Source organism: Rhamphochromis longiceps, linkage group LG18, assembly GCF_057381845.1.
Source record: "Rhamphochromis longiceps isolate RC_006_pf linkage group LG18, R_longiceps_female_GT1.1, whole genome shotgun sequence".
Taxonomy (NCBI): Eukaryota; Metazoa; Chordata; class Actinopteri; order Cichliformes; family Cichlidae; genus Rhamphochromis; species Rhamphochromis longiceps.
The window spans coordinates 38015877-38129007 of NC_140574.1; the positions used below are offsets into that span (position 1 = coordinate 38015877).

The window sequence follows — 113131 nt, forward strand, 5'->3', positions numbered from 1 at the left end:
ATATCATAAATTACTTTGTTATTGATATAGAGATTTCTGTCATTTTTAATTGCATAATGCGAGATGCTTCATATTATAGGGATATTATTATGGACGTGACAAATTGTAAGATAATGTCCAGCATATAAAGGGTATCCTGTTTGTGGATCATACACAGGGATTCAAGGAGCTTTTTTTGTCATTCGCATCACATGTTAACATGAGGTGGAACAAAATTATGTACACACGGTCCCGGAGTGAAAAGAAACAAAAATAATGAAGAAGAGGAAGGGTTTTGTTTTGTTTGTTTTTTTTAGTAATAAATAAATAGTTGGGTTTTTTGTTTTGGTTTTTTAACAAACAGAAATGACAAGTAATAAGAAAATACAATAAATAATACAATAAGTAAAGTGCAACAACCTGAGTACCAGGGAACCTCCCCATTTATCTGGGCTTAGGACTAGCACTGGGACTCCACTGGCCTGTGGCTCCCCCATGGCTGGGTTATCAGATGGGTTTCCCATTATTTTCAGTAGCTTTTTGAAACAGTTTTTTGATCTAAGTAGACATGTCAGGCATACATTTTAACAACTATGTAGGTCTTTGTAGTGAGGTAGAATGATTAAACAAAGCTTAGATTTATTTGATCTTTCTCCAAATAGGAGTAAAGACTTTCTGGAGGTGTTACAGAAATGACCAAAACCCCAAAATGAATTGAAATGTTTAAAATTTTTAAAAACTGTCTTCTTTTGTTTGGTTCTCTATGTCTGTCACAACAAAAAAAATCACATTTAGAAACTTTAAAATGTCAGATGACACGTGATTACATTCATCTTTTATTTACAGTCTATTGACCTAACCTGTGACGTGTATTGAAAAGCTCTCAATGCTATCTCCCATTCACTCGACCTGCTCTTTAGTGAGTTTGTGTTCAACAGACTGTAAGTGACTCTTTAGAGATTGTTCACTGAAACAGAATGAGCTCGCCGGTCCACTCAGATGATTCAGTAAAGTCACAGGAGTGGAAGGATGAGGTTTCCCACTCACAGAGTCACTGTGGCTTTCCTCTAACAGCCTGGTCATCAGTAGAATCATCATCACTGTCTGCATTTAGATTTTTGTGCCTAACCTCTGTATTGCTCGACATTTATTGTTCCAAAACTGGGTGATAAACCGTGAGGGCTGGATTTCCAATTATAGTGACAAAAAACAGAAATCTTGAAACTGGATTTGGAAAAAAATGGTGACTGAAATTTGAATGGCTACTTTGTCTTCATTACATCAGCAGCAAAGACCTCAAAAAGCTGGATTTTCCTGTTCAACTGGACTAATGTGGTAACCGATGCTGACTCCATCATGCTGTACTTCCAGGTGGTGATACTCGCTGCTACAGTCATGCTGGTTTACTACTGTGAGTTCACTGACACTTTCAGTCCAGCAGAGCAGGGCTTCATTTGCAGAGATCCCACTTTGACCAAACCTGATCCTGGACCTGAGCAGAACAGCCGCATGCCACCTATAATACTGTACTCTGTGGTGAGCGGACTACCTGTTGTACTGGTAAGTCAATAGAGCTACAGAAAGCCATGCATGTTAAAGGACTGTTAGTATCTGTCAGTTAGTCGATATCTGCAGTGGATGGAACCATGCATTATTGTGCATTTCACAGCAGGTAAAATAAGTATTGAACATAAGTATTGCAGCAGGTCTCTGCAGGTGATTTCAGCAGTGCTGGAACAAAGTTCCACAACACCTTCTCAAAGTCATCAATATCTCTGAGCCCCCCACCGTCACGGCAGGGTGAGGCAGGCATGCTGTTCGAGTGGATATGTGCAAACTTTCTCCATGTGTTGGTGTTGTTCCACCTGTATCCTTTATCTGGAAGCTCTGTCCTCCTTCCACACCATACTGATATTCATGGGGAAACTGAGTCTGATGTTCAGCTGGGAAATTGTCTTTCCCATACCTGCACAGGCTCAGTCTCTAATATTCACCCTCTGTAAACACTTTGCTGATGAGCTTATGGTCAGTTTTGTAAATTGTGGTTATTTTAAGTGTCAGAGAGGATGATTATCCAGTGTATGTTTCCTGATTGTGTGATTGACGGGTTGTTAGTCGACGTTAACGGAGTTGCAGTCAGAACCACGCCCATCACATATAATTTTAAAATACTAAAAAGGTGAAGATGAAACGTGCAATAAGGCTTCATAATGGGATTTCACAAACTGGAGGGTAACATCATGGTGGCTGTGTTTGTCTTTTCTGCTGTTTGTGGTTGCTGTACGTGGCTGTTTGGTAGGCCCCGCCCACCTCTGCATTAGCTCTGCTGATGTTTTCTCTTCAATGGGTCAAAATTAGTGTGTGGCTAAAATAGCAGAGGATGAACCTTCAATATTTTTTTTCTCAACAAAATGTCAAATGCTAATGCTGATACATGATATGGGTTTTACTGCATGTCAATAACATATCACATAAAAACATGTGAACAAATAAAAATTTGATTTAATAGTAACTTTTAAAATCAAAGCTACATCATTGCAGCAAATTACTGGAATATGACAACGCCATCATTACTGCAAACTTTTCAGTACTGTATACTACAGCTAACATTTTCTCCAATTTTTTCTTATTCAATTTATTTTGTTTTTCATTCTGTTTTTTTTCTTCTTTTTCAGATTTCAGGGGTGGAAGTAGTCATCTTCCTCTTTTACTACAACTCAAACAACTTTTATGAGCAGGAGAAGGTTGTTGTCGTGGGAGACTGCTGCTATGTTAACCCCATGGTGCGCAGGACTGTCCGTTTCCTTGGTAATGTAAGACCAGCCCAAAATATTCCCACCATTGATTAACCCAGTTGTCGTGTCTGACATTTTTAAAATGTCCTTATAATAATGTTCTGGGCTACTGTAGAGCTAAACACAATTATGGTGTCTCTTCTAACGTTTTAGGATCAGCTATGTTTAAAATGGCCATTTTCACAGAATTTAAATGAACCGTCTATAATGTAGCCTATGTGAGTTATGCAATAGTTATGTTGGTTTAAGTTGTATACAAATATCACCTGTGTGTCTTTCTGTAGGTGTCTTTGTCTTTGGTTTGTTTACAACAGACATTTTTGTTAGTACTGGTCAGATGGTCACAGGAAGTCTGGCTCCCTACTTCCTGTCTGTGTGCCAGCCCAATTACACTGCTCTCGGCTGCCAGGATACAGCGTTCTTTGTGAGCCAGTCAGATGGCTGTACTGGTGACCCTGATGACATCATCAGAGCCAGGAAGACATTTCCCTGCAAAGAGGCTGCACTCAGTGTCTACTTAGCTGTTTACTTGGCAGTGAGTAGATCTGTCTTTAAATAATCCAACAGTCTTCACCAATGTCAATAAAGTAATATTTGGTTAAAGTGTCAGAGAAATAATCTTCCTTTTCAGATGTACATCATGTCCTGCGTTGGATCTGCAGTGGGGCGTCTGGCTGGGCCCTTTGTCAGCCTCTCATTGGTCAGTCTGGCTTTGCTAACAGGCATCAACAGAGTGGCTGAATATCGTAACCACTGGAGTGATGTTATAGCAGGACAAGGCATTGGTGCTGCTGTTGCTGTCTTTCTGGTCAGTTCCTGTTATTATTAGACTTATTCATATCAGTGTAGACTTCATTAGTGGGTCATTATGAAAAACAGATATGCCAATAAACACAGCATTTTATGCTAGCTCAAACCTGAAGTTAAATGACTGCTTATTTGTAAACCCATATCCATATATATATATATATATATATATATATATATATATATATATATATATATATATATATATATATATATATATATATATATATATACACACACACACACACACACACAGCTGGATAGCGTAGTGGTTAGACTACACGCCTTTGGAACAGAGGATCGCAAGTTCGATTCCTGCCTGGGGCGTCTGTATCCAGTAAGGGTCCTAAGGCTAGACCCCCTATGCTAAGCAAGCCTACCGCAGACATGAGCGAGACAGATAAATATGAAGGCATGCCGGCTCGGACGTCGCCCGGATCAACAAGGTCCGCGTCAGGTGTTGAGGAACCAGGGCACCCTGACGAAAAGTGGGCTACTGGAACAAGAAGGCATCGGTGGGCAAGAGACGAAAACAGGGCGTTGTTGGAATGCTACTACGCAAGTAACCCTGGCGGAAGGGGCTACATGAATAGGATGAGGGACCTATGGATTCTTCGATACCCAACATCCACAATGACAGCAAAACAACTAGTAGCTCAGTGTTCCAACATTCGAAAGAAGGGACTGCTCTCACAGCTAGAGATTGATGAGGTACAACACAAATGCTACGGCAAGGAGGAGTCAGGACGCCAGGTCAGGGGGGAGATATCATCACCCCCACCCGAGATTGGGTACATAGCCCCAAGTGCGATAGGAGAAGGATCGTTGAGTGCGAGAGGAACTGACCTGAAAAATAGGATCATGGCCAAGCTTGAAACCTGGATCCCCCGTAGCCGGTTACCAAGATTACGTGAAGTACCCTCAGAAGGTCTGCTAGATGATGTTAATGCAGCACTACGGGCAATACCTACAACCACGATTACCGACACTAACAAGCTGATCTACAATACGGCAGCAGTGATCAGTGAGATGCTTGGCTACAAGTTGAACAGCCACAAGGGGCAGTACCCTCCATGGAGAAGGAGGCTAGAGGGCAAGATCAAAGTAGCACGGAGGGAGGTTAGCCAACTAACAGAGTTGCAGAAAGGTGCGACAAATAAGGTGCCTAAGAAATACAGCAAGCTGTCCATACCTGAGGCCTTGGAAACTGCCAAGCAAAGACTCACAGCCTTGGCCAGCCGCTTGAGGAGGTACACCAGAGAGATAGAAGGCAGGAGAATAAACCAGCTGTTCTCCACAGAACCAGCAAAGGTGTACTCTCAGTGGCAAGGGAACAATAAGAGAACAGCACCACCAAGGCTGGAGACGGAGCAATACTGGAAGAGCATATGGGAGAAGGATGCAACCCATAACGGCAATGCTCAGTGGCTAGAGGATCTGAGGGCAGACCACAGCGACCTCCCTGAACAGGGTCCAGTAACCATCACAGTGGCAGATATCCAAGAAAGGGTCTCCAGTATGAAGAGTTGGACAGCACCAGGGCCCGACATGGTTCACGCCTACTGGCTGAAGAAGCTGACTGCACTCCACGAGCGTCTGGCAGCACAAATGAACCAGCTGCTAGAGACACCCGGAATGGCTAACCGAAGGTCGGACGGTCCTGATCCCCAAGGACCCCAAGAAGGGAGCGGTCCCCTCCAACTACCGACCAATAACCTGCCTCAGTACTACATGGAAGCTCCTGTCAGGCATCATATCGGCTAAGATGAACAGGCACATGGGTCAATACATGAGCGGGACACAGAAAGGAATTGGCAAGAATACCAGAGGTGCAAAACACCAGCTACTGGTAGACAGAACAATCAGCCGAGACTGCAAGACCAGACTGACCAACCTGTGCACTGCCTGGATTGATTACAAGAAGGCCTATGACTCAATGCCCCACAGCTGGATACTGGAATGCCTAGAATTGTACAAGATCAATGGGACCCTAAGAGCCTTCATCAGGAACTCAATGGGGATGTGGCGTACAACACTAGAGGCCAACTCCAAGCCCATAGCACAAGTTACCATCAAGTGCGGGATCTACCAAGGAGATGCTCTGTCCCCACTGCTGTTCTGCATAGGCCTGAACCCCCTCAGTGAGATCATTAACAAGACTGGCTACGGATACCGACTACGGAACGGAGCAGTTGTCAGCCACCTCCTGTACATGGATGACATCAAGCTGTATGCCAAGAGTGAACGAGACATCGATTCACTGATCCACACTACCAGGCTATACAGCAATGACATTGGAATGTCGTTCGGACTGGAGAAGTGTAGTCGGATGGTAACAAAGAGAGGGAAGGTAGTCAGAACTGAGGGGATTGAACTACCAGAAGGCAACATTGCAGACATAGAGGACAGTTACAAGTACCTGGGGATCCCGCAGGCAAATGGGAACCATGAAGAGGCCGCTAGAAAGGCTGCAACCACCAAGTACCTGCAGAGGGTCAGGCAAGTCCTGAGGAGTCAGCTGAATGGTAAGAACAAGATCCGGGCCATCAACACATACGCCCTGCCCGTGATCAGGTACCCTGCTGGGGTAATAGGCTGGCCAAAGGAGGAGATAGAAGCCACTGACATAAAGACAAGAAAGCTCCTGACCATGCATGGAGGGTTTCACCCCAAGTCCAGCACCCTGAGGCTGTACGCTAAGCGGAAGGAAGGGGGCCGGGGACTGGTGAGTGTCAGCACCACAGTCCAGGATGAGACAAGGAACATCCAAGAATACATTGGGAAGATGGCCCCAACTGACCGAGTGCTCAGTGAATACCTCAGGCAGCAGAAACCCAAGAAAGAGGAGGGAGACGAGGAACCATCATGGAAGGACAGGCCCCTGCACGGTATGTACCACCGGCAGATAGAGGAGGTGGCTGATATCCAGAAATCCTACCAGTGGCTGGACAAAGCTGGACTGAAAGACAGCACAGAGGCACTAATCATGGCAGCACAAGAACAAGCTCTGAGTACAAGATCCATAGAGGCTGGGGTCTATCACACCAGGCAAGACCCCAGGTGCAGGCTGTGTAAAGATGCCCCAGAGACAATCCAGCACATAACAGCAGGGTGCAAGATGCTAGCAGGCAAGGCATACATGGAACGCCATAACCAAGTGGCCGGCATAGTGTACAGGAACATCTGTGCCGAGTATAACCTAGAAGTCCCGAGGTCAAAATGGGAGATGCCCCCAAGGGTGGTGGAGAATGACCGAGCTAAGATCCTGTGGGACTTCCAGATACAGACGGACAAAATGGTGGTGGCTAACCAACCGGACATAGTGGTGGTAGACAAACAGAAGAAGACGGCCGTAGTGATCGATGTAGCGGTTCCGAATGACAGCAATATCAGGAAGAAGGAACACGAGAAGCTGGAGAAATACCAAGGGCTCAGAGAAGAGCTCGAGAGGATGTGGAGGGTGAAGGTAACGGTGGTCCCCGTGGTAATCGGAGCACTAGGTGCGGTGACTCCCAAGCTAGGCGAGTGGCTCCAGCAGATCCCGGGAATAACATCGGAGATCTCTGTCCAGAAGAGCGCAGTCCTGGGAACAGCTAAGATACTGCGCAGGACCCTCAAGCTCCCAGGCCTCTGGTAGAGGACCCGAGCTTGAAGGAGGATAAACCGCCCGCAGGGGCGTGCTGGGTGTTTTTTTTTTTTTTATATATATATATATATATATATATATATATATATATATATATATATATATATGTGTATATATGTATATATATGTGTGTGTGTGTGTATATATATGTGTGTGTGTGTATATATATGTGTGTGTGTGTGTGTGTATATATGTGTGTGTATATATATGTGTGTGTATATTAGGGGTGCAACGATACACAAAATTCACGGTTCGGTTCGATACTTTGGTGTCACGGTTCGATATTTTTTCGATACAAAAAAAATGTTCATGCCTTTTTAATTTGTCATTTATTAAAATTATAAATATATATTTTAACTCAAAAGTACAGTTTTTTAATTTAACCCTAACCCTTGTGCGTGTTTTTTATTTTGACAGCGAATGCGCACCTGCGGACCACTTATGTGCAGCCCTGGTTATTTAGCTCGTCATATTGCAGCCACAGAAATTCTTTTGTCCATGAAACCATAAAGCTGCACTTTCTTTTTGCCTTATAGTCTGATTTGTCATAACTTCTCCGTTTTGTGGTAAGCTTTTCTTTGGCTGTCACTTCTTCACCCTGACCGGTCTTATTTGGCTCAGCAGAACTGAAATGCTTTTACACACTGCCCGACGGGCAGGGCAGAGATAGATTTTGGTAGCCCGACTGAAAAAAATTGCTAGCTCCAGGACGTCGGGCTAGCGATATTGCGAGCCCTGTATCTGATTGAGGAATCACTCATCTTTGGAAAAGAGAGTTTATTACAGAGAAATGTCTCTTTCCAAAATAAAAGCTATACTATCCGCTTCTTCTGGGCTATATTCTCAGCAGCATAAGGAGAATCATGTGCTAACAGCTGTCTAAATGACTCGGCTAAAGTTAGTAGCATGCTTGTTGTTTTGGTCTTTGCACTAGGATGATGTCTGCGTAAATGTGCAGTCATATTCGTTGTGTTCCCACTAGTGCTTTCAGGTTAATCTCGTTGAAATGACCTTAACGCCACAACACGGCAAATCTCCGTTAACGAGCTACCGCCGATCGCCCTGTGTGTGGGGCTAGACGGCCAACACGTTAACGAGCTAACTGCGCTAACACACTAGCTCCCACCCATGTAATTGAGCATTGCATGGCACATCCAACATACTGTTTTACTTTAGTCCATGACTCGCTTACCTTCAGGGTCATACGTCACATGAAAACCAAAATAATTCCAAACGCCAGATCTGGAGAGCTTAACTTCTGTCTTGCTAGCTTGCCCTGCGCTCTTCCTTCTGACGATGCTGTCTGTGTTGAGCACTCAGTGGATCTGCGCTCGACAGTGCAGCCTAGGCGGAGTAGTCGAACGCAGATTCACTGAGCGCTCAACACAGACAGCATCGTCAGAAGGAAAGTTGATAAAATAAATTACAAATGTTGTATTGTTCGATACATATGCGTACCGAACCGAAAGCACTGTATCGAACGGTTCAATATCGATACGAATATCGTTGCACCCCTAATATATATATATATATATGTATGTATGTATATGTGTGTGTGTGTGTGTGTATATACATGTGTGTATATACATGTGTGTATATACATGTGTGTATATACATGTGTGTGTATATACATGTGTGTGTATGTACATGTATGTATGTACACGTATGTATGTACACGTATGTATGTACAACAAGGTCCGCGTCAGGTGTTGAGGAACCAGGGCACCCTGACGAAAAGTGGGCTACTGGAACAAGAAGGCATCGGTGGGCAAGAGACGAAAACAGGGCGTTGTTGGAATGCTACTATGCAAGTAACCCCGGCGGAAGGGGCTACATGAATAGGATGACGGACCTATGGATTCTTCGATACCCAACATCCACAATGACGGCGAAACAACTAGTAGCTCAGTGTTCCAACATTCGAAAGAAGGGACTGCTCTCACAGCTAGAGATTGACGAGGTACAACACAAATGCTACGGCAAGGAGGAGTCAGGACGCCAGGTCAGGGGGGAGATATCATCACCCCCACCCGAGATTGGGTACATAGCCCCAAGTGCGATAGGAGAAGGATCGTTGAGTGCGAGAGGAACTGACCTGAAAAATAGGATCATGGCCAAGCTTGAAACCTGGATCCCCCGTAGCCGGTTACCAAGATTACGTGAAGTTCCCTCAGAAGGTCTGCTAGATGATGTTAATGCAGCACTACGGGCAATACCTACAACCACGATTACCGACACTAACAAGCTGATCTACAATACGGCAACAGTGATCAGTGAGATGCTTGGCTACAAGTTGAACAGCGACAAGGGGCAGTACCCTCCATGGAGAAGGAGGCTAGAGGGCAAGATCAAAGTAGCACGGAGGGAGGTTAGCCAACTAACGGAGTTGCAGAAAGGTGCGACAAATAAGGTGCCTAAGAAATAGATATATCTATATATCTATATAGATATATCTATATATAGATATATCTATATATAGATATATCAATATATCAATCACAGAATGTACATAAGGTGCAGTTGCAGTCTAGGAGTGGGAGCAGTGTGACAGTTCAACTGTTTAGGAGGGAGATGGCGAGGGGAAAGAAACTGTTCCTGTGTTGGTTGGTCCCAGTCTGCAGGCTTCTATACCATCTGCCAGAGGGTAGCAGGTCAAAGAGTCTGTGTCCAGGGTGTGAGGGGTCTGTGATGATTATCCCTGCCTGTTTCCTGGTTCTTCAGAGGTACAGGTGCTGGATGGAGGGCAAGTTTTACTGAAATTTTAGTCATTTATTCAAAGTCAGAAAAAACGGTACAATTTAAAGCACACTTTCAAGCAGCTTTTCAAAATAATTCATCTTTCCAAGAGTAAGTTCAGCACCTTACTTCTGCACATCATTGTGTAACTTGGTCAAACATATTTAGACTCTTTCCTTAATAGAAAACCGATCTAATGGACTAAACTGCTGCAAGATACTCTCACACACACAAGCTGTGCTTGCATGGATGAACATGAATTAATTTTTTCCACTTCGTGAACAACAGTCTTAGTGGGGACAAAGATCTGGGTCACAGAAACAATGTAAACAAAAATAATAGAGCTCTATTTCCCTGCAGTAACAGGGAAGTACTTGCAATCCAAATGGTTGATCCGTGTGAAAGGAATAATTTTGAATGATCAAATGTATTCAACTTTTCTTCTATCTCTTCCTAGGTTGTTTTTGTGGTTCAGTATTTCAAAAAGAGACCTGTGATTCCCCAGAGTCCCTCAGACTCAGGCACGGCTAATACCGATGAGGTTTCCCCTGAAGTCAATCACAATATGGAGACCAGTGATAAGGTAAGGTATAAAGGACTGCACTTTATACCATGCTGTTAGGGCTAGTGGTTGAAAACATGGATAGATAGCAACAGTGGCGTTACCTGTTACCTTCGATACTCCTATATTTGAATCTTAACATTGTATTTATTTATTTATTTATTTATTTTTGGGCATCATGTTGCTTTTTAGAGCCAGAAGCGGCCATATTTGGAAGGTGGAGTACAAAGCCATCAGCTAATGCTAGCAAGCTTGGTTATCAAACTGCATTCATAAATTGACACTTAGTGTTATATGTGTTTTAAGTAATCCAAAGTGAAAACCTAAAAAAAACTGTAGAATTTGATTAACCAGAACAGAAGCACAAACGTCCATCCATCCATTCATCGATCCATCTTCTTCTGCTTATCCGGGGCTGGGTCACGGGGGCATAAGCAGAGAAGCCCACCCCTCCCTTTCCCCAGCCATCTCCTCCAGCTTTTCCGGTGGAACACCAAGGCGTTCCCAGGCCAGCCGAGAGATATAATCTCGCCAGCGTGTCCTTGACCTGCCCTTGGGCCCCCTCCCGCTGGAACATGCCAGGAACACCACACCTAGGCATCCCAGGGGGCATCCTTGTCAGATGCCCGATCCACCTCAACTGGCTCCTTTCAATGTGGAGGAGCAGCAGCTCTACTCTGAGCCCCTCCCGGATGGCTGAACTTCCCACACTATCTCTAAGGGACAGGGCAAGCCACCCATCAGAGGAAGCTCATTTCTGCCGCTTGTATCCGCGATCTCGTTCTTTCAGTCACTACTCACAGCTCGTGACCATAGGTGAGGGTAGGGACGTAGATCGACCGGTAAATTGAGATTGAAATTTTACACTCAGCTCTCTCTTCACCACAACGGACCGGTAAAGCGTCCGCATCACTGCAGCCGCAGCACCAATCCATCTGTTGATCTCCCGCTCCCTTCTCCTGTCACTCATGAACAAGACCCCGAGATACTTAAACTCCTCCACTTGGACCAGGAACTCGTCCCTGATCCAGCGTGGGCTTTTTTTGGGGTGGCTGTAGCTGAGGAAGTAGAGCAGGTCACCTACTGATCAGAAGGTTGGTGGTTCGATCCCTGGCTCCTCCAGTCTGCATGTCATGTATCCTTGGGCAAGATACTAACCCCAAGTTGCTCTCCGATGCATCCATTGGAGTATGAATGTGTGTGAATGTAGTTAGACAGCACTAAGTAGAGCGAAAGTGCTTGTGAGAATGGGTGTGACTGGGTGAATGTGACATGTTGTATAGAGCGCTTTGAGTACTCCGGGAGAGTAGAAAAGCGCTATGTAAGAATCAGTCCATTTACCATTCTGGCTGAGGACCATGGCCTCAGATTTGGAGGTGCTGATTCTCATTCCCACCGCTTCACACTCGGCTGCAAACCGTTCCAGTGCAAGCTGGAGGCCATCACGCAATGAACCCAACAGAACCACATCATCTGTGAAAAGCAGCGATGAGATTCTGAGACTACCCAGGTAAAAGCCTTCCGCCACTTGGCTGCGCCTAGATATTCTGTCCATAAAAATTACGAACAGAATCTGTGACAAAAGGCAGCCCTGGCGGAGTCCATCACCCTTCAGGAACAAGTCCGACTTATTGCCGGCTACGAATACCAAGCTCTTGCAATGGTTGTATAAGGACTGAATGGCCCGTAGCAATGGGCCAAACACTCCATACTCCCGGAGCACCTCCCATAGGACACTCTGAGGGACACGGTCAAATGCCTTCTCCAAGTCCACAAAACACATGTAGACTGGTTGGGCAAACTCCCATGCACCCTCAAGTATCCTTGAGAGGATAAAGAGCTGGTCCAGTGTTCCGCGACCAGGACAAAAACTGCATTGTTCTTCCTGTATCTGAGGTTCGACTAACGGATGGACTCTCCTTTCCAGCACCCTGGCACAAACTTTCCCAGGGAGGCTGAGGTGTGTGCCCCCCTATAGTTGGAACACACCCTCCGGTCACCTTTCTTAAAGATGGGAACCACCACCCCGGTCTGCCAATCCAGAGGTACCACCCCTGATCTCCACGCAATACTGTAGAGGCGTGCCAACCACAACATCCCTACAACATCCAGAGCTTTCAGGAACTCAGGGCGGACCTCATCGACCCCAGGGGCTCTGCCACCAAGGAGTTGTTTAACTGCCTCAGTGACCTTGTGCCCAGGGATTGGAGGGTCATCCCCCTCATCCCCAGACTCTGCTTCCTCCACGGAAGATGTGCCAGTGGGATTAAGGACATCCTCAACTTATACCTTCCACCACCCGACAATTTTCTCCCTTCCGCAAATTGCTACCTTATCGTGGTGGAGGGGTTTGTGTTTGTGTGTCCCAAGGATCCCAGGGGTATGTTGTCTGGGGGCTTCTGCCCCCTGGTAGGGCCTCCTGGTAGGGTCTCCCATGGCAAAATGGTCTTGGCTGAGGGACCAGACAAAGAGTGATTCAGAAGATGCCTATGAGTAGAACACCAAGGGAACAGTTCACCCTGCCCGGGGAGGGTGCCCGAGGGAGAGCATCTGGTGGCCGGGCCTTAGTCCATGGGTGCCCGGCTGGGCACAGCCCAAATAAGGGACATGGGCCCATCCTCTTGCAGGCCCACCTCCCATAGAAGGCACCGTAGGGGTCAGGTGCATTGTGTGCTGGGCAGCAGCCCTTGCGAACCAATCCCCGGCTACCAAGACTAGCAGTCTGGACATGGGATGTCACCTCTCTGGTGGGGAAGGAGCCTGATTTAGTGCGTGAGGTTGAGAGGTACCGGTTAGATATAGTCGGGCTCACCTCAACGCACGGCTTGGGCTCTGGAACCAGTCACCTGGAGAGGCGCTGGACTCTGTCTCAGTCTGGAGTAGAGATGGACCGATCCGATATTACGTATTGGTATGGGTCCGATACTGACGTAAATTACTGGATCGGATATCGGAGAGAAATAAAAAAATGTAATCCAATCCATTAAATATCAAAAAAGCACCTCACAAAACTTGTGACACGGCATAACTCGGCTCATAACCGTAGAGCAGTATGCGTCACGTGATAGAGCGCCTGTGTGTATTTGTAGCCTCGCTACCAAACCAGCATTTCATCTCCGACAAAGTTATCCCAGAGAGAAGTAAAACACGTGTGTAAGTTCATCTCTGAATGTTTGTAAAGCATTCCAGCGTTAAGCTGATCTTTTTCTACGTAGCTGACGGCTGGTAACTGTGCAGGGGCGGATCTAGCAAAGTTTAGCCAGGGGGGCCGATAGGGCATGAACAAGGCAAGGCAAGTTTATTTGTATAGCGCAATTCAACAACAAGGTGATTCAAAGTGCTTTACAGAGACATTAGAAATAAAAACAAATAAAAAGCATGATTTAAAATTGATTAAAACAAGCAAACAAACAAACAAACAAATTAACAAACAAACAAACAAACAAACAAACAAAACAGTATATAAAATCAAAACAGATAAAAGCAGAACAATAGATAAAATCAGTAGTTAAAATGTTAGTTTTGAAATTTAAGCTTAAAAGTGTGGATTTGGTGCTTTATTCAAATGCAGCTGAGAACAGGTGAGTCTTCAACCTGGATTTAAATAAACTGAGTGTTTCAGCTGATCTGAGGCTTTCTGGGAGTTTGTTCCAGATATAAGGAGCATAAAAGCTGAATGCAGCTTCTCCGTGTCTGGTTCTGACTCTGGGAACTGATAAAAGACCGGATCCAGATGACCTGAGGGATCTGGAAGGTTCATACTGGGTCAGGAGGTCACTGATGTATTTTGGTCCTAAACCATTCAGAGCTTTATAGACCAGCATCAGGACTTTAAAGTCTATCCTCTGACGGACAGGCAGCCAGTGTAAAGACCTCAGAGCTGGACTGATGTGGTCCACTTTTTTGGTCTTAGTGAGGACTCGAGCAGCAGAGTTCTGAATGAGCTGTAGTTGTCTGACTGATTTTTTTAGGTAGACCTGTAAAGATGCTGTTACAGTAATCAAGCCTACTAAAGATGAATGCATGGACTAGTTTTTCCAGGTCCTGTTGAGACATCAGATCTTTTATCCTTGAAATATTCTTGAGGTGATAGTAAGCTGATTTTGTTATTGTCTTAATGTGTTTTTCTAAGTTTAGGTCTGCATCCATCACTACACCCAAATTTCTCGCCTGGTTTGTGGTTTTTAGATGTATAGATTGAAGTTCTCTGGTGACCTGTAATCGTTTTTCTTTGGCGCCAAAGACTATTACCTCAGTTTTGTTTTTGTTTAGCTGGAGAAAATTGTGGCACAACCAGTCATTAATTTCCTCAATGCATTTACCAAGAGCCTGTACAGGGCCTTGGTCTCCTGGTGACACTGTGATATATATTTGTGTGTCATCTGCATAGCTGTGGTAGTTTATTTTGTTGTTCTTTATAATCTGTGCCAGTGGGAGCATGTAGATGTTAAACAGAGGGGGTCCTAAGATGGAACCTTGGGGAACTCCACATGTGATACTTGTCTGCTCAGATGTGAAGTTACCTATTGATACAAAGTATTTCCTGTTTTCTAAGTATGTTTTGAACCAGTTTAGTACAGTTCCTGAAAGACCTGCCCAGTTCTCCAGTCGTTTGAGTAATATGTTGTGGTCAACTGTATCAAATGCTGCACTGAGATCCAGTAAAACTAAGACTGACATTTTTCCATGGTCTGTATTCAGACATATGTCATTGAACACTTTGGTCAGAGCGGTTTCAGTGCTGTGGTTCTGTCTAAAACCTGACTGGAAGGCATCATAGCAGTTATTCTGTTTTAAGAAGTAACTGAGCTGTTGAGAAACTGCTTTTTCAATGATCTTACTTAAAAATGGGAGATTTGAGATCGGCCTGTAGTTGTTCATTTGTGTCTTGTCAAGATTGTCCTTTTTCAGTATAGGTTTTATTACAGCAGTTTTTAGTGGTTCCGGAAACACACCTGACATTAAAGAAAAGTTGACGATCTGTAACAGGTCTGACTCCAAAGTCTTTGAGACCTTTTTGAACAAACTTGTTGGCAGGACATCTAAACAGCAAGAGGAGGAGTTCAGTTGACCTAAGATGTCCTCCAGGTCTTTGCTGTTAATAGGGTGAAACTGTTTCATGGTGTTTAAACAGTTTTTTGGTGGACACAGTACATAGTCTGGATCTGCTGTTGATGTACCAATTGCTTGTCTAATCTTTTGGATTTTTTCTGTGAAGAATTTAACAATAGCAACCCCTCCTCCTCTCCTGCTCACACTCTCGTATACAGGGGTAGAAGAGCTTCTCTGTCTCGTAGGAAGTGAAGGCCAGTCGGTTTCAGAGATTTCAGCTCGCTGTGCCCTGCCTGTGATACGTCCTCCCCCTTCCAGGAGACATGATTTATGTCTTGGTTTTGCACCAAGACAGTCCAAGGGGGGATTATCGCTTGAGGATTTATAATAGTGCACAAAGTCTACTTTCTTGGTCATGTTATCTGTGCTCCTTAGCTGTGTACTAGCTTGCTCATCGCCATTGTTTTGAATCAAAGGCAAGGTTGTTTCATTTCCACACAGTCCATTTACCTCCACGTTTACTTCTAAGCGATGAATTTTTGTCTCCAGTACTGCAATCTTCTGCAGGAGGCTGTGGTAGTCATCTGTGGAGAGGGAAGGCATCTTGTTGCTAGTTAGCCTAGCGGTTAGCACCATTCCAGGCTATTGAGGCTGCTCGGTGCCCAGACGCTGTAATCAGCTGTGTTTAGGCCACAGACACACGGAGCGCTGAGGATAAGGTAACTATAAAGATAAGATAAGATAACCTTTATTAGTCCCACACGTGGGAAATTTGTTTTGTCACAGCAGGAAGTGGACAGTGCAAAAGTTATGACGCAAAAATTAGAATACAATAAGAATAAATACAGTACACAGCTGTACAGAATAGAATAAAATAATATACTATATACAGTAGAATAAAATAGAATAAAAATATACAATAAGATAAAAATAGAATACGAATGCTATATACAACTGAGTAAAAATACAACGATGCCAGAAAAGATTATTGCACTTAGTGTTATTGCACATGTGTGGATGTGTGTGTTTGTTCAGTTAAAGTCTTTGTTGTGGAGTCTGACAGCAGTGGGGAGGAAAGACCTGCGAAATCTCTCCGTCCCACACCGTGGGTGCCGCAGTCTCCCACTGAAGGAGCTGCTCAGTGCTGTCACAGTCTGCTGCATGGGGTGGGAGACGTTGTCCAACAGGGATGACAGCTTAGCCGCCATTCTCCTGTCACTCACCACCTCTACTGGGTCCAGAGGGCATCCTAGAACAGAGCTGGCCCTTCGGATCACCCTGTTCAGTCTCTTCCTGTCCCCAGCAGAGATGCTGCCGCCCCAGCAGACCACACCATAAAAGATAGCAGAAGCCACCACAGAGTCATAGAAGGTCTTCAGGAGTGGGCCCTCCACCCCAAACGACCTGAGTCTCCGCAGCAGGTACAACCTGCTCTGCCCTTTCCTGTAGAGGGCGTCTGAGTTATGAGTCCAGTCCAGTCTGTTGTTCAGATGAACACCAAGGTACCTGTAGCTGTCCACAGCCTCAATGTCCATACCCTGGATGTTCAGTGGTTGCAGTGGAGAATGCTTGTGCCTGCGGAAGTCTACCACCAGCTCCTTGGTTTTACTGGCGTTGATCTGGAGGTAGTTCAGCTGGCACCAGTCCACAAAGTCTTGAGTCAGTCCTCTGTACTCCTTGTCGTCCCCATCAGTGATGAGGCCGACTATTGCAGAGTCATCAGAGAACTTCTGCAGGAAGCACTGGGTGGAATTGTGGGAGAAGTCTGCAGTGTAGATGGTGAAGAGGAACGGAGCCAGAACCGTTCCCTGTGGGGCCCCCGTACTGCAGACGACCCTGTCCGACACACAGCCCTGAGTCCTCACATACTGTGGTCGGTCGGTGAGGTAGTCCAAAATCCAGGTAGTGAGGTGATGGTCCACTCCAGAGTTCTCCAGCTTGTCCTTCAGAACCGAGGGAAGAATAGTGTTGAAGGCACTGGAGAAATCAAAGAACATGATTCTCACAGTGCTTCCAGCGGTCTCCAGGTGAGCGAGGGAACGATGTAGGAGGTGAATGACGGCATCATCCGCTCCAATGCCAGGCTGGTAGGCAAACTGAAGTGGGTCCAGTGATGAGCTTATTAGGCGCCGAAGCTGAGCCAGGACCAACCGCTCCAGGGTCTTCATCAGGTGGGATGTCAGAGCCACCGGCCTGTAGCTGTTGAGGTCCTTGGGGCGTGAAGTCTTTGGCACTGGTACAACACAGGAGGTTTTCCAGAGCTGTGGGACTCTTCCCAACCTCAGGGAAGAGTCCCACAGCTCTGGAAAAATGTTGCTGTTTCTGTTAAGAACACTTTGGTCCTAATGATCTATAAGTGTCCAGAAGCTATCGCAGGTAAGCTCATACGGAAAAAAGGGAAAAAAGTCAGCATAAAAATCAATAAAAATCAATACAAGAAGCAAAGCATTTAAAGAGCAAAGAGACGAAGCGTCCACACTCACAAAGGGGGAAACACAAACAGGGAAAAGGGGGCACAAAGACATACTTTTCTTTCTTATTCTCATTTAAAATGTCTAGCTTTTAATAAATAATTGTCTGAATCTTACACCCAAAGTTTTAATCTGATGTAAAGTATATAGAAGTCCATTACTGTATATAGTAACTGTTAAGTCTAATATACCCCAGTAAGCTATACTACTTTTTCCTTTGGGAAGGTACCATCTGTGCAGTCTGCAGTTCTGTAGAAGAAAGATGTTGAATCTATTTAATTATTCTTGAAAAATAATTAATTTTGGTGCATTTTTTTTCACACTGCATCAAATTAAAGTTGATTACGTCGATTAAGCATCATGAGGTGGAGGGTGGGTGGTGGTTCCCTATTTTATTTATTTTATTTTTTTGCTGGGAGTTTGCAACCCTATTAGTTAGCAGAAATATTAAGCAACCTAAGTACTCTTTAAAATACCAGAATAGGAAGAATGGAGCAGGTTTAAGTTCATTAGATTGATCAGTATTGCTGAACTGTGAAATATTTTGGGTGCAGTGTATTTTTTTTTACATACAGGTCTAACAGAATAGCTTTAATGTTGTTGTTTATTTAAACTTGAGTATGAACTTATACAAAATGCAGCAAGATATTAAAAAAACAGTTTTATTGATTAGAAAACACACTATATCGGATTCATATTCGTATCGGTATCGGACATAAAAAAGTGGTATCGTGCCATCTCTAGTCTGGAGTTGCCCCTGGTGAGAGGCGGCGGGCTAGGGTGGGTATCCTAGTATCCCCTCGGCTTGCTCCCTGTGTGTCTGGGTTTCTCCCAGTGAACGAGAGGGTTTGGTCCCTGTGCCTTTGGGTCGGGGAACGGGTCCTGACTGTCATCCGAGTGACGGTTCAGAGTACCCAGCCTTCTTGGAGTCCCTGGGCGGGGTGCTGGAGAGTGCCCCGCCTGGGGACTCCAATGCTCATGTGGGCCACGACAGTGAGACCTGGAGGGGTATGATTCGGGGGAACGGCCTCCTGGATCTGAACCCGAGTGGTGATATGTTGTTGGGCTTCTGTGCAAACCACAGTTTGGCCATAACTAACTCTATGTTCGAACATAAGAGTGTCCATAAGTGCATGTAGCATCAGGACACCCTAGGCCACAGGTTGATGATCGATTTTATAATCATATCACCAAACCTGTGGCCATATGTTCTGGACAACCGGGTAAAGAGAGGGGCTGAGCTGTCAACTGATCACCATCTGGTGGTGAGTTGAATCAGGTGACGGGGGAGGACACTGGAAAGACCTGGTACACCTAAATGTATAGTGAGGGTGCACTTGGATTGCCTGGCAGAGGCCCCAGTCCGTGAGATCTTCAACTCACACCTCCGGCAGAGAGTCAACAGCATGCTGAGGGAGACTGGGGGAGACCACCCAGGAGGATATATTACTTATGACATAATACTATTAAAAAGACTAAAAAAGGCACTAACGTCACAAACAAGATGGAGAGGTCCAGTTCAGTGACTTGAATACGTGGAAGTAGAGTCAGTAAGGACCAAACTTTTTGCACCAGACTACAGATGCTGAAGTTAACATCAGTGTCTGTCAAGTTACTTGAAAAAAGTAATCAGTAACTAATTACTGATTACTTCCCAAAAAAGTAATCCCGTTACTTTACTGATTACTTATTTTCAAAAGTCTTTAGTTACTTAGTTACTTTTTAAAACATGATTTATCCCCTGAATAGGTACTAAAGCAATAGATCTTTTAGCCCAATTCTACTTTTTCTACATAATCCATCATACAAAATGTAATCAAATGAAAAAGTCTCTTTTTAAAACTTGTTTTATTAATTTTAATCTTTTAACTTTATGCATCAAGCAAACATTAAATTATATGCAACATTCTCTGACTGGAAGAAATTTGTTTAGCATTTAAACCTATTTTCTGCACATTCCAGCACATAAAATAAAATTGTTTTTTTGTGTTTACACTCAGTCTTTCAAATAGATGCACGTAAAACACAGCAGAAAATAAATAAAATCAAAGACTAGCGGTCCTGTTGCTCTATTTTCACCTGTAAAGCAGGAGTGGGGCAGGCGGATATTTGCCCTGGTGCAGGTGAGCCGCAGCGGTCAGTGGAAGGATACGGCAGTTTCTCTGTGAATTTCACATTCCCGTGGCAGCGCACTGTCGGTGCTTGCTCGGACGTTTAGGGGTTTGTTTCGCTGTAAAAAGAAATTTTCTTCCCACACAGTGAACAGCGGACGCTAATGATTTTGTCACTTTTTACAGAATCAAACTCAAAGTAAGGTCAGTACTTCCATGCTTTAAACGCTGCACGCTCACACTCTCTGCCACACTTGTTATATTATCCATTGTTGATCTGCACACAGCTGTTGCCACGAACATCACACTCGCTTACGTCACTGTCACGAGACACTCTTGCAAAAAAATCACGGTTTTAGTAACGCAGTAACGCAGCATACTAACTGGAAAGTAACAGTAATCTAATTACCTTTTTTGCAATAGTAATCCCTTACTTTACTGGTTACTCGAAACGCGTTACTGCCCATCTCTGTTTTTTTTTTTGTTTTGTTTTTTTGCCTGTCCCATTTGGTTCTTTAGCCGTCAGAATTGTTGTCTGAAGACCAACAAGGATACCCAATGGATTTATTTTGCCAAATGGATCATCATGGCCTTGCCGTATTGGTCCATTTGATCGACCTTTGTTTTTATTATTTATTATATTTTATTTTCAGATGTTACAGACGGGACAGACATGAGTGAGGGATAGGAAAGGGAGAGAGAAAGAGGAAGGAAAAGAAAAACAGAAGGGGAGAGGGACAGTGAGAAAGGGGGGGAGAAAAAAAATCTCCTGGATCACCTGTTGAGAGAAGAAGAATAGAAAACAAGCAAAAAAAAAAAAAAAAAAACCAAAGCAACATACTAAACACAACACCATCGCATTAATCTAGCTAAGTGTAAACAGCAGTAAATACTAAATATTCAATGTTGTTGTGCAGCACGCAGGACAGACAGCGCACAATGTGCTTTGAAGTAGAAGCAAGAAAGGTGTAATTTAAGTCTACGAACAGTGAACACCCGTGTGCATACCTGTGTGGATCAGCGTGCTTGTATTCAAATGGTTTCCACATGTAATGGTCTGCAAGAGGATGTAGAGAGCCATAGCCCCGCCCCCCAGGGCATGAAGCAGGCATGGAGGAGATCCAGGCCCCAGACATCCAGAGGCCTCAGAGTGCGAGAGCCCAAGGAGGACCACCGGAGGGGCATCCGTGCCACCCTCATGGGAAGGGCTGAGGATCCCCAGACGAGGCGTCACCCAGTAGCCACCGAGCAGAAGCTAGAGGGGGCTGCACCGGCGTGCCCGCCGGCTCTGCCGGCAGCCAGCTGTGCCAGAGTGAACCGAGCCGCAGGCCCAGAGGCCGGAGGCCCGAGGGCCCCCCGCACCCCGGAGGAGGCCTGACCGAGCAACAGGCGCCAGGCCCCGCCAGGTAGCCACTGGGAGTGACGCCGTTAACGTGCCCACCCTCAAGGCCCTATATATATGTGTGTGTTATGAGAGTGTGAGTAATGTGGATGTCTAAGTTGTGAGATAAAATTGAGGCACAGGTGGCCAGAAGGGGACAGGGGGGGGGGAAATGTCTCCCCTGCACCCTTGTGACACACCCGCACCCCAAGGCCCTACCTGTGTGGGTGAGTGTGGTGGAGCGGGAAGAGGGAGGTAGTCGGGGATGGGGAGGAAAAGGAGGGAGGGGAGGATGCCCCTCCCTAGGGCCAGCTCCCCCGCTGACCCCAGTAGGCACCCCCGTCCTCTGGTACCCACCAAGGCAAGGGAGCCCAGGTCCATCCAGACCGGGGCCTACGGTAGCACTGCCAAGCCCCACAGGACCCGGGGCAGCCCACCCTACCCCACCGCAGAGGAAACTGTACCCACCCCAACATTCAATCGTCTCCCAGACTACACAAGACAACAGACACCCAGGTTAAGTTTATTCTCCACCTCTCCTATGTCTCTCCCCCACCTGCAGAGTGGACTCCTGCAAGGATGGAACAACCTCCCCGCCAGTTGAAGAGCCCCCCAGTTAGGCCGATGCACAAGAGGCCCCCTGCGCCAGGGCTGAGCCCTTGTGCACCCACCCGCCCACAACCTCGGTGACACACCGACGAGGACCGAAGCCCCCAAGGCCCAGCCAGAGCCCTAGCACGGAGGCGAGGCACCCCCGAACCCCAAACCCCCACGCCTGCCCCGGATCCACTCAGGGGCAGCGAGGCCACCAGGCCAGTAACCTACATCCACCAGTACAGACCATCCTCCAGCCCCGCTGCACGCAGCCACGAGGAGAACAACCTCTGAGAGCGACCAGAGCCACTAACCAGGTTATGAACGCAACCCCCGGGGTAAGCCCTCCAGGGATAACATCTCTAGGGGTCCTCCAGCCGCCCTAAGCCCGTCCCAACTCCATATCAACCACAGTAGCTAAGGCGGGACCAAACCACGACCCCCTACCCCCACTAGGTGATGGAGCCGATCAAAGGAGCCCAGAGGGATTGATCTAATGTGGTGGCAGAGGCTATATCGAGACTAATGTGATCTATTAGAAGGTTTCTATATTGGCTAGAATTAAGATTATTTTTATTTTTCCAGTTCATGAGGACTGTTTTCTTGGCGATGCATAGGGCAGTAAAAACCATGTGGACTGTATTAGTTTCTGTAGTGACCTCATCCAATTTTCCCAACAAGCATACTAAAGGGGAGGTTGGAATTTTACATTTCAGACACTTTGATAAGTCTTCACATATCTCGCGCCAAAACTTCTGCACTGGTGGACAGAACCAAAGAGCGTGGATGTAATTGTCTGGTGTATTGTCTTGACAGTGTGAGCAGTTGTTGGAAGATGTAAAGCCCATCTTGAACATCCGATGACCTGTATAGTGCACTCTATGTAGTATTTTGTACTGTATTAATTGCAGACTGGGATTTTTAAATCAATTTAAAGGTTTTTAAGCATACCTGAGACCAGAAGTTTAGGTTTAAGCTGACTGATAAATCTGCTGCCCATCTCTGGTTAACATACAACTCTATGGTGGCTTCATTGCTTTTAGAGCGAGCGATAAAAACACCATGGAAAGAAATTGAGACTTACCCGGAATCATTAGGGCAAGATTTACTGTCAGACTTGTTAAGGGTACAGATAAAGGCAGGTAGGAAGGTACTTAACATAAACAAATGTGAATATTCAAACAAATGTTGGCTTGTGTCATGCACTACAAAACCTGCGCTAGGAGCACAGAGATAAAAGAATAAAGTTACGTTGAAACCAAGCACACCATTGTTTTTCTTGTGACATTACCAATAAGTTTGATGTGTCACATGGCCCTCTTCCTATTGAAAAAACAAAAGTTGTATCCAAGATGGCCGACTTCTAAATGGCCACCATGGTCACCACCCATCTTGAGGAGTTTGCCCCCTCACATATACTAATGTGCCACAAACAGGACTTTAATAATATCACCAACCATTCCCATGTTATTACGGTGTATTCATATAAATGGCCTACCCTGTAGTGAAGCCACCAGAACATCCTGTGGAGAAAGGAGATTCTGTCCTGGGTGAAGTTAAATTTGCTGTGTGTGCACAGTGGATTACCTGGAATCTTGCTGCTGTAGGAACATAAAGTCTTTTGAGTGGTCCTCCCCCATTATCACAGTCAGTCTGCTGGTCTGTCCAGTCCCAAAATGCCTCAGGTCACTATGCCAACAATACAGCTGGGGGGCCGGATGGACTCCAGGAGGGAGCATCCAGCGTCATGTTTCATATTTTCTATATTTTAGTCAATATTTAATCAATGCAGGCAAACCCTTTGTACATATTTATACTAAATCACTTTTTCCTGCGTCTGTCGACATGGTGTCTGGCCAAACCAGTCAAGGCTCAGGCTAGCTGTCCCACTCCCATCTCCCCATACCCACACTTCAGACAATGAACAAAGTCCACTGATATCAAAAGAATGGGGTGAGTTCTTTTATGTCAAAAAGGCCCCATGGTTAAATTAATTTTTATTCTGCACTATTTATTTGGTAATAATACATTATCATTATGTTGGATTATTATATTGGAGAAGTGTGCTTTGCTCTGCAAATATTTTGGAGTGTGCGAGAGCTTTAAGTGAAACTGATTTGAGATCCACAATATCTCATGACAGAGATATATATCAGTCGGCTACACTTTGCCTGAAAATTGACAGCCAAAGGATTATTTAATTTATCTTTGCTAATGCTTACTTAAAATACTAAAATATTATTATGTTGTCAATGCAAACAGAGTATTATAAATAAAAATCTGTAACCTTAAAAAAAATTTTTTACATTCCACAATTCCATTCAAAACGTTAATGGATATATTGTGTTTGATGTGAAGATACCAATCAATATTAAAAACTAAATAACATTGATCCATGTCTGCACAGTGTTATATTTTTAGGATTGGCATGCGTTGGGGCCCAAAGTCATTGGGGTTTTTTTTATTTTGCTTTTGCTTTTGCCACGGGTCCCATATCCCTGGTGGCACCCTGCTCCTACCCCAGAGTCCATGGCATTAACTTCCACAATGAATTGTTTGGATTTGTCAGACTGGATGAGAACTGGCACAGATGCAAACAGTCACTTCACACAGTCAAACACTTGCTGTGCTTTGGAGTGGAATGGGACCTTGAGGGAAGTGAGACTCTCACTAATGTTCTTGACCAACGATACAAGTTTGCAAACCCCAAGAAGATTTTCAGCTGTTTGCATGTGGTTGGCTCCGGCCAATCCACCACCTCCTGAGCCTTTAGAGTCTGCCTTTACGTGCCTCCTCTCAATGATAGAGCCTGTGTCTGACTTGATGAACTGAAGTAAATTGTAAGATTCAGTTGACTCCAGATAGTATTAGTGTAGCATTAGCTTACCTGCTTGTCGCTCCGCCCCCCAAGCCTAATTCTGTTTTCCTCAGTGGTTTTGCTAACTTACTTACCCACCTTTCATCTGTCTCCCCACATGTTAGTTTGATGGGAGATTTCAACATTCATATGGTAAATGGCCTGTATTTATATAGCGCTTTACTAGTCCCTAAGGACCCCAAAGCGCTTTACATATCCAGTCATCCACCCATTCACACACTGGTGATGGCAGCTACATTGTAGCCACAGCCACCCTGGGGCCAGAGGCGAGGCTGCCGGACACTGGCGCCACCGGGCCCTCTGACTACCACCAGTAGGCAACGGGTGAAGTGTCTCGCCCAAGGACACAACGACCGAGACTGTCCAAGCCGGGGCTCGAACCGGCAACCTTCCGATTACAAGGTGAACTCCCAACTCTTGAGCCACGATCGCCCCATATAAATAATAATAACCTTCTGCTCACCAGAGACTTTTCCTCCTGTCTTGAGGACTTCGAATTCAGTTTATTGACTTTCCCACTCACTCCAAAGGAGACACCTTGGACTTGATCTGCTGTTCTGGTCTTACTCCCTCTAATCTTTCTGCTTCCCATAACTGACCACTTCCTCCTTTCATTTAACCTCCCTCTCTGCTGCTCTTTAACCAAGCCAACCTATCTCATCTCACTCCACAACATCAAGAACATTGATATGCACATTCTCACTGCCAGTTTGGATAATATTCAGATTCCAGACTTCTATTCTACTCCTGATGATTTGGTGTTATATTTTAATAATTGTTTAGTCATTGTCCTTGATTCTCTGGCTCCTGTAAAAACTCACTCTGTTTCCTTCGCTTCCTCTGCTCCCTGGTTTACCTTTGACCTCCGAGCTCTGAAGGCCAAAGCTGTGCAGCTAGAGCATAGATATAAGAAATCTGGTTTAACTGTTGATGAAGAAATCTATACATGCCATGTACTCCAGTATAAAGACTCCATCAACCAGGCCAAACAAAGCTTCTACTCTGGTATTATCAGTTCTTATGAGGGTAACAACAGGATTCTGTTTTCACTTCTTGACAAACTTCTTAAACCCTCTGATGCTTTACCCCCACACTTCTATTCTTCTGAAACCTGTAACTCCTCGATTCTGTTTTTCCCCTCTCCAGAACCTTTTCTCTATTTTGAGCCGTTTTCCACTTTTCATCTTCATCATATATCTGAGTTTATATGTAAATCAAAGCCATCATGTTATCTTGACCCTATACCTACAGGGCTTGTGATATCCTGCCTCTCTTCCTTACTCCCACTCATCTCTGCTATCATTCACTCATTACTCACCACCGGTATCGTTCCCTCCTTATTCAAGATAGCTTCAGTCACTCCTATACTGAAAAAACCTTCCTTGGATCCTAACAACTTTAACAACCTCCGTCCAATTTCTAATCTACCCTTCATCTCTAAAATACTTGAAAGAATAGTCGGAGCTCAACTTCATTCACACCTGGTTAATAATAACATCTACGAGAGGTTTCAAACTGGCTTTCGCTCATGTCACAGTACAGAAACTGCTTTTCTTAAAGTTACTCATTCCACTCTATTCCCAGTCACCTCTGGTGTACCCCATAGTTCAGTCTTAGGCCATCTTCTCTTCATAACATACATCCTCCCTCTTGGTACCATTTTCCATAAATTTGATCTTCACTCTCACTGTTTTGCTGATGACACTCAGTTATATCTCTCCTGCAGGCCTGATTCCTCCCTCCCACCTTCTTCTCTTACAGAATGCTTATCCCAATTAAAATCCTGGTTCAGCTTAAGCTCAATGAGGATAAAACTGAAATCCTCCTTACTGGCACTAAATCCAACCTACTGAAGGCGAACCATTTCACTCTCACTATCAATAACTCCACAGTTTTCCCTTCACCTCAGGTTAAGAGCCTTGGTGTCATCCCAGACAGTTCACTATCCTTTAAATCTCACATCAGTGATATCCTATTTCCATCTATGCAGCATTAACCTATTTCGTCCTTCTCTTTCCACCCAGTCTGCATCCATTCTTGTTCATAGTCTCATTATCTCCCGCCTTGACTACTGTAACATCTCTTACGTAGTTTCCCCCCAAAATTCATCCAAGCTTCAACTGGTTCAAAACTCCGTTGCCCGCATTATTACCAGAACCCCTCCTACCAGCACATCACCCCTGTTCTCCAGGAACTTCACTGGCTCCCTGTGAAGTTCCAAATAGTGTACAAGCTTCTTCTGCTCACCTTCAAGGCCCCTCATAACCTTGCTCCTCGTTACCTCTCTGACCTGTTAAGTACTACCTCTTCTGCCCGCTCACTTCGATCTTCTTCTTCTATCCCCAAGTTTAAATCTGTTCAAGTCTGCATATATTCACTGTGAACTTATTGTCCATTTGATCTTGTTTTGTACTGTTCTTTGTTTTGTCATTGTCCTACTATGTGTTTTATTTTATTGTTAAGTGTCTTTGGGTGTCTTGAAAGGTGCTTTTAAATAAAATGTATTATTACTATTATTAGTAATATTAGTATAGGCAGGCCACAAAGTCAAGATCAGCTGCTATCCAATTGCTCACAATTGTTGACTTTACAACCCACCTGTGTATCAAAACACAATCTTCTTGTGGCTATAGTAGCCCTGACTGAATTGTTGCTTTTCTTTACTGTTTCTGTAGAGCCCAGGGTCCATCACAGAAGTCACATGACTATGAAGGACCACCCCCTCACCCAACCACATCAAGGGGGAGATTGACGTCACCAATTCTGTGTAGTTCATGGACCTTTGTTTTTTACATCAGTCTCATTTGCGTCTCATTACATCAGCAACATTTTCTGTCATTTAAGAATTAATCTATCATTGCCACTTTTATTTTGCACTGTAGTGTTGTTCTCCCAGGGTCAAATGTGGCACGCACAGTTTAAAAAAATGTTTACTGTAAATGTACTGTCAACTTAAGAAATGTCACTGTGGATATTGTAGCAGCCATTTTAATTAATATATGATTTGTTTTCTTTATGGGTAAAAGTATTTGATATGTGTATTCAATGTAAATTTGATGTGAATACATGTAACACGTGTTAATGTCATATATAAGTCAGTAAGATTGCATGATATCTGATATATGAGGTTATAAAGAGGGATAAAGGGATAAATAATAACTAGTTTAAGACAGGATCATTGGTTGTCATGGTTTCCACGATATTGTCTGTGTTATGTAGGAGTCTTTGGAAATCTGAATTCAGTTCATTTCAGTTTTCCATTTTATTTATATAGCACCAAATCACAACAGTTGCCACAATAATAGAGAGAAATCCCAACAATCAAATGACCCCCTTGACCAAGCACTTGGCGACAGTGGGAATGAAAAACTCCCTTTTAACAGGAAGAAACTTCCAGCAGAACCAGGCTCAGGGAGGGGCGGGGCCATCTGCTGCGACCGGTTGGGGTGAGAGAAGGAAGACAGGATAAAGACATGCTGTGGAAGAGAGATAGAGGTTAATAATAACTAGGGATGGGTACCGGTATCTGGTGCCATTATGGTACCAGTTCTGACATAAACGGTAGTAACTGGACCGAAAAGCAGCGCACATTTTGGTGCTTTATTTCGGTGCTTTTTTTTCCTGAGATGTCATACACTTTGGATTCTAGCCAATCATTTTACATTTCCGAGGATAGTAGGCGGGCCCAGGTACGTACGTTCTTTTAGAGCAGAGCTACAGATTAAAAATGCCCAAGGTGAACCAATCAAAGTCTGGCTGTACTTCACAGCAAAAGATGCAAACTCAGCAGCAACAAGTGCTTTAAGCTGATACTGTGATACTGTCAAAGGAGGTAACACCTCGAATCTGATGAAACACCTGGCGATGTATAGGGTTCTTTTAAAAGCCGAGAAATGCACCGTATTTGATAGCTTGCTGCGAGACCTCACACCAAGCACATCTACTGTGGGTGTACAAAACAAAATATATAAGAAATGTATATGTTTGATTTAATTATATATCCATGTTGTAATACTGCAAATGTAATATTACTTGTAAATGTTATTTGTGCCAAAACTATATAATAAAGAGAATAAATATGCATGTTGCTTTCACATGTTTCAGTTACCGGTGATGATAATGTACACAGATGGTAAATGGACTGATTCTTATGTAGCGCTTTTCTAACCCAAAGCGTTCTATACAACACGCCGCATTCACCCAATCAAACCCATTCTCACAAGCACTTTCTCTGTACTAACTACATTCACACTCCGATGGATGCGTTGGAGAGCAACTTGGGGTTAGTATCTTACCCAAGGATACTTGACATGCAGACTGGAGGAGCCAGGGATCGAACCACCAACCTTCTGATCAGTAGGTGACCTGCTGTACCTCCTGAGCTACAGCTGTCAGTAATCCGACTACTTTTCCTTTATCTAAGTTTGAGCCGATCTACTCAGTGAAACAAAGATAACAGGCAAGCAGATTTATGTGTATCCACCCAATTTATCATCTTCTAAAGGTATTTTCTGATATCTGTTGATTGCTTAGATGATACATGACTCCCATCTGCTGCACACTGAAGTAACTACAGAGGACCTGTAGAGCCTTTAGTAACTCGAAAACAAGCCTTTGACGTGTGATTTTCTTCTCACAGTAACGCCTCAGCAGCTTCTGTGTCTGTATGTATCCCCTTTAGTTCATATTACCAGAGGGTGGTGATCAGACGTCCTTCTGAGTTGGTTCAGGATTTTTGCCTGATCCTGAGACCTTCTGATCAGTTCGAGTTTAGAAAAATGTCCGTCCTGGAGTGACTTTTGTAAAGTCCTGTTTTTACCCAGTGGCTGTAAGCAGCAAAAGCTATTATGGTGAAATGTTCTTAGATTCTGCATGAGGGAAAATGATACCTTGTATGTGAGTCTGACACCTGCCTCAAAAAGTTTACAAATGTCAGATGCAGATATCGATGCTGAAACCCAGAGATGATCACCAGACAGAACAGCAGCTTAGATAACAGCAGTAGTTTTACAAATAACTGGGATGGGCCATTAAAAAAAACAAAACTTTAGCATCCTTCCATGTTTGTTGCACTTAGACAACAGGGAGGGTGTATGTGGCAGGGTGTGGCCCGCGGTGCCGCTGCAGGGTAGGCAAACGCACCTGCAGGGCATCTGCAATCACACCTCGCCGGGTTAAAACACTGAACGGGGTCCTATCATATCGTTGATATGTTGAGCTGGCAGTGGGAGAGCTGCAGCTGTGTCTTTGTAACAGCAACCGTGTGTAAATAAAAGTATGCTGAAAAGCAGTAAACTGTCATCAGGTCTGCTGTAGTTGTTTACAGTATTTACAAAAATATTTGTACACGATTGCAAAATGTCAAACCTGTAACCTGCACTGCTGTCATGTGTGTTTGAAAACTGAAAAATTATTCGAGCTTAAGTATCGGAATTTCAGGAGCAGGACCACGCCTCCAAACACACTCCTCCCGGTTCTCATCTATATATGTTCCCCCAGTTCTGCAAGCTGTTCCTTCTTGTTCCTCCCTCCCCTTTTCAATTCTTTAACTGCTTCACTTCTATTTAGTACATGGGGATCTGCCAGGCCCGGGAGCCGTCGCCAGTCCTCAAAGCCTTCCCCAAACCGCAGCTCAATTCATGTCCAAGCTTCACCTTTACCTACTAAAACGCTGTCAAACCTAAAATGAGGACGTGGGCCCAGCGAGTGAATGGCAATTATATTTCATTTATTTATTTATTTCACACATGGTTCAACAATGTTTCATATTCCTACGCACAGATCCTCCTTCCCATTAATATGACACCGCACCCATGGGTGAAAAAGAGCAGGAAGAAGAATAAATTCTTGTTAGCACCTGGCCCCTATCTGCAATCTAATTATTCTTACAAGAGGGCGCCAACAACCCAAAAAACCCTCTAACATGTATCTTTATGGCACAATGCAAACCTAACACATCAGTATAATCACAATATACAGCACTACTACATGGCAATGAAAAATTTCCTTCCACATTTAGCCCTAATTACTTTCATGTTCTTCATATTGATTTATCCTTTTAAGTATGTAACACTTTTAAAACGGTGCATGTTTGTACAACTCTTGAGATTATCTTGAATTCCAGATTCTTAGACCTGTGACTGTTGGACACATTGGCCTTTGTGTGGTCCTTGCAAACTGATGCTTAAAGTCAAACTTCCTTCTACTGTCCCCACTTCCTGAACACAATACAAACAAACTTTGTAACTTAAGACGTAATGTGTTATTTCTTGCCTTGCACATGAATAATAATGTCTGTAATTTCACTAAGTCTTCAAATTTCAACAATTTTGATTTTATAAACAGATTATTTGTTTGTTCTCTATATTTAACATTATGAACCATTCGTACCACTTTCTTCTGTAACAAGTATAGAGGATTTATTTTAGTCGCATATGTATTCCCCCACACCTCAGCACAATAACTGAGATAGGGGAAAATTAGTGAGAAATATAAAATACGCATTGCCTTATAATCTAGTATATCTCTGACATTACCCAGAATATAAATATTTTTAACCATCTATTTTCTAACATGTTCAATATGAGATTTCCATTTTAATTATCATCCAATACTACCCCCAAAAAACGGAGTTCAGTAACTCTCTCAGTCAAAACTCCATCAATGGACAGAGTTCATCCTCTTTTACCCGATTTCCAGAAATCGGGTAGAATTTCTGGCAAAAACTATAAATTTCGTTTTTGTCAGGTTCAAAGATAATTTGTTTACATTGTGGAGGGGTTGGTGGTGCAGGGTGGAGCAGCAGGGTCAGGGTGTGGTGTCAGGGGAAGCCAGCAAGCGTCATCTAATCGTGCCTTTCAGTAGAGGCCGGGGAGGAAAGAGGAGTTCTGACCAAAGCTGGCAGCAGAGAGCAGAGCGCTGCAAAATGCAAAAGTGAGAAAGTGAAATGACACAGAAGGAAAGTCCTGATAAGCATCTGGGTCATGCTGCATCCTTCGTATCTACAGACGTATATATTATGATTTCAAACTGCCTCTCAGGATGACTATGCCCCCATTTTCCCTTCTATGGTCACACTATCATAATATGTTGGATAGCATTTGTAGAGTGTATTATCATTATTGTAGGATCTTTAAGATATAAATCACCTGTTATCGTGCTATATAAATACATTTAAACTGACCTGAGTGGGCTTAAGCTCAACATCAGCAAAATAAAGGAATTGAGCAGATCGAGGACAAATAGTATTCAAATGAATCATCATGCATGTCTCCCATCGTATACAGAGGTGATCCAGTAATGCTGCACTAATGAATTAGACTAACTATTCACTTTAGCTAAAGTTATTAAGTTAGCTAAAGAGTTGGGATGCTGTGTAAGACATAAATAAAGCTAAAACACAAAGGTTTGGACACCGTTTTGCATGTTTCCCTACTGTAGGGGTCTCTGCAAGCATACAGAGGGGTACTCTGAGAGGGTCCAAGATGACAACTTTGGAATTCTACTAGAAACAGTCGATCATATTTGTTGTCAAAGCTGAATTCAGGGCAAACTACGCTAAATTAGCGTTTTTAGCTAGCAGCTACAATAAGCATAAAAGTTACTGTACGGCTATCATTTGTTAACATGACGCTTGTTCTTATACATGTAATACATTTATTACCAACCTGAGAGTTTATCCGCTGGTCATTCGACATGACGAATGACTTCTGAAGTCTTAATTCAGCTCAAGACGCTGTAGATTCCCGTCAGTAACACTTTCGGTCCGCTAGTAAAACGTAGTTCTATTAATCTGCTCTTGAACCGGAACCGGATGTAAGTTCCAAAAAACTGAATTTTGGAACTGAAATTGAATTGTAGAACTGAAACTGAATGGTGAGAAGTGAAACTGAAATTATTCGAGAGTTGAATTTTTAAAGGATAAAATGCAGTTTCAAAGCAAATCAATTCATTTTCAAAATATAAATTCAATTTCAAATTAGACTAATTCAAATTCAGTTTTCAAAAGCATTTATTCCAGTTACAATTCAGATTCAATCTGAGCAATTCAAATTCAAATTGAACTTATTCAAATTCAGTTTCTGATGGCACAGATTTCTGCCCATACACTTCTCATTGCTATTGGCCGCTAGGTTGACAGCTGTCAATCAGCATCCCAAAGACCCGCCCACCTGTACCTGTGGGCTGTCTGAGGAGTCCTGCGTGCAGCCACGAGAAAAGACCATCCTCTGGGTAGGTGAACAAATATATGCTTGTCTTTCAATAATTAATAACGTGAAGTTGAAGTATTCTGTGAGGTTTGTTGTTGTTCTTTAAGAAAACGTCCTGTCCTGTCAGAAAGACTCAAATGTTCCCATATGAAGTAGGCCTACGTCTTTTATCCTCCCAAATAATGCAAGCTGTCAGTCTGCAGCTTAGAAACTGTTTGATAGCATCTTGACAAAGGCTGTTATCCTCTGCTGGTAGCAACGTTTGTTTTGGAGTCATGTAGAGAAGCAGATATAAAAATGTTTTATAAATAGTTAATGTGCTAAATTGAGCTGACCTTTATTCTACAACAGAAACAGGACCAAACGGGAGAGGTAGAGATAGCTCCTTAATTCTCTAAGCTTCTGCTCATCCTGACTGATCGTCCCTGCAGGGCTTACAGCATATTGTAGCCTTCAGTTTGCACTCACTGAAAATCCTTCACACACTTTATGTAGCTTCATTTCCTTTTTGACTTGACTCTCAGTAAGCAGGGTGATTATTTTAAGGTCACCCATTGTTTCTGGACTTTTTGAAGCCGCACCATTGGTGGGTTTTTGTTTTCTTTCCTGACATCAGTCATGTTAGCTCTAAAGTGAACATATTTTAGACCACAGGGTGAAGTGTTAAGACATGCTAGCAAGCTTTGTAATTGCAGTCACAATCAACACACACAGACACACACAGGAAAGGTCCAATTTATTCATTCAAATTAGCAAAGTTGAGTCTCGCAGGCTCTAATCGGCTACAGTTGGCTGTGTAGCAACTGTAACACACACACACACACACACACACACACACACACACACACACACACACACACACACACACACACACACACACAAAGAGTACAGAACATGTTTTTCACAAAGATTTATTTCACACAAAACAAATCCCAAAACTATCCACAGCTGAGATGTGACTGATTGCTTACTTGGTATATGAAGGTGACATCCAGGAAGGGTGAGAGTCTGCACGGTGGGAAGTTGGGGGGCGGGGTCAAGGCACCGGAGGGTGGGCAGGCAGGTGAAGCGGTGAGCAGTAATGTTAAAGCCCTGAGGCCTGTGTTTATTGAGGGGCGTGTCCAGATGAAGCCCATGTCGAGGCTGCTTATTGGTCTTATCTTTATCACGTGATAAAAGATAAACAAGGCCCCGTTTCCTTGAAATGACATCACTGTCTCGTTATGGGATTCAAGCTGTCACAAACACATGGGAATGAGTTTTTGGCATGAACTGGATCTGAGGTGATTCTGAGGATCATCACGAGCTTGCACGGAGATTTTAAGCACATGAAGCTTGCATGGAGAATCTCAAAAAACATCAGCAGTTAGGGAGCATTTTGATATGCTGGTGCCCAATAATAACATAAGTCTTGAATCAATCTCAGGTTGAGATTGAAGCAATCCAGCACATAACAGCAGGGTGCAAGATGCTAGCAGGCAGGGCATACATGGAACGCCATAACCAAGTGGCCGGCATAGTGTACAGGAACATCTGTGCCGAGTAGGGCAGCTCCAGGAGGTCGATAGATTAAAGTACAATAAAAGGATTTCAGGGAACAGCCCGTAATCATCTGTAACTCAGATCATACATTTGATCAGCCTTCATTTGAATCTGTCCTGGTACGCAGCAAGTCATCCACCACGACCTGAAATCACAGTTCTTGTAGTGGTACTTGTCTGGCTGCATTGTGCCAAGTGGAAGTGGGCTTGTGGTGCGGGGCTGATTTTCAGGTCTTGTAACCTTAAATCCGGTGAGAGGAACTCCTGATGCTTCAGCATACCGAGACATTTTGGGCAATGTCACATTTCCAACTTTGTGGGAACAATTTGGGAATGACATGGACGAGCAAGTTTGGTCTGAACAGGTTCCTGACATGAACCCAACAGAACACACGCAGATGAATTCGAGCTGAGACTGTGAGCCAGCATCAGTGTCTGACCTCACAGATGTGCTTCTGAATAATGGTCAGACATCCCAATTAAAACCTTTGTGGAAGCCTCCCTAGAAGAGTTTAAGCTGTTATACCTGCAAAGAGTTGGACGATGTTATATTAAACCCCGTGGATTCAGAATGGGACGACACTCAAGTTCATATGCTTGTGAAGGCAGAAGAATAGTTTTGGCAACACTGTATGTGGAATTACCCAGTTCATGATGTATTTACATGTGCATTGATAAATCAGTAACACAGAGCTCTGCACCCATGAACAGTGTGATTCTTGTTTAAAGGCATAAACATTTCAGCACTTATATCTATTTCTTATCTAGATAACACACAAAAAAACGAATCTGAATTTTATGAAGCGAGAAAAGAACCCACAACAGAAGCAGTCTGGTGTGGATCCAGTGCATTACTCAAGGAGAACGATGTGTTCTGTGTGATTTCTAACATTTCCTATAAATAAAAAGTTCAGACTTTTCAGTTAATAGAGTCTAAACCACACAGCAGCCCTGCCTGTGGTTGGCAAGCAGATGGTTTACGCAGATTATCAGGCTCATGAGCAGATTAGCTTAGCGCTTCAGTGACAGGTTACTTGATGGACTTGTAGATAAAGCCTCTCTCCGCCTTTCTTTAATTAGAGTGAGACAAAAGTTACAAATGGCTCGTTTAGGATAAGCAGATGACTGTGTCGTAAAGAGTGAACAAGCTGGCAGGTGGCAGTGTGCTGTCAGAGGAATGAATACTGAAATAAAATAGTGATGTCACAGTGTACCGTTGTGTCAGGGTGCTGGAAACAGCTGTTTCATGCTGCTCATTTCAGTCTTCATATTTTTATTCTTCTACTCAGGCAGCTGTGCATGACTCACACTGCAGATGCTTATTCTCTTATATTGAACCGTCAGTTTGAGTTTGTAAATGTGGTTAATGTTGCTGGTGGTCATGTTTATAAGTGATACTGTGAAATAAAGGCATCTGACAGGTTCTCTTTCTTCTCGTCTCCAGTCTCTGTGTTGATCCTGAAGCAGTATGGAGGAGAGTGACCTGCTCCAGGAGAGGCTCCAGGCCATCACTGTAATGCTCCCGTCTACTCTGAGCAGTCACAGACACTTGTGCTACACTTCTAAAGATATCTGCTTATCTATGTGACAATTATTCACACTTTCATTTAGAAGTTTTAGAGCATGATGCAGATGTTACTGAGACATGTACAGTCTGTACCTTTTTTCTTTTTTTACTGTACTCTAAAATAAAACATGTAACTTACAAATAATTATTATTATTTAAATAAGTAACAAATTAAATCTTTGTGGCTTTTGACTCTAAAAAATGTAAATTAGTACTTTTGTCATTTGTTTATGACCTTTTTCTGTCCTTTAACATTCACTTAACTTTGGAACATTTAAAACTTAAATGAAACAGTTTAAACTACTCTGAGGATTAGTTTGCTTTTGTAGCCAAGTACAGGACAGGGTAGGGGAAGTTAAAGTAAGATGGAGAGAATGGGCCAATAGCTCGACTCGCAGGAGGGTCATGGTGAGTGGCGTGCAGAAGAATGAGTGGAGCCACAGGTAAAGTTGCTTTGAATTGTACTGAATTATATAGCAACAATTAAACAGCACTTCATAAACAGGAATGAAACATTAAATAAGATACAACAACAGCAATAATAATAGTAACCAGAATCCTATCTGAGCTCAGATATGTCAGTCTTGCCGGCTTAATAGTCAGTGTTCAGTGATTTTGTCCAACCGCTCTGCTGCAATTCTTCGTGAGAAAAGAGCAACCTGCCCTTCTGGGCCAACTCGGAATGGCTGTGGTTCGGTTCAAAGGGAACGGCTCGCCATCTTCCTCGTCAGGAAGAGATCCAGGTTGCACGATCCCCCAAAAAAGCCTAGCCTGTAAACAACAGGGCTATTACTAATTCAACTCACACTCTAATGATATATATGGGCATATGTAAATAATTTAAGTGCTATAACAAATCAAGCACAAAACATTAATTCTAATTTCTAATTACAGTCTATACAGTGCGTCTTAATCATGAATGCAATCTTTAAATCACAATCAGCTTATTTTTCCATCAAGGTGCACATTTCTATCAGAAACCAGAAATAAACCATGAACTATGGTAGATTATCTTTCCCAGTACTGCCCCTTTTACTGAATTACAGGAGCCTTGCTTTGCACTGCATAGCAACGAAGCAATATGTTAATTACACTCAATGTACAAAATAAAATGACCAAAAATATACAAAAGCCCACAGGCTGTAGTTCTACAGTATGTGGTAACGTATCAGCACAGTAAGAATATGCAGAGGCATCTTTACAGTGCCGCTCGAGCATCAAATAAAATAGATTCATAACCTTTAAGATCAAAATTAACTTCATCCCATCATCTTATTTTAGTGCATTTAATATTCAACATGTAATACTAGAACATCATCAGCACACAAGCTGAGTGCTCAGAGTAGCTGAACTCCAAACCCCGTGTGTTCTCCCACAGTGAAAACGTGGTCGGCTCCAGCTACAGCTACGAGCGTTAAGCTAATTAGCTTGTTAATTAGCCTGATTCGCCCAGTCCCAGTTTAACTCACCAGCACGCTTCTAATGTTCAACTCTCAGAAAGGATCTTGTCCACTTCATCCGCACCCGTGCAGATCTACAACATTGAAATTGGGCCATTATATTCCCGGTTAACTTCTTGTTAGCTTGTTAGCTTGAAGGTTAGCTTCTGACTCACGGCAATGGTTCCAAAGTCCAAAATGTTCAAAACAAATCAGGTCCGTTTCTCCAAGGTCCATGCAGATCTCCGGTATGGATATTTGCTCAATTTATCAAGTTTATAGTTATTTTCCAGCAACAAGCTTGGCGGTGAAAATCAGCGACGGTGCACCTCCTCTCTCTCTGTGTCTGAGCACATACAGAGCAGGGGAAGGCAGGGCTTGTTCCTTCCTAACCAGTAGGGGTGTCAAATTTACTCTCTGGGGTTTTATTTTTATATTCAGATTATTTATCTTTTATTATTGATTTACTTTAGCTCAACTCAGTGATTAACAGAGTAACGATGAATCACAATTAGCAATAACAATGTTGTAGTGCATTACAGAGTCGTGTAAACTCACTGGGTTACATTTTCAATAGATATTTGACTTATTCTGACAATCCATTGTCAATTGTAAATGTTTCATATATTCACTCATTTAAGCTTTTGCTTTTGATGAAACAGCAGAAGCATCGAATTCAAGAGGACATTAAAAAGAAGAAAGTGAAACTCGATCAAGAGAAATTCAAACTGCAACATCTGAAGGTTGGTTTGAATAAATGATCGGCTATAACAGCAGATAAAGTGTAGAGCAAATCATTTCATTGGATGTGTATTATCAGCATGAACTGCAGAAGTAATCAATTCATTTCAATTCAGTTTTACTGATACAGCGCCAAATCACAACAACAGTCGCCTCAAGGTGCTTTATATTGTAAGGTAGACCCTACAATAATACAACAGAGAAAAACCCAACAATCATATGACCCCCTATGAGCAGCACTTTGATGACAGTGGGAAGGAAAAACTCCATTTTAACAGGAATGTCGCAGCAGATGGCCACGACTGGTTGGGGTGAGGAGAGAAAGGCAGGATAGTCGTCCTACCTGTTTGCAGACCTGCATTTTTACTTCCAGTCCCAATCCACACTAATGATAATTCTGTTCTTCTGTACAGAAAAAGGCTCTGAGAGAGCAGTGGCTGCTGCGAGACTCCAATAATGGAGTCGACTGCACACAGCAGCAGAGCTTTCTGTCTGACCGGGAACACACCAGAACCCTGCAGCTCAGCATCCACAGGTACAAAATCAGCTCAAACAGAGCTCACAGAGAAGCAAATATCATCACCATAGATTACGCATGGGCATTGTTTGGCCTTGCAGGCCACAGCCTTTTGGTGTCTCTGACATCTAAAGGTGAATGGGAAATTAGAATTCAAATGTAAATAAGTATAATGCAGCTTGTTCCATCTTAGACATCAAACACTCATTGATCATCTCCAGAGAATGGTGTACTGTGTGTTTTGTACGTTTGTGAGAGGTGTGGGTTTGCTAGCTCTGAAAGATGTCAGCACACAAAAAAGATTGATGCAGAATATAGTTTTTAACGAGGTAAATCCTTAAACACAAGGATTACAATTTGAATTGTTGTTAGGAGACTAAACATGGTAAATGGACTGATTCTTATATAGCGCTTTTCTACTCTCCCAGAGTACTCAAAGGGTTCTATACAACATGCCTCATTCACACCCACTCATACAAGCAGTTCTAAACACAAGTGCAAACGACTCTACATTCACACTCCAATGAACGCATCGGAGGGCAACTTGGGGTTAGTACAGTGGGGCAAAAAAGTATTTAGTCAGCCACCGATTGTGCAAGTTCCCCCACCTAAAATGAGGACAGAGGTCAGTAATTTGCACCAGAGGTACACTTCAACTGTGAGAGACAGAATGTGAAAAAAAAATCCATGAATCCACATGGTAGGATTTGTAAAGAATTTATTCGTAAATCAGGGTGGAAAATAAGTATTTGGTCAATAACAAAAATACAACTCAATACTTTGTAACATAACCTTTGTTGGCAATAACAGAGGTCAAACGTTTACTATAGGTCTTTACCAGGTTTGCACACACAGTAGCTGGTATTTTGGCCCATTCCTCCATGCAGATCTTCTCGAGAGCAGTGATGTTTTGGGGCTGTCGCCGAGCAACACGGACTTTCACCTCCCGCCACAGATTTTCTATGGGGTTGAGGTCTGGAGACTGGCTAGGCCACTCCAGGACTTTCAAATGCTTCTTACGGAGCCACTCCTTTGTTGCCCGGGCGGTGTGTTTAGGATCATTGTCATGTTGGAAGACCCAGCCTCGTTTCATCTTCAAAGTTCTCACTGATGGAAGGAGGTTTTGGCTCAAAATCTCACGATACATGGCCCCATTCATTCTGTCCTTAACACGGATCAGTCGTCCTGTCCCCTTGGCAGAAAAACAGCCCCATAGCATGATGTTTCCACCCCCATGCTTCACAGTAGGTATGGTGTTCTTGGGATGCAACTCAGTATCCTTCTTCCTCCAAACACGACGAGTTGAGTTTATACCAAAAAGTTCTACTTTGGTTTCATCTGACCACATGACATTCTCCCAATCCTCTGCTGTATCATCCATGTGCTCTCTGGCAAACTTCAGACGGGCCTGGACATGCACTGGCTTCAGCAGCGGAACACGTCTGGCACTGCGGGATTTGATTCCCTGCCGTTGTAGTGTGTTACTGATGGTGACCTTTGTTACTTTGGTCCCAGCTCTCTGCAGGTCATTCACCAGGTCCCCCCGTGTGGTTCTGGGATCTTTGCTCACCGTTCTCATGATCATTTTGACCCCACGGGATGAGATCTTGCGTGGAGCCCCAGATCGAGGGAGATTATCAGTGGTCTTGTATGTCTTCCATTTTCTGACGATTGCTCCCACAGTTGATTTTTTCACACCAAGCTGCTTGCCTATTGTAGATTCACTCTTCCCAGTCTGGTGCAGGTCTACAATACTTTTCCTGGTGTCCTTCGAAAGCTCTTTGGTCTTGGCCATGGCGGAGTTTGGAGTCTGACTGTTTGAGGCTGTGGACAGGTGTCTTTTATACAGATGATGAGTTCAAACAGGTGCCATTCATACAGGTAACGAGTGGGGGACAGAAAAGCTTCTTACAGAAGACGTTACAGGTCTGTGAGAGCCAGAGATTTTCCTTGTTTGAGGTGACCAAATACTTATTTTCCACCCTAATTTACGAATAAATTCTTTACAAATCCTACCATGTGGATTCATGGATTTTTTTTTCACATTCTGTCTCTCACAGTTGAAGTGTACCTCTGGTGCAAATTACTGACCTCTGTCATCATTTTAAGTGGGGGAACTTGCACAATCGGTGGCTGACTAAATACTTTTTTGCCCCACTGTATCTTGCCCAAGGATATTTGGCATGCAGACTGGGGAAGCCAAGGATCGAACCACCAACCTTTCAATCAGTAGCTGATCTGCTCTACCACCTGAGCCACATCCATCCCAGCTTGAGGAGTCCAGATCCTCACTCAAACCTGGCAGCTCTGCACTCACCTTCAGGACTGAGGACATGGTGAGAGCCCTCAGGAGGACCAGGGAGAGAAGCTCACCCGGCCCTGACAACATCAGCAGGCGAGTTCTGAGACAGGGCAACTAGGAAGTGTGTTCTGGACTCTATTTCAAAACTCAATTGACAGTCACACCGTCCCCAAAAGAAACAACCCAAAGTCTCTGAATGATCTTCGTCCTGTGGCCCTCACCTCCCTGGTGATGAAGGCCATGGAGAAGATCATAAAACAGCACATCAAGAGCAACTGACCCACTGATGGACCCTCCCCAGTTTGCTTACCGTGCACGCAGAGGCGTCGATGATGCAACAACCTTCATCTTGGACTCCATCCACAAACATCTGGAGCTCCCTGACTCCTCCACCAGACTTCTGTTTGCTGGTTTCTCATCAGCATGCATCACTCTGCAGCCTCGTATCCTGCCCACTAAACTTTCCTTCTGATTTCACCTGGATGATCAGCTAATCCTGTGGACAGAGATGGGCAGTAACGTGTTACTTGTAACGCGTTACTGTAAACTGATTACTTTTTTCGAGTAACGAGTAAAGTAAGGGATTACTATTGCAAAAAAGGTAATTAGATTACTGTTACTTTCCCGTAGGAACGCTGCGTTACTGCGTTACTAAAACCGTGATTTTTTTGCAAGAGTGTCTCGTGACAGTGACGTAAGCAAGCGCGACGTTAGTGACAACAGCTGTGTGCAGATCAACAATGGATCATATATCGAGTGCGGCAGAGAGTATGAGCGTGCAGCGTTTAAAGCGTGGAAGTACTGACCTTACTTTGAGTTTGATTCCATAAAAAGTGACAAAAACATTAGTGTCCGCTGTGCGTGGGAAGAAAACTTCTTTTTACAGCGAAAAAACCCCTAAACGTCCAAGCAAGCACCGAGTAGCTACGACGTAATGGGAAATTCACAGATCCTTCCACTGACAGCTGCAGCACACCTGCACCAGGGTAAACCTCCGCCTACCCCACTCCTGCTTTACAGGTGGAAATAGAGCAAAAGGACCGCTGAGTCTTTGACTTTATTTATTTTCTGCTGTGTTTTGCTTGCATCTATTTGAAAGAGTGAGTGTAAACACAAAAAATATTTTATTTTATGAGCTGGAATGTGCAGAAAATAGGTTTAAATGTTAAACTAATTTCTTCCAGTCAGAGAATGTTGCATATAATTTAATTTTTGCTTGATGCATGAAGTTAAAAGATTAAAACTAATAAAACAAGTTTTAAAAAGAGACTTTTCCATTTGATTACATTTTGTATGATGGATTATGCAGAAAAAGTAGAATTGGGCTGAAAGATCTATCGCTTTATCACCTATTTAGGGGAAGAGTCCTGTCTCAGTCAATTATAGATGATGTGAGAGGGCGGGTGTGTGTGTTTAGGGCACGGATGGCTTGGGGATAGAAGCTCCTCTTGAGTCTCTCTGTCCTTGCCCGGAAGATGCGGAACCTTCTACCAGATTGCAGAAGTTGGAACAGTTTGTTGCCTGGATGGGACGGGTCCTTCAGTATCTGCGCTGGTGAAATATGCTGACGACACAGTTCTCCTGTCACTGCTGTCAGGCCCTCACAGCACCACGGCCGCTCTGCAGGAGTTTGTAGAGTGGTGTGACAGCTCCAAACTTGAACTGAACGTGAGCAAAGGTGGTGACCTTCTCCAGCAGGCAGAGGGATCTGGCTGCTTCAGTCACCACCACCATCCACGGGAAGCCAGTGGAGGTAGTTGAGGAGTACAAATACCTGCGAACCATCTTTGACAACCTCCTGAGATTCTCTGCCAACACTGAGGAGATTCTCAGGAGGTGCCACCAACAGCTATACCTCCTTTGGAGTCAGCACAGCCATCATGATGACTTTTTACTATGCTTTCCTGGAAAGCATCATGACCTTCTCCATCACCTGCTGGTTCCACTGCCTCAGCCTTCATACAGGAACAGACTGCAGCGCACTGCATCAGTGTGCTCTACAGTCATTGGCCTGTCAACAGGCCCTCAGACAGGCAGCCAAAATCATCAACGACCCCTCTCACATTCTTCACCCCGCGTTTCAATGGCTCCCCTCTGGGCGACGCCTCCGCTGCATTTCCTGCAGGACTGAGAGGAGGAGGAGCGCCACCTTTGTCCCCAAAGCCACCCTGCTTTTTAACTCCAGCCGATGAGACCGTTTCCCACACCAGAAACAGAAACTACTCTACACTCTTTTATACTGCCGACACTTTACTCACTTTTAGTCACTTACAGTTATTTATTCACCTATTCAGTCACTTTAATTTTAAAACTGTGTATATACTGTATATTCTGTGTATTTATTATTTCACTATTATTGTATGTTATCGCCTCTGTCAGTGCACCCCCAGGGCAGCTGTGGCTACAGTGTAGCTGCCATCACCGGTGTGTCAATGTGTGTGTGAATGGGTGGATTACTGAATGTAGTGTAAAGTGCCTTGGGGTCCATAGGGACTAAGTATACAAATACAGGCCATTTACCATTTACCATGTTTATGCCCTGTCCTTACCTTCAACGTCATGCTGCTCTGTTGTATCTTAATTGCCCCCTGGAGATAAATAAAGTCTTTCTGATTCTGATTCTGTAACTTTGCATTTTTGAAGCACATGCGAGACAAAGTTGTTAACTTAATCAAGGCAAGAACACTGACTCGCTGACAATTTGTTGCACTTTTGATTCACTGCTGTCACTACTGGAGTCATGTCAAACAAAAAATTCCCCACTCGTCCCTGCGGGCGGTCTATCCATCAAAATTGGGTCCTCTACCAGAGGCCTGGGAGCTTGAGGGTCCTGCGCAGCATCTTAGCTGTTCCTAGGACTGCGCTCTTCTGGACAGAGATCTCCGATGTTGTTTCTGGGATCTGCTGGAGCCACTCGCCTAGTTTGGGGGTCACTGCACCTAGTGCTCTGGGACCACTGTCACCTTAACCCTCCACATCTTCTCCAGCTCTTCTCTGAGCTTCTCATGTTCCTTCTTCCTGAGGGCCAGTCCTTCCATGATAGTTCCTCCTCTTGGGTTTCTGCTGCCTGAGGTATTCACTGAGCATGCGGTTGGTTGGGGACATCTTCACGATGTACTCATGGATATTTGTTGTCTCATCCTGGACTGTGGTGCTGACACTCACCAATCCCCGGCCTCCTTCCTTCTGCTGCTCCATTCTGCAGTCGGTCCTATGCAGAAAAGCAGTGGGGACAGAGCATCTCCTTGGTAGATCCCGCACTTGATGCTGACTTGTGCTATGGGCTTGAAGTTGGCCTCTAGTGTTGTATGCCACATCCCCATTGAGTTCCTGATGAAGGCTCTTAGGGTCCCGTTGATCTTGTACAATTCCATGCATTCCAGGATCCAGCTGTGGGGGCATTGAGTCATAGGCCTTCTTGTAATTCAATTCAATTCAATTTCATTTATTTACACAGCACCAAATCACAACAACAGTTGCCTCAAGGTGCTTTATATTGTAAGGTCGACCCTACAGTAATACATACAGAGAAAAGCCCAACAATCATATGACCCCCTATGAGCAGCACTTTGGTGACAGTGGGAAGGAAAAACTCCCTTTTAACAGGAAGAAACCTCCAGCAGATCCAGGCTCAGGGAGGGGCGGGGCCATCTGCTGTGATTGGTTGGGGTGAGAGAAGGAAGACAGGATAAAGACATGCTGTGGAAGAGAGACAGAGGTTAATAACTTAACTTATTTTATGTATTTTATGACTATTGTTCCTTTTATTAATTGTGTTTTTTGTAAGGTGACCTTGGGTTTCTGAAAGGCGCCCTCAAATAAAATGTATTATTATTATTATTATTATTATTAATAACAGGTATGATTCAGTGCAGCAGTCGTGTTGTGGAATGAAAATGACCCAAAATGCAGGAAGCTGACTGGTCAAGAGTGTGACGTTTATTTACAAGGTGGGATAGCAGTGAGGCATGACAAATAACTGAAGAAACCAAAACTGGGAGAACTAAATAACAAACCTGAGAGCATACAAAAGGGGTGCGGGGCAGAGAGACGCAGAGACAGGACCGAAACACCATGGAACACAGAGAAATGCAGACGAACACAGACGAGCCACAACGAACACAGACCGACACCCACTAAATATACACACACAAGGGTCACCTGGTCCAGCCCTAACTATATGCTTTAGCAAAAAGGAAAGTTTGAAGCCTAATCTTGAAAGTAGAGATAGTGTCTGTCTCCTGAATCCAAACTGGAAGCTGGTTCCACAGAAGAGGGGCCTGAAAACTGAAGGCTCTGCCTCCCATTCTACTTTTAAATACTCTAGGAACAACAAGTAGGCCTGCAGAGCGAGAGCGAAGTGCTCTAATAGGGTGATATGGTACTACAAGGTCATTAAGATAAGATGGGCCTGATTATTTAAGACCTTGTATGTGAGGAGCAGGATTTTGAATTCTGGATTTAACAGGAAGCCAAAACAGGAGAAATCTGCTCTCTCTTTCTAGTCCCTGTCAGGACTCTTGCTGCAGCATTTTGGATCAGCTGAAGGCTTTTCAGGGAGTTTTTAGGACTTCCTGATAATAATGAATTACAGTCGTCCAGCCTGGAAGTAATAAATGCATGAACTAGTTTTTCAGCGTCACTCTGAGACAGGATATTTCTAATTAATCCAGGCAGTGCACAGGTTGGTCAGCCTGGTCTTGCAGTCTCGGCTGACTGCTCGGTCTACCAGTAGCTGGTGTTTTGCGCCTCTTGTATTCTTGCCCATCCCTTTCTGTGCCCCGCTCATGTATTGACCCATTTGCATGTTCATCTTAGCCGCTATGATGCCTGACAGGAGCTTCCATGTGGTGCTGAGGCAGGTTATTGGTCGGTAGTTGGAGGGGACCGGTCCCTTCTGGGGGTCCTTGAGGATCAGGACCGTCCGACCTCCGGTTAGCCATTCCAGGTGTCTCCCGTCAACTAGCAACTGGTTCATTTGTGCTGCTGGACGCTCGTGGAGTGCAGTCAGCTCCTTCAGCCAGTAGGCGTGAACCATGTCGGGGCCTGGTGCTGTCCAACTCTTCATACTGGGGACACTGTGCAATACCTTTTGTGCAATACTTTTGTAAATAGTCAACAGTGCAATAGACCTCAATACTTGAAATGTGCAATTCACTTGTATTTTTATTTTTTATTCCTATTTATTCTATTTATCCCCTTCGTATATTTTATTTATATTGTCTCTGTATTTATATATGTGTGTGTGTGTGTGTGTGTGTGTGTGTGTGTGTGTGTGTGTGTGTGTGTGTGTGTGTGTGTATATATATATAATATTCTGTAACTCTGTAACTTCTGTCGGTGCTGTGCTTTTTTGGAAATCGAATTTCCCAGAGGAACCCACCCGAGGGATTAATAAAGTTCTATCTTATCTAATCTAATCTAATCTTTTCTTGGATGTCTGCCACTATGATTGTTACTGGACCCTGTTCAGGGAGGTTGTTGTGGTCTGCTCTTGGATTCACTAGCCACTGAGCATTGCTATTATGGGTTGTGTCCTCTCCCCATATGCTGTACCAGTATTGATCCGTTTCCAGCCTTGGCGGTGCTGTTCTCATATTGTTCCCCTCCCACTAGGAGTACACCTTGGCTGCTTCTGTGAAGAACAGCTGGTAAATATATATATATATCTATATATAGGTCGTTGACCCAGCATTTTGTGTTTTACCAACCGGACATAGTGGTGGTAGACAAACGGAAGAAGACGGCCGTAGTGATCGATGTAGCAGCTCCAAATGACAGCAACATCAGGAAGAAGGAACACGAGAAGCTGGAGAAATACCAAGGGCTCAGAGAAGAGCTCGAGAGGATGTGGAGGGTGAAGGTAACGGTGGTCCCCGTGGTAATCGGAGCACTAGGTGCGGTGACTCCCAAGCTAGGCGAGTGGCTCCAGCAGATCCCGGGAATAACATCGGAGATCTCTGTCCAGAAGAGCGCAGTCCTGGGAACAGCTAAGATACTGCAGGACCCTCAAGCTCCCAGGCTTCTGGTAGAGGACCCGAGCTTGAAGGATAAACCGCCCGCAGGGGCGTGCTGGGTGTTTATTTTTATATAACTAACTGCGCTAACGCACTAGCTCCCACCCATGTAATTGAGCATTGCGTGGCACATCCGACATACTGTTTTACTTTAGTCCATGACGCGCTTACCTTCAGGGTCATACGTCACATGAAAACCAAAATAATTCCAAACGCCAGATCTGAATGAGGGTGGGGGAGGTTCAATTTGCCATGTTGCAAGGAGAGCTTAGCTTCTGTCTTGCTAGCTTGTGCTGCGCTCAGTGGATCTGCGCTCGACAGTGCAGCCTAGGCGGAGTAGTCGAACGCAGATTCACTGAGCGCTCAACACAGACAGCATCGTCAGAAGGAAAGTTGATAAAATAAATTACAAATTTTGTATTGTTCGATACATATGTGTACTGAACCGAAAGCACTGTATCGAACGGTTCAACATCGATACGAGTATCGTTGCACCCCTAATATATATATATACATATATATATATATATATATACATATATATACATAATATATATATATATATATATATATATATATATATATATATATATATATATACATACATATATATACACATACACACACACATATACACACGCACACATACACACACACATATACACACGCACACATACACACACACACACACATATATACACGCACACATACACACACACACATATATACACGCATATACACACGCACACATACACACACACATATATACACGCACACATATATACACGCACACATACACACACACATATATACACGCACACATACACACACATATATATATACACGCTGTCATGGTCCTGGGCCATGTTGGCCCAGTATTCTTAGTTTCTTGTATTTCTGTATTTCATTTCTTATTTAGGCCATGTTTCCTGAGTTGTTGTCCTGTTATGTTGTTCCCTAAGTGTTTTCCCTTCGTGACTCTTACCCCCTGTGTGCCCCTGTGTAACTGTGAGCCCTCGTCTCTCCTCGTGTTTTATTCTATGTTTTCCCCAGCCCATTATGTCTGTGTTCTCCCCGTGCTCTCTCTCCTCCTGTCTGAACCTCTGTACTTGCTGTTTTACTTTGCCCGTCTCCCATCAGTGTGGTGTTCACTCCTGCCGTGTCTTGTTATGATTATCAGTGTCACCTGTGTTCCCCGTGTGCTCCCACTTCCCTCGTTAACCCTCTGTGTATTTATGTCTGCGTCTCCCTCAGTTCTGTGTCGTGTCGTCCCACATACTGTGTGTGATTCTCCCCGTGTTTTCTGATATTTCTTACAATTAGCTCTTCCCAGTTTAATTTTGTATTTTCTACGTTCTGCCTCTCCTGTTATCTTTTGTCAGCAATAAAGCTGCACTTTGAGTTCAGTTCTGTTTTCCCGTGAGTTTGCGTTTGGGTCCTATTTCCTGCCTGCCACACACCGGTACATGACACACGCACACACACACACACATATATATACACATATATATATACGCACACATACATATACACATATACATATACATATACACACATATACACATATATATACATATATATATATACATAAAAAAAACACCCAGCACACCCCTGCGGGCGGTTTATCCTTCAAGCTCGGGTCCTCTACCAGAGGCCTGGGAGCTTGAGGGTCCTGCGCAGTATCTTAGCTGTTCCCAGGACTGCGCTCTTCTGGACAGAGATCTCCGATGTTATTCCCGGGATCTGCTGGAGCCACTCGCCTAGCTTGGGAGTCACCGCACCTAGTGCTCCGATTACCACGGGGACCACCGTTACCTTCACCCTCCACATCCTCTCGAGCTCTTCTCTGAGCCCTTGGTATTTCTCCAGCTTCTCGTGTTCCTTCTTCCTGATATTGCTGTCATTCGGAACCGCTACATCGATCACTACGGCCGTCTTCTTCTGTTTGTCTACCACTATGTCCGGTTGGTTAGCCACCACCATTTTGTCCGTCTGTATCTGGAAGTCCCACAGGATCTTAGCTCGGTCATTCTCCACCACCCTTGGGGGCGTCTCCCATTTTGACCTCGGGACTTCCAGGTTATACTCGGCACAGATGTTCCTGTACACTATGCCGGCCACTTGGTTATGGCGTTCCATGTATGCCTTGCCTGCTAGCATCTTGCACCCTGCTGTTATGTGCTGGATTGTCTCTGGGGCATCTTTACACAGCCTGCACCTGGGGTCTTGCCTGGTGTGATAGACCCCAGCCTCTATGGATCTTGTACTCAGAGCTTGTTCTTGTGCTGCCATGATTAGTGCCTCTGTGCTGTCTTTCAGTCCAGCTTTGTCCAGCCACTGGTAGGATTTCTGGATGTCAGCCACCTCCTCTATCTGCCGGTGGTACATACCGTGCAGGGGCCTGTCCTTCCATGATGGTTCCTCGTCTCCCTCCTCTTTCTTGGGTTTCTGCTGCCTGAGGTATTCACTGAGCACTCGGTCAGTTGGGGCCATCTTCCCAATGTATTCTTGGATGTTCCTTGTCTCATCCTGGACTGTGGTGCTGACACTCACCAGTCCCCGGCCCCCTTCCTTCCGCTTAGCGTACAGCCTCAGGGTGCTGGACTTGGGGTGAAACCCTCCATGCATGGTAAGGAGCTTTCTTGTCTTTACGTCAGTGGCTTCTATCTCCTCCTTTGGCCAGCCTATTACCCCAGCAGGGTACCTGATCACGGGCAGGGCGTACGTGTTGATGGCCCGGATCTTGTTCTTACCATTCAGCTGACTCCTCAGGACTTGCCTGACCCTCTGCAGGTACTTGGTGGTTGCAGCTTTTCTAGCGGCCTCTTCATGGTTCCCATTCGCCTGCGGGATCCCCAAGTACTTGTAACTGTCCTCTATGTCTGCAATGTTGCCTTCTGGTAGTTCAATCCCCTCAGTTCTGACTACCTTCCCTCTCTTTGTTACCATCCGACTACACTTCTCCAGTCCGAACGACATTCCAATGTCATTGCTGTATAGCCTGGTAGTGTGGATCAGTGAATCGATGTCTCGTTCACTCTTGGCATACAGCTTGATGTCATCCATGTACAGGAGGTGGCTGACAACTGCTCCGTTCCGTAGTTGGTATCCGTAGCCAGTCTTGTTAATGATCTCACTGAGGGGGTTCAGGCCTATGCAGAACAGCAGTGGGGACAGAGCATCTCCTTGGTAGATCCCGCACTTGATGGTGACTTGTGCTATGGGCTTGGAGTTGGCCTCTAGTGTTGTACGCCACATCCCCATTGAGTTCCTGATGAAGGCTCTTAGGGTCCCATTGATCTTGTACAATTCTAGGCATTCCAGTATCCAGCTGTGGGGCATTGAGTCATAGGCCTTCTTGTAATCAATCCAGGCAGTGCACAGGTTGGTCAGTCTGGTCTTGCAGTCTCGGCTGATTGTTCTGTCTACCAGTAGCTGGTGTTTTGCGCCTCTGGTATTCTTGCCAATTCCTTTCTGTGTCCCGCTCATGTATTGACCCATGTGCCTGTTCATCTTAGCCGATATGATGCCTGACAGGAGCTTCCATGTAGTACTGAGGCAGGTTATTGGTCGGTAGTTGGAGGGGACCGGTCCCTTCTTGGGGTCCTTGGGGATCAGGACCGTCCGGCCTTCAGTTAGCCATTCCGGGTGTCTCTCGTTAACTAGCAGCTGGTTCATTTGTGCTGCCAGACGCTCGTGGAGTGCAGTCAGCTTCTTCAGCCAGTAGGCGTGAACCATGTCGGGCCCTGGTGCTGTCCAACTCTTCATACTGGAGACCCTTTCTTGGATATCTGCCAAAACAGAACAAACGAAACAGACTAAATTGTCAATTCCACTTAGAAACAAAATATTAATTCTAAAAATAAATCTTAGTTTGTTTTACAGAAGAACAGACAAAATTTACTAACTTTTGTCAATATCAAATAAACTGAGAACTAAAAGGAAATTCTCAATCTCTCCTTGTGTCACGGTTTGCCGGGGCAAGCCGTGTGGAGTTGGAGAAAGGACCCAAAAGGCGGCAGCTCTGGTGCAGGTGAGTATTTATTTACAGGAGTGGGTACAAACAGCAATGGTGGGTGAACATGAAACCGGACACCTAAACTGGGTAAACTAACAACACAAACCAGAAACGAAGATGCAGGGAGATCCGGGGAAATACACATGGAGAGATGCAGGGAGACCGAGGGGAAACAACACAGACGAACCAGCAACTACTATGACAGAAGACACAACTTAAATACACTCAGAGAACACAGGGAGGTTACACACTGGTGGGAACACAGCTGGGAGTAATTAACATGACGAGACTAGGGAGGCAAATGAAAACACTCACATAAGACGCAGACCTTCACAATAAAACAGGAACTTACACATGAAAGGACACAACTAAGAAACGCGGACTAGATACAGGAACACACGGGCAGAACAGAATAAACACTAAACAGAGGAAGAACAGAACCAAAATCACAAGAAGAGAAAACACAAAACGCTGGGTCAAAAGGACCCAGGATCATGACACATTGTTGTATAGCTGAGCTTTTCAAACAGTTTTAACAGTTACTTTAGTCTGACAAAAGCCGAATGACGAATTAGCGCTTCCAGTCAGAGATTGAGCATGCACCACTTTATTGTGTTTCCAGACTTGCTTTCGGCACAATTTACAGTGCGCGCTAATGTTTTTTGTCAGACTTGAAATAGCCGAAATACCTTCACACTACGGGACTTCTGTGGCTCCTCCGTTTGACAAGCTCTCCGGCATTGGAACCATCATCTGTTTTCTCTTCGGTAACCTTCGGTCATGCTCTCGGTTGATTTTTCTAGTCAGCACACTCATTTTCTCCATTATCCGGGCGGCACGGCGGCTGGCTGCTTCCCAAACAAATACACATGTGCAGCTTGGCACTTGTGCTGTACGTAACAAGTCACGTGACGCTGCGGCTGTGATTGGTTCGGCTTTGCGCAACTTAATTTGGATTGGCTGTTCTTCTTTCTAAGAGGACCAGAGCGGTGAGGTCTATCGCAATAGTTAAATTTTTCTATCGAGGAAAAGTTATTTCGCAATACATATCGTTATCGTTCTATCGCACAGCTCTACTTGAAACAAAACAAAACAAATCAAAAATTAAACATGCTCTTTAATGCTGTAAAGTTGGGTATTTTAACAAGAGAGTCTATGAGGTTGCCAGCCTCAAATAGCCTTCAGAGGCACTGCAGTTTTTGTCACTTTCACATTGGCCACATTTTCAGGCCCAGAGGTTACTGTTTCTCATGTGATGTCCTGCCCTGTTACTACCCTGCTCTGACCCCTCTGTCTCCTTAGGATTGAAATGGAGGTGGATTCTCTGGAGAGAGAAGAGTCTATGATCAGCGTTAATGAGAGTTTTATCCTCAGTAGACTCAAGGCAGTGGAGAAAAGTCCGGAGGACATTATCAAGGTATATACAAACACACATTCTCACAGATACACAGGTGTAGTGTTGTGCTCCCTCTAGTACCTGTTATACTTACTGAGTTGTGCGTGTCTTCTAGGAAGCCCACAACAGCTTTGTTCCTGGTAAGTCATGTGACATCATTTGCAACATCTCTGGTGTTGCGACGAAAGATGAACCCAAGCTAACAGTTCTGTTTTTGTTCTTGCAGAACCATTACACATAACCACAGCAATCCCTGAATCCTTCTCCTCACCAGCCAGTGAACAGTGTGAGCCAAACACACCACGGCAGCGTGAGATCATTCATACATTTAAAACTGTTATACACAATAGCACTGAAATACACAAGAGTTTGCAAATGTAGAACTGAATTTATAGTGCTGTGTTCTGATAATTAATAATGGATTGGATTTATATAGCACTTTTCAAGGCACCCAAAGTGCTTTACAATGCCACTATTCATTCACTCTCACAAACTGGTGGAGGCAGCTACAGTACAATAAGTGCTTTCAAAAGATGTTTACGCCATCTTCTGTCAGCACAGAATGTGACGTCGCCTGGTTGGTTGTGGCTAATAAACCCACATTGGTTTATGTTAGCTAACTGGTGACAGAACCAATAACTCAGTGGAAAACCCTTTTGTGCTGCCCCTGGCTGCAGCAGTAAAACCAAGGACATACTGTCCACTTATACTGTCTGTCTCTTTAACAATAATTGGCTCCATTGTTTGGCTACATTCACTCAAACAGGAAAATCTGTCCTCATTTTTAAATTCTTTACAAACACACAGATTATGAGTAACAGCTGGATTTTTACGTTGTAAATCAGCCTTTGTATGTGTGTAGTGTTTCATGTCTGCTTTAATTTGGCGTTCCAGTGCGCTCTAGTTTTTGAGGATCTACCTGTGAACTTTGCACAGGTATCAGAACGCTGAGTAAAGGATGTCTATATGACTCACTCCTAGTTTCTGCACAAAAAACGTGATTCATCATTTTCCACAGATCTTTAAAAAGGACATCAGAAAGTCACATAAATGTAACTTTTTCACCTCATTAGTGCACATTCTTTCATCTTTGACCACACATCTATGTTTCTGGGTTCTACACATACTGTCCTGTATATGTTATATCAGATATACCATATCTCAGAGCTCAAAGCGAACTTTTTCCTCTGCTTTATTTTTATACATTTGTATCACCCATTGAGAATGACCTGTGGAGACTTACATTAACTAATGTACAGGACATGGATTGTGCTGTGCACCTGGACGGATGTCATGATAATCAGGATAAACTTTAACTGCATTAACTGCCCTCTGTGTCCCAGCTCTGTTTAACATGCAGCTCAATGTGGCTAAAAATACTCTGACTGGGGAGAGCTCAGTACTTTCTACGCCTGATGTTCTTCTGAAAGACTTTCACCAAAACACCGGGCTCAGGGTTCCTGATGATGTCCAGAAGTGTGTTTGTGCACTCAACTCTCAGCAGGTATTTTTATTATTCTGAGCCAAACCCTGACTTCACTTTAAGCAGTGGAGGTGCATGCTTTGTTTTATTCCATTTTAGCTTTGAAACAGATTTGTATGAGAATATTAGCTCCCTGTAACTTTTGATTAGTGACCCTAATACTCCACAACTGGTAATAATGACACCAGCATTTTTACCAAAGTCCCAGTAGCTGCGACTGGCACAGAGCAGTGGACTGGGTGGGGCTAATGTTACACTGGATTAATGTAAAGCTATCTACCTGGGGTGCCAAAGGCAAACAAAGATTTGTTGTATATGATGAATATAAATGGAGGCATGCACTATATCGTTTCTCTATTTCAAGAGAGAGAAAACTACAGTAATGAAGGATGCAGCCGACTGTCGTCTGTTACTGTTTGAACCATCTGCATGGTTCTTAGTTGGTTTTTCCTTTGTTTAAATCTTTATTTTAATAAATCTCAAAAACTATGACAATAAATAAAGGAGCAATAATCCACTGTCTCTTAACTGAGTTCTGTATCACATAGTAGCAACTCCAAATCCACAGTCCTGAACTGTGGCCTCACTTAGCTGCAAAACAGTCACCCACACGAATAAAGCCTGTGTGTGGGAAACACTGGCATGAACATCTCAAGCTAATATAGATTTCTGTTAGCAATTCTGCTGACAAAGAACAAGCATTTTAGCTGTACATGTTCCTTTTCAAGTAGCTCGTGAAGTGACATAAACAGAATGCGTCATGTTAGCTTCTGTTGTGTTTGAATTTCTTTCAGTTTCTGAGTCCTGGTTTTTTTGTACTTCTAGGCATCACGTGGCCAGAATGGTGTTTCTGAGCTATCGGCCAATGAGGTGGAACATTTACTGAGAAATGCTACAATGCATGGTCAAGCAAAGCACCAAAACTGGAACAGGGTGGAGGAGCATGACCTCAGGAAGCAGCCAGGACACTATGATGTCCTGCAAAGACACAAAGCAGACAAAGACTTTAGCTCCAACGAAAACAGCCAAAGAAACCCACACAGTGAGCATCACTACTGTAACCAGGACAGCTGTCTTATCAAAAATGAAGGCAGGAGCCAGCAAAGCAATCTGACGGAAAGTTGTGTGACGCGCCTGGATCACTATGGCAACCAGCGAGATTGTCACTGTAGTTCATATCCAGTGACAAATTGTCACCGTCTTCAGGAAGGCGGGTCTGCAAGCCACCAGCCCAGTGGCATGACCAGAAGCAGCAGCAGGATCACTGAACCATCCAGGTGCTGCGTACCTCTTAGAACACATGACCAGGAAATACTAACACACACACGCTTCAGCTACACTCCCTGTTATATTCCTGCTATTGATTATATCAGTGAGGAAGAACATTACCGCCCATCATTGTACCAGTCAAACAGACAAACTGGGAACAGACACAGAGCACCCCTTACTGGAGATGACCCTCCTTGCACAGTCCTTAGCGTCTTGGACACTGCTGAGCCAATCACAGCCATATTCATGGGTTTTCAGTCAGCGTTGGACGAGAGCCGGCAGGTTCGGGAGTTTGAAGGTTCCCTCAAGGCTGAAATGGTCATTGTTGAGGACGATGAAGACTATGATGACAGCAACATGAAGGAGAAGAAGAGCCACGGGCACATTCCAAAGCCAAGCGCAAGCAATAGAGCTGCTGCACACGTGCAGGGACTTGGAGACGGACACAGAGAGAGCGCGGTGGGACCAGGCGTCAGAAAGATCCGGAAAAAACAACAACCGTGCTGTAGTGTCTGCTAACTGAAAGCCTTCTTTTTTACGTGGTGCTGCCTAAAATGACCGATTCTCCTCGAGCGCTTAGTGACCTTTTGTGAAAGGGAAGATGTGAAATCATCTCCAGCTAATAAACATGTGACACTGTAACTAAAGAGCCCTGTTTAATTTGGTCAGTCTTTATAACGTGTTCCCCACGTATCACATACTGCTGTGTGTCGCTGTAAGTGGACTGTTTTTATATAGCGCTTTTCTGCTTCTACTTCACCAAATCACACACAATCACACAAGCACTGTTTTCCATGCTAACAAGTACTAACAATGAATGAATGAATGAATGAATGAATGCATCAGAGAGCAACTGGGAGTTCAGTATGTTGCCCCAGGATATATATGCTACAGATTAATGTAAAATGTAAGATGACTTGAAAAGATTAACCCACAAATCTGTCATCTGAAGTTGGAATGCATGGAGAAAAAAGACAAACCAAAATAAATCACTTTGAACAGGATTAAATCCAAGTGACACACGTGTTCTTACTGCACATGTGCTAGCAGTGCTTTAGCATGTCTGCTCCTAGCTCCCAGTATTCAAAGCCCAGGCAGCTAGCTTTAACCTCTCAGAATAACAACTCAAAACTGTACTGTTTAACATTTACTCATTTCATTGTTACACTGCAGAGCTGCTGGTTGTGACAACGAACAGCAGAGCAACACCAGCATGATGATGACTGGACTGTAAGATGCTTCACTTTTACTGCTTCAAAGCACTCAAATAAGCCCAGCTCTGATCGTTAGGATTAGGTTTGGACAGCATGTTAGCCTGAAGAACTTTGTAGCTTCATGCATGTTTTTGTTTTGTTTGTTCCCAAAAGCCTACGACAGTAATAAATTAACCAAAATTACGCATTTCCAAGACGCAGCTCTTGATCTGTTGAGGAGAGATCACATGATCTTGATATGATATTTTCCATATGTTGACAATGCACAGCACAATTTTAAGAGTCAGAACTTTGAATTTAAAAGGCTTTTTGTCCGTTTTCAACCAATAAATCATGAAGCTGATATTGAAGACCGTAATGGATGTAAGCTAACATTTAATGGGTAGTTACCATGACCCCAATCTAAAATCCTTTATCAGAATTAATTCAAAACAATGGTTTACATAGACACACACAGACACACACAGACACACATGGAGGTAATAACATTAATGATCTTCTTATAGTCCTCAGGTCCAAATTAAACAATATTACAGAACAAGCACATGTTCCCATAGCAACAGACACAATATTAGGTTTGACCAGTGGAGCGCACTGTGGCTCCCTCTGCTGGTAATAACGGATTGGAGTGACCTACTTCAGAATGACTTCACACTGTGTTGAATGTGTCGGTGAATGTTTGCATTACTTTCCTGTGCTATGCAGCATATTCTGTTCTGGGCTGGCCCACGTGGGTTTAATAATACCAAAACAATATCAGCTGATAAATACTGAACAACAACCGGATGGACAAGTGTGATATTTGTTATAACTGGATGGACTGAGCTGCACAACAGCAGCATGACTGCATTAGCATTCACAGCTCAGGTGCCAATGTTTCAGTTGTGCTTTCTCCAACTGGAACATTTGCATATGAGAAACAATATTCATCATTTCCTGACAGTGGAAGCTTAAACATCTGGTTTGTAAATACCTGACAGTAAAATCATAATTTTACTGTCATCAGCATTTGTAAACCCTTTCGTTCTGATACGGTGTCTGTTGTGATATTTTGATACCATGGTAGCATTTACAGGATATTGTTTTATAGTGATATTATACAGGAAAACTGTTACTCAATAAGGCCCATTTACTAGTTGTTTTTCTCTTTCTCTGTGACCCAAGAATTAATGTGTAAGACTCACAGGCTGGTACCCCAAGGTCGAAAATACCACAGAGACGAGACCACTTCCTTACTCCCATCCTCCCTTCCTTATCCTTTAGAAAAGAGCTTGTTAAAGGCCAGGTGGTTTGTTTCAGAATTCACTAATGAAAGAACTCTGTATTCTATGTCTAGGAGTGTATTTTGCTGGGATGATCATAAATTGTAACTGAAGAGATAAACTACACAAAGGATACTTCTTTGCTCAGGAGGCAGGAAGACGTTTCCTTATTTGGTCTGTACCGGTTTGAACTGAGAACATGCTGACACACAAACCTTTTTCCTCTATATAAGCTGTTGTCTGATGAATAAACCTTTGAGTTGATTGTGGGAAAGCAACCTGAACAGTTTCTGTCACTTTGTTCTCCTAACTGCTCCCGACGTCGTAACTAACCCAGCTGAACGGCATACCTGAGTGTTACTTTGAATAATTAGGAGTATTATAAGGAAAGGACAAAACTCTGCTTATCGCTCACGCCACGGAGGAAACCCGGGACGGAAATTTCCTTCAGTGTCCATTCTGATAGTGCCTTTAAACATTTGGGTGCAGTGTGTGAGATGACGAGCATGTAGAAAGCCCTAGAACAATGATGCTAATAAACCAGCTCATCCCGTGTACGCTGCTCTGACCATTTAATGCGTGTGCGACATTAATCCTGTGTGACACGAGTCAGCTCAGACGTCCCCACAGAGTCACGCTGGATATCACTCTCTGTTAGTCGCTCGTGTCATTAAAGAACTATCCACGAGTTTAACGTCATTAATGCAGGTGCCCGTATCACTGGCTTTGGCACACAGCCACCATTATATTTATCAGCAAACACAATGAAACTGTTTGTGCTGTGGCAGGCAGGACGTGGACCCAAATGCAGACATTCGTGCACGGAAAAACAAACTTTGAATCGGCAGCTTTATTTGCTGGAAAAACCCTTCATGATATAACTTACAGAAAACAAAGCAAACACCTAGAGTATAAAACTAAGAACAAAACACTGCGAAACTAGAAGCGTAGAAAAACTGAAACCAGAAACACGGAGCGACTTACAGCACATGAGGAGGTACGACGTGACAAAGGGCAGAGGAAAACACAGGGCTTGAATACAGTAAAGAGGGAAACTGGAGGGAAACACAGCTGTAATCTGATTACTTTTTTCAGGTAACGAGTAAAGTAAGGGATTACTATTGCAAAAACGGTAATTAGATTACCGTTACTTTCCCGTAGGAACGCTGCGTTACTAAAACCGTGATTTTTTTGCGAGAATGTCTCATGACAGTGACGTAAGCGAGTGCGACGTTAGTGACAACAGCTGTGTGCAGATCAACAATGGATCATATATCGAGTGCAGAGAGAGTATGAGCGTGCAGCGTTTAAAGCGTGGAAGTACTGATCTTACTTTGAGTTTGATTCCATAAAAAGTGACAAAAACATTAGTGTCCGCTGTGCGTGGGAAGAAAACTTCTTTTTACAGCGAAAAAACCCCTAAACTTCCAACAAGCACCGAGTAGCTACGACGTAATGGGAAACTCACAGAGAAACTCGCGGATTCTTCCACTGACCGCGGCACACCTGCACCAGGGTAAACCTCCGCCTGCCCCACTCCTGCTTTACAGGTGAAAATAGAGCAACAGGACCGCTGAGTCTTTGACTTTATTTATTTTCTGCTGTGTTTTACTTGCATCTATTTGAAAGACTGAGTGTAAACACAAAAAATATTTTATTTTATGTGCTGGAATGTGCAGAAAATAGGTTTAAATGTTAAACTAATTTCTTCCAGTCAGAGAATGTTGCATGTAATTAAATGTTTGCTTGATGCATAAAATTAAAAGATTAAAACTAATAAAACAAGTTTTAAAAAGAGACTTTTCCATTTGATTACATTTTGTATGATGGATTATGCAGAAAAAGTAGAATTGGGCTGAAAGATCTATCGCTTTATCACCTCTTCAGGTTGTAAATCGTGTTTTTAAAAAGTAACTAAGTAATTAATTACTTTTGAAAATAAGTAATCAGTAAAGTAACGGATTACTTTTTTGGGGAAGTAATTGGTAATTAGTTACTGATTACTTTTTTATTGTACTTGTCTCTCAGGGACACTGAAGCTTGTTGGGGTCATGCCAGTTTTCAGCATGGACATTTTCAGAATCATGTTATTATTTTTATATATTGTCATTATATGGAGAAGCCTAAACAAAACGAGATTAGAAATTGTCACGACCATGTCTGCTGTAAAAGTGTGTGTCCATGGTGATATCCCATAATAAATGTGCTTCATCCTAATCCGAGTGGGTGAGTCCCACCCTGTGAGTCCCACCCTGTGAACACACAGTGGAAATCTGCAGATCCAGACTCCAGGTTAGCTCTTCTATGCTTTTTGTGTTATTTTGAAGTACATTTCTCCTGAAAGTGTTTAGAACTAAAACAAAATTAAGACCAAGTACAGCTAAATATACAATGCAGCAGTTCACTTCGTTTACTTGGTGTTTCTAGTTGTGTAGGTGAATGTGGTTGATGGAGAATAAAGAAACGCTGAGCACCACTCAGGAGTTATGCTTTATTTAAGATCACCACACCTTTATTTGGCAATAATAAATGAGTGAATGTGGATGCAAACAAACTAATACACATAAATAACACGTATGAGGGAAACATCTGTGACTCCACACTGAAGATCGGACCTTTGCACCAGCTGAGAAGTACATCTGAAATCTAAATTCAATTTATTTCCAAAACTAAACAAAATTAAATGCAAAAACAACAAAACTTAAAGTAAAACTGCAGCCAGGTGTGGATGTGGACTCAAATCCTTGAAATTACAGGCTGATCACTGAGTGCACAGTACAGTGTAATCCAGGTTATAATACAGTATCACAGCAACACAGAAACATGCTGACCCTTCATCCTGTTCTCACAGAGTGCATTCAACACATCTCAGAATTCATAACACAGAGATTTAAGCAGCATATTCAGACTTCCCAAAGCATTAACACAGCATCTAAGTGCAGTCTGCGACCTCTGTGACCTCTGATCAGGGGGTGGGGGTGTACATTTTGCACTTTGAGTTGAATTTTTAGTTGCATTTGTTTTCTGTATTTCAGTTTCCAATATGTGGTCAGCAAAAGGCCATTTCTAGCAGTAATAACTGATATATGTGTGAATAATCCGACATTATTATTGTAGGGTCTACCTTACAGTGTTGTTTGATGCTGTATAAATAAAATTGAACTAAATCTCCAACAAAAATCTTTAGATGGACAACACTGATGTATTAATTATCCTGGTAATCTAACCAGGTCTGAGCCATCGTAGGTGGTAGACCTACCTTAACCGTATATTTTGGAGTAAGGCAAACTGAATGTTTTGGGGAGGAAAAAAAAAGAATAGTTGTGACAGGTTTATTAAATTAGGACTATTTTCTTTGTAGCATGGTTGCTACTGCTTCATTTCCACGAGTCACTGACAGTGTATCCAGGGTCAGGGGTCAGACGCCAGTCAGCATTATCTTTGGATTGAAGTCGTCTACTTTCATTCCAGAATTCCAGCTTTCCAGTCAAAAGCTTTTCCAGCTTTTAGCTGTTCCACAAGGGTGTGTATAAAGACTGTATATAAAGATGGGCATAAAAGCTGATGCTGTTCACTACGGCCGTTATTGTTATATTACAGCTTAACTGAAGCCAGTGATGGTTTTGTGGTCAACACCATCTTTTCAGGTGGAGGTTAACATTGCCAGAATATGTGCAGTGCGGTGGAGTAGGCGGTTAACAGCTGGAAGCTGATTGGAGGAGATACATCACCAAAGAGCCAAATGCACTGTTAACATTTGAGCACTAATATTGCTACATGGATTTAAAGGAAAATATTAACTGAGTGAAAAATCTGAACAACATAGTTCCTTATGTTTATTAGTAACTGGCCAGTGTGTTAATCACACAAGACGGAGCATGTCAATCAAGCACCTAAAAATGGACCTCTGTCTTATTTAAAAAATTACCACCAGCATACTGATCAGAGTGGCTGGTGAAAAATACTCAGTGGGAAAGTTTTTTTGCAGCCTTCTATTAGCAATCTTTCTATTTAAGGTACTTAAAGCTTCGCCTTCAATTTCAAGTTGAAACTATAACACCTAGTGTGGATACAAAGCTAATTATAGTATCTAACAACACCTTCAGCACTTGAAAAGTAGTATTACTTTAACATTGTCATAAAAAGTTGTAAATGTAGGATTAAAATATTAGGAAGGTAGGGCAGAAGGTAAAGAAAAGGTAAGCCAAACTACTATAATCTACTGAGCTGTGGATCTAGCTTCAGGTTGCACAGTGACTCGCAGGTTTAGCTAGGTAGTTTGAGATACTGTAATATAGTTTATTCAGTAATACACTGCAGTGTAGCACAGCTAAAATAAAGTGATCCCAAACAATCTGCTGCATTCCTGTCTGGTGTTGTTCCCCGTGACAGAGAAATCCTGCATCCTGAGCTGACTTGAACGCACCTTTTATCCAAACTAGTGGACGTACTCTGGAGTCATACTGCAGAAGCCAGAGCCACTCATGTGTAAGTCCCATGTGTAAGGAGGATGGATTGGTATGCACTCGTGCACATACGCACACACCACACGGAAATATCAGCTTCTAAAAAACATGGAAAGTTTTCAATAATCTTACCATCACAATATGTTATAAACCTTTTACAAATAAAAGTTTTAAGAATTTATAAGCACTGCTCAGTTCATAAATATATGCAGCAAAAATACAATATGATAAATCTCTCTTTGTAAGAATCAAGACAGGCGATAAAAATCTGTAAAAATATTGACTAGATCTTGTGGTCAGAGCTGTGACGAGCCCTCGCCTCCATAACTGTGGAGCCATACAGGGTTTGGCCAGGTTGTATCACTCCAAGAGAAGCGTGTTTGTCTGGGGATGATTATAAAGCTCAAACAGCACGGGGACACGGCCGTGCAAACATTTGTTTCAGCTTGAGATCTTTCATCCATTTTATAGATGGAAGTTGTTGGTGAGGCATTAGCTACAAGCTATCTGGCAACATATTCGAATAACTGTTGTCCTCTTTTAACTTTTTCACTTCTCTTCAGTTCCATTGCACAGTAATCCTTTTCCTGAGATACATCTTTGTTCCTTATTTGTTTTACTTCAGGATGAAACACAGGCTCTATGATGTCCATTTTTTGTATGATGGTGTGAAGTTAACCTAAACTAATTAACTTATCTACAGTCTAGATAAGAGTAGACTCCGTCCTTATACCTTGGACTCTCGGGGGATAGCTAGGCTCATGATGGAAAAAAGCCTGTGGCACACACAACAACACAGGTTGCAGAGCAGAAATTACACATTTTCTTTTGGTTCCTAAAGTAAAAAGGCTGTAGGCCAACTACTGAGAGGATGAAAACAATACAGTGTGGATGCCAAAGGCAAACTATTAATGTTTAAAACTAAAGGGGGAGGATCCATCATGCAAGGGCAAGTTTCCCTTTATGAGCTGCTCTCATCGAGATCATGCAGCCACTTAACAGAAGCTACTTAAACTGTTTAAAACACTAACAGCTTTCCTCAAAATTGACACGTGTGCCAATAAGGGCCTAAAGGAAGGTAGAGTGTATATTTAACACACTGATCAGAACCTGTGCTAACAGCTGACCTTCATCAAAGAAGCAAAAGTAGCTCTTTAGGAAACCTGGGACATCCAAACTGTTTGGATCAATGGCTCATTGTAACACTTCATTAAGGCAGTGATTTTCAAAGTTTGGCGTGGCACCTTTAAAATACATGAACTATTATTGTGAAGAAAACAACATGCAACATCTTGTCTGCATCTCTGCAATGCATAGCTACAATATTTTCACATATAAAGTCATTAAAATCGAGCATGTGACTGCCAAGAAGTAAAATTGAAAATCACTGCATTCGAGTCAGTCATTCACATAAAACAGATGTCAATAAATAGTTCTACTAGTGCCTTAGCTCAGCCATATCTAGTTATCAAAGTGCTGTAAATATCATATATCGAGGAGAAAATCACAAATGTTAAAATGTGAAAATTCACATTAAATATCACATGTTAAAACCAGTGGGATTAGCATGACTGCAGATTAAGACTTATATATACTTATGTTTGTTATACAGCTTTAGGTAATCTGTCCACAGGAATTATTATATAAAGGAAAAAGTGACGTTACAGGCAGGTCCAATGTGTCGGACTCTTTTAGATAGTCTGACTTTTAAAGCCACTGAGACATTGTGAGAAAACCAGCTCAGGTAAATTACTGAAATCATTGAAACCGAGAAACAGTTCTCTTCTTCTGTGGTGTCCAGGTGAAAAACCCACATTTGAGCTATAACCCATAGCTCTGACAAATGTTGTAAAACACATTGGCTGCCGATACAAGGGACTGACTGAGAGCAAAACTAAGGAAGAAACAGGCAGGGGACTTGATTTTGGCTTTTACAATGTCTGACAGCTGAGCAGTACCGTTGCTTACTTCTTCTGATTGGCTAGTAGGGAGGCCTCCCATCGTTGTGCCATGGCATTTTGCTGTCGAGGCACTGAAGAGAGGGAAGGAGGGAACTGGAGGGAGGGGAAGACTCAGCTGAACCACTGGAGCAAAGATGGATGGATGGATGATGGAGGATGGATGGATGGATGGATGGATGGATGGATGAATGGATGGATGAATGGATGGATGAATGAATGATGGATGAATGATGGATGGATGGATGGATGGATGGATGAATGATGGATGAATGATGGATGGATGGATGATGGATGAATGATGGATGGATGGATGATGGATGGATGATGGATGGAGGATGGATGGATGGATGGATGAATGATGGATGGAGGATGGATGATGGATGGATGGATGGATGAATGATGGATGAATGGATGGATGGATGGATGGATGGATGGATGGATGATGGATGGATGATGGATGAATGGATGGATGAATGGATGGATGGATGGATGGATGATGGATGGATGATGGATGAATGATGGATGGATGGATGATGGATGAATGATGGATGGATGGATGATGGATGGATGGATGGATGGATGAATGATGGATGGATGATGGATGGATGGATGGATGGATGGATGAATGATGGATGAATGGATGGATGGATGGATGATGGATGGATTGATGGATGATGGATGAATGATGGATGGATGGATGATGGATGGATGGATGATGGATGGAGGATGGATGGATGGATGGATGATGGATGATGGATGGAGGATGGATGGATGGATGGATGGATGATGGATGATGGATGGAGGATGGATGGATGGATGGATGGATGATGGATGGATGGACATTAGAGAGAAAGAAAAATGAAGAGAAGATGTAACAGAAATGCTGGATAAAGTGATGCAGGTGTAATGGTTCGATGAAATGAGGTAAATAATGAATATATTTGCTAAATTGTGAACTGGTGAATGAAAGGTGCGATCAATCCAACTGATTGATGAGTCAGAAAGGTAGGGTAAAAAATGAGTGAAACAATGTGTATGACATATACAATGGGTGATGTACAAACGAAAGTCAGAGTGACAGTTTAAACAGCATCATTACATTCTCTGCTATCATGCACTCTATAAACCATTACTTTGAAAATGACCATTTAACTGTTTGACAGCAACTGTATTTTAAAATAAAAGAAAGTTTAGAAATCATTTGTTTGTGGCCACCTTAGAAGCCTGTGGTACATAATCTGCTGATGAAGATAGAATAATCATATTTAAGCATTAAATAATAGTGAAAATTGTTTGAGGCGCATTCATGGTTTAGTCAACTTAGAAAGATGATAAGAGAGGAAGAGCCTAGGTAAAGTAAGCAGTTATTAAAGTTCCTGCATTTAATGCACTTCATATGGGGCAGCTATGAATTATTTTTTCTCTGATGGTTAAAATTTTATTTCTGAAGAATTTCTCGTTAAAGTTAAAAGAAAACCTCAATTTAGCTCTGACTCTCTGTCAGCTCATTTGTATTAGAGGTGTGCATAATGATTTCCAGACTTTGGTGCTGACACAACTTTGTCTTCTACAACAGCTGTAGAGTGCATGCATATGAATGTGTGTGTGAGTCTGCCAACCTTGTGGTCACAAGACAAACTGGATCGCTCTATTTTGCAGGTCCTGGAGGGGGATGACGGGGAGGAGACGCTTCTGTCTGGAACCACTGACACTGGTATCAAAACAGAGGAAGTTCCCACAGCATCATCAGCATATATGAATTAGGGCCTAATTGAGAACTACACAGTCTATAAGACATTTTTCTAACATTTCTTTTCAGATCCGGAAACACTTATAGATGCTTGTTGGGAAATTTTCCCAAGATGTCACCAATCATAAAAAAGGGAGTCCTCATTAAAGCCTTTAGTGGTGAAGCATACATCAAAGGCTGATTTATGTGTCATATTGGTAACAGATTAACACTGTGCTGTTGACCTGTTTGACTTAGCAATTGTTGTTTTCACTCAGCAGTGAAAACTGTTAGTGTTGGCTAACATCATGAACATACGGAGCCCCGCAGGGGACATGGGAGAAAAAAAAATTAAGACGGACTTTTGCGAGATCTCGCACTCAGAAAGAGAAAGAGAAATTTGTTAGAAACTTAAATGTGGACTCTTTTACCTATCTATGCCTAAGCACACGGTCTTACATTCAAACACATTCAAACACTGACTCATTTGAATAAATCTACAATAAAATAAAAGGTTTCTAGTATGTTAGGTTGTGTGCTTCCTACATCATTAGTGTTTTAGTTGTGTGGATGATACATACCGTTGTACGTAACATTATCACTCAGACCCGGAGACACCAAAACAGTATCGTACCGCTCTCTCCCTCTCTTCCACTCCTCCTCTCTTTTCCTCCTCCACATCTCCTCCCTCTGCCTTTTCCACTCCTCCTCCCTCTGCCTCACCATCCTGATCTCTTGCTCCACCAGTGACTGGCTGCTGAGTGAGCGCAGCTTGAAAAAAGGATTTGACGTGAAGGTGCTCTCCTGCGGTTCCACGGACAGTTGGGTGGAGCTTAGGCAGAACTCAGACGCACTGCGAATGATCAGATTGGAGGTTTCTACAACAATGACATTAGCGGAAGGCACTGCATCTGAATTTGCTGGCCAATCAGAAAGGCCGCCGATTGCAGAAGAGAGCAGACGATTCCTGGAGGCGGGGCTAGAGGAATCAGGCTCCAGGATGATGACATTGTTAGCTGTCATTTCATGGTAGACAGATCGGGGAAGGGACGAGGAACAGGAAGGAGTTGGGGAGATGGAGAGTGTCGGGGTGCGGCAGGCTGGAGGTCTGGGTGGAGATCGTCCTGTCTGCAAGCTGGATGGCCTGCATACAGAAAAGAACAATGTGAATGTTAAGTGTTTTGAATGGAGGGGTTTTGGGTCATTTTGACAAATATTCAGAATCCTTTCTGAATTATTCTGTCTAAAATGTGTTTCTACAGTAGAACTATCACTCTTCTATGCACTTCTTTTAACTCAATAGGTTGGGTTTATTTTGGTTGTAGGGTGATGGGTACAGACAGCAATTTTAATTAGATTTCACTTCTTAAAAGCTTAATCAAATGATTACCTGCCCAGCAATAAACAAACATGTACAACCTTCACTGGGACACTAACAGTTACATTTGATGGAAGCCAAACCAGAGCTTAACGAAGAGAAATAAATAGACAAATGCTTGCTATCACAGACACCATGGCAACTTTAATGTCAACTTTTATTAGGGGTCTGCGTAAAAATGAACATCGATGTGAAAGTGCTGCTAACCTGGCCAGCAGGAGGTACAGTAACTCAAGAGTCAGCATGCTTGACCCATGGCCTCAGTAAACACTTTCATGATGAGTTTATCGTTTCAGTTTCTCATTGAATAAAATTAATATTATATAGATATTGTAAATGGTGGCCTCCAATAAAGTAAAATAGACAAAAATGTAGACACTTTATGACTGACAAGCACATACAAAAGGGCAGTATCCTTATTTCACACTCAGGTCCATCAAAATCACTTGAAAAATCTAGTTCTAACAGGGTATTCCCCAAACTTGAATACCCTGCAATCAGAAAAAAAAACAGTTCCTACTCCTTATAGTTAATCTTCAATTCTATCTACAGGGTGAGCCATTTATATGAATACACCGTAATAACATGGGAATGGTTGGTGATATTAAAGTCCTGTTTGTGGCACATTAGTATATGTGAGGAGAAAACTCCTCAAGATGGGCGGTGACCATGGTGGCCATTTACAAGTCGGCCATCTTGGATACAACTTTTTTCAATAGGAAGAGGGCCATCTGACACATCAAACTTATTGGTAATGTCACAAGAACAACAATGGTGTGCTTGGTTTCAACGTAACTTTATCCATCCATATAGCCATCCATCCATTCACCCATCCATCCATTTATCTAACCATGCATCCATGCATCCATCCATCCATCCATCTTTCCTTATATCTATCCATCCGTCTGTCCATTTATCTAGCCATCATTTATCCATCCATCCATCCATCATCAAGGCTGCCCAGACTTCCCTCTACACCTCAGCCACCTCCTCCAGCTTATCCGTAGGAACATCGAGACATTCCCACAACATATAAGAGTTGTTATCTGTCCAGCATGTCCTGGGTCCGCCCTGGGGCCTGCTCCTTATAGGACATGTCTGAAACACCTCTCCAGTGAGGCATCCACCTCAATAGGCTGCTTTCAATGCGGAGGAGTAGCGGCTCTACTCTGCACCACTCGATCTGAGCTCCTCACCCTATTTTTAAGGGAGAGGCCAGCAGTCCTTCGAAGAAAGCTCACTTCTGCCGCTTGTATCCATAATGTCATTCTTTTGGTTACTACCAGAGCTTGTGACAGTTGAGAGGCAAGGCTTTCAAATGAATGAAAATTCTATCTAGGTGCATTTAAGTGCCTTTGAGATCATAAGGACTGCATTCTGTTGCTATGTGAGTTTTCATGATTGCACAATACAGCAGAGCCAATTACTGCTGGTGTGTAGTGGTAGACTAGGACTTTTTGGTTGCTGTACCTGGGTATTGGGAGGCCATGTGCAATCATCCCCCTCTCCCTGCGGTGTCGTTCCTCTCTCTCTAGAGTCAATCGGATCTCTCTCTCCACTGCAGTCTCAGGCTCCTCCAGGGTGCTGCGGTATGACGAATCATCCAGACCTGAGTCCTCTGAGCTAGGGGACAGGGTGGAGGACAGAGGAGGTTCCCTGGGCATGGGGATTTGAATTTCCCTTGTATAGGACAGGAGGAAACCACACTCAAGTTGAGAAGGATGTGAAACCTACAGCGTACTAGCTACTTGCTAAGTGTACTATGTTGGCTGAAGGACTCATCTTGTTAATGTGGTGCATTGTTCTTTGTTTTACTGCTGGGCATGAGCCCTGAAAACTATTCCACTGTCACTCTACAGCGTCTGTTAGCACTATAAATTGTATGACGCATTTTTAGGTTGAGTCCTTGAAACCTCAACGAAGGCTGTAGTAGAAAATATTTACGGTGAGGATGACTAAGACTCCAGGGTGAAGATTTACCTGTGTTTGAGCCGGGGACTGCGAGTGGGGGGATACAGTGAGGAGTGGGTGCCCTGGAAGCTCCCCTGAGCTCTCAGTCCCGGTTTTGGGATAGGCTGACCTTTGACCTCTTCTTCCATCTTCTTCCACTGCTGACGGGCCAAAAGGAAGTCCACATGCTCAGTAGAGACATTTTCACTTTGGGTCTCTTCATGCACGCAGAAATCTACAGGGACCTGACGGGAGAGATTAAATGTGGGGTTAGCAAACAGCCAGTGACTCTTTGACTCAGCTAGAGTCCGACAGCCAGGCTGGGCATATCAGTCAGGTGTTGGTCAGGTGAACCATCTGTCACATGACTCAGGCTCTCCTCCAGACTGTTTTCATTCATAAAGTGCTTTATAAACTCAAACATTAAGGTTAACAAGTGGAGCTTCCAGTTTCAGTGCAGTTAGTTAAACAACAAAAAAACACTTACTGTTTAAAGGACTGTTGGGATTTCTTTCTATCTGTAAGGCTAATGTCTCATAATTAGCATCACATATCTGTGTTTTGTCTAATACTGCTCACAGTGTATTGCAGAACAGTTTTGGATTCATTCTGATAGCGACAGACTAAGACCCCGTCACAAGGGCAGAGATAGCTCAGTAGGTAGAGTGGTGGCCCCATGATTGGAAGGTCGGGGGTTCGACTCCACTGAACGGCTACCCTGAGGTACCCCTGAGCAAGGTGCCGTCCCTACACGCTGCTCCCCGGGCGCTGCATTGGTGGCTGCCCACTGCTTCACTGGGTGAATGGGTTAAATGCAGAGGAACTATTTCCCTATGGGGACTAACACGCACACTTTATTATTAAGAGTGTGGACGAGGTTGTAGTACCTACAAGACAACAAGGCCATACATCAGACCTGATGGAGGACAAGAGGTGGTTGCCATGGTGATGGGTGAAGTGGCATCTCCAAATAAGGAAATGCCCAGAAAGATGCAGAAGAAAAAACGTGAGCCAAAGTGCTGGATCTCAGCCCGATAAATAGAACTGTGGCTTTCCTCCAACTTTTGACCAATCACCTTAGAGCCCTGTTTACCACACATAATAAAAGCATTAGTGTCTGAGTGTGGGGCTCTTTGTTCATTTGGGTCTCCTGAGTGAGCAGAAAGACACACAGCCTTTTGTCTCTGAGCCAAAGAGACTGAGGTCCATTGAAATTTTAACCGTTTTCATAATAAACTGTGAAAACTTACAACATATTTGTCTTCTCTCTCATAAAAACCCTACAGGACAGAGAGAAATGGACAGCATGTCCTTGGTTTCGTATAAAACTGATATAGATATAGACCGAGTTTTAGTTTTAATGAGTTAATGGTTCTGTTACTAGTTAGCTAACAGAAACTAATCTAAGTCTATTAGCAGCAACCAACCAACTCAGTGACATCACGTTCTGTATTGGTACAAGACGGCGCTAAACTTGTTCTAAAAACTTCAAACACGTATTTTTAAATCCAGCTTCACAGTCAGTGTTAAACCTATGACAGTATGTGAGAGCAGGGATCCACAGTGTAAATTAGCCTTTTCATGTCACCTTTGAGTGGACTATGCTATCACTTTCAGCTGTGGTTGCACAGTTTGGACACAAGGTGGCAGCGATGATCTTTATTCCCTTTTCTTGTTAAAATGGACATGTTTGTTATAATGCAGCAATGAATACTTCTGAGATTCGTCTGTGTTATAACTGCAGAGTTCGCTTTAGTTGATGCTTGAATTAATGTCCTAGAATTCTGATACAAACTACGAGTGCTAATGCTGGGTGATGGGTTCAAGGCTCTTACAGTCATTGCACATGTTGCAGCTCCCTCTATCAGACACTGACAGTGCAGTTTTGGGTGGTACAGATGAAAAGTGTCAGAAACTGTAACAGATGAGTGACAGAGACACAGCTCCATCTACTGTTGGCTAACTGACAGGCACCCTGTTAAGACCAGAGTTTATAAAGCTCATGTGTGCCTATACTGTACCTGCTCTGGTTTAAGTTTAGGCTTTTCTATTTAGAGATAGCTTAAGTTACACAGCAAAATCTAGGGTGTCTATATGGGTCCACACCTCTGAGTGTTAAATACAACACTGTTGAGTGTTAAATTAACACTTTTGACAGTGTTATATGTTTAAAAGTAACCTAGTCAGTTTTGAAGATTAACAAAGACTAACACTGAGCAGTGCTGATTTTCTAACACTGGAAAATAACTCAAAATGTTAGAAATGTTCCAGTGTTAGAAAACCAGCACTGCTCAGTGTTAGTCTTTGTTAATCTTCAAAACTGACTAGGTTACTTTTAAACATATAACACTGTCAAAAGTGTTAATTTAACACTCAACAGTGTTGTATTTAACACTCAGAGGAGCTTATTGCATTTTGGCAAACATTTTTTGTTGTCATAATTCATCTCTGTTAAATGTCTGGTGAAAAGTGTTGAACCAAGTTAAAAGCACAAAGAAAACACCGCCGTGTCTCTGCATCAGGCTACATATAAACAGCAAACTCACCTTCTTGTCAGGGTCTGTGGAGCTCGCTGTGGAGCTGACTGAAGGAGACCGTAGGAAAAGATCTCTCCTCAACCTCATCTGGTCTTCATCATCATCCTTTCTTCCCACCCTGTACTCCTCCACCGCCACCTCTCTCTTCTGCGCTTGATTTTTTGCATCTGCTTTGACTTCATTGTCTTCTTCCTCTCTTTTGGCCTTCTCCTCTTCTTCAAATCTTGCATCTTTCTTCCTCTCCTCTTCGATCTGGCTGGTGATGTCAGAGGGGGCAAAAGCTGACCACTGGTCCTCACCTGCATCGCTGTCTGAGTACACGATGACACGCTCTGCTTGGAGGCAGTCACTGAGGTGGCTGTCACTGAGGTCATCCCTGATTGTGAAGTCGGGACCCCAAACTTCTTGTGACACGGCCTCCAGAGGATGTGAGGTGGTGCCTAGTGGCTCAGATGGTGAAGGACACAGCAGACTGTCTGAGGGGAAGAGGAGATCTGAAAGGACATCTTCTTTTGCCTCTTCCTCTATTCCTCTGATCCAGCTATCCTCTTCTTTTGTTCCTGGGTCTTCTCCCTCTTCTCCACCCCCCACCTCCCCACCCTCTGTATTCTCTCTGCTTTCATCATCTCCCTCTGTCTCTCTTCTTTCCCAGCTATCACTCTCTGTTTCTCTTTCGTTTCCATCTTCTCCCTCTATTTCCCCTCTCCCTTCATCCTCTCCTCCTTCACTTTCACTGAGGTCTCTTCCTTTCTCATCTCCCATCTCAAAAATGAGATAGTCACACTCATCTCCTTTCCTATTTTCTCCTCCTACAGCCTCGTCTTCCACCCTATGGACCCCAGGAAGACACAGTTGGTCCTCTTCCTGGTTGTGGCAGCTAAAAAGGCTCTCTCTTTCTATGTCTCTTAGCGGTGCTGATGAGCTCATCTCCATGGTAACTGCACTGACTAGCGGTGGGGGAGAGGGAGGGCAGACGGGGTTATTGCTGCTGGAGCTAGCGTTGTCGTGGTTAGCGTCTGTTAGCTCAGGTGTTGTCCTCCTTAGCCCAGTCGTAGCTCTCTGAGGAAACATACGTGTAGTTGTAATTCATTTTGTGGTTATAATGGAGCGGAAATTAAAAAAAAAACATACTTGGATTAAAAACATGAAGTCAATTCAAAAGTCCAATCTACTAAAATCTCATAATTATGATAACAATGACGGCTTATGGGTTTGCATTCTTTCCAATGAGCGGCAGTGACCAACGTGCATAAAGGAAGCCTGCGAGAGTTCAGGCTAATAGGTAGATGGATACACATGGATGTCACACAGTGACACCCAGAGGAGGATGACAGAGTCAAAGAGGGCTATCTGAACTACAGGACTGCTTTCCTGCAGAATCTCACAAAGCAGACGTTGGTGTGAATCATGGATGAAAGTGCTCCTGTCACTGCTGTGCTTAGCAGTACGAGGTTCTAAAGGAAAAGAAAGCATACCTGGTGCACTAACTGGTCAGAGGGCCCGGTGGCGCCAGTGTCCGGCAGCCTCGCCTCTGTCAGTGCGCCCCAGGGTGGCTGTGGCTACATGTAGCTGCCATCACCAGTGTGTGAATGTGTGTGTGAATGGGTGGATGACTGGATATGTAAAGCGCTTTGGGGTCCTTAGGGACTAGTAAAGCGCTATATAAATACAGGCCATTTTAACCAGTTCTGATAGTGAAAAACAGCTCTTCTTACTGATGCATATACAGGAAATACTTAAGCAAGGGCGGGGGTTACTGGAGGTGGACAGGCTGCTTCTGATTGGAGGCTGTTAACATTATAAATTTCATTTAATTTCGTGTCAGCTTAGCAATGGTTTAATCTACATCACAGTTACTCAGTTAATAACACTGAAAACACAGCAGGGAGTAACTCTCTATGAGAAAAGTCACAGTTTTAACTTGGTATCTCAAATATGTGTTTCCCCTCACTGGGCCCACGTCCTCATTTGAGGTTTGATAGCGTTTTAGTAGGTAAAGGTGAATGGCTTGGACAAGAATTGAGCTGCGGTTTGGGGAAGACCCTGACCGGGCCTGGCAGGTCCCCATGTACTAAATAGAATTGAAGAAGCTAAAGAATTTAACAAGGCAGGGAAGGTGGGGCACGTAAATGAGAATGAACAGCTTGTAGAACTGGGGGAACATACATAGATGAGAACTGGAAGGAGCATATTTGGAGGTGTGGTCCTGCTCCTGAAATTCTGATACTTTATCTCCAATTTAGAATTTGACAATCACTCTAGTTAAAGTCTGCTTCTACAGTAACCTGTATTTGGTGTTACAGGTCTGTTACATAATACATGAAGGATCAGTGCTAATCAGAGATTATAGATCAGAAACATCATGAGAACCTTGGATGGAGGTGGTCTGCAAAGTGGTTTGCAGATGGGTAACAACTGTGGGTAGGCTAAAGCATCTTATCGCCTGTTTGAATTTATCACCCTACATGGTTTAGTAAATTAGAAGTTAAAACTGGTAAATCTTTAGCAGCTGCACAGGTATGCACACGAGTAGGTGGAGACCAAACACAGAGCTAAGATTAAAGTAGAAACACTTGGTTAATTCAACACACACTGAGCTACACTGTTAAACTTACACTATAATAAGGCATATGCAAATATACAATTACTCAACAATTACTGAATATATCTGAATATATAACCGTCCACATACTCATGAGTACATCAAGGTACAGTACTGCACATGGCCTCATATGTTTGATGAGATAAACTCAAGCCATCCTCTCATTACCATGGTGGCACTGCGTTGGCTGTGAGTGGGTTTGCATATTATTATGGTCTGTCGTTAAAAGCATGTGCTGGTGACAGATGGGAGGTGTTGCTATGGTAACACTAAGTATAGCTGCAGAGGCAGGCAAGCTGCTAAAGTCAGTTCCTTTTCAGTTCAGTCCCACTGTGTGAAGAGAGATCACATATTATAGCCCATCACTTCTCCTTGGTTGCGTGAATAAAGTGACTTCATACAAAAACTTCTTTAGTTGCATAACAGCACATTTATGGTATAACATTCATAAACAGCAAACGTAGGAACTAAAATGACACCGAGCAAATATAAACTAAAACATATGAAGATAGAGTCCTCTGCATCAATGGCCCATGACATGCATACCTGCACCAATGTGTCAACTACAACACTGGATCAGTGCCAATGCAGCTATAGTTTGTAACAAGTTTGTGGCAGTAAAGTCATCAGAATTTCTCGGTGGAGTAATGCTTTTTTCATGCAGCACCTCTCTGGTTTCTAAAAGTTCTACCCAACAGGATTTATCACAAACACTTATGAAGATGACCTGTTTCTTGTCCTCTTCTGCATTTCCAGCACTGGAAATGATTCCAGACGGCATAAAGTCCATGAGTGAAAGGGGCTTTAGTTTTACTCAACAACCTCAATTAATTCTGATGTGATGAGTCTCTGAAGGCATTTACTTTGAAGAGATGTCATTTCCAGTATGCTGCATAACAGATGATTAACGTCTCTCTGCATCAATTAACATTAAGCCGTAGTACAAACTGAGTGAATGCGCATAGGCGGAAACATTTACTTACATTTTGATTCATAGGGGAACAAAATTACTTTTCATCCTGAGCTCTCACTGCTTTATTTAGACACGTTGTTCTATCCATGGCATTTTTAATCAAATTCATGGAAAAGGTTGCGTGCATCTACCAAGGCCAACCATCCCAGCTCACAAATCATTTTGTTTACACTTTAACTATTAACCCTGCACTTCCAGCTTTCGTAATATTATGCATGGGTTTTAACTATGCTGGCAGTTAGCCTGTAACTGTTGTAGCCTTATTCTGCAATTCTTCCCCTACTTTAAGCTTTCCAAGTATAACAGCTGTCCATTGATTTTAGCTAACAGTTCATCTGTGGGCTTGCATGGATTCTGTCCAGAAACTCCAGTTTTATCCCACAGCCCAAAGACATAAATGCTAGGGACTGTTTATACTAAATTTTCCACAGGTGTGGATTTGAGAGTGTGCAGCTGTCTGTCTTTTTGTGCATCTGCTGTGGTGGACCTGTCCAGGATATACCCTGCATCTGCGTAAGGAGGTAAAAGCAAGAGGTAAAGTGGCGACTCAGTATTTTGAATTTCAATTGTTGGTTATGTTCATAGCTGAGGTGGAGTAGTGGGTTAAGGGTGTGGTGTGAAGGAGGCTGACCAGAACACATGAGCCGGCAGCTCAGGCTGAGGGAAGAAGCTGAAGCATCCCGACAGCACTGTAATTAGAAAAGCATGATTGGAAATAAAGCCTCCAATGATCTCCAACGCTGTGGATACAGGGTCCTCACTTTACAAGTGATGCTGAAACCCAGGCATTCTTGTACCCAGTCCGTCATGTGCATGGAGCAGGCAGCAGTGCACCAGCACCAGCTGTTGGAGGACAGGCTATGGTGGACCCTGGCTCGCACATACCCTTGTGTGGCATTGTTGGAGAGCGAGTGGGTGGATGTTAGGTAAGTGCATGGGGACTAGGGCTAGGCGATATGGCCTAAAATCCATATCGCGATATAATTTGAAGCATGTGCGGTAACGATATATATCACGATATATTCTTTTCTTCTGTATAACGTATTTTTCCACACTATAAGGACTTAAAATCATAAGTGTACCTTATGTATGAATTCTGGTTGTTCTTACTGACCTCGAACCGATTTTGGCTGCAGAAATCTGTTAAAAAATGTTTTAGTACAACTTTGGTAAGCAGCACTGCTTGATGGATTGTCAGAGCATTACGGCTGCCGTAGTGAGGAGCTTCACGGAGTAATCTGGGTCCAAAACTCCGTCCGCTTCAGGTCCAAAAGTCAAACGAACACTGAGAGTTAAAAACGGTCTAAATTCTTTCATCTTTAATTAAATCATCAGCGTTTCTGCTTTACCAGGTGTAACAATTAAGTTTAACATCCAGGCATCCATGAAAACAGATTTATTAAATTTAACGGAGTTAGAAGTTAACAGGAAGTTAGCTCGCTAGTTTCCACCTAAACATTTCATACCATGTTCTGACTGAGATTTTTGAAGCTATTTCAAACGTACAGCTCTGCTACCACTTCCAACATAAATGAAACTAAACAGCAGTGACGTTTGTAGGGTTACTGAAGTTATGTTAGCATAACATTAGCACAGTGAAGCAGGAGGATGAACGCCAACTTTTTTTTCCACTCGATAAAAGTTAACGTGAGGGATTCTGGTGGTCAGGGACAAATGCAGTCGCATAGCAGGATGCTGTACACGGGCCAAACTTCAGTCAGGACAACAACTGAGATTATTCATCCACAATACGAGGTTAGTTATTAATGTACTGCAACAACATGGGAACAGAGCAGCTGCGAGAGAATTCAACATTAATGAATCAATGTTATGGAACGGCTGCGTGCAGACAGGAATAGGACCCAAGGTGCAGACACTCGGAGGCAAAACTTGAACTCAAAACAGCTTTAATGTTAAACTCAAATTTAACATAACTGGAAATATCAAAATAAACTTACACCGGAAGACTGACAGAACACACAGCTAGATAAACAGTAGATCCCAACAATGACAACCTGAAACACAGGGCTTAAATACATAGAGGGAGCAATCAGGGAATGGACAACTGGAGGGAAACACAGCTGGGGCAAATCAGAACTGACGAGACCAGGAAGCGTAAACCGAACACACTGAGATAAGACAGAGACCTTCAAAGTAAAACAGGAAACACATAACACAGACTGAACAAAGACAGACTCACATGCAGGCACTACAACAGAGGGAACAGAGACGTGGGACCAGGGCAGACACAGACACTGACTGGACACGGGGATATAGCGGACAGGGGAGACAGCAACTAAGGATTACACAGAGACAAACCATAAGACATGACTCTAACAAAAACCCAAAGACTAGAAATTATAAATAATATAATAAACTCAAAAACCCTGGGTCAATGACCCAGGCATCCTAACAGAATCAATGTTACGGAAGTGGAGGAAGCGCAGTTTTTGGCTTTCCCCATATTTCAAAAGTGCTTCATCTCTTTGCTATGACTGTCGCCCGCCATAATTTGCAGATGATAATGGTTGTAGACACTGCGATGCTTTCGACCAAAACAGGCGCAGCTTGATGACATCATCAACATGCGCTATCGCGATAGAGCGGTATAGTCAAAATCTCTATCGTTGGCCAAATTTATATCATTTCTATTGTATATCGTTTATATCGCCCACCCCTAATGGGGACATAAACAAATATCCCATAGGCTGCGGTTAGCTCACACTGGATGCATCCCTTAATTGTGGTGACAGATTGGCTCGGGTTTAATAACCTGTTGGGAAAGTGTGTGGATGCGTTCATGACCTCACCAGAAAGGGATAGAAAATCCACTGGTCCCAGTTAAGCATGTCTGTGCACCAGCACCCAGAGCGATGTTAAAGCTGAGTGAAATGGTAAAATGGTAAATGGCCTGCATTTGTATAGCGCTTTTCTAGTCCATAGGACCCCAAAGCGCTTTACACTACATTCAGTCATCCACCCATTCACACACAGGCGATAGCAAGCTACATTGTAGCCACAGCTGCCCTGGGGCGCACTGACAGAGGCGAGGCTGCCGGACACAGGCGCCACCGGGCCCTCTGACCACCACCAGTAGGCAAACACGGGGTTAGTATCTTGCCCAAGGATATTTGGCATGCAGCCAGGGATCGAACCACCGACCTTCTGATTAGTGGCTGACCTGCTCTGCCACCTGAGCTACAGCCACCCCCAGTCAACCCCAGCCTAACAGAAAGACCCTGAACTTCAACAGGTAACCAAGGCAGTAATGAGCAGTCAGGTTTCAGCCTTGATTTCTACCCGTTCATGTTTCTAAAATAAAATCCCTGTGTTGATTTTGCTAAGTCTCTTTGTGCTTGTGCTTTGGTTTTTGTGTTTGCTTTTGCATTTTGTCCTCAAAGCTGATTTTTTAAATCAGCAAATATGAGTATGTGTAAAGCTTTGAGCAAGTGTGATGGCTAGATGACTGGGTCAGAGCATCTCTAACACTACAGCTTTCATGTTCCAGGTCTGCAGTGTTCAGTATCTATCAAAAGTGTTCCAAAGAAGAATAGTGGTGAACCAGTGACAGGGTCATGGGTAACCAAGACTCACTGATGCACAAGGAGAGGGAAGGCTGGGCCGTGTACCGTATTTTCACGACCATAAGGCGCACTTAAAAGTCTTGGATTTTCTTCGAAAAGTACGGCGCTCCCTATAGCGCAGTGCGCCCTGTGTGTTGTAAGGAGGACGTAGTAGAGAACACCATGAGAACGCTAAAGGGTGAAGTGTGGGCGTTGATCGTATATACCGGACAATCGCACATACCTGTATAAAAGGACAGGTATGTGCATTATGTGGAACATCGTTGTTTTAACAACCCTGAAAATGGCAAAGGGTACCTAGACCCGGTTTGTAGAGTACGCTTGGGGAGTGTGATCGTGTGTACAGCGTCTCTTTATGTCTGTCTCCACGTTGGTTGAGTGTGGAGTAAGTGCATATGAGAGCATGAGGGTGGGAATGGATGTTTGTAAATGTGTGTGCCTGTATTTCTGTGTCTATATGTCAGGTTGGGTGTCAGGCGCCACCTCTCTGGGGACATCTCAGGCCCTCCAAGGTTTGGAGGCCTATCTCCCCCTACCACCACTTCCCCTGCCAGTGGCGGACTCCCTCAGACATCGGTGCGTTGGTGGTTCTTTGTGTCCGGGGATGGGCGTCCAGGTACACACCGGCTCACTCCTTGACGGCCGCTTATCGGGGCCTGGAGCCTGGGGCTCGCTCGGGCCACTTCGGAGGTGGGGTGCCCCCGGCCTCTCGGCCTGGGGCTCGGTCACTCAGGCACGGCTGGCTGCCGGCGGAGCTCACGGGCACGTCACTGCAACTCCCCCTGGCTTCTGCTCCGCGGCTGCTGAGTGAGCCCTCATCTGGGACTCTCCTCAGCTCTTTCTGGGACAGTGGCGCGGCTGCCCCTCTGTTGGTCTTCCTTGGTCTCTTGTGTTCTGGGGGCCTCTGGATGTCTGGAGTTTTGATCTCCTCCATACCTGCTTCATGCCCTGGAGGACGGGGCTGTGCCCCCCCCCCACCCCCACACCCTCTAGCAGATCATTACATGAAGGAACCTTTTAAAAACAAGCGCGTCCATGCTCACAGGTGTACACACGGGTGATCACACCCACAAACTACACCCTTTTTGGCTCCTACCTCAAAGCACACTGTGTTCTGTTGATCTTATGTGCTGCACAATAATGTTTAATATTTAGTATTTACTGTCATATTCCCATATATCATTGTGATGCTGTTTATTCTATTACTCTTGTTCTCTTCTGCTTGTTTTCTTTTTTCTTTCTCAGCAGGTGATCCAGGTGATTGATATATGCATTTTTTATTTCTTTCTTTTTTTTTTCTGCTCACCCGCCTCCTACAACGCGGGTCTCGCCACTGGCGATATGAGCGCCTACAAAGCGGCCTCATACAGCGTGCGGCGCGCGGTGAGAGATGCCAAACGCCAGTACCGGGAACGTGTGGAGTCCCGCTTCCACCAGGGCGACACACGGAGTATGTGGCACGGACTACGCACCATTACGGACTACAAAGCCAGGGACACTGCGCCGATCAACGCCGACTCTGCATTCACCAACGAGCTGAATCGGTTCTACGCCCGTTTCGAGGTTAGCCAGGCGGCTAATGCTATCTACCGCCTGACTACCGAGGACAGTGACGTCATCAGCGAGAGACCGGTGACCAGCATCGCGGAGCATGACGTCCGAGCGGCACTGAGGAGAGTGAACACAAGGAAAGCGGCGGGGCCAGACGGCATCACCGGCCGTCTGCTGCGCTGCTGTGCTGACCAGCTAGCAGGTGTGTTCACTTACATCTTCAACGAGTCCCTGGCGAAGTCTGTGGTCCCCACATGCTTCAAAAGATCCACCATCATCCCTGTGCCCAAGAACAGCAAACCCTCATCCCTGAACGATTACCGGCCAGTTGCACTGACCTCGGTAGTAATGAAGGTGTTTGAGAGGCTGCTGAAGAACATCATCTCCTCCTCCATCCCAGACACCACAGATCCGCTGCAGTTCGCCTACAGATCCAACAGATCCACAGAGGATGCCATCGCCCACGTCCTACACACCACTCTCAGCCACGTGGACAAGAAACAGGGTAACTATGTGCGAATGCTGTTTGTTGATTACAGTTCAGCGTTTAACACAATAGTGCCCTGCAGACTGTTCACAAAGCTGAGGGATCTGGGACTTAACAGCCGTCTGTGTGCATGGGTGTTGGACTTCCTCACTGGCAGAACTCAGGTGGTGAGGGTGGGCAGGTGCTTCTCCAACAGCATCACCATCAACACAGGAGCACCTCAGGGATGTGTCCTCTCGCCACTGCTCTACTCCCTCTACACTTCAGACTGTGTGGCCACCCATGGCTCCAACACCATTGTGAAGTTTGCTGACGACACAGTGGTGTTGGGTGCCATCTCCAACAACGATGAGGCGGCCTACATGGATGAAGTGAAGAATCTGGCATCGTGGTGCCAGGACAACCACCTCCAGCTGAACGTCAGCAAGACCAAGGAGCTGGTGGTGGACTTCAGAAGGGGTCAGCACAGAGACTACAAGCCCATTATCATCAATGGAGCTCCAGTGGAGAGGGTGCAGTCCTTCAAGTATCTTGGTGTCCACATCTCCTCAGACCTGACATGGGCTGCCCACATTCAGGTCCAGACCAAAAAGGCTAGGCAGCGCCTGTATCACCTACGACAACTGAGGAAGTTCAGGGTCTCTCCAAAGATCCTCAGGATTTTCTATACAGGCGCTGTGGAGAGCATCCTCACACAGAACATCACATCCTGGTATGGGAACAGCTGTGTGAAGGACCAAAAAGCTCCCCAGAGAGTGATCCGTACAGCAGAACGCTGCTGCAGGATTGCTCTCCCCGCGCTTCAGGACACCTACACCAGGAGATGCCGGACTAGAGCAGCGCAGATACTGAAGGACCCGTCCCATCCTGGCAACAAACTGTTCCAACTTCTGCAATCTGGTAGAAGGTTCCGCATCTTCCGGGCAAGGACAGAGAGACTCAAGAGGAGCTTCTATCCCCAAGCCATCCGTGCCCTAAACACACACACCCGCCCTCTCACATCATCTATAATTGACTGAGACAGGACTCTTCCAGACACTAAACCAAGGCACAATGTACATTTCAATTCCTTTAATTTTAAATATGTTTATATTGTCTATCCTGTAAAATAGTCAGATGTCTATTCATATTAATGTACAGAATTCACCTGCTTGCTGCTACTACTGCACATTCACCCAGTGTATATACTGTATGTATGTATATATATATATATATATAATGTTCTTCCTCTACACCCCCCCCCAATTTTTGCATATGTCGAGGAGCGTGTCAGGCTACATTTCACTGTGTGTTATACTTGTATAACTATGCATGTGACAAATAAAGAACCTTGAACCTTGAACCTTCTGTTGGTTTTTGTTTTTTGCCCTTCTCCCCCGTCCCTCTTCTCAGCTGTTTCTCCTTCCCTCTTTCTTTCTCCCCTTCTTTCCCCCAGTCAAGTCTGTCCCGTATTCAGTAAGTGAAAATAAAATAAACAATAAAAGGTGAATCAAATGGACCATTACGGCAAGGCTGGGATGGTCAATTTGGTAAAGTAAATCCGTTGGGCATCTTTCTTTGCCTTTAGACAACGATTCTGATGGCAAAAGAGCCAAACGGGACAAGCAAAAAAAAAAGAAAAGAAAATGGCAAAGAGACACGCTTATGAAACACAGTTTAAACTGAAGGCCATCAGCTATGCGGAGGAACATGGAAATCGAGCAGCGGCGAGAGAATTTAAGATTAACGAATCGATGGTTCGCAAATGGAGGAAGCTAGAAAACAAGCTCCGGCAGGTCAAGAAAACGCAGCTGAGTTTCCGCAGACATAAGGCGAGGTGGCCCGAGTTGGAAGAAAGACTCGAGCGGTGGATCATCGAGCAAAGAACGAGCGGGAGAAGCGTTTCGACGGTCACCATTCGGCTAAAAGCAGTTTCACTAGCTGAAGAGATGAACATTGAACATTTCCAAGGAGGTCCATCTTGGTGCTTTCGTTTTATGAAACGGTGCCATTTTTCCATCCGGACCAGGACTACGGTAGCGCAGCAACTTCCAGCGGATTATAAGGAAAAGCTGGCCATCTTCCGCTCCTACTGCAGCAAACACATCGCCGCCAAACACATCCAGCCCAGCCACATCACAAACATGGACGAGGTCCCGCTCACTTTTGACATCCCGGTGAGTCACACTGTAGAGAAGAAGGGGACCAGCACGGTAGCGATACGCACAACGGGGCACGAAAAGTCTTCTTTTACTGTTGTGCTTGGTTGCCATGCTAATGGACAGAAACTGCCGCAAGGGGAGGAGCTGCCGAAAAACCGCAGCTCCTCCCCTTTGTGAGTGTGGACGCTTCATCTCTTTGCTCTTGAATGCTTTGCTTCTTATATTGATTTTTATTGATTTTTATGCTGATTTTGTCCCTTTTTTCCGTGTGAGCTTACCTGCAATAACTTCTGGACACTTGTAGAGCATTAGGACTAGAGTGTTCTTAACAGAAACAGCAACATTTTATGGTTACCTTGTCCTCAGCGCTCCGTGTGTCTGTGGCCTAGACACAGCTGAAGCCTGATTACAGCGTCTGGGCACCGAGCAGCCTCAATAGCCTGGAAAGGTGCTAACCGCTAGGCTAACTAGCAACAAGATGCCTTCCCTCTCCACAGATGACTACCACAGCCTCCTGCAGAAGATTGCAGTACTGGAGACAAAAATTCATCGCTTAGAAGTAAACGTGGAGGTAAATGGACTGTGTGGAAATGAAACAACCTTGCCTTTGATTCAAAACAATGGCGATGAGCAAGCTAGTACACAGCTAAGGAGCACAGATAACATGACCAAGAAAGTAGACTCTGTGCATTATTATAAATCCTCAAGTGATAATCCCCCCTTGGACTGTCTTGGTGCAAAACCAAGACATAAATCATGTCTCCTGGAAGGGGGAGGACGTATCACAGGCAGGGCACAGCGAGCTGAAATCTCTGAAACCGACTGGCCTTCACTTCCTACGAGACAGAGAAGCTCTTCTACCCCTGTATACGGGAGGAAACAGGACTGGACAACCGTGAATAGGAAGGTTAACAACAAACCTCCAAAACAACTGAATGTGAAACTGCAGAACAGATTTGCTCCACTATCAAAGGACCCTGGATCTATATCGGACAACCATCCATCTAAAAGCAGCGAAATAAGGTCTGAAAATCTGTTGAAAAGTGAAAGGCCACAGGGAAAGCTAAAGGCTAGGCCTGAAACTCTGATTGTGGGTGACTCTGCCGTAAAGGATGTACAAAGGATGTGCGGTAAGAACACTAAAGTCCTCTGCTTTCCTAACGATATGGTCAACAACCTGAAGGAGAGAATTCTTGCAGATGAATATCCAACTGTGACAAACATTGTTCTGCATACAGGGTCAAACGATGTGTCCAAACAACAGTCGGAGGTTCTGAAACGGGACTTTACTGGATTATTAAATACTGTAAACTCTCTGAATGCAGCTGTATTCATCAGTGGGCCTGTACCGCCGGTCAGAGGAGGAGACGAGAGATTCAGCAGGTTGTTTACACTGAATAAATGGCTTATATCAGCATGTGCTGACCACTCAGTGCATTTTATCGACAACTTTAATATTTTTTGGGAACGCAGGCATCTGTTCAAAGCAAATGGATTTAATTTTAACAAGTCAGGGGTGAAACTGTTCACCTCCAACTTGTTTTATTCCATACGTCATCCATCCGTGCTTGGTGCCAAGGCTGAGATAAACGAGGAGTTATCTCATAAAGAGGAACAAACAGTACTCCAAGAACAGACAAAGCCCAGCAGAAACCTTGAGGAGGAGCTCCATTTGCCCCCACCCGGGAAGAGCCTCAGAAAGGAGAGACATCCATGGCATCTGAGGAAGAGCCTCAGAAAGGAGAGACATCTAAGGCAAGAAGAGGGGTCCCTATTTGCCTCCAACTCTCTCAACAACACCAACGACCAGGACAAGGGACCACGACCTTCCCCAGTCCCCCAAACCCCTGACAGGCCATCACCCTCCTCCCCCTCCCTTTCTCCCTCCTCCCCACACCTGAAATTCACTGAGGAGATGATGGAGCGGGTCAATGCTGGGCTCAGATCTACCCCCCGTCCCAATCCCTTTTTGTCCCCCATAAACCCCCCACCAGAGCGGCCAAAGGTTCGCCATCGAGCCCCACCCTCAACAGAGCAATCGAAGTCACATTGCCCAGCCTCGCCCCCCTTAGTTCCTCTTCATGCCCTGTCTCCGCAGTCTGATGCGTGATGTGTGAAGGGTCCGGGCTGTGAGGATTATGGCAGTGATGACTTTTCCCAGGAGAAGCTGGGACCCTGTTTACTAGAAGGTTTTAAAATTTCTGTACTTTTAGGTGACAGGAGACATGTGGCCTGGTCAAAACACAGAGAGCTGCACTCTAAAAGATCTTTAAACATAGTAAACATACCTTGTGTGCCACAGACTGCTCCCAAACACGAGGGGACAAGTAATACCTCTAAAACACTTAAGTTGGCTTTATTAAACATTAGATCTCTAGCTGGGAAAACATTTTTAATTAATGATTTAATCACTGAGCACAGCCTTGATTTTATGTTTTTAACTGAAACTTGGTTGGACCAAAGTAACAGTGGAGCTGTTCTCATCGAGACGACCCCTCCTAACTACAGTTTTATCAGTGAGGTCAGGGCGAGCAGGAGAGGAGGAGGGGTTGCTGTCTTATTTAATGAATCATTTCAATGTAAGCAGCTATCTCCTGGAAGTTTTCAGTCTTTTGAATATGTGGCTTTACAGCTGAAGGCCCCATCCAAAGTTGTGTTTCTTAATGTTTACAGGCCTCCCAAATACTGCACAGACTTTTTTAATGACCTCAGTGAACTGCTGTCTGTGATCTGTGTTGATTTTGACTGTGTAATTATTGTTGGGGATTTTAACATTCATGTGGACAACCCTCAGGACAAAGGGACTAAAGACCTGAGTAACACTCTGGGCAACTTTGGGCTGACTCAGCATGTAACAGAGGCCACACATAATACAGGACACACTCTTGACCTACTGATCTCCAAAGGCCTGAGCATTTCAAAGGTTACTGTGTCTGATGTGGGCCTGTCTGATCATTACTGTGTTTTCTTTGAAAGTAAAATCTCAGCCCACACAAATATATCAACAACAGTGATCACAAAACGGTGTATAACTGAAGACAGTAGTGCAATTTTTAACCAGGTCTTCCCATTAACACCTGACCTGCCCAGAGGGTCAGTCAATGAGCTCGTCAATAGCTTCAATGCTAACATGTTAAATGTAATGGACACTATTGCTCCCATTAAGGTGAAGGTTATCTCTGGAAGGAAAAAGTCTCATGGAGAAACTCCACACTGGTGAAAAATGAAAAAAGAGAGTGTAGGAAAGCTGAGCGCAGATGGAGAAAAACAAACCTCCAGGTTCATTATGACATTTATAAAGAGAAACTTCACAATTATAATTTACAACTGAGGAGTGCAAGGAGGTCCTACTTCTCTGACATCATCACTAAAAACAGCCATAATGCTCGGGTCTTATTTTCTACAGTTGACAGGCTAACAAACCCTCCTGTGTCAGTGGCAGCTGAACTTCATTCGACCATGGCCTGCAATGACTTTGCCAAATTCTTCACTGAAAAAATCCAAAAGATTAGACAAGCAATTGGTACATCAACAGCAGATCCAGGATATGTACTGTGTCCACCAAAAAACTGTTTAAACACCATGAAACAGTTTCAACCTATTAACAGCAAAGACCTGGAGGACATCTTAGGTCAACTGAACTCCTCCTCCTGCTGTTTAGATGTCCTGCCAACAAGTTTTTTCAAAAAGGTCTCAAAGACTTTAGAGTCAGACCTGTTACAGATCGTCAACTTTTCTTTATTATCAGGTGTGTTTCCAGAATCACTAAAAACTGCTGTAATCAAACCTATACTGAAAAAGGACAATCTTGACAAGACACAAATGAACAACTACAGGCCGATCTCAAATCTCCCGTTTTTAAGTAAGATCATTGAAAAAGCAGTTTCTCAACAGCTCAGTTACTTCTTAAAACAGAATAATTGCTACGATGCCTTCCAGTCAGGTTTTAGACAGAACCACAGCACTGAAACCGCTCTGACCAAAGTGTTTAATGACATATGTCTGAATACAGACAGTGGAAAAATGTCAGTCCTAGTTTTACTGGATCTCAGTGCAGCATTTGATACAGTTGACCACAACATATTACTCAAACGACTGGAGAACTGGACAGGTCTTTCAGGAACTGTACTAAACTGGTTCAAAACATACGTAGAAAACAGGAAATACTTTGTATCAATAGGTAACTTCACATCTGAGCAGACAAGTATCACATGTGGAGTTCCCCAAGGTTCCATCTTGGGACCCCTTCTGTTTAACATCTACATGCTCCCACTGGCACAGATTATAAACAACAACAAAATAAACTATCACAGCTATGCAGATGACACACAAATATATATCACAATGTCACCAGGAGACCAAGGCCCTGTACAGGCTCTTGGTAAATGCATTGAGGAAATCAATGACTGGTTGTGCCACAATTTTCTCCAGCTAAACAAAAAACAAAACTGAGGTAATAGTCTTTGGCGCCAAAGAAAAACGATTACAGGTCACCAGAGAACTTCAATCTATACATCTAAAAACCACAAACCAGGCGAGAAATTTGGGTGTAGTGATGGATGCAGACCTAAACTTAGAAAAACACATTAAGACAATAACAAAGTCAGCTTACTATCACCTCAAGAATATATCAAGGATAAAAGATCTGATGTCTCAACAGGACCTGGAAAAACTAGTCCATGCATTCATCTTTAGTAGGCTTGATTACTGTAACAGCATCTTTACAGGTCTACCTAAAAAATCAGTCAGACAACTACAGCTCATTCAGAACTCTGCTGCTCGAGTCCTCACTAAGACCAAAAAAGTGGACCACATCAGTCCAGCTCTGAGGTCTTTACACTGGCTGCCTGTCCGTCAGAGGATAGACTTTAAAGTCCTGATGCTGGTCTATAAAGCTCTGAATGGTTTAGGACCAAAATACATCAGTGACCTCCTGACCCAGTATGAACCTTCCAGATCCCTCAGGTCATCTGGATCCGGTCTTTTATCAGTTCCCAGAGTCAGAACCAGACACGGAGAAGCTGCATTCAGCTTTTATGCTCCTTATATCTGGAACAAACTCCCAGAAAGCCTCAGATCAGCTGAAACACTCAGTTTATTTAAATCCAGGTTGAAGACTCACCTGTTCTCAGCTGCATTTGAATAAAGCACCAAATCCACACTTTAAGCTTACATTTCAAAACTTACATTTAATTACTGATTTTATCTACTGTTCTGATTTTATCTGTTTTGATTTTATATACTGTTGTTTGTTTGTTTGTTTGTTTGTTTGTTTGTTTGTTTGTTTGTTTGTTTGTTAATTAGTTAGTTAGTTTATTTGCTTGTTTTATTCAATTTTAAATCATGCTTTTTATTTGTTCTTGTTTCTAATGTCTCTGTAAAGCACTTTGAATCACCTTGTTGTTGAATTGTGCTATACAAATAAACTTGCCTTGCCTTGCCTTGCCTTGCCTATGGTGATTTTTAAGCGAAAGACTTTGCCTAAAGAGAAGTTTCCAGCAGGAATCATCATTAAGGCAAATGAAAAGGGCTGGATGGATGAGGAAATGATGAAAGAGTGGCTGAGGGAGGCGTATGTAAGGAGACCAGGTGGTTTTTTCCACGCATCACCATCGCTCTTAATCTGTGACTCTATGCGTGCCCATCTCACAGCCGATGTGAAAAAACAAGTGAAGCAAATGAACTGTGAGCTTGCTGTCATTCCGGGAGGCCTGACAAAGGAACTCCAACTGCTGGACATCGGTGTGAACCGCCCGTTCAAAGTAAGGCTGCGAGCGGCCTGGGAGCGATGGATGACCGATGGAGACCAGTTTCACCAAGAGTGGAAGGCAGCGCCGGGCGAGTTACGCCACAATTTGCGAATGGATTGTAGATGCTTGGGCTAACATGTCTGCTGGCACTGTTGTTCGAGCTTTCGCAAAAGCCGGCATCATTTCCGAGGAGCCGCACGGCACGGAAAGTGACTCTGACAGTGAAGAAAGTGAACCTGGCATGTTTGATGGAGATTTAGCGCAGCTGTTCAATTCAGACACAGAGGATGAGGACTTCGATGGGTTTGATTGATGATAAAAATGTGAGTACCAAACTTTGTTTTGCTCCTGCTTTATTTTTAAATACGCACACTTGTATGCTTGTGTGTTGTTGATGATGACGATTACTGGTAATAAAAATGTGAGTAAGGTACCGAACTCAGGTTTGCTCCCGCTTTATTTTTAAATACGCATACGGTACTTGTATGCGCCCTATAATCCAGTGCGCCTTATGTGTGTGTTAAATACAGTAATGGCACACATAACTGAGACTGCGCCTTTTAGTACAGTGCGTCTTATGGTCGTGAAAATACGGTAGTCCGAGCCAACAGATGCACTACTGTAGCGCAAATTGTCAAAAAGTTGCTGGTTCTTGATGTGTACCGTAAACCTACGGTATTTAAGGTTTGACTCTCATCATCCACTGGAGCATAAACTGGGTGTCATCAGGACGCTACAACACAGAGCGAACACCATCCCCACTGACACAGCAGCCAGGGAGGCAGAAGAACATCAAGAAGGCCCTGAGTAAATGTGGTTACCCCAGCTGGACTTTTGTCAAAGCTGGGAAGGCTCCAAAAGAAAGCTTCAGCTGATCCAGGAGAGAAGGACAACCGCTGCCTAAGAGAAAACCTGTAGTGATCCCGTACATGTTAGGAATATTGGAACAGCAGAGACACATTTTCTCTAAACACCGCGTCTCTGTGGCTTTTAAACCCCAAAACACTCTGTGCCAAAAATGGGTCCACCCCAAGGATCGGGTCCCCCGACACAAACAGAGTAACATAGTGTACGCTGTTAAGTGTAGGACTGCCAGGATTTATACATCGGGGAAACCAAACAACCTCTGGCTACAACACAGCAGAGCCACCTCGTCAGGCCAGGACTCTGTAGTCTGTTCACACCTACAGGCCAGTGGACACTCTTTCAATGATGAGGATGTGACATCCTGGACAGGGAGGAACGCTGGTTTGAGGGCGGAGTCAAGGAGGCCGTTTACGTGAAAAGGGAAAGACCATCTCTGAATGGAGGGGGGGCCTAAGGGTACATCTGTCACCATCTTACAATGCTGTGATTGCAGCCATTCCCCAACTCTCTGTGAATGGGACTCATGAACATTGATCAGAGGTACATTGTGCAAATGTCCTGTTTATAAGGGCGGGGAAACCTGCAGTCAGCTGAGACTGAAGAAGTCACTTGGATGAGTGGCGAAACATTTCTCGTACTGAAAACTCTATGTCCAGATGAACAGAATCAACTTTTTTGGGTTGGTAGAAGGTGGCCAGATAGGTCACGTTTTCTTTTACATCACATTGCTGGGTATATGTGTGTCATTTACCTGGGGAACCACTGGCTCCTGGATACACAATGGGAACAAAGCAAGCTGGAGGAGGCAGTGTGGCGCTTTGGGCAATGTTCTGCTAGGAAACCTTGGGTCATGTTACATTAAGATGTACCACCTGATGGCAGCAGGTTAAGATGTCCTGCCACAAAGCAAAAAGGGTTCAGGAATGGTTTGAGGAACACAACACTGAGTTTGATGTGTTGGCTTGGCCGTAGCAAATACCCCATGTGGAATCATCTCCAGACATTTAGTTACTTAATGTATGAAGAAATAGGTTTCACATTTCAGTGAACTTAACCGCACTTTAGGACTGTGTATAAAAATGTATCCAATTCCTCAGCGTTTAATGCAACATTTTTGTTTAAATCTTTAACTTAAAAATTGACACCTCCATATTTATAATAACAGAAGATTAGATACACATCAATTAGATTAGATAGTACATCTAATCTGGGGGTTGTGTACAATTAGATAGTACACAACCACCACCTGGAAAAAAAGGAAAAAAACAGCATCCCAAAAAATATTAATGTAACTACAGTTTTCTGCTGTTGCATTATTTCCCATTTTAACAATTGCTACACATGCCAGTACACTGATCAACTTCAAACCCTAAACTTACCAAAATCACAAAGTTGGCTTCTGTTTTTATTGACCTGCACGAATGTTTTTGATTTAACACCATTCCTTTAAACATTTGATGTTTATTATGATTAGATTCTGACATCTCATATCTGAAGCAAATGTTCGGTTCGGGTCACTGAAACTTATTGGTTATAGACTGGAAACACAGCATTCATTGAAAATCAACCAATGTTTACTGCATGAGAAGAAAGATTACTAAGATAAGATGGTATTTTCATTATCCCATATTTGGAAAATTCCTTTGTTAAGGCACTTTAAATATTACTAATAATAATTGTAAGTAAGTAAGTAATAATAATAATAATACTAATACTACTAATAATAATAAAAATAATAATAAGCGGATACATTTATCAATTCAATGGAGTTCAATTCAGTTGTATTTATATGCGCCAAATCACCACAGCAGTTGTCTCAAGAGGCCCAAGGCCTTATACAACACGCTCATATACTCACCTGTCCATAACTGTACATTGGGATGCTGTGAATAATTGTGCATCATCCCTGACAGGTGACTGACTTGCAGAAGTGGCATTCTTGCCTCAGTATAATATAGCTCTTTATATTGTACTATTGCTAAATGTAAGTTAGATGATGCTAAGATAACTTTTCTATTCCCCTTTGTTCATTAGTACTGCTGTAATATTGATGTAATATGAACATAATTAATGTAAAATAATGGAAATATTATTGATGTTATATTGACCCACATTATTATTGTTGGGTGTTTATCTAACAAAGCACTTTGAAGTGACTACTGTTGTTATTCAGTCCCTGTGACCCTGATAACAATAAGCAGAAGAGAATTGATGAAGTGAATTTAATTAATTTTGGAAGTCGCTATTTAATGAAATTCATGTATACATTTTACATCTAGAATTTGCATTGGCAGTGGCATGGTGGTTAGTACTGCCACTTCACCTTCCTCTGTGGGATCTGCATGTACTGCCCGTGTTTGTGTGGGTTCTCTCTGGCTTCCTCCCACAGTCCAAAGACATACAGTTGTAGGGTCAGCTTATTTGGTGAATCTAAACTGCCCATAGGTGTGAATGTGATTGTGAATGGTTGTCTGTCTCTCTGTGTTATTCACAGCTTTAGTGAAGGTTACAAATGATCTTCTTATGGCCTCTGACAGTGGACTCATCTCTGTGCTTGTCCTGCTAGACCTCAGTGCAGCGTTCGATACTGTCGACCATAATATCCTATTAGAGCGATTAGAACATGCTGTAGGTATTACAGGTACTGTGCTGCAGTGGTTTGTATCATATCTATCTAATAGACTCCAGTTTGTGCATGTAAATGGAGAGTCCTCTTCACACACTGAGGTTAATTATGGAGTTCCACAGGGTTCAGTGCTAGGACCAATTCTGTTTACATTATACATGCTTCCCTTAGGCAGCATCATTAGAAGACATAGCATACATTTACACTGCTATGCTGATGACACCCAGCTCTATCTGTCCATGAAGCCAGATAACACACACCAATGAGTTAAACTGCAGGAATGTCTTAAAGACATAAAGACCTGGATGGCCGCTAACTTTCTGCTTCTTAATTCAGATCAAACTGAGGTTATTGTACTCGGCCCTGAAAAGCTTAGAAATATGGTATCTAAGCAGATTCTTACTCTGGATGGCATTACCTTGGCCTCCAGTAACGCTGTGAGGAACCTTGGCGTCATTTTTGACCAGGACATGTCTTTCAACGCACATATTAAACAAATATGTAAGACTGCGTTCTTCCATTTGCACACTATTGCATTGAGGCGAGTGTTGTTGTGATTTGGGGCTGTATAAATAAAATTGAACTGAGCTGAATCGTGTTAGCCGTGTGACATAATCATCTGTCCTGCCCTGGTGCTTATTTCATGACGTGCAGTTATGTAAATATGGAAATCAACAGTCACCCTCATTCTTGCTCCCTCACACACACCGACATACTGGTGAGCAAAGTTGGATCCATTCATGACAGAAATCAAATATGTCCGTCCTGTTTCTCGCTGAAACTATTATTAATTTTGCAGTGACCCTGCTTTAACTCGCTGACTGATACAACATCTGCCAGTTTGAATCAATATTCATGGGTTTGTTTTTCAGAGTTTATGTCTGGCCTGCAAGGTCATCATTCTGATCTGCAAAACTCTTTTAGCAGAATGTGACTATAGCCTTTTTACAGCTCTGTTGCAGGTGTGCTCTTAGCCATGAGACACAATACTCATGAACTTTGACCAGCTTACCAAAACACAATAATGTCATAGTTATGGAGAATCCAGGACCCAAGATGCAGACTCTAAAGCACATTTACATAAACGAAAACATTTATTTATATGAGGCAGCGATTCCAGAGAGCTGAGATAAAGCAGAGATGATGATCCAAACTGGAACACGCAGGCTGACAAACAACACAACAAAGAACTGAGGAAAACTAAGGGTTTAAGTGTCTGTGAAGGTTCTCAGTCATCCAGGTCATCGTAGTCAAAGGAGCTTGCCAAGAAAAGCGTCTGGACTTCTTTAAGTTAAAGAAGTCCAGACGCTTTTCTTGGCAAGCTCCTTTGACTAAGGGTTTAAGCGGACATAATATCATGGAAAACCTGATAAACAGAAACTCTAATAAATAGCAGACTATGCAGAAAATATAACAATGAACAATGCTGCACTATGACTGCGTGGGTTGAAGACCCTGGATTTTTGCAAATAAAGCCTTCTGCAGGACAGTCCAGAGTTTTGCTGCACAAAGTATATACAGGGAATAACCTTTCACAGTAGCTCAGACTTCATCTGTGCAACAACTGTTGGTTAGCAGCTGTCAACATCTGCTTGCCTCTCACAGAAGCTTGAGCAGCAGGATGTGACGGTTTATGAAAACATCAGATCCTCCTGATACTGAAAATGATTTCTTTAATCTGTCAAATGAATATAGTTTCTAATTAGGGCTGGGCGATATGGCCTAAAATTCATATCGCGATATAATTTGAAGCATGTGCGGTAACGATATATATCACGATATATTCTTTTCTTCTGTATAGCGTGTTTTCCACACTAAAAATCCTTTAATTTTCTCAAAAATCGAGAGTGTACCTTATGTATGAATTCTGATTGTGCTTACTGACGTTGAACCGATTTTGGCTGCAGAAATCTGTTAAAAATGTTTTAGTACAACTTTGGTAAGCAGCACTGCTTGATGGATTGTCAGAGCATTATGGCTGCCGTAGTGAGGAGCTTCACGGAGTAATCTGGGTCCAAAACTCCGTCCGCTTCAGGTCCCAAAGTCAAACGAACACTGAGAGTTAAAAACGGTCTAAATTCTTTCATCTTTAATTAAATCATCAGCGTTGCTGCTTTATCGGGTGTAACAATTACGTTTAACATCCAGGCATCCATGAAAACAGATTTATTAAATTTAACGGAGTTAGAAGTTAACAGGAAGTTAGCTCGCTAGTTTCCACCTAAACATTTCATACCATGTTCTGACTGAGATTTTTGAAGCTATTTCAAACGTACAGCTCTGCTACCACTTCCAACATAAATGAAGACAGAAAACTAAACAGCAGTGACGTTTGTAGGGTTACTGAAGTTTGGCTAGCTGGTATATAATGTTGTGCTACGTGATTGCTAGTGACACAGCTATGTTAGCATAACATTAGCACAGTGAAGCAGGAGGATGAACGCCAACTTTTTTTCCACTCGATAAAAGTTAACGTGAGGGATTCTGGTGGTCAGGGACAAATGCAATCGCATAGCAGGATGCTGTACACGGGCCAAACTTCAGTCAGGAGAACAACTGAGATCATTCATCCACAATACGAGGTTAGTTATTAATATACTGCAACAACATGGGAATAGAACAGCTGCGAGAGAATCCAACATTAATGAATCAATGTTACGGAAGTGGAGGAAGCGCAGTTTTTGCCATATTTCAAAAGTGCTTCATCTCTTTGCTATGACTGTCGCCCGCAATAATTTGCAGATGATTATGGTTGTAGCCGCTGCGATGCTTTCGACCAAAACATGCGCAGCTTGATGACATCATCAACATGTGCTATCGCGATAGAGCGGTATAGTCAAAATCTCTATCGTTGGCCAAATTTATATCATTTCTATCGTATATCGTTTATATTGCCCACCCCTATTTCTAATACACTACTGAAGCCATATTTATTGAGCATGTCCTGATCGTAGCATAGAAATGTAGTCAGTACATGTGCTCCTGCGCACATTCAAAATAGCATTGTTTCTTCTTCAGTTTCTGAGGACAGCCTGCACGGTCATTAGTGGTGTAGTGGCGCTCTGCTGTAATCCATGCCCCTGGACACTGCCTGTCTAGATTTGAACCAGCAGACTTTTGGATTATTGGTAGACCTCACTGACCTTTGTCAGCTGAACTTTAGGTTTAAAACATATTAAATCCGCAACATGGAGTTATATTCCCTGTATAGTGAATTCCCTTGCAGTCTCTGCCCCCACATCAGCAGCTGGAGACAGCATTATGATGATTACTTAATCAGACACCTCTGTGTGTGTGTGTGTGTGTGTGTGTGTGTGTGTGTGTGTGTGTGTGTGTGTGTGTGTGTGTGTGTGTGTGTGTGTGTTTTGAGAGGATTACACAGCAGCTTTAGGCATCATGTGTTTTACCAAAGATGAGTTATAAATGGAGCCATGATGCTGTTGCACTTGGTTCTAGCGTTCCATTTTCTCCTGTTCTGCTCTTTGTAGTTAAATTCTAATGAAAAATACAATTATCCTCCTGGTTCTACTGCGTTCTGTCAGATGAGTGCTGTGCCAGCAGTGTTATATAAGACAATATTCTAAACTTGGGCAAAGCACCAAAATCGTGACAGATAAGCGTGCATACAGAAGCCAAGCTGAGCCAGAGCCTCGCGCATACACCGCGTTCACAGGCTACACGGTGTGCATCCACACAGCTGCAAACCCACGAGGAAGACGCTGTTCGGCTTTATTATTCAATGTTGTTGATTGGTTTATTTACCTACCAACAGCTTCCAGCACAGCAGCCAAAACGAGATCATCTCCAGTCGGCCGCGGCGCGCGCATTCCTCTCCACCGCTCCCCAACGGCAGCGCGAGCAGCCAGGCGGCCACTCTCTGGCGCGAGGAGGGACGCATACAAGCTGGCGGCTGCCGCGAGCGTACGTGTATGTGGTGGAGAGAGATAGAGAGAACGAGAGCAGCGGGGGAGAGAGAGGCAGGCTGTATCGACCTGAGCTAGTGTGTGAATTAGAGCAGAAGAGATCGATTTTTATTGGCAGACTCTTGCACATCTCTCTCTCTTTTTACTGTACGCCTGGTTCCGACCCCCCTCCCCATCTGCGCCCACTGCATCCGCCGTTCACGCCCCCCAGGCTTCAACACTGTAAAAGATAGCTATCTTAGCAAGTAGGCTAGGCCTGTGGGGGATGTACAGTTAATATCTACTGTTAGCATCACGGACATAATCTTTGTTTGTATATGTTAACTGTTATTTGAATTGCTTTAGACTGCGAATTCATAATTTACTGTTTTAATGGATTTTATCTAATTACTTAATTTATTTAATTTTATGTAGGTAATTACATTATAACTATAAATACTGCCACATATTATATTCAGGTCTGTGACGTCATTAAACACTTTCCTTATGCCTTTGAGGACAGGTAGTTTCAGGTCATGCAAAAACAACTTTAATTTGCACATTTATGGTCATTAGAGTTAGAAAGCAAGATAAACTAGGCTACTCTCTGTCATGGTCCCTGGGTCTATGTGTTAACAGACCTCTCTGCACTGAATCATATCTGTTATTAACCTCTGTCTCTCTTCCACAGCATGTCTTTGTCCTGTCTTCCTTCTCTCTCCCCAACCAATCACAACAGATGGCCCCGCCCCTCCCTGAGCCTGGTTCTGTCTGAGGTTTCTTCCTGTTAAAAGGCAGTTTTTCCTTCCCACTGTTGCCAAAGTGCTGCTCATAGGGGGTCATATGATTGTTGGGCTTTTCTCTGTATGTATTATTGTAGGGTCAACCTTACAATATAAAGCACCTTGAGGCGACTGTTGTTGTCATTTGGTGCTGTATAAATAAAAGTGAATTGAATTGAATTAAATTGGGTCTTGGACCCAGACTCTTGCAGAGTGTGCAAGAGTGCAGAGTTTCCTGTTTGTTTGTTTTTTCCATATTTATTTACATTTTCAGTTTTTGGTTTCTCATCTGGTTCTGTTTGGTTGGTTGTATTTTATTCCCTGAGTCCCTGTGTATTGCTTCCCTTGTTTTTCCATCTCTGTTTTCCTTTTGTGTGAAGTCATTCATTATTTACCTTGTTCTGCCGTCTCTCACATTTTACTTTGGTAAGCATTTCTCTCTGTGTCATGTGCTGACTTGTACTTCCTCATTTCATTTGGTCTGGTGTCTGCAGCTGTTTCCCAACTGTTCCCCCTCCCATCATTATCTTATGCATACATTTTCTCAATTTCCATTTGTCCTTTGTTGAGTTGTCCCACATAGCTGTGCTCTCCCTAGTTTCCCCAGGAATTGCTTTCTTCAGTTATTCCTTAAGGCCTTTGGATGTTTTCTCTTTTTGGACTGTGAGTTACTTTTGTCAGTTTGGCAGTAAGCACCTCTGTATACTGCATTATGCTTTTGGGTGGGTAAGCCGCCACCACACTTCACACAGCTAAATCTGACACTCCCATTGGCTCCATGTTGTTAATCACAAGGTGTTAGCCAGTAAGCATGGGTTACAACCAGATCCTCTCCTCATTTGTCACATCCAGTTCCAAACACCAAAATGGTGCTGGCATAAACGCTCAGCGCTAGGCTTCATATCAGGACACCTTTGGGTGAGGGCACACTGGCTATGGCCGTCTTTTATTTACTGGTTTTGTGATAGAGGTTGATAAATGTTTAATAAGTAGTTTAAAATGTTGTTAGATAATGTTTGAATAAATTAATGTAATACTGTAACTTTTTTTGATATGATGTCACAACATCGCATTTGCTTCTTCTCATGTTTTATTTTATTGTCTTTCTCTTGTTCATTAAATAACTTGTAAATTACTTTGGTCAACTTTGTTGCTTTTAATTGTGCTATAGAAATATATTGTGACACTAACAATTATAGTAAAATAATAAAATAAAGGAAAAAAACAAATTGAAATAGATGTTGCAGTTTTCTGTCCCAATGTTGCAATTCCATCAGAAGTAATGGCTAAAATAAAATCCCACAGCAGGAACATTTTTAACACTCTTATATCGTCTGTGTTTGTTAGAGAGCAAGTTCGTGAACGAGGTGAGCTGAGGTAAGTTCAATTCAATTCAATTTTCCACGGAAGAGGTGCCTGAAAGCAAAGGCTCTGCCTCACATACTACTTTTAAATATCATAGGAACGATAGGGAAGAGAGCATTCTCAGACTGAAGTGCTCTGTTGGGGTGATATGGTACTATGGTGCATACCTCATCCCCGGCTCCTGTCAGGATTGGGCTGGTAAACGCCAGATCGCTGGTGAACAAATCTTTTATTCTGAATGAGTTATTCACCTCCTGGAACCTGGACTTCATGTGTGTCACAGAGACTTGGCTTAACTCTGGTGAGTCCAGTATTTTATCCAAACTTTTACCAGCGGATTGTTCCTATTTTAACACACCAAGGACATCAGGGAGAGGAGGAGGTAAACAGTGTTTTTTACAGCCCTCGTCTTCCAGCTTTGAGCTCACGTGTTTTGAAGTCAGTCGCTCTAACTCTGTGCTCTTTGCTGTTATTTATCGTCCCCCTAAATACAATAAGAATTTCATAAATGACTTTTCAGAATTTATAGCTGGGATTATGCCCAACTATGATCATGTTCTTATTGTGGGAGATTTTAATATCCATGTCTGCTGTCCTGACAAACCTCTGGTGAAGGAGTTTTTAAGCCTCATTGACTCTTTTAATCTGGTCCAGCCCGTACCTGGTCCCACACATGAACACGGACACACACTAGACCTGGTCTTGTCACACAGTCTACCTGTGTCTAACGTGGAAGTGACTGACACTGCTTTCTCTGACCATATGGCTGTATTATTTGATGATGTGTTTTCGCGCACTACAGTTCAAACCAGCGCTCCTGTTCGCCGCTGTCAGATTATTAACCCTTCCACTGCTGCCCAGTTCTCAACTGCTTTTAACCAGCTGTCTATCCCTGCCGATCGTACTCCCTTGGACACAGAGGACCTCAGCTCCTGGTTTCAATCTTCTTGCCTAACCATTCTGGACTCTGTGGCACCATTAATAACCAGGCAGCCCAAGGCTAAAACGGACCCTTGGTTTAACGACGCCACTCGGGCTGTGAGGAGGGAGTGTCGTAGAGCTGAACGCAGATGGAAGAGGGACAAACTGCAGGTGTCTCTTCAAATCCTAAAGGACTGCTGGTGCCTCTATCAGGATACGGTCAAAGAGGCTAAAAGAAAATATTTTTCTAAGATCATTTCCTCCAACAGTCACAATCCACATGTGTTATTTACAGTGTTGGTCAAGTTACTTGAAAAAAGTAATCAGTAACTAATTACTGATTACTTCCCGAAGAAAGTAATCCGTTACTTTACTGATTACTTATTTTCAAAAGTAATTAATTACTTAGTTACTTTTTAAAAACACGATTTACAACCTGAATAGGTGATAAAGTGATAGATCTTTCAGCCCAATTCTACTTTTTCTGCATAATCCATCATACAAAATGTAATCAAATGGAAAAGTCTCTTTTTAAAACTTGTTTTATTAGTTTTAATCTTTTAATTTTATGCATCAAGCAAAGATTTAATTATATGCAACATTCTCTGACTGGAAGAAATTAGTTTAACATTTAAACCTATTTTCTGCACATTCCAGCACATAAAATAAAATATTTTTGTGTTTACACTCAGTCTTTCAAATAGATGCAAGTAAAACACAGCAGAAAATAAATAAAGTCAAAGACTCAGCGGTCCTGTTGCTCTATTTTCACCTGTAAAGCAGGAGTGGGGCAGGCGGAGGTTTACCCTGGTGCAGGTGTGCCGCGGTCAGTGGAAGAATCCGCGAGTTTCTCTGTGAGTTTCCCATTACGTCGTAGCTACTCGGTGCTTGTTGGAAGTTTAGGGTTTTTTTTCGCTGTAAAAAGAAGTTTTCTTCCTACGCACAGCGGACACTAATGTTTTTGTCACTTTTTATGGAATCAAACTCAAAGTAAGGTCAGTACTTCCACGCTTTAAACGCTGCACGCTCATACTCTCTCTTCACTCGATATGTGATCCATTGTTGATCTGCACACAGCTGTTGTCACGAACGTCGCGCTCGCTTGCGTCACTGTCATGAGACATTCTCGCAAAAAAATCACGGTTTTAATAACGCAGTAACGCAGCGTTCCTACGGGAAAGTAACGGTAATCTAATTACCGATTTTGCAATAGTAATCCCTTACTTTCCTCGTTACTTGAAAAAAGTAATCAGATTACAGTAACGCATTACAAGTAACCATCTCTGATTATTTAACTCTATTGACTTAAGTCTTAAATACTCCACAAAGTGGCTGCTTGGAGGCCTCTCATAAACTAATGATTTTATGTGTTTTTCATTGAGAAGGTTGCAGCCACGCGGGCTCTCCTGAGTCTGACCGCTCTGTCTTGATCCCTTGCTCTGCTGTTTTTAACCAGTTTGAGCCTGTGTCTCTTTCTTATTTAGAGGATGTGGTTGGCCACCTGAGGCCCTCTGGTTCCCCAAATGATCCTGTCCCACCACAATTTTTTAAGGAGATTTTTCCTAGCATAGGCCAGGCTGTTCTTACTGTTATAAACAGCAGTTTAATATCTGGTGTAGTCCCTGCTAATTTTAAGCATGCAGTAGTACAACCCCTGCTTAAGAAACCTGCCCTGGACCACACTGTGTTGGCTAACTACAGGCCTATCTCCAAGTTGTCTTTTATGTCTAAAATCCGTACACTGCCAATTAATGGATTTTTTTTTATGAGAATGGTATCTTAGAGGTCTTCCAATCAGGTTTTAAAAACTTTCATAGCACTGTTGTCATGTTGTTCTTGTCCTCCTTGACCTAACAGCTGCCTTTGACACTGTAGATGTCACGATCGGGGGAAATGCGTGAATTAAACACAGTAATTCGGCGTGCCCGTGTGGCGTGCTGGCTAGACCCAAATGCGGCGAAGGCTAGCGATGGGTTGGAACAGGCACGCAGTTACTCTAGTAACGATCAGTGCACAAAGCGGGGCTTCGGAACCGACGTTACAGACGGAGAGCGAGCGGAGCCGGGATGAGAAAAAGAGTCAAGAAGGAAAACACTCACAGGTGGAGAAGCAGGTGGAGACTGACGTCGGCAAGGATTCGGAGCTCCTGACATGAAGAGAACGATGTCTGAGCGGCGAACAAGTGGGTGGTGTCTCTCTTTTAACCCCGACCCCATGACTACCTGACAGTAGACCACAACATTTTACTGACTCACTTACACCATCTTGCAGGCATTTGTGGTACTGCTTTGAAATGGTTTAGGTCAGGGGTCCCCAATCCCAGTCCATGAGGGCCGGTGTCCCTGCAGGTTTTAGATGTGTCCTTGATCCATGACAGCTGATTTAAATGGATAAATGACCTCCTCAACATGTCCTGAAGTTCTCCAGAGGCCTGGTAATGAACTAATCATGTGATTCAGGTGTGTTGACCCAGGGTGAGATCTAAAACCTGCAGGGACACCAGCCCTCGTGGACTGGGATTGGGGACCCCTGGTTTAGGTCTTATCTTTCTGACAGAACTTTTAGTGTTAACTTTTTAGGGTATGAGTCCTCCTCTGCCGCCTTTCAGTCTGGGGTCCCGCAGGGCTCAATTTTAGGGCCTCTGCTTTTTTCATTATATTTACAGCCCCTGGGAACTATCCTCAAAGGCATGGAATATCCTTCCACTGCTATGCTGACGACTGTCAGATTGATCTGCCTCTGAAGCAGAAAGATGCCTTCTCTATTAAGCCACTTTTAGCATGTCTAGAAGATATTCAATCTTGGATGTCCCTAAACTTTCTAAGATGTAATTCAAGCAAAACTGAGATGATTGTGTTTGGTCCCAGTGGACCTTGTGAACCCTCCACTATTGACTTGGGACCAGAGATGGGCATAACGCGTTACTTGTAACGCGTTACTGTAATCCGATTACTTATTTTGAGTAACGAGGAAAGTAAGGGATCACTATTGCAATTAGATTACTGTTACTTTCCCGTAAGCACGCTGTGTTTTAACCGTGATTTTTTTGCGAGAGTGTCTCATGACAGTGACGTAAGCGAGCGCGACGTTCGTGACAACAGCTGTGTGCAGATCAACAATGGATCATATATCGAGTGCGGGAGAGAGTATGAGCATGCAGCGCTTAAAGCGTGGAAGTACTGACCTTACTTTGAGTTTGATTCCATAAAAACTGACAAAAACATTAGTGTCCATCGTGCGTGGGAAGAAAACTTTTTTTACAGCGAAAAAAACCCCTCAACAAGCACCGAGTGCGCAACAACATAATGTGACATTCACAGAGAAACTGCCGTATCCTTCCACTGACCGCTGCGGCACACCTGCACCAGGGAAACCTACGCCTACGCCACTCCTGCTTTACAGGTGAAAATAGAGCGACAGGACTGCTGAGCCTGTGACTTTATTTATTTTCTGCTGTGTTTTACTTGCATCTATTTGAAAGACTGAGTGTAAACACAAAAAATATTTTATTTTATGTGCTGGAATGTGCAGAAAATAGGTTTAAATGTTAAACTAATTTATTCAACTCAGAGAATGTTGCATATAATTAAATGTTTGCTTGATGCATAAAGTTAAAAGATTAAAACTAATAAAACAAGTTTTAAAAAAAAACTTTTCCATTTGATTACATTTTATATGATGGATTATGCAGAAAAAGTAGAATTGGGCTGAAAGATCTATTGTTTTATTACCTGTTCAGGGTTTTAAAAAGTAACTAAGTAACTAAGTAATTAATTACTTTTGAAAATAAGTAATTAGTAATATTTTTAATATGTGTGTTGAAGGACATGTCCTGGTCAAAAATGACTCCAAGGTTCCTCACAGTGTTACTGGAGGCCAAGGTAATGCCATCCAGAGGAAGAATCTGCTTAGATACCATATTTCTAAGCTTTTCAGGGCCGAGTACAATAACCTCAGTTTGATCTGAATTAAGAAGCAGAAAGTTAGCGGCCATCCAGGTCTTTATGTCTTTAAGACATTCCTGCAGTTTAACTCATTGGTGTGTGTTATCTGGCTTCATGGACAGATAGAGCTGGGTGTCATCAGCATAGCAGTGTAAATGTATGCTATGTCTTCTAATGATGCTGCCTAAGGGAAGCATGTATAATGTAAACAGAATTGGTCCTAGCACTGAACCCTGTGGAACTCCATAATTAACCTCAGTGTGTGAAGAGGACTCTCCATTTACATGCACAAACTGGAGTCTATTAGATAGATATGATACAAACCACTGCAGCACAGTACCTGTAATACCTACAGCATGTTCTAATCGCTCTAATAGGATATTATGGTCGACAGTATCGAACGCTGCACTGAGGTCTAGCAGGACAAGCACAGAGATGAGTCCACTGTCAGAGGCCATAAGAAGATCATTTGTAACCTTCACTAAAGCTGTTTCTGTGCTGTGATGAGCTCTGAAACCTGACTGAAACTCTTCAAATAAACCTCTGCAGATGATCTGTTAGCTGTTTGACAACTACTCTTTCAAGGATGTTTGATATAAAGGAAGGTTGGAGATTGGCCTATAATTAGCTAAGACTGCTGGGTCTAGAGATGCTTTTTGAGTAAAGGTTTAACTACAGCCAGTTTGAAGGCCTGTGGTACATAGCTGATTATTAGAGATAGGTTGATTATATTTAAGATCGAAGCATTAATTAATGGCAGGACTTCTTTGAGCAGTTTTGTAGGAATGGGGTCTAAAAGACACGTTGATGGTTTGGAGGAAGTAATTATTGAAGTTATCTCAGAAAGATCAACTGAAGAAAAAGAGTCTAAATTATGATCTATTGAAATATTGAAAGTAGCCATACGTAATAATATAGATCTGTGGGATGTTATGAATATGTTTTTTTCTCCAATTGTTAAATTTTATTTGTGAAGAAGTTCATGAAGTCATTATTAGTTAACGTTAAAGGGAAGGTTGGCTCAACAGAGCTCTGACTGTTTGTCAGCCTGGCTACAGAGCTGTAAAAAAAAAACTATGATTGTTCTTATGTTATTTACTTAGTGACGAATAGCAAGATGTTTGAACTTGCTCCTGCCCTCTGTCCAGCAGATCACATCTAAACAGACAACAGTAATGCACATGCACAACAATAACTGGGTCACCTTGGATAAAGAGCACAGCTGAAAGAGAACAATACAGACTGAAGGGGAAGAGAGGGAAACTAGGGGGAGAGAAAGAGAGGAATGGGTGGTCGCTTTGCTGCCATGACGGGGAGCAAAACTGAGATTTAACCTTCAGATACAAAATTATTGTTAAACTGCAACTGGAGTAGATGGTCAATGTAATGAATTCTGGGTTTAATCCGGCACTAATCTGCTTTTAATCCCTTATTGGAAGAAAAGATTTTGATGAAGTCTTTCAGGCAGATTTGGAAGTGATTTTATATCGAAGTATCTCTACAGGCTACAGCAGATGGTGACATTAACTGGACGTAGTCTAATTGGCATCCTTCCCAGTGAGGAGGATGAGCCAAGGGAGGATCAGCTATATCCTTCACCAGAATCTCAATATTGTTTCCTATTTAATCTGTAGGAAACGCCCACAATACTGAATTATTAACTAGGCTATAGGAGTGGATGTGAGCATATATGGTTGACTACGTCTTTGAGTTAGTCCTCTTATGCCTGGGAACCTGCCTAGGGGATCGCAGGTGGGATAGACTCCAGCTCCCACACAACTCTAAATTGTTTGATTTGTGACTGAAATGGTGCAAAAGACGGGGCCATGTAATATTTGTTGGTTTTGTTTGTCTATTTCCTCTGTTCTGTCTCCATCTGCATCTTTGTCAGTATAAGTTTCTCTTTGAGTTACTTTTGTGATTTAATAGTTTTCTGTTGTTTCTGGTTTGCTTTCTTTTCCTTCTTATCCTGATTTTCTGTAATTTGTTAATTTCTTCCAACTGCGTCTCACTTCATATCTTTCTCCGTGTCTTTGTCGATATCTTTTGTTGTTTTACATTTGAATCTTTCATTTTAAATTGCTAACACACCAGAAAACACACAAGTCCCATTGGCTGAAATGTTTCAAGGCTTTATAAATAAAGTATTGTGGCGACACACTGGTGCCTGGACTTAATAATAATAATAATAAGAAGCTCCATCACAAGTTAAAGCACTTATTGTGACTTGCTAAAATGACGTGTATGTGTTTAGCTCAGGAAGCTCAAACCCTGAACCAAACATGCCAACGATTTTCTGTTCTGACAAATATCTCTATAGCACCACCTCCAAAAATATATTGCCTACATCATTTCAACACAATTTCACAACCACAGATTATATTGGTTTTATATATTTAAAATGCTTATCATGTAGGTCTTTGTACTGTGTATGCTTTCATCTCTCTCACTTTAGGCCAGTCAGTTAATCCTGTGATGCTTATTCTGTTGTGCATCTCTGGACATTTCTTTTTAATTTATAACTGTTTGCGTATCACACAGTGGGCTATATCTCGCTTCAAAGCTTCTATTTGCATGTTGCATTTATGTGTAAGTTGTATGATATATAAATTATTAATAGTAATGAAACATTACTTGAGCTAAAAATGGACAAAAAATTGAGCTAAAAATACAACTTTTGATGTGTCTGTAATGGTTCATCTACCAATACAGAAGTGCCTAAAATGCAGTACCACTGAGGGTCGGTAGGTCTCGCCTATTCCCACTCACACTCCCACTGAAAAATTGTGACCTTATCTCATGAATTTCAATCTGATGTCAGTGCAGTCCTAAATCATGAGATTTGGGTGTCCCCCAGCAGTTCTATCCACTTGTGCAAATATGGTCTGTTCCTAAATTAAGGCCACCATGTGGTCAGAAGGATTGAAGAGGAACGCTGAAACTTTGTGTTGGGAAAGTTTCAGTGACTTACCATTATTCTAATTATTGAAGTTAATTCAGAAAAATCTTTAACAGAGAAGTTTTTAGTGGGAGGAACGTTTTATCACTCATCAGGTGACGTCTTCAGTCTCAGCTGACTGCAGGTTTCCAACCTTATAAACAGGACATTTGTACAATGACTGAAACCAGCACCACTGAATGAACAATGGGCTGGGAGGTCAGTTCATTGATTATTAATTAATATGCAAATGTCATGTCAAATGTCAATGTCATGGCCATTGATCAACAACCACTGATCAATGGCCATGAGTACCATTCACAGAGAGTTGGGGAATGGCTGCAATCACAGCATTGGAAGATGGTGACAGATGTACCCTTAGGCCCCTCCTCCATTCAGAGATGGTCTTTCCCTTTTCACGTAAACGGCCTCCTTGACTCCGCCCTCAAACCAGCGTTCCTCCCTGTCCAGGATGTTATATCCTCATCATTGAAAGAGTGTCCACTGGCCTGTAGGTGTAGATAGACTGCAGAGTCCTGGCCTGACGAGGTGGCTCTGCTGTGTTGTAGCCAGAGGTTGTTTGGTTTCCCCGATGTATAAATCCTGGCAATCCTCCTGCACTTAACAGCGTACACTATGATACTCTGTTTGTGTTGGGGGACCCGATCCTTGGGGTGGACCCGTTTGGCGCAGCATGTTTTGGGGTTTAAAAGCCACAGAGATGCGGTGTTTAGAGAAAATGCGTCTCAGCTGTTCTGATATTCCTGACACATATGGGATCACTACAGGTTTTCACTTAAGCAGCGGTTGTCCTTCTCTCCTGGATTGGATGGAGCTTTCTTGTTGACAAAAGTCCAGGTGGGATAACCACTTACTCAGGGCCTTCTTGATGTGATGTTCTTCTGCTTCTCTGGCCGCTGTGTCTGTGGGGATGGTGAAGACAGATGTAACATCGTACGAGACCATGGTTTCATCTGCCTCCATCATGACATCTCTCACTTTCTCAACAAAATCCAACGTGTTCTGGATGTGGTGTTCAGAGCTGCCTACCAGCCGTTGAGGATTGAAGACAGAAACTTAGAGATGTTATAGGGTGACCGAGTTGATCATACAGACAATCGGTCTTAAACCCTGTTTCTGTATCTTCGGTAAACCATACAGACTTGGTGTAGACTCCCCTGGGTACAGCCTGTGGTATGAGGTCCGGTTGGTAGCCTTGTCTTGTTCTAAGTGCTTCAGACAGTCTATCACCCTCTTGCTGTAGCCACTTCCTGGGTCTGGTTTCAGGGGCTCATAAGTATTTTTGTCACTAAGCAGTGACAAAATTTTCTCATGATAGTCTTTCTGGTTTAGTAAAACTGTGCACCTGCCCCTTGTCTGCTGGAAGGATGATAATGTTGTTGTCATTGTTAAGTGATGTGAGTGCCTTCCTCTCCTCCATGCTGATGTTGGATGCTGGGGGCTTTGCATTGCTGAGGCAGGCCCAAACTTTTGTCCGTAGTTGCTCTGCTTCCATGTCTGCATGTTGGTGTTTGAATTCCTGTTTCTGTGGCTGTGATAACTGATAACAGCATTCAGGTAGCTGTTCTGCACTGTATTGGCACAAATTATATCTGTAAATTTCGTAACAGTACTTTCAGAAAGACATCTACTGTGATGAAATCTATTCCCCACTGCATTTCTGTAAATAAATGCTATTAGTAAATGATCAGAGAAACAAGGGTTTTCAGGAAACACTGTTAAATGTTCAGTTTCTATGCCATATTTGAGAACAAGATCTAGAGTGTGATTAAATCTGTTAATAACAGATTAAATGTTGAGGCTGTCATTTTTAGCATCTACATGAATGGTAAAATCACCCAAGTCTGAGAAATCTCTGACTGAGGCCCAGGTGGACGATAGATATCAACAACAAAACAAAACAAAAACGTTTTTTGATATTTCCAGCTGGGGTGGAAATGCGAAGCATCAGGCTTTCAAATGAATTCAGACTCTGTCTGGGTCTTTGGTCGATTAATAACTTGGAGTGGAAGATTGCTGCCACACCGCCCCCTTCTGTCCTGTGAGGGTTCGAGGATTCTGACATTTATATAACTGTTGATTCATTTAAACTAACATAATCATCCTGCTGTAACCAGGTTTCTGTAAGGCAGACTAAATCGATTGTTGATCAGTTATTCATTCATGTGCTAACAGAGACTTAGAATAGAGATCCCTAGTGTTTAAAAATCCACTAATACATAATATAATAAAAACATCCAAGATTAAAAATACTGTATGAAAACTACAACAGTGGCTCCAGTGGACACATTTTTTTGTGTTTTATACTCAGTTTCACTTCAGCTCTTTGTAACTTTCCTTGGCTCCACAGCTGCACTGTCTGTGCTTCTAATTCTGTATATATTTTATTTTATGTTTATCTTTGTTTATTTTATTCTTCTTCCATCAGCTCTGTTCCATCAACTTCAGTTATCAATTAAACACAGACCTACAATACAAAATAATATTCAAATACTACTTTTTCTCTTACACTTACGGGACCTTTCAGCTTCACAACACTTGAGATGGAGTTCTTACTGAAAATAGAAAAATCCCTGGTCCCAACAAAGAATAATTTCAGCACCTGTTAGTTCACATTGTTGTCAGCATGCGATCAGGCTTTCAGAAAACTTTAAAGGCAGGCAGAAAATTGAAGAAGGGCTGATTCTTACCTGCTTTTCCTGCTGTTGGAGTGCTGATTGTGGTTGATAAGACTACTCTGAAACTGATAAATGATCTTATCTTTCTGCTTCTTTAACTCTTTCTGTCGCCCCTGATGTTATTCTGGTCTTTCCACGTTCACTCTAACCCCGAGTCTCTCGTTCTCTCGTCCATATATCTCACTGCCAGCAGGGTGCATTCTGAGTATGTGTGGGCAGCAGCCAATCAGAAAACAGCAGCCTTTGCGACACTGGTGGCACACACATGTTCAGCCTCACACTCTCATACTGACTCACTTTTTACAGGCTACATAGCAAACGATGCTCTCTCTGTCTCTGTCTCTCTTTCTCCAACAGAGAGAGAGGCACATCTGTCATCTGCTACTCTCATCCAGCCAGAGGATTTTTGTATGTTAAAACTTGATAATCTCCTGGCAACGCATGGTCCCTGCAACGCTGAGATTGAATGATTTTATGTTTAAAGTTTCCTTGCAGTCCTTGTGCTTCATGTAAGGCTTGAAAAAGCTGGTACTTACGTGCTGGTTTCTATGTAATGTTGGGTTAAGAATGTTATATAATCTCTGATGTCACGTCAAGCACATCAATGGAGGTTTTTTTCTGAATTCAGAATAGTAACAGAGAGTGTCAGCCAGGCCTCAGGATGGAACATGAAAATATCAGTGATATGAAATAAAACATTAAGCTGTCACCATGATGAAAGTGTCCTGAAGGAGTATTTAGTATAACCAACACACCGCAGGCCCTCTTCTGTGTTGTTCTCACAATATTAAGCATCTGAACTGGATCTTATGTTTGAACTGAAATCCTTTATTGTCATTGTACACAGTACAATGCCAATAAAGACCGTGGCTCAGGGGGTTGGGAAGCGTATCTGTAACCCGAAGGTCGCTGGTTTGATCCCCGGGCTCTCTGTCCTGGTCGTTGTGTCCTTGGGCAAGACAGTTTACCCTACCGCCTACTGTTGTTGGCCAGAGGGGCCGATGGTGCGATATGGCAGCCTCGCTTCTGTCAGTCTGCCCCAGGGCAGCTGTAGCTACAACCGTAGCTGCCTCCACCAGTGTGTGAATGTGAGAGTGAATGAATAGTGGCATTGTCAAGCGCTTTGGGTCCCTTGAAAAAGCGCTATATAAATCCAATCCATTATTATTATTATTATTACAACAACGAGATTTAAAGATAACTTCTCTTTAAATACAAACAGTAAAATAAGAAAGCAACTCTAAGTACTAATGTGTTTCAGTTCCATCAGAGATGCACCACTGATAGCAAGCCTGTTTACTCCAAAGGACATAGGAAATTTTTCCCAAAAGAATTTCACATTTCAATTAATCTGACCACAGAACAGGTTTCTACTTTGCTTCAGTCCATTTTAATTTAGTTTTCTCGGGTGGATCGGTCGTAGGTCAGCAATGGCAGAAATGCCCTCAATAAAATGTTAAACTAGTCCATAAATGACATGGTGAAAGACCTTGATCAAAATTTAAGCAGAATACCAACTGATAAACTGTATGAACCTGTGTACACTTCTTGGTCCAGACGTGCAACTGCAGATGCTTGCTTCAGTTGGCCAAACAGTTCCTGGTGACACCAGCTTCTTCTGGTCCTTGTAAAAAAAATGGTTCTCAAATGCTGGGGAAGTTGTCTCAGCAAGGGAGATACCATGTAAGCCCATCCACTGTGGAATGGTTATTATTTCTCAGTCAAAACACCTGAGTTATATAAGCACACACATCCAGTACCCCAAACACAGTACCAAAGAAAATATCCAGTACACCAAACAAAGTCAGAACTAAATAAATAAAAAAGCCTTTGCATTATGTAAAAACATTTTCACTGTCCATTATGTAATTTACAATGTTTTGGTCTATTTGATTATTTTATAGATTACTCAGGTAGATTCTTTAATACGGGATGCAAAAACCTAAAAAAAAATAAAATAAAAGGTCATATTTCCAGGATATTTGAGTCGTTCTCCCTCCATTAGTTTGGATTTTATAATACATTTGAAATGTGAATCACAAGTGCAAGGATTCCTTTGGCTGTGCAACAACCAATGCTGCCACTAGATATAAAGCTCCTTGAGGAGACTGTTGTTGCAATTTGGCACTATGTAAATAAAATTGAATTGAACTAGATGACACCCATGAGTGCAAAGAGTAAAGCTCTCAGTAAAGAACCAAGTTTTGACACCGTGTGCCGAGCTGGTCCAGTCACTCTTCTCACATCGGGTAATCACAGAGAAAGTCTTACACTGTTCACCTTCACCCACCAGAGTCGCCACTCATTTTAGGTTACTCCTGGCTCCAGAAACACAATCCCCATATAGACTGGTTAGGGAATAAAATTATCAATTGGAGTTTGTTCTGGCTTGCCCACTGTCTTGTGTCAGCCCTGCCACCTGGATCCATGAAGGAAGATGACTCCCACATCGACATCCCAGACCTTACCACTGTCCCTCTCGGGTATCATGACCTCCAAGAGGTGTTCAGTAAAGACAAAGCACTTTCGCTTCTGCCATATAGACCATATGACTGTGCCATTGATCTCTTACCTGGCGCTCCACTTCCCTCCAGCCGTCTGTTCAACATTTCCAAGCCCAAAAGAGAGGCAATGGAGAAATACATTCATGATTCTCTGGCAGCAGGGATCATCTGGCCTTCATCCTCTCCTGTAGGCGCAGGATTCTTTTTTGTGGCTAAGAAGGACAAGAGCCTCCGTCCATGTATTGACTTCAGAGGTCTCAACGCTATCACCGTCAAGAACAAATACCCCCTGCCACGCATCAGTGCCGCGTTTGAGCCCCTGCAGGGGGCCACTATTTTCACTAAATTAGATCTCCGCAATGCTTAGCATGTGGTCTGTATCAGGGAGGGTGACGAATGGAAAACAGCTTTCAACACCCCGCTAGGCCATTTTGAATACCTGGTCATGCCCTTTGGGTTAACCAACGCTCCAGCCGTGTTCCAAAGCTTGGTCAATGATGTGCTACGGGACTTTCTGAACCGCTTTGTCTATGTCTACCTAGATGACATTCTAATCTTTTCCAGGAACCTCCAAGAACACAAGGTCCATGTTCGGGCCGTGCTATAGCGTCTGTTAGAAAATAGATTCTACGTCAAGGCTGGGAAGTGCGAGTTTCATGCACCTTCTGTCACATTTCTGGGATACGTTTTAGCTGGAGGGCCCAGCCAAGATCCGGGCAGTTCAGGAATGGCCCACACCCACCACTCGCAAGCAGCTACAACGCTTTCTGGGCTTCGCTAACTTCTATCGGCGCTTCATAAGGAAATACAGTCAGGTAGCCACATCACTCACCACACTCACCTCTGTAAAGCGCCAGTTCTCCTGGACGTCTGAAGCTGAGGCTGCTTTTCAAAGACTGAAACATCTCTTCACCTCAGCTCTTGTGTTGATCCAACCAGACCTCAGAAGGCCATTTGTCATTGAAGTAGACGCTTCAGACATCGGTGTAGGAGCTGTCCAATCCCAATCCCCACACAGGCCCCAGAGGTAAAATACGTTCTTTTCACGACGGTTTTCGCCAGCTGAAAGGAACTATGATGTTGGGGACAGAGAGCTACTAGCCATTAAACTTGCTCTGGAAGAATTCCGCCACATATTAGAGGGAGCGGAGCACCCGTTCACTATCTTCACCGATCACAAGAACCTTTCCTACCTTAGGACAGCAAAGCGACTGAACGCCCGCCAAGCCAGGTGGTCTTTGTTTTTTGATCGATTCAGATTCAGAATCTTCTTCTGTCCAGGCTCTAAAAACACAAAAGCCGACGCCCTCTCCCAGCAATACAGTCCAGATGAGGAACATCTTGAACCAGCTCCTGTGCTTCCTGCTTCCTGCTTGGTAGGATTCCTGTCTTGGAGTGTGGAGGAAACCATTCAGACCCTGGAATGGGTCGTGTCATCCCTGCGGCTGCCCGCTCAGCAGTGATTAGGTGGGCCCACACTTCTCAT

The 113131-nt window shown here is 43.4% G+C and overlaps 3 protein-coding genes across 5 annotated transcripts; 2 read left to right on the top strand and 1 right to left on the bottom strand.

Annotated features, from left to right (window-relative positions):
* Positions 1 to 1335: 1335 nt before the first annotated feature.
* Positions 1336 to 28931, top strand: LOC146648894 (phospholipid phosphatase-related protein type 5-like). The gene is made up of 6 exons (XM_085388501.1): positions 1336 to 1539; positions 2655 to 2787; positions 3059 to 3309; positions 3406 to 3582; positions 10421 to 10546; positions 27688 to 28931. The coding sequence occupies exons 1-6, from the start codon at positions 1336 to 1338 to the stop codon at positions 27715 to 27717; spliced, it is 921 nt and encodes a 306-aa protein (XP_085244627.1). The 3' UTR covers positions 27718 to 28931.
* Positions 28932 to 36231: 7300 nt separating this feature from the next.
* palmda (palmdelphin a) lies at positions 36232 to 56031 on the top strand. 2 transcript variants are annotated; one of them, XM_085388041.1, is made up of 8 exons: positions 36232 to 36276; positions 38432 to 38512; positions 38924 to 39045; positions 52667 to 52781; positions 52876 to 52900; positions 52987 to 53070; positions 54104 to 54264; positions 55069 to 56031. In XM_085388041.1, the coding sequence occupies exons 1-8, from the start codon at positions 36232 to 36234 to the stop codon at positions 56029 to 56031; spliced, it is 1596 nt and encodes a 531-aa protein (XP_085244167.1). The 2 variants fall into 2 exon arrangements, with proteins under 2 accessions (XP_085244167.1, XP_085244168.1); XM_085388042.1 differs by having other exon boundaries at positions 54161 to 54216; positions 55084 to 56031.
* Positions 56032 to 60474: 4443 nt separating this feature from the next.
* Positions 60475 to 96618, bottom strand: LOC146648896 (uncharacterized). Of its 2 annotated transcripts, XM_085388499.1 has the most exons (7): positions 96357 to 96618; positions 72019 to 73068; positions 69503 to 69717; positions 68993 to 69202; positions 66726 to 67288; positions 66035 to 66126; positions 60475 to 64508 (listed from the first exon to the last, which is right to left on the bottom strand). In XM_085388499.1, exons 1-7 carry the CDS (start codon positions 96486 to 96488, stop codon positions 64419 to 64421), a joined length of 2352 nt encoding a protein of 783 aa, XP_085244625.1. In that variant the 5' UTR covers positions 96489 to 96618; the 3' UTR covers positions 60475 to 64418. The 2 variants fall into 2 exon arrangements, with proteins under 2 accessions (XP_085244625.1, XP_085244626.1); XM_085388500.1 differs by lacking the exon at positions 60475 to 64508 and having other exon boundaries at positions 65221 to 66126; positions 68993 to 69145.
* Positions 96619 to 113131: the final 16513 nt, after the last annotated feature.

Bases quoted from the DNA above. Each gene is read 5' to 3' on its own strand.
- palmda (XM_085388041.1), top strand. From the start codon at position 36,232: ATGGAGGAGAGTGACCTGCTCCAGGAGAGGCTCCAGGCCATCACT. The intron at 52,782-52,875 runs GTATATACAAAC...CGTGTCTTCTAG, and splicing joins GTCCGGAGGACATTATCAAG to GAAGCCCACAACAGCTTTGT. The intron at 53,071-54,103 runs GTGAGATCATTC...TCTGTGTCCCAG, and splicing joins GCCAAACACACCACGGCAGC to CTCTGTTTAACATGCAGCTC.
- LOC146648896 (XM_085388499.1), bottom strand. From the start codon at position 96,488: ATGCGTCCCTCCTCGCGCCAGAGAGTGGCCGCCTGGCTGCTCGCGCTG. The intron at 69,718-72,018 runs GTGAGTTTGCTG...CTCTCCCGTCAG, and splicing joins CCACAGACCCTGACAAGAAG to GTCCCTGTAGATTTCTGCGT. The intron at 64,509-66,034 runs GTTGGCAGACTC...CCCTCCCTCCAG, and splicing joins GTTTGTCTTGTGACCACAAG to TTCCCTCCTTCCCTCTCTTC.
- LOC146648894 (XM_085388501.1), top strand. From the start codon at position 1,336: ATGCTGTACTTCCAGGTGGTGATACTCGCTGCTACAGTCATGCTGGTT. The intron at 1,540-2,654 runs GTAAGTCAATAG...CTTCTTTTTCAG, and splicing joins GCGGACTACCTGTTGTACTG to ATTTCAGGGGTGGAAGTAGT. The intron at 2,788-3,058 runs GTAATGTAAGAC...GTCTTTCTGTAG, and splicing joins CAGGACTGTCCGTTTCCTTG to GTGTCTTTGTCTTTGGTTTG.